This window comes from Pogoniulus pusillus, chromosome 25 (genome assembly GCF_015220805.1).
Source record: "Pogoniulus pusillus isolate bPogPus1 chromosome 25, bPogPus1.pri, whole genome shotgun sequence".
Taxonomy (NCBI): Eukaryota; Metazoa; Chordata; class Aves; order Piciformes; family Lybiidae; genus Pogoniulus; species Pogoniulus pusillus.
In genome coordinates this window covers 15689411-15833589 of record NC_087288.1, presented here as the reverse complement: position 1 = coordinate 15833589, position 144179 = coordinate 15689411, and the positions used below count along the sequence as shown (strand labels likewise).

Here is a 144179-nt window from a genome sequence, read left to right as displayed (position 1 = left end):
GCTCCGCTGCCGGGCAGCGTCCGGCGATGAGTAGCACCAGAGGGCAGAGCACTTTTGCGAGGGCCCCGGGCAGCTTGGGCCGCGGCTCTGCTCCTTTCGGAGGGGCCAGTGCTTAGGGGGACTGTTGGAGAAAGCCTCTCCTTCCTCGTGGTCACCGGGCGGAGAGAGAATTAACCCGAAAGTAAATGCTAAACGCCCGGCGCTTGGGCCTCGGGAGGACGAGGGAGCCGGGCAGCCCCAGCCGCGGGGTCAGGTGCCTCTCTGCGTCCCGTCCGGCTGGGCACTGCGGATCCTCCGCGGGCGAAACCAGGAGCACCTGCCTGTCCCCTGCCCAGACCGCTCCCTCTCCCAGGACACAAGGTTGTCCCTTCTCCCCATAGGCCTCCCTCCTCAGGCCTCCCTTCCCGCGCACCTTCCGCCCCGGCGGTTTCGGGGCCGTGCTGGCCGGGGTTGGCGGCTGCCCCTCCTCCCCGCGCAAGGAGGGAGAAGGCTGCAGGAAACCCGGGGCTCGCTGTAGCCCAGGTCATCTCCTGTTTTTCTGAGAGGTTCCAGCTCGGACTAAATGAGCGGATGTGCCTGCGAGATTTGTCCCAAAATAGAAGCGGCTTTAGTATTTTAGGATACAGCAGAAATCCTTATTTCTTCCGGAGAAAAACTTCATAATGAGCGTGAGCACTTCCCTTTTCAATATTTGTGCAACTTTATCTCGACGAGCAAGTTGCTTTGGTGACGCAAATCCGCCCTTGTGTATTGCAACTACAAAAATAAATGCGAGGAAATCAATTCCCTTCTAGTAATGAAAACATAAATATACAGCTGCGACTTTCCCCTTTAATCTTGCTTTCCGAGGGACTCGAGAAGGAGGCGAATGAACTGTGCAGGCAGAAGAGATGCCTTTTTTTTTTGTTTTGTTTTCGGTGAGGAGTGGAAATCTCGAAGGATTTTCATTTGCTTGCTTATTTATTTATTTTACCCCGAGGCCGATAAAGGACGTGGAAAAAAAAAAAAAAACACGACTGTTTTTCTCGTTCTTATTAGAGGAAAATAAAAGGGCTAAATCCCGAGGTGCTTCAGCTCCGCGATCCCGGGATGCAGCCGCTACGGGCCGTCTTTCTCCTCCTCCTCCTCCTCCTCCTCCTCCCACGGCCAGCACGACCGGGCTCTTTGCCAGTTGGCTTTTGTGCTTATATATGTCGTTCAGTTTATATAGGCGTATAAAAACGTATATATGTAATATCTAAAAATAAAACTAACTTAAAAACCCCACTCCGTCTCTACGGCTGCATTTAAACGTGGTTATTTAAATGATATAAACCTCCTTGCCTGCCTTCCGTGGAAATGGTTTGCTCGGGTGGCTTTAACTGTGTGTCTTATACAGAACATCCCCATCCTCGTCCCCCGGGGTCCCACAGCCCCTCTCTGTGCAGCGTCGAGCACCCAGCAGCCCCATCCACGAACCCTCCCGGCCCCAAAGGCCGTTCTCTGTCGCCACCTGGCGAGCGGGGACCCCCCACGCAAGACACCCCTGTCTCGTGCGAATTTCCCCAGCTCTCGGCTCCAAAGCAAATTTTCCCAGCCCAAAAATGAATAGTCCACCCGCCCAAAGGCAGTGGTGGCAGGGTGGGCAGCGTCGGCAGGTCACGGAAGCCAGTGGTCTCCTGAGGAGCATTCGGAAGAGTGTGCCCAGCAGGTCGAGGGAGGTGCTTTGCCCTGCCCTAGTGATGCCTCAGCCGGAATACTGTGCTCATTTATGGGCTCCTCAGTTCGAGAAGGACAAGGAACTACTGAAGAGAGTCCAGTGAAGAGATGATTAGGGGGCAGATGAGGAAAGGCTGAGAGAGCTCGGGCTATTTTGCCTGGAGGAGACAATGAGGGAATCTCATTCATGTTTATTAATATCTAAAAGGAGAGTGTCAGGAGGATGGGAGGCTCTCAGTGGTGTTCAGTGGCAGGACAAGGAGCAGTGGATACCAACTGGAGAACAGAAGGTTCCAGATATATATAAAGAAACACTTCATTCTTTTGAGGGTGGCAGAGCACTGCAACAGGCTGCCTAGAGATGTCGTGGAGTTTCCTTTCCTGCAGGCATTCACAACCTTCCTGGTAGCATTCCTGGGTGAATTATGTTGGGTGATCTTGGTCTAGTAGGATTGCTGGATTACCTCTCTACCTGAGGGGATCTTCAGAGGTCCCTTCCAACCCCTACAGTTGTGTGATTCTGTGATTCTGGCAGCTGTCGCTGGTGCTCCCTCCAGCACCACCCTGGGAACCCAGGAGCACTACAATGGGGCCACCAAGTTTGAGCACAGGCTGAGCCCCTGCTGCGCCAGATACCTGCAGCTGAAGGCAGGCCAACAAGGCTGGCTAGGCTTCTCTCAGCTAGTCAGCAGTTGGTCATCTGAAATGCTCAAGAGAAGTGCAGGTGCTGTGGGCAGGCACTGCCCAGAACCACAAGTGAACAAAGTGACTCAGTGGGTCACCTTCTTGACATTTCCTTTCTATCATTCCATGCATTATTTAGTCAGATATGTGTGGCAGTAAGTAATGATTAATGTTACATCATCTGCTGAGTGCAGGATCTGAGCCTCCATGTGATGGGACAGGATTTCAAGTCTCACGTGGGTGCACCTGCACTAGCAGTTGAGGCTGGGTCAGGGTGTGCTTTTGGAAGAGACCACCTATTCCTGATGACTTGTGGGCTTGCAGCATGGAGAGGTCTCAGGGTGCACAAGCAGGTATTTTTGATGGGAACTGAGCCCACAGGGCTCTGGTTTGGCTCATTACTCTGCAGCAAAATCCCTCTGAAATGTCCATATTGTGGTTGTCTGTAAACTCCATGGGGTCTTGGCAATTGACCATGGGTTAGGGCAGAATAGGTCTCACTGGATAAGTCTCTCTGTTAGAGTGGACCAAATCCTGAGGCTCCCAGCTTGAGGGACAACACATCAGCCACTGAGCTGGAGACTTCTCACACCTGAACATTTGCACTGTGTCTTTCACTCAACTGCTCATCTGAGGGACTATATTAGATCACATGAAGCTGTGGGGTTTCATGCAGAGAGAATGAAAAGTTTCCCAAACACAGGCTCCCCAAGGACCTGAAAACACTAAGTCCTCTCTCCTCTCCTCTCCTCTCCTCTCCTCTCCTCTCCTCTCCTCTCCTCTCCTCTCCTCTCCTCTCCTCTCCTCTCCTCTCCTCTCCTCTCCTCTCCTCTCCTCTCCTCTCCTCTCCTCTCCTCTCCTCTCCTCTCCTCTCCTCTCCTCTCCTCTCCTCTCCTCTCCTCTCCTCTCCTCTCCTCTCCTCTCCTCTCCTCTCCTCTCCTCTCCTCTCCTCTCCTCTCCTCTCCTCTCCTCTCCTCTCCTCTCCTCTCCTCTCCTCTCCTTCCTCTTTGCTCATGTATTTTCTTTTTTTCCCTTCCTCCCTCCCCAGTCTTTATTTTTCCTCTTTGTTTATTCCTGAGAAGCTGCAGATAAATACATTGTAAAGAAGGGTCACAGTAATAAGCAGTAGTTAGAAATAAGCACCTCTTCCCTGCCTTGGGAAAAGAGACTGCATTCTGAGGAGCTCAGGATGGTCTCCTCCTTGAGGTTTCTTAAGGATTAGAGTAGACAGGTCCTGCCCACTGTGCTGGCTTTCCCAAAGCCCATTTTTAGGCACCTGGTGCTGTGCCAGGAGACGGGCACTGAGAACCTGCAATGCTCTAAGGGTTTAAGTTGCTCAAAGCTGAAGTATCAGGCTCCCACACTCACTCCATCCCTGCCTGCCTGTTCTTACCCCTAGGGATGTCAGACTGCAGAAAACTGACTCTGCCAATATGAAAAGTATTTTTAATCTCATACTTCCCCAAACTAACTTTATTATGTGGCTAGCCAGGGTGAGAGAGCTAAGGGAAACATGAATTTGCAGCTAGCCAGGGTGAGAGAGCTAAGGGAAACATGAATTTGCAGTGGGTGGGTTGCAGGACCACTGCAACCCTAGAATCAATCATAGAATTATTTTAGCTGGAAAAAAAACTTTTAAGATCACCAAATCCAGCCAGTATCTAACTCTACCAAGTCTGGTGCTAAGCCATGCCCCTTAGCATCACATCTCTGTGTCTTTTAAGCACCATGTCTCTTTTCTGGGGAGTGTGTTCCAGTGTTTGAGAACTCTTTCAGCAATGGAGCTTCTTCTAATATCCAACCTAAACTTCCCTAGGTGCAACCTGAGGGCATTTATCTTCATTCTATCACTTGTTACTAAGGAGAAGAGACTGACCCTCCTCTAGTCTGCTCCAACTTCTCACTAGGTCACCTGTGTCTTAGTTTGTTGCATGTGTAGGTGCAAGCACAGACAGAAGCCAAATGGAGGACTGTTTTGTTTCCATAGTGTGCCATCACCCCTATGATTTTGCCAGAATATCTCCATCTATTTCCATATACCCAAGCTGGTGCTTTAGGCTCACTGCCCCTCCAACAGCAGCACACTAAAGGCACTGTGCAGAGAAGCCATTCAATACTGGAGAAGGAAATACTAATAGCTGCCTAATAAAAGCTTTAGTAAGAAGCAGTTTCCTCCTTCTTGCCAACAGTGGTCTGAAACGTGGGGAGGCTGGAAATAAGGCTATCAGAATGCAGTCACATAAAAGGCAAAAACAACCCCTGAAGGAAGTCAAGTTTCTAGAAGAAAACAACTCTGTAAAACTCATCTGAATTCGAGAACAGCTATTGTTTGCCTTCCAACCCTCCTTTCATGTTCTAAGTGGATTTAAATGTGGAAGGTACACATCAGGCAAGCTTTAAATCCAGCTCTTTCTTTGCTATTACTCTATATAAAATCCCAGAAGAATAATGTCATCACAGCCCTTATTTTCTGTTTTTAATCCCATTTTAACCTTTTTTTTTTTTCCTTGCCCAAGAGAGATGCTTCTGATGGATGTCAAATAGAAATGCCAAGCCAGGGAGGTTTCATGGTCCCATAAACAAGCAGAGCAGATTATACAGCGTGTACTTCATTCCCTCCAGACATGATTCATTTACTGGAACCAAATCTGTCTTGAATAAAGTCCAGTCACTACTTCTCAGCTTCACAGGTAGCACATGTGCCAGGCTTCACCAGGTCTTCTCACTGTGAAAGTTTGGGTAGGTCACAGAACCTCCTCTGCAGGCTTTCAAAACCCACCTGGATGTGTTGTCATGCACCTGATCATTGCAAACCTGCATTAGCAGGTGGGATTGGACTGAATGATCTCCAGAGGTCCCCTCCAACCCTTACCATGCTGTCATTCCATGAAACACCTGGGAGGGTGGGAAGATGCCTTTGGAGCTGAGCATAATCTATCCCAGTCCCAACTGTAGGTCTGTTATGCTGCCTGCAGCAGCAGCCATTCCTCTGTACCTTCAGCACATGGAAACAAAAACAGAGGCAGTGCAGTCAAAGGAGCAACACAGCACACAAGGGAAGTCATTTCCTACTGATACCTCTAACACATCATTTTACATCTTGATGACTGGGATCTGGTTACCTTTATCTTAGCCAAAAGACTGTAACAGTCAGAAAAATATCTTCTGCTTGTATGTCTTCTAGAAAACTTCATTATGACATTTTAATTACCTGTCCCTCAGCATTTAAATTCCAAATGTTTGGTATCTCCCATGTCTGCCTTCACTGTCCTGTCCTTTCCCCCACAAATTTCTCAGCTCCTCAAGGCATGTGAAATGGAGAGAAAAAAGGGCAAGGCTGACCATTTTTTTCTTTCATTTGTCACCATGTCTAAGCCAAATGTTTACCCTTGCCTTCCAGATCTTTCCCAAGCCAAGACATTCCCCTTTTCCCAGCTAAGCAGTCTGCTTCATTCCGAGGCCATGCTGAACAGCAATACAAATCTCAGCATGTTTCAAACCTCAGCCTAACTGCAAGGAATGAAGACGTGAGCTGTGCTGTTTCCCAAGCACTAACCAAGTAGCACCCTCTAGTGCGAGCTAACAAGAGAATCCTCACCAGCAACAACCCTTCTGGGTCAAACTCAGCCATGGTACATCACCACTGGAACTACTGGGGATGAGCTTGGCCACAGGTCTTTTCCTTTCTACACTCCAAAGCTTCCCTGGATTTCCTCCCTAGGACTCCCCTGAGTGCTTTGGCCAACCAGCAGATGGCTTTGAGGAATGCTATTGTGCCAGGGCAGGTTTAGATTGGATATTAGGGAAAAAAAATATTTACTGGAAGAGCAGTCAGGCATTGGAATACTTTGCTCAGGGAGATGGTGGGATCACTGTCTCTGGAGGTGTTTAAGAAGCATGTGGACATGGCACTTCAGAACATTCACATGATCACAGGCTCACAGGATGTTAGGGGTTGGAAGGCACCCAAGGAGATCATCCAGTCTAACCCCCCTGCCAGAGCAGGACCATCCTATCTAACACAGATCACACAGGAACACATCCAGACAGGCCTTGAAAGGCTCCACAGAAAGAGATTCCATGACCTCTCTGGGGAGCCTGTTCCAGGGCTCTGGGACCCTTACAGTAAAGAAGTTCCCCCTTGTGTTGAGGCAGAACCTCCTGTGCTGCAACTTACACCCATTGCTCCTTGTCCTATCCCAGGGAGCAGTGGGCAGAGCCTGCCCCCTGCTCCTGGCAGCCTTCAGATACTTAGAAACATTCATCCAATCCCCTCTAAGTCTTCTCTTCTCCAGACTAAGCAGCCCCAGGTCCCTCAGCCTTTACTCATAAGCCATGCCCTCCTGTCCCCTCATCATCCTCATAGCCCTATTTGGCAGTCTTAGTTTGATGGTTGGACTTGATGATCTCAGAGGTCTTCTCTGATTGAGACAGTTCTATGGTTCTTAGGTCAATGACAAGATGTTCCATGGTGAGTTTGAACCATGTGGGTAGGAGAGTCAAGGTAGCCTGAAGCCATCTTGGTGCTCTTCTAACGTTAAGACTGCACTGGAGAGAAAGCAGAGGTAGGCTGAGTGAGGCTGAACTCCTTCCCTCACCCAGTGCAGGCAGCTGCAGGGGGCCTGTGGGGAACAGCAGCAGCAGTTCACCCATGGCCCCTAGGGATGCTCTAATTTTCTGCTGCAGCAGCTCTTCACCCCCATCTCTATTTTCTACCACCTCTTGGGGTCTCTACAGTGCAATTGCCTATGGCCCTGCAGGGCTGGGGAGGTGATCTCTTACGACCGACATAGCGTTGGTGAGAAGAAACTGCTCTCTGCACTCTCCCTCTCCACACTGGGTTTTACTATTCTCTTCAAATGAAGCAAACATCATAATTTCCCCTTAGGTGTTCCTGCAGTTCATTGAAAAATGGTTCTTTAATGCTAATGGGAATTATACTCCTAGTGTGATTTATATTAATAAGGCATGTGCAGCTCCTTAGTACATTCAGATCCAGATGGGAAACATGAGGGGGTTTTTTTTGGTCCTTCCACATAGCATCTGATGAAGTGCTCCAAGCATAGAATTTTTAAGCTATTCTCCTCTGGCCTTAACAGATGAAAAACAGTCCGTTGTGTCAACTCCTCAGATGCCTATTTTTACACCTTCTGTTTGTTCTTGGTTTGACGTTGTTAATCACGGTCCCACCACGGCCCCATTGTTCAGCTCTTCAAGAAGAATGTTGTTATATTGACTGTTTGTGCGTCAGCCCAGCTCTCTCTGGAGCTGCACTTGGATGAAATTAGATAATTTCCATTAGGAGAACAGGCATTATTAGTCCCCAATGCCAAATTGAAAAGAGAGCCAAGATTACTATTTCTGGCTGTGTTCACCTCAGGAAGGAACCTTCTCAGCTTTAATGGGATTTTGCTATTGTTGGTTGCCTTCTGTTTGACATCGAGCCAGGAGGGTTGAAAATTGTTTAGAAAGCTGTATGAAATATAATAGAGTCCAAGCCATTTGCTGCAGCACATTCCAGTGTGATGTTTATTTTGAAAAAAAAAAAAAAAAAAAGAGGGGAAAAAAAAAAGGAGGGGGAGGGGGAAGGAAAAATAAAATTATTGTCCTTGGCAGGAAAAAAAACCTCATCCCACTAACTTGACTCTCAGAACATGTGCTTCTCGTTGCTGATGTGCTTTCAAAACCTGCTGCCAGGACTGCTGCATCACAGGCAGAAGTGATAAATCCAATCGCTCTCCTCAGGATCTTCAGAGGCAGATGACAGGCATGGGTGGTGACTTTATGATGGGATGAGATTTAACAAGGCCAAGTGCAGGGTTCTGCACTTTGGCCACAACAACCCCAAGCAGTGCTACAGGATGGGGACAGAGTGGCTGGAGAGCAGCCAGGAGGAAAGGGACCTGGGGGTACTGATAGATAATAGGCTAAAGAGGAGCCAGCAGTGTGCCCAGGTGGCCAAGAGAGCCAATGGCATCCTGGCCTGCATCAGGAACAGTGTGGCCAGTAGGATGAGGGAGGTTATTCTTCCCCTGGACTCAGCACTGCTCAGGCCACACCTTGAGTGCTGTGTCCAGTTCTGGGCTCCTCAATTCAAGAGAGATGTTGAGGTGCTGGAAAGTGTCCAGAGAAGGGCAACAAAGCTGGTGAGGGGCCTGGAACACAAACCCTATGAGGAGAGGCTGAGGGAGCTGGGGGTGTGCAGCCTGGAGAAGAGGAGGCTCAGGAGTGAGCTGATTGCTGTCTACAACTACCTGAAGGGAGGCTGTAGCCAGGTGGGGTTGGTCTCTTCTGTCAGGCAACCAGCAATAGAACAAGGGGACATAGTCTCAAGTTGTGCCAGAGGAGGTCTAGGCTGGATGTTAGGAGGAAGTTGTTGGCAGAGAGAGTGATTGGCATTGGAATGGGCTGCCCAGGGAGGTGGTGGAGTCACCATCCCTGGAGGTGTTGAAGCAAAGCCTGGCTGAGGCACTTAGTGCCATGGTCTGGTTGACTGGCTAGGGCTGGGTGCTAGGTTGGACTGGATGATCCTGGAGGTCTCTTCCCACCTGGCTGATTCTATGATTCTATGACAAGAGTCATAAATGGAGTCACTTTTGGTCTCTCATCCAGTCATTGCGTGTTAGGGAGGTCTTGGGGTCTGAGCTCATGCAGGGGAATTTTTGAGACAGTGAGGGAAAACAGGATGCCCACATAGCATTGGTAAGAAATTCAGCTCAAATCAAGGTTTGTTGTTTTTTTTTTTTTCTGAGGTGTTGGGATGTGTTGTCTCAGTCTCTGACAGGTGTTTCACCTAAATAAAAGACAAGTTCAGGAAAAATAATAAATAAGATTTCTTCATATTCTAAATAAATAACAACTGAAAACAATACTAGGGAAGATGATACCAGGTGAGGTCCAAAGGAGAAAGCCAAGTCCCAGATTTGTCAGTAAAATGTGTGTCTCCATGCTCTGCACCTCAGTTACACCATCTGTAAAATGAGGTCAAGGATGCACCTCTTCTACCTGAAAGAATTAGGAGATATGCTCCCCAGAGTTGTCTTTCTTGGGTGCTGAGGGTCTTCTGAGGCAAGCACATTCATGGGGGGAGGTCTAGGCTGGATGTTAGGAGGAAGTTGTTGACAGAGAGAGTGATTAGCATTGGAAAGGGCTGCCCAGAGAGGTGGTGGAGTTGCCATCCCTGGAAGTGTTCAAGAAAATACTGGATGAGGCACTTAGTGCCATGGTCTGGTTGATTGGATAGGGCAGGGTGCTGGGTTTGACTGGATGAGCTTGGAGGTCTCTTCCAACCTGGTTGATTCTATGGACCCAGGCACAAAGCCCTGTCTGGCCCAACATCAGCCTACCCCCACGAGTGTCTGGGCTCTGCTGTCACTGTTATCAGTTAGAGGGCAGCTCTTCTCTCTTCCATTTGTCACACCCCTCACCCAAACACCTCATCTGCATCTCAGGACACTAATCCTCCACAGCCAGTTCGAGAATGGGGATGGTGGGCTGGAGTCTTGCTTGGCCCCAGTTTCCTCAGAGATCTCTATCTGCTCCATACAGTACTGTTTTGTTCTCTGAATGCCACCTTCAAATAATTATTAATGAAAGCAGAACTGATTTTGGAGCAGAAGTTTCTGGTTCTTTGGCATTTCCAAATTGTGAACTAAGGGTATTGAAATGTGGGGCTTTTTTTTTGCATCCAAACCCCACATTTTCCCTCCAGGTTCCGTGGGAGCCTTACCCACCTTTATCACACTTCAGCCCTTGTCTACTCAAGGCAGTAAGAAGCTGAGCAAATGCAACAGAGCCACTCATCTTTAGAAAAACAAATAGAACAAACCATCTTCAAAGCTCTCAGCCGAGGATCCACACAACAATGCTGGTGTTATCCCTGGGCAATAAACCAGAGCCCTCCTTTGTTTATGTTAACTTACTGTTGGCTTCTATTTTAACCAACAAACATTGATGGATTGCACAGCCTTGGCTCAAACCCATCTGCCAAATAATTAAAAATACAACTAGACTAAAAGGAAAAAACCCACAGCAGATGCCAGTCGAGATGTTTCCTCCACACAAAGCTGCCAGATGCCTGCATGTTGCTGCTCCTACTCAGCCAGAGCAAACCAGTGATGGTCCCCAGCAAAAGCAACACTCACTCCCCTACCTGGGCCTGTTGCATCAGTTAGCTCCAGGGTCTCTCCCTGCAGAAGGTTTTGTGGAGCTGAGGTGGTAGATGTGGTTCAAATTTGGCAGGTCCTGAGTGGGGATGACTCCTCACTGTGTTTGTCTCCCAGATCAGCTAGCCATTGACACTGGCCAGGTGTGAAACTGAGCCCAGGTTACCCCTACTCAGAGCACCCTTTGGCACTCACTTGAGGCAGAGGCTTTGGGCAGGCTATGTGACAAGACAGCATCCTTTCACCATAAGTTTTGGCATCTGGGCTCTCCCAGCAGACTTCCCTGCTCTGTTTCCCTCCCCACCACCCCAAACCACAGGAAGGTGCTGTGCCACCACGTGGATCACCAACTGGTTTCAAAGCTCAGTAGGAAACAAACTGGTCCCCAAGTGACCTGTCATGGGCAGTCACCATAGCAGCTTGTAGAGCACTGTGTGTATCCCCATAGCCCATCCTTATTGCCATCCTGGGCAGTTGCAGGCATGGAGACCCTTGGTATTCAAACATGTCAGGGTGAGGTTTACAGACGCTGGTGGACATGTCCAGATGATGCTCAGGTCCCCGTTTTCACCTCTCAATAAACTCTGAAGCTGAGTCAAACTGTAGGTCAGACAGAAAACAATCCACGTTTACAAGGCTGGGGGAACTCATCTGCACCCGGGCTGCTTCTTCACACAGAGCATTTGTCTTCTCATTGACCTTCTTATTCTCTTCCTCTTCACGCTGTGAAATGTTCATTGTCTCCTGCTAAGGCAAGTTTGATAAGGATCTTGCTGAGAGTGGCTTTTAGGAAAACCCATTGCTCTGAAAAGGAACCCAACCATTGTGGAGCTAGGACTTCAAAGTTGTAGCAGTATCTTGTTTTTTTGCACCAAATAAATAAATAAGATGAAGATGAACAATGTGTTTCCATTTAAGGGAGAGTGTGGGAAAATCCAGGTCTCATCAGACTGGGAAGCAGAATGGTATATGCTGACTAAGAGACTGGAAATAGCCCAGCTGTCTGTTGAAGGAATTCAGGGTTGAATAATCATGTCAAGTAGTCAACGTCAGCTGGGAACTGTGGCCCCAAACCTGTTCATTTGAACCCATCAGGATTCACATGAGAAAACATGTGTTGGCTCTACATATCAGTTGTGCTTTCAAGGGTAACTCGGGGCCAGGCCATCCCTGCTGCTGAGCACCATGGTTGTGCACCCACCATGGTTGTGCACCCACCCAGACACCCACCATGGGGCTACATTTCCAGCATGGGAAATCAGGCAGGTTGTACATGTGCTGTCCCTGGAGGTGTTCAAGAAAAGACTTGATGAGGCACTTAGTGCCATGGTCTAGTTGATTGGATAGGGCAGGGTGAGAGGTTGGACTGGATGAGCTTGGAGGTCTCTTCCAACCTGGTTGACGCTATGATTCTATGATTCTATGGACCCAGGCACAAAGCCCTGTCTGGCCCAACATCAGCCTTCCCCCACGGGTGTCTGGGCTCTGCTGTCACTGTTATCAGTTAGAAGGCAGCTCTTCTCTCTTCCATTTGTCACTCCCCTCACCCAAACACCTCATCTGCATCTCAGGACATTAATCCTCCACAGCCAGTTTGAGAATGGGGATGGTGGGCTGGAGTCTTGCTTGGCCCCAGTTTCCCTGCAGATCCAAAGTCCTGGATTAGAGAGGGACTGTAGGTCACCTACGACAGGAAAATGCTATGAAGGCATTTTCCACTCTTCACCTGGCATCATTCAACATGCACTCAGCCTTAGCTGAAAGCTTCAGGTCTAAGAAAACTGCATGTTGTGTCCAGTGTGGCCCATTGCCAGATTGTTGGTGGTGATGGGACACTCATTCTTGGCTGTTCTCTCTATTCACATTTGCACCTCAAGGTGCAGGTGGTTCAGCTATAAGCAAAGGGGACCTATATCACGGCCCCATCTTGAGCTGCCCTCAGCTCAGCCCAGCCACCAGGGATGGTCCACACATCCTTTAATGTTTTCTTTTATGGATAATTCCCTCCCTACACTTTTTTATTTCTTCCCTTAATTGTTGAGGAAGCGAGAAAAGAGCAGGAGAGATCCCATCCTCTGGTGCTATGGGACTTGGTGCTGTTTTAATAACAACAAAATATTGGAAAGGGGAAAAAAAAAAAGGCATCTTTAAAAACTGCAGTGCATCAGCATGTTTTTAAGGTTGGTGGGAAAAAAAAGACCTTCTAATCCCAGTGGTATCAGCAAGGAAAATGTCCACTGGATTCTAGTTCTTCAGAAAAAAAAAGGACTCTGAGTCAGGCAGAAAGTGCTCAGCCTGGGTAACATGCGGTTACTGGAGAGCTGAGTGAGGGGGAAGGGCAAGCAGCATCCAGCCCAAAGCCTTGTCATGGTGGTGTGAAAATTAACATGCCTGTGAAGATGGGTTCCTTTAGGAGGAGAGCTGTGCTAGTGTGAAGCTAGCTAGAATGTTTTGGTGAGAAGAATTGGACTACAGGCTGTGAAAGGAAAACAAGGGTGATGTCTACCTCACTCATAGGCTTGCTGAGAGGTATGAGAACAAGAAATAAAAACACAGATAACCACTCTCTTACTTCTGCTGGGGAACTGGCTGAGCTGCATCTCTCTCTAGCCTCTTTGACTAATCCACTTTGCTTCCTAACCCCCCTGGCTGAGCCTCCATTCTTCCTTGGGACTGGGGTAAGGTTGAGATGGGTAGGGGGAAGGTGAAGGGGTGGTTGGGAGCCCCTCCTGGGGACTCAGGTTTCTGGGAGGGCTGTTGTGTTTCTGTATTACCTTTTACCTTGTCTATTCCTGTCTATAACTGTCTATACTGTAAATCTCTGCTTGTCTATTGTGCTAGCTGTAAATATAAGCTTCATTCATATTTCCAGAGCCGGCTGAGTCTAGTCTGGGTGATTTCCAAAGTGTGGGGGGTGGGGAACACCCAAACCATCACAAGAGCACTGCTTGCCATGGGGAAGAGGGAAGAAGAGTGGGAGGAGAGAGAGGGATGTTTCACCTCCATCTCACTCCAAACTTGGTAAATTCAGCCCTCCATCTGCTGAAGAACTAGAAATCACACCACACCTGGCAAGATCATTTCCCCCCTTGTCCACAAAGACTGGAAACTGGATGTCTGCACTGCAGGAATTTTTCTGAATAGGTGATGACAGTGACAATTTTATTCCTTTTTCCACCATGTGATGGAGATTTAAGTGAGTCCTCCAATCTGTACCCACAAGAAAGCCTGCTTTTCAAAGGTGGGATCAGATTCTCCATAGCTGCAGGGAGAGGCAGTTAAGTTAAGTACATATATGTTCACAGAAACATTCCAGTGTGTGAGCAAAGGGCAGGGCTGCACCAGACAGCTCAGAGCATCAACTACCTGAAGGGTGGTTGTGGCCCGGAGGAGGTTGCTCTCTTCTCTCAGGTGGCCAGCACCAGAACAAGAGGACACAGCCTCAAGCTATGCCAGGGGAAATTTAGGCTCGGGGTGAGGAGAAAGTTCTTCCCTGAGAGAGTCATTGGACACTGGAATGGGCTGCCCGGGGAGGTGGTGGAGTCGCCGTCCCTGGAGCTGTTCAAGGCAGGATTGGACGTGGCACTTGGTGCCATGGTCTGGCCTTGAGCTCTGTGGTAAAGGGTTGGACTTGATGATCTGTGAGGTCTCTTCCAACCCTGAGGATACTGTGATACTGTGATCACATAGACACTTGGCTTACAAGATGGACCCAGGTGATGAAAGGGGAGGGATGGATTGAGGTGTTTCAGTCTTCTTGTAGAAAGAGGCTTCTTTGAAGGTAGAGCAAATGACAGGGAGAGACAGCAGGAAAGGAAGGATCTGTCTGCGTTACTGGTTCAGCTGGATTCCAGTAGGCTCCCATTGTAGACTGCATGCTGCTCTCTTGTCATAGAACCCATGTGGCAGGTTCTGCCTCTCCCACCTGGGACTGAAATGACATTCACAGAAGGACCAATCTCTCCTCTTGGAGATGCTCTGGAGATGCCACATACTGCCTTGCTTCAGAGACCTGGGGAACCTGAGTTGCCAGGAAAGGATGAGAGGTAACCAAAGACGCTGCAAATCCCTTCACAAGAAGCACTTCATAGCCCTTCTGCCCATGACCCTCCCTCCACATTTAAATATGCATCCACAAGATAAATAGGCCATGGGTGATGTGAGGAACAGCTTGTTGCTGCTGCTGCTTCTTTCTATTTCCTTCAAGAAAAAAAAGATCAATAACACAGTCTTAGAGATGCCTCCTCAGATGAGTTCTGTTCGTTTGTTTTTCTTGGAAACTTCCACTCTTTAACTCCTTTTAGACACATAAGAGCTGAATGATTAAGCTGAAACCATTATCTTCGCAAAGAACATCTCTGCTGGCTGCCAGCCGAGTGGAGAGGAAAAGTGAAATGAAATAAACATGCTGGAGCCTATTGTGTCCCCAGTGGGTGCCTGCGGTGAGGTGCTGGGAAGCCTGGTGTAGTTAAAAGGAGGTCCCTGGGTGGGGACAGCTAACGAGGCAGGGCACACTTGGGAAAACATTCTTCTGGCCAGAAAGAAGAGGTTATGAATAACTTAATCTGAGACAAAGTCAGCCTTTATACATAAACAGGTGCCACTCAGAGCTGATGGTCATCTCTGCCAGTTGTGGCTGCCACCCTCTTTGCCCCAGACAAGCCATCTAGCTCCTGTCCTCTACCACTCCTCCAGAATATGAAAGCAAACCATTTGGCAACGAAGGTCACAGAGTAAATTCAGTTCCAGAGCACCCTACTCTGTAAGAGCATGATGTTCTTTAGTGTTTTGAACATCCTGTCACTGCTGCAGCAGTCATGGGCTGTGGGCAGAGAAAGTGACCTCACAGCATCATGCAGTGGCAGGATGAGCAGCAGGGTGATGCCCCCAGAGGAGAAGGGCCTGGAGAACGAGTCAGGTTGGATGAAGCCTTGAGCAATGTGATCTAGTGGAAGGTGTCCCTGCCCATGGAGGGAGCACTGGAAATAGATGATCCTTAAGGTCCCTTCTAACTCAACCTGTTCTATGCATCTTTGGATTCTCTTCCAACTCAACCCATTCTATGAATCTTTGGATTCTCTTCCAATTGGACCCATTCTGTGACTCTTTGGGTTCTCTTCCAACTCAACCCATCCTTTAACTCTTTCGGTTCTCTTCCAACTGAATCCATTCTGTGACTCTTTGGGTTGTCTTCCAACTCAACCCATCCTTTAACTCTTTGGGTTCTCTTCCAACTGAACCCATTCTGTGATTCTTTGGGTTCTCTTCCAACTCAGCCCATTCTTTAACTCTTTGGGTTCTCTTCCAACTGAATCCATTCCATGATTCTTTGGGTTCTCTTCCAACTCAACCCATTCTTTGATTCTTTGGGTTCTCTTCCAACTCAACCCATTCTTTAACTCTTTGGGTTCTCTTCCAACTAAACCCATTCTGTGACTCTTTGGGTTGTCTTCCAACTCAACCCATTCTTTGTCTCTTTGGGTTCTCTTCCAACTGAACCCATTCTGTGGCTCTTTGGGTTCTCTTCCAACTGAACCCATTCTGTGACTCTTTGGGTTCTCTTCCAACTCAACCCATCCTTTAACTCTTTGGGTTCTCTTCCAGCTGAAGCCATTCTTTGACTCTTAGGGTTGTTTTTCAACTCAACCCATTCTATGAATCTTTGGGTTCTCTTCCAACTCCACCCATTTGTTGGCTCTTTGGGGTCTCTTTCAACTCAACCCATTCTACGATTCTGCATCTCAGGTGCCATTTGACTGTTGCTCTGGAATCTTCTCACTGGATTACTTCACAAAAAGAAAAGAAGAATAACAACATTAAAAAGACCAGAAGTAACATTTACGTCACAAGTCACATCTGCTCCCGTAATTATTTTCCTGTCATCTGTTTTCAGTGGAGAAGGAAACCCGACAGAAGAATCCAACAATGGGTTACAACTCACCTCCCTGAGATCCCCAGCTTTTCTGACGGGGGAAAAACATCAGTGTGCAGCTGATCCTCAGTGTGTTGCCACGAGGACAACAGAAAAATCAAATGCTTGGCTTTGAGAGCATGTTTACAGCTTGCTCACCAGGAAAGGAAAGCTTAGAAACTCTCCCCCAGGAACTTCCTACCTACGTACGTAGCCCCACATGGCACAACAATGCCAAAGTCACCTGCCAGGCTGAACTGCTGCAGCAGAGGAAGCCTTAAGCGAACCCAACAGTGCCGACTCATTGAGGCTTAAGCTTCAGGACGCACATAATCAAAAGACAAACAGCCCAGCAGCAATAGCAGCGATACCACCTGTGTGCAGGACAATAGCACAGCAGCCAGCACAAGCTGCTCAAGCGTGGGGTCACTGAGGAAAGTGCAGAAAAAGCTGCCAGGCTACAGAGAAAGAGAGAATCCAAACTCAGCGTAGAGCAAGCCATTTCCAAAGCAAACACACAAGGTGCACAAATTCTCTGCTAGAGGAGAAAGGGTGGGCTTTCTGCAGGAGTGAAAATGGAGGGTGAGGCCAAGATCCTTTGTGCAAAATGCCTCACCTTGGATCACCTAACAGATCACTTCCTTTGCCTTCCCCAGAGTCAGAGGAACAAGAGCCAGCATCTGTTTGCTGCCTCAGTAGAACCAGGATTTTCTTTGTTTGGATCTGAGACCATGATAAGTAAAGCCTGAAGCACCTCAGTGCTAAGGCACATGAAATCCTTACAACATTACTGCTGCTGTATGTCCCGGTGATGGTATGATCTTTCCATCCTGGATGCCCTCTTCATTCTGCAGGAGTATGTTAGGACACTGGATTGAGGCAGCAGTGTTCCCAGGTGGCCAAGAGAGCCAATGGCATCCTGGCCTGGATCAGGAACAGTGTGGCCAGTAGGACAAGGGAGGTTATTCTGCCCCTGTACTCAGCACTGGTCAGGCCACACCTTGAGTACTGCGTCCAGTTCTGGACCACTCAGTTCAAGAGAGATGTTGAGGTGCTGGAATGTGTCCAGAGAAGGGCAACAAAGCTGGTGAGGGGCCTGGAACACAAAGCCTATGAGAAGAGGCTGAGGGAGCTGGGGGTGTGCAGCCTGCAGAAGAGGAGGCTCAGGGGGGACCTCATTGCTGTCTGCAACTACCTGAAGGGAGGCTGTAGCCAGGTGGGGTTGGTCTCTTCTCCCAGACAACCAGCAACAGAAGAAGGGGACACAGTCTCAAGTTGTGCCAGGGGAAGGTCTAGGCTGGATGTTAGGAGGAAGTTGTTGGCAGAGAGAGTGATTGGCATTGGAATGGGCTGCCCAGGGAGGTGGTGGAGTCACCATCCCTGGAGGTGTTGAAGCAAAGCCTGGATGTGGCACTTAGTGCCATGGTCTAGTTGCTTGGCTAGGGCTGGGTGCTAGGTTGGACTGGATGACCTTGGAGATCTCTTCCAACCTGGTTGATTCTATGATTCTATGATTCTATGCACTGCGGAGAGATCCTGAGCAGGGCTGAGCTCACCCTGAGCCTGCTCAGCCTCCTGCCTTGCTGCTGCCATGGCAGTGATATACTTCTGTACACAGGACAAAGGTTTCTTTTCCTTCCTTGCACAGTGGACATCACTCAAGGTGTACATTTTTAACATTCTTTGATGATGTTTGTCCCAGTGGTTGTGGACACTCACAGTCCTTGCTGGCTCAGCCTGCCAAGGCAACACTTTGGCTGTAACCCTGCATCAGCTGTCAGGAGACAACAGAGGTGACTTTCCCAGGCAGATGCAAAAATAATCTGCCAGAAGTACTGGATCCAGTGTGACTTTTAACACCAAACCCACGGGGACTGGATTCTGTGCTCTACTTGTCAAGCTTAGAGCACCAGTTCCATTCCATCCATCTTCATTTTCTTCCCTTTCTTTAAAGACAATCTAAAAATGATTCCAAAGCTATACAGATACTATAAATCAAGATGTTGTGAAGGGAGAACACTGCTGATGCCTGAGCCAAACACATTCCTGTATTTCCTGTCCAAGGATGGTGACCATCAGGAGCAGCATTACGTTTCAGCTTTGCTTGGGCCTGAAGTCAGCAGCTGGTGAGAGCATCTCCATCTGGAGTCATTTTATAGCACTGGAACAGTTCTCCTCCAGCAGCAGCCATGGCCTGCTAATATAAAAATACTTGGGAGAAAAATCAATACATTTTATTAGGTTGGGGGCAGGGGAAGCTCTATTCAAGACTTCTATTAACTTTCATGAATATATCCAAAGAGATTTATTTTTATAACAATATTGAGGCAGAGGAATAAAACCCAAGTTTCTTGACACTTGCAACTATAATTTCTCATCAGAGGCAAGTCTACAGTGCCTGTGACCAAACCATGCTCACACAAAGAGCACCTTTGAAACTTGTGCTCATATCCTGATGCTGCTGCAGGCTCCCTATATGACCCTCTCCACATCAGTGTGGGATGTTCAGATCTGCTCCTGGAGTCCCATGAATAGCAATCCATCCCACTTCAGATTCTAGCCCGTGATAAACCAGCTTAATACTTCTACCCAATTGATACCATCCTCTCCTGACTGTTTTGCATCTCAGAGCTCACACTGCCCACCCAAATGTCAGTCCTTTCCAAAACCAGCTGCTATCTCCTGCAGCAAGGAGCAACTCAACCTGGGCACATGTCATATAAAAATATTCCCTCTGATCTGTTTTGTATTTTCCACCTTCTAATTTCACTGAAAGCTTCTTTGTTCCAATGTTACATGGCACAATCCAACCAATCTATTTTCTATAGACTATTCATTATTTTCAGTCCCCTCTTAAAGCCTAAAACAACATTACATAAGGAGGAAAAAAAAGACTCCCCAGGAAATTGTTCTAATGAAAAATAACTATTATACTCCATGGTGTGGCTTTGCTGCTTTCTGCAGCTGTTGCAAACAAAATTGGTGCAACATTGAGCTGTCAGGACTGAGGCACCGCTCATGAGATGCTCATGGATGGTCCAAGCAGCCCAGAGGTGCTGGCATCTGGAGGGCAGGCACCAGGGTGTGAAGAGAGGGATCCACTGGCCAAGGCTGTGTGTGTGAGCACCACAGCATCCTCAGCACTGAGCTGGGAATGTATTTGTTTGGGTTTGAGGCTGTGATAGGCATATCCTGAGGCATATTAGCATTGCTACAGCCAGAGGGGAGAAGGTCCTTCTACTGCCCAAGCACATTTGGGTGCTTGCTGGCTGTGCTCTCACCATCCCAGTAGGTACCACCACAAAAATATCCCTCTGGTGAGTGAAAGTCCCTAAAAAAAGAAAAAAAAAAATGGGAGCAGTTTCTAATGAGATTTCCAACACCAGATGACCATCCAGGGTGTCTGCAAGGTTGTGGTGGTATTGTCCTGTGCAGCTCTGGGGATGTGCTCTACACTGCAGCCACTGCAAGCTGTGAAACAGACAAACCCTTGGCCCTCTCTCCATCCCACATTGTTTATGTTTTCAGATGCACTTTTAAAGCATGTCTGATTCCCCTGTTGATAGGATGCCCAGTGACTGTGCAGCTCCTGCTGGAAATGCCTCAGAAGCCTACAGATGCTGGGTGAGTTGGCCCAGCATGCACAGGAGCACTAGAAGTAGGCTCCATATTGGTGCAAGCAAGATCATAGAAACATAGAATCACAGAATCAACCAGGTTGGAAGAGACCTCCAAGATCATCCAGTCCAACCTAGCACCCAGCCCTAGCCAGTCAACCAGACCATGGCACTAAGTGCCTCAGCCAGGCTTTGCTTCAACACCTCCAGGGATGGTGCCTCCACCACCTCCCTGGGCAGCCCATTCCAATGCCAATCACTCTCTCTGCCAACAACTTCCTCCTAACATCCAGCCTAGACCTTCCCTCAGCACAACTTGAGACTGTGTTCCCTTGTTCTATTGCTGGTTGCCTGACAGAAGAGACCAACCCCACCTGGCTACAGCCTCCCTTCAGGTAGTTGTAGACAGCAATGAGGTCCCCCCTGAGCCTCCTCTTCTCCAGGCTGCACACCCCCAGCTCCCTCAGCCTCTCCTCATAGGGTTTGTGTTCCAGGCCCCTCACCATCTTTGTTGCCCTTCTCTGGACACCTTCCAGCACCTCAACTTCTCTCTTGAATTGAGGGACCCAGAACTGGACACAGCACTCAAGGTGTGGCCTGAGCAGTGCTGAGTACAGGGGAAGAATAACCTCCCGTACTGGTTCCTGGTGGACTCGGTACCTACTCAGCCTCAGCAGCAGACATCTGTCCCTGGTAACCTAGCCCAAGATCTACCTGGGGGACAACTTGAAAACCCAAAATGTTTGAAGTAACAACTCTCTTTTCAGCAGCACTGACAGTTCTTAAACGTCCCTGAGGCAAACGAGGCTTCTCACCCCTTGTTTCAGCCTGGCTGCAGACTCAATCTTCAGCCAACACCCTGATTTATACTGGAATCATTGTGTTCTCCCCCACCACAAAAGCCTGGTTGCCTTTCATCTTTGGCCTTCCTTTAAATAAGTGGAACAATAAAAGCTCAAATGCAACTTCTGCAGCCATTTCACAAGTGACCCCTTCCAGCAATTCAAGCAGCTGCATCCTCCCATCATCCAGAAGAGGTTCTCAAACAACTGAAGAGGAAGAAGACTTTGTACCACAGGGGCTTGACATCCCCCTGAGGAGGGCTTCTTGGAACAGCAACCACCAGCAGCTTTTGGAGACAGGTCTAGGGTTGTGTACTGCTGGTGCAGTGCAAACATTGCAGCCCTTCTGCCTGTTTCACTTGGCAGAAGTGGAGTCACAGAATGGTAAAGGGTGGAAGGGATCTCTGGAGATCATCTAGTCCAACCCCTCTGATAAACAAGGTTCAACTAGAACAGGTTGTATGGGAGCACATCCAGGTGGGCTTCAAATACCTCCAGGGAAGGAGCCTGTTCCAGCCTGCTTTAGCACCCTCCAAGGAAAGAAGTTTTTCCTTATTTTCAGATGGAACTTCTGTGTTCCATTTTGTGCCCATTGTTGGGCATCACTGAAAGGAGTCTACTACCATCCTCTCACCACCTGCCCTTTAGAAATTGATAAGGAATGATAAGATCCCCTCTCAATCTTCTTCAGGCTAAACAGCCCCAGCTCTCTCAGGCTTTTCTTGTAAGAGAAACACTTCAGTCCCCTATTAATCTTTGTAGCCTCCACTGGTCTCTCTCTCTAGTAGCTCCTCACCTCTTCTGAACTGGGCAGCTCAGAACTGGACACAATCCATATTCCAGATGTGGCCTCACCAAGGCAGAGTAGAGTGGGAGGAGAACTTCCTTTAAGCTGTTGGCCACACTCTTAGTGCACCTCAGAATATCAGCAGCCTTCTTGGCCATTGCTGGCTCATGGTGAACTTGTTAGCCACCAGGTCTCCCAGGCTCTTCTCTGCAGAGCTGCTTTCCAGCAGGCCATTCCCTAATCTGTACTGCTGCATGGGGTTATTCCTTCCTAAGTGCAGGACCCAATACTTGCTCTTGTTGGACCTCATTAGGTTCCTCTCTGCCCAACTCTCTGTCCTGTCCATGCCTAGCTGAATGGCAGCACAGCTTTCTGGCATATCAGCAACTACTCCTAGCAAAGAATGTGGAGCAGGCTGGCTCTTCAGGGCTCAGTCCAGACACTTCAGCTCACCTTTCCCTCCCTAGGGTCTACCTTTGGTCCCTCATCCAAGTTGACATCGTTTACACTTTCCAAAGGTCCTCAAGCAAGCTTGAAAGGCTCAGAGCAAAACACGTGGTGAATACACATGGCACAAACAGCCTGCTCAGGTACTTGTAACCCAGGAAAAAAGCCCTACAACAGTCCCAGGACAATGTCCCTTAACGGGTAGATAAAGCTCCCTTCTCTAGGATGGCAGGCACTGTTCTTTGCTGGGGAAAGAGCCTCTGCTCCTTGCTCTGCTCCCAGAAGCCAAGGTCTTTGCTGGGGAAAGAGCCTCTGCCTCCTTGCTCTGCTCCCAGAAGCCAAGGTCTTTGCTGGGGAAAGAGCCTCTGCCTCCTTGCTCTGCTCCCAGAAGCCAAGGTCTTTGCTGGGGAAAGAGCCTCTGCTCCTTGCTCTGCTCCCAGAAGCCAAGGTCTTTGCTGGGGAAAGAGCCTCTGCCTCCTTGCTCTGCTCCCAGAAGCCAAGGTCCCAGAGGGCAGGACGTGCTGCACAGACAGCAGCTCACATTCTGCTCGGCACAGCATGCTGGGGCTGTCCCTTCGCTGCAGCACGGAGCACAGCTCAAGGCAGTTCCATTTCTATCTCAGGGAGATTCTCATTTAGGGCAGGACACTTTTTTTCACTGGTTGTTCCACGTCTCTGCAGTTCCAGCTCCCAGTGCATACTGTCAGCAACTTGTCCAACTCCAGAGCACTGTCAGAGCTCGGGTAGAATGAATCAGTCCCTCATGTCTCTGCAATGCAGGGAGGGCTTCCTCGGGGCTGGGGGACACTGCCCGCACGCCGGGCAGCAGGCAGGCAGGCGGGCAGGCAGACAGGCAGGTAGGCGGGCAGGCAGGCACACAGGCAGGCAGGCACACAGGCAGGCAGGCAGGCAGGGCTCTGGGCAGGCAGGCAGGCGGGCAGGCACACAGGCAGGCAGGGCTCTGGGCAGGCAGGCGGGCAGGCAGGGCTCTGGGCAGGCAGGCAGGCGGGCAGGCACACAGGCAGGCAGGCAGGGCTCTGGGCAGGCAGGCGGGCAGGCACACAGGCAGGCAGGCAGGCAGGGCTCTGGGCAGGCAGGCAGGCAGGCACACAGGCAGGCAGGCAGGCAGGCACACAGGCAGGCAGGCAGGCAGGGCTCTGGGCAGGCAGGCAGGCAGGCAGGCACACAGGCAGGCAGGCACACAGGCAGGCAGGCAGGCACACAGGCAGGCAGGCACACAGGCAGGCAGGCAGGCAGGCACACAGGCAGGCAGGCAGGCACACAGGCAGGCAGACAGGCAGGCAGGCACACAGGCAGACAGGCAGGCAGACAGGCAGGCAGGCACACAGGCAGACAGGCAGGCAGGCACACAGGCAGGCAGGCAGGCACACAGGCAGGCAGGTAGGCAGATGGGCAGGCAGGTGGGCAGGCAGGCAGGCAGGCGGGCAGGCAGGCGGGCAGGCGGGCAGGCACACAGGCAGGCAGACAGGCAGGCAGACAGGCAGGCAGGCACACAGGCGGGCAGGTGGACAGACAGGCAGGCAGGAGGGCAGGCGGACAGGCAGGCAGGCAGGCAGGCGGGCAGGCAGGCGGGCAGGAGGCTCATCCCGCAGCAGGGCTCTGGGCAGTTCCGCTGTGTGCGACTGCCCTCTACCCGGCGGAGCGGGACGTGCAGCGCCTGCCTCCGGCGTCTGCCTCGCTCTGCAAGCCAGACCAAGCCCACCCCTTGCAAAGCAATGCTGCCGGTTATCAAAAACAAGAAATACCTCCAGCCCCTGGGGCCTACTCTCTTTAGTTTCTCAAGACTCATGCCACAATGCCCCGAGTAAGGAAAATGTGCCATTGCAGATGTTTATAACATCTGACTTAATGTTAGGCAGCTTCTCCCAGCCATAAACCAGAACAAATACTCCCAAGATTTATTACATCCTTCCCTCCAGGGCCTTAAGCAATTGTACTTGATTAATTTAGCAGCTAAACAGCACCAAGCAGAAGCATGACAATTTTGCATCCAGGATTCCTAAGATGCATACTGTTTTCCACAAGGATTTAGATCTAAAACCAGAAAGATGAGTCCCCACATATGCACTTCTCCATCTGCATGGGATAACAACGTGCAATGGATGTTTTCTCCTTGCAGAGAGATGCTGAGCCAAGCTTCTTGTTACTCCCTGACACTAAGAACTCTTCATCACTTTTTGTAGCAGTAAATACCTGTTCCTCAGCTTACATTTAGCTGTAACAAGTGTTCTCAAGTTTGCCTTACTGCAGCATCATTTTAAGTGAGAGAAACACTTCATCAGTATCAACCATTGTTAACAGGAGTGAGACCTGATGGTTGCCAAGGGAAGTAGTAGATTCTCCTACACTGGGCAGTTTTAAGATTCAGCTTGACATCTGCTGGGCCATCTCACTTAAACTACATTATTACCTAGAAAGGTTGAACCAGGGATCCTCGAGCTGCTTCCCAACCTGGCACCCTATGATTCTATTGCATTTTTCCTGTAAATGTCTCTTTGTTGAGCTCAACATCTGCTGTAAACAGAGCAAAAAAGCTTCCCTTTGCCCCAACCTCACCCACAAAACCCAGACTTGCCTCAGTTTTGCTTCCTTGCAGATCCATGAAAGACTTCTGAAAGCTCCTTGTTTCTTTTTTTCTGCATGAATCCCTTACAGAAAACTCCATGAGGCAACTCCTCTCTAGAGAGGCACTGGAAAAACAGAGACCAAGGGTTTCTGACACATTTCCTCAGCAGCTGGAAGAAAACAGGTAGCACAACAAGAGCTCTTCTAATGCTAGCTAGAAAGCATAAATAGCAACTGGAAGAAAGCAGGTAGCGCAACAAGAGCTCTTCAAATGCTAGCTAGAAAGCATAAATAGCAGCTGGAAGAAAACAGGTAGCACAACAAGAGCTCTTCAAATGCTAGCTAGAAAGCATAAATAGCAGCTGGAAGAAAACAGGTAGCACAACAAGAGCTCTTCAAATGCTAGCTAGAAAGCATAAATAGCAGCTGGAAGAAAACTGGTAGGGCAACAAGAGCTCTTCTAATGCTAGCTAGAAAGCATAAATAGCAGCTGGAAGAAAACTGGTAGGGCAACAAGAGCTCTTCTAATGCTAGCTAGAAAGCATAAATAGCAGCTGGAAGAAAGCAGGTAGCACAACAAGAGCTCTTCTAATGCTAGCTAGAAAGCATAAATAGCAGCTGGAAGAAAGCAGGTAGCACAACAAGAGCTCTTCAAATGCTAGCTAGAAAGCGTAAATAGCAGCTGGAAGAAAGCAGGTAGCACAACAAGAGCTCTTCTAATGCTAGCTAGAAAACACAAATAGCAGCTGGAAGAAAACAGGTAGTGCAACAAGAGCTCTTCAAATGCTAGCTAGAACACATAAATAGCAGCTGGAAGAAAGCAGGTAGCACAACAAGAGCTCTTCAAATGCTAGCTAGAACACATAAATAGCAGCTGGAAGAAAACAGGTAGCACAACAAGAGCTCTTCTAATGCTAGCTAGAAAGCATAAATAGCAGCTGGAAGAAAACAGGTAGTGCAACAAGAGCTCTTCTAATGCTAGCTAGAAAACAAATAGCAGCTGGAAGAAAGCAGGTAGCACAACAAGAGCTCTTCAAATGCTAGCTAGAAAACACAAATAGCAGCTGGAAGAAAACAGGTAGTGCAACAAGAGCTCTTCTAATGCTAGCTAGAAAGCATAAATAGCAGCTGGAAGAAAACAGGTAGTGCAACAAGAGCTCTTCTAATGCTAGCTAGAAAACAAATAGCAGCTGGAAGAAAGCAGGTAGCACAACAAGAGCTCTTCAAATGCTAGCTAGAAAACACAAATAGCAGCTGGAAGAAAACAGGTAGTGCAACAAGAGCTCTTCTAATGCTAGCTAGAAAACACAAATAGCAGCTGGAAGAAAGCAGGTAGCACAACAAGAGCTCTTCAAATGCTAGCTAGAACACACAAATAGCAGCTGGAAGAAAACAGGTAGCACAACAAGAGCTCTTCAAATGCTAGCTAGAAAGCATAAATAGCAGCTGGAAGAAAACAGGTAGCACAACAAGAGCTCTTCAAATGCTAGCTAGAAAGCATAAATAGCAGCTGGAAGAAAACTGGTAGGGCAACAAGAGCTCTTCTAATGCTAGCTAGAAAGCATAAATAGCAGCTGGAAGAAAACTGGTAGGGCAACAAGAGCTCTTCTAATGCTAGCTAGAAAGCATAAATAGCAGCTGGAAGAAAGCAGGTAGCACAACAAGAGCTCTTCTAATGCTAGCTAGAAAGCATAAATAGCAGCTGGAAGAAAGCAGGTAGCACAACAAGAGCTCTTCAAATGCTAGCTAGAAAGCGTAAATAGCAGCTGGAAGAAAGCAGGTAGCACAACAAGAGCTCTTCTAATGCTAGCTAGAAAACACAAATAGCAGCTGGAAGAAAACAGGTAGTGCAACAAGAGCTCTTCAAATGCTAGCTAGAACACATAAATAGCAGCTGGAAGAAAGCAGGTAGCACAACAAGAGCTCTTCAAATGCTAGCTAGAACACATAAATAGCAGCTGGAAGAAAACAGGTAGCACAACAAGAGCTCTTCTAATGCTAGCTAGAAAGCATAAATAGCAGCTGGAAGAAAACAGGTAGTGCAACAAGAGCTCTTCTAATGCTAGCTAGAAAACAAATAGCAGCTGGAAGAAAGCAGGTAGCACAACAAGAGCTCTTCAAATGCTAGCTAGAAAACACAAATAGCAGCTGGAAGAAAACAGGTAGTGCAACAAGAGCTCTTCTAATGCTAGCTAGAAAGCATAAATAGCAGCTGGAAGAAAACAGGTAGTGCAACAAGAGCTCTTCTAATGCTAGCTAGAAAACAAATAGCAGCTGGAAGAAAGCAGGTAGCACAACAAGAGCTCTTCAAATGCTAGCTAGAAAACACAAATAGCAGCTGGAAGAAAACAGGTAGTGCAACAAGAGCTCTTCTAATGCTAGCTAGAAAACACAAATAGCAGCTGGAAGAAAGCAGGTAGCACAACAAGAGCTCTTCAAATGCTAGCTAGAACACACAAATAGCAGCTGGAAGAAAACAGGTAGTGCAACAAGAGCTCTTCAAATGCTAGCTAGAAAACACAAATAGCAGCTGGAAGAAAGCAGGTAGCACAACAAGAGCTCTTCTAATGCTAGCTAGAAAACACAAATAGCAGCTGGAAGAAAGCAGGTAGTGCAACAAGAGCTCTTCTAATGCTAGCTAGAACACATAAATAGCAGCTGAAAGAAAACAGGTAGCCTTTCTGCTTCATAGCTCCTTCCAAGGTCTCATTCTGCCCCCCGAGAGACCTGCAAGGAAGGGTACAAGCTGAGGAAGCAAGCCAGCTTGCTTTTTGCCTCTAGTTAATGCAGAACCAGAAAGGACAATGTATTGGCTTTGAAGCGCTGGAGCCATTGAGAAGAGCAAGCCTACTTTACATCACCAGTGCAGTGAGCAGGGGGTGCTGAGCAGGGTGTACTTCAGTTAACTGTTAACCCCCAGAATTGGTTGCAAAGCGAAGTGTTTAGTGTACGAGGCGATTTGCAAGCGCTGTCAGGCTCGCCAGGCTTTTTACGGTTGGTTTTTCAAGTATTAAGAAAACCATCAAAGCAATATTAATTGGATGCTGCCTGTGCCCTTCCACAGCCACGCAGACATTCACACATCTTCAAGTAATCGGAGAACAACGACCGAGATTGTTTGCATCCGATGGGTCATTACTGGTCTGCAGCACTCCCTGGGAAGCAACCCCTGAGCAGCGCTTTGACAATAACGGATTGGAAGCTAGACAAAAACCCGAGGAGTGTATAGACTAGAGTTTCAATTGGTTTGAAATATGGTCGTGGCATTTGTCTTGGCTGCATTAACAAGCCCTGTTTTACCAATACATTTGTATTTATGATGACCAAGGGCAGATTATAGTTGTTAAAATTTGTCCTCCTGACATGAAAACACTCCTTTGTCATTAATACATTTTGGAGCATAAACTATGATGTCAGGTCAATGGAAAGGGTAAAAACTTCTCCTAAAGTATGCACACATCATTTTTTTTTTTTAAAGCTATTGAGCCTAATGGAATAACAAAGGTCATAATAACAAACCATTACAGCTTTGGGCTTGGCAACTTTGTCTGCAGAAGAATCCTCCAAGAAACAATCATCATTTCTCCAATGTTATGGCATTAGGACGACAGGAATGGTTCACAAATGAGTCATGTGAGCCCAGAAACGCAGTAGCTATGTGAAAGCTGAGCAATCAATTATTCATTTGTTTACCCAGAGCTTTCTCAGCTGACATTAACCAGAACTTCTTAAAGAGAATAACTTTACAGCTGTCCTTGGCTGTCCCATGAGGCTGTGCTCAGAGACTGAAAAGATTGCTTCATTCTCTGCAAGTTATCTGGCAGTTTTATTGAAATAAACAACAACATATGGACTAATCAACTGGGTTCAACCTGAGACCTAGCAGGTGTCAATATATCAAACACCCAGGGCTGGGGTGATGATAAGATCACACAGTATCCCAGTATCACCAAGGTTGGAAGAGACCTCACAGATCATCAAGTCCAACCCTTCACCACAGAGCTCAAGGCCAGACCATGGCACCAAGTGCCACGTCCAATCCTGCCTTGAACAGCTCCAGGGACGGCGACTCCACCACCTCCCCGGGCAGCCCATTCCAGTGTCCAATGACTCTCTCAGGGAAGAACTTTCTCCTCACCTCCAGCCTAAATCTACCCTGGCGCAGCCTGAGGCTGTGTCCTCTTGTTCTGGTGCTGGCCACCTGAGAGAAGAGAGCAACCTCCTCCTGGCCACAACCACCCCTCAGGTAGTTGTAGACAGCAATGAGGTCTCCCCTGAGCCTCCTCTTCTCCAGGCTAACCAATCCCAGCTCCCTCAGCCTCTCCTCGTAGGGCTGTGCTCAAGGCCTCTCCCCAGCCTCGTCGCCCTTCTCTGGACACGCTCAAGCATCTCAATGTCCCTCCTAAACTGGGGGGCCCAGAACTGAACACAGGACTCAAGGTGTGGTCTAAGCAGTGCAGAGTACAGGGGCAGAATGACCTCCCTGCTCCTGCTGACCACACCATTCCTGATGCAGGCCAGGATGCCACTGGCTCTCTTGGCCACCTGGGCCAAGATGGGAGACAGGGGAGGGGAAAATGATGTTCAAGCAACCAAAACCTAGATCTTGCCCAAAAAGCAGTACATGAAATCCCAAGTAAGCTTTCCTGTACATGCCACATGGAGGATACACACACAGGGTTTTGGTTGCATTAAGACACATAATTAATCTCCTCTGAAGAAGTCACATCTTTTTCATTTTGCAGTGGTTGTTTACCCTAGACCCTAACAATGTTGTTACACTGAAATCTTTTGCAACCACAAACGAGTGAGATTTAAAGAGGTTTAAATATCACACCTTCAGCTCTCTCTGATCTATGTTCTTTCTGCCTTTTTTGGTCTGAAAGACCCATCCCAACCAGAGAAAACTGCCATACAGAAGGATTTGAGAAAATCTGCACATAAACACAGTGCAATCAATAGCAAAGCAAGCACATAAAAAGAGCTGAGCAAAAAAATAAATCTTTTAAACAATTTCCTTCTACATGCTAAAGCTGGTGAGGAACACTAAAGCTTAGGATAAACACAGACAGCAGAAAAATGTTTACACATGAGACTCCACCAAATTACATCTGAAGTCCATTAATGTTTCTAGGTGAAACAACACTTGAGGAAAGCCTGAAATAGTGAACTCTTTTATGGTGACATTCCCATTATGTTCAGGCTAGATTCTCAAGATTCATAGGATCATAAAATCATAGAATCGTAGAATCAACCAGCTTGGAAGAGACCTCCAAGATCATCCAGGCCAACCTAGCACCCAGCCCTAGCCAGTCAACCAGACCATGGCACTAAGTGCCTCAGCCAGGCTTTGCTTCAACACCTCCATGGGGAGACCTTATAGCAGCCTTCCAGTACCTGAAGCCTACAGTAAAGCCAGAAAGGGACTTTTCACAAGGGCTTTTAAGTGGTGGGACAAGGGGGAATGGATTGAAGCTTGAGGAAGGCAGATTTAGCCTGGATATTAGGAAGAAATGCTTTACAGTGAGGGTGGTGAGACACTGGAACAGATTGTCCAGGAAGGTTGTGGATGTCCCCTCCCTAAATGTGTCTTAAGGCACTTTGGATGAGGTCTCGAGCAACATGATCTAGTGGAAGGTGTCCCTGCCCATGGAGAGAGGGTTGGAAGTAGATGATCTTTAAGGTTCCTTCCAAACCAAAGCATTCTATGAATCTATGAGGCAGAGTCCAACAGGATTTGAGAGGTGGTGAGGGCACTGCTGTGAAATGCACTCTGAAAAAAAACCAACAACAAAAAAATTCTCACTTTTCCTATGTTCTTTCAGCACTTGCAAAGAGACTTTACCTCCCCATCCTACACATCTTTCTCAAACCCACTGTCTCTCCTCTGTTGTTTCTAAACACAACTGCAAGACACCAGCAAACCCTAGCATTTACTGGAAGAGCAGCTGGAGCTGCCTGAGTGCCTTGTTAGCCAAGAAAAGGCTTGGAGGGAACCCAGGAATCCTACTTTTACTTCTCCCCCTGATTACACTTAACGATAGTGACACTTCAGACTGTTTATTACTAAGCACAGCTCCATCCTCCTACTTTATGGGGCAAGCCACTATTAATCCACCCATGTCAGAGATAAAATACAGGAGAGCCTGAAAGGCTGTGCAGGGTCACTTTAGGCACAGCGAGGAACAGATTCTCTGTCTAAACAAAAGTCTCATCCATTTCACTTCACTACTCTCCTCTAAATGATTATGCCAACCCTGTGAGCTATAGGCTGCCTGTAGGTAAAATCCCACCTGTCTACTTTCACTAACAGACAGATGAGGAGATAACCACTAACAAAACAAAAAGTAAATGAGAGTGTTGCCTTTTCTACGTTGGACACAACAAAGAGGAAATCCAGGAGAACAGGGAAATGCTGATCCCTGCCATGCAGCTACACCTAAAAACCAGATGGATTGCATTCCAACACATTTACCTCTTACCTTCCAATACATTTACCTTCTGATACACAGGGCAGGCAACTCAACAGTAAAACGACCAGGGCTGTGTGGACACACCCTGAGCAGCACACTGCAAATGGAGATCTTCCCCAAGATCCCAGCTGAAGAAGTTGCACTTCCAGTAATGTTAAAACCCTTAAATAGTATGAGGAGCAAAGCAAACTTCCCAAGACATCCACACAAGGGTGATTTGAGCTCCAGTAACCACAGCAGAGTGCTGACAGGTGAGCAACAGCAACTCCATTCAAATGTGGGGTTAGAGTGTATTTATCCTTTATCAGTGATTTAAGATCTTAACTTTTTAATGTATTGAAAAAGCAGCAGCACTGTCAAACAGCTGACAGTAAGAGTAAAATACAGCTTTACTGCTTGAACATCTGGAAAAGGAGAGAGGTAGGAGAATAATTTGCTGACAACTGTAGAGTTAGCACAGATTTAGGACCCAGTGCTGCCAAATGCAAAGCCTCTCCAGGCAAGAGTGAAGGATCCTCAGCTGGATCTCTCAGCAGTTCTCTGGGATGCAGCAAAGGACATTATTTGCTAAAATTAATGAATCTCTTCCCTGGAAACCTACACTTTGTTATATTTAGGAGAGCTTAAAGTTCACATGCAGTCATAAGACAGGCTATAGAGTTCATGCTCAATTCTTTTATCTGGGAGAAGTTTATGAGGTTTGTACTATGCTCCAAAATGGGTGCAGTTCAGTTTATTTGCACTGAAGACCCTTACAGACACAGCTCTCATCCATACAAGCACCCTAGTGAGTAGGTACACAGCAGCAGATCACAGAGGAGGTTCTTGAGTACAAACTTCAGCTGCAACAGGTCTCACAGCAGAAGTTCTACATTTCCAGGGCTGTGTTTTTGCATATAACAAACAAATCCAGAGATGCTCCTGTCTGGAAAGCTTATTGGGCTAAACAGCTCACCTGAAAAAAAAAAAACAGAGCTTGGAAATAAAAACAAGACAAATTCCTGCAGGGCTATTCAGAAAAAAAACCAACACAAACCAAAAAGGCAAAGCTCATCTGTAGCACATTGAAATCTCAAGTCAGATCCTATTCGCCTTATTATATATAGGTGAAAGAATTATTCAGGCCTTGTCCTTGGAGATGATGGATGTATGGCTTCTTGGGGCTTACAAATCCTTAACTTGAACAGGTCAAAGAAGATAAAGTCCCAGTGGTTAAGGCTGTGTGTATTTGAACAAAGAGCTACTGAAATGTGAAACGTGTCAGGAACCACAAAAAGAACACAAATGTGGAATGAGTCACTCTAAAAGCAATTTCTAGTGGAAACTGAAGGTGAAAATGCACCATATTGTGCTGTGAGCTTTGCCAAGTGCAGATGAAAAGTGAAGTGGATCCACACAGCTTTGTTGGTAGCCTCACTGGATTAACAAGGCTAATTCAGCTTTTCGCTGTGCCCACAGATTACATTCCTAGGTTGTTGGGGGAGTTTTTTGGTTGTTTTCCCCAGAAGGTGCAAAGAAAGCTGCATCCTAAATGATTTTTAATCTGTCTGTTCTTTATACATAGAGTTTGCAATCCAAAGTTCCAGCACAGATAGGAATTAGCATTTGTTTTAGCAATTTAAAATGACAGAACTACAATGTAAGTGTCCAGAGAAGGGCAACAAAGCTGGTGAAGGGTGTGGAGAACAGGTGTTATGAGGAGCAGCTAAGGTGTGATGCTCTGGGTGTTACCTGCCCACCCCACACTTAAGAAAATCACTCAGATTAGACTCAGCCGAGCTGGAGATTAGAATGAAGCTTTATATTTACAGATTAGCACAAGATACAAGTAGGTAGTTACAATATATGTAGTTATATCCAGTAAAACACAAGTCAAAAAGTAATACAGAAACACAACAACCCCAGGGAGGTGGTGGAGTCACTGTCCTTGGAGGTGTTCAAGAAAAGCCTGGCTGAGGCACTTAGTGCCATAGTCTAGTTGAGTGGCTAGGGCTGGGGGATAGGTTGGACTGGATGAGCTTGGAGGTCTCTTCCAACCTGGTTGATTCTATGATTACAAGAAACACTGTGCCTCTTCCAGCTGAAGAAAAGACTGACAATACACATGTGGGTTTCATGCCTGCATTATTTATTAAAGAACTCTCAAATAGAAACAAAGATGTTGCAGGTGAAGTCTTTAGCCCTGAAGCTGCCCAGTCCAGAGAATTTCTTATAGATCTCATAATAGAGAATAAGTGATCAAAGGTGTCAAAATAGATCAGAAATATGAACAGCCTGTGGCAGCCATTTTTTTAAGCTTTTGCCATTTGGAGTGGTTAAGTGACAGAAATCTTTTTTCTTCTCATGAAGAAATGGAGCACTACCTCTGGAAGGCTTTTTTCCTCCCTAAGATGCAGAAGTACAAATCTTTATCAAGAGTTTTTTTTTTGGAGGGAGATAGACTTGGCTGAAGCTGCTTCTCAATCTCAAATCTTAAGCAACTAAGAAATTTCTGTGTGCAAGCACTGGCCTTCTCTCACACAAACTCCTGCAAGAATTACATTGGTGCATGAAGTGCTGTTAGAAAAAAAAGGGTTTGGCTTTATACTTAGAGACTTCAAACAGGAAACATAACCTTGTATTGACTTCAGTGTACTAAACTTCCCTGTTTTCAAACCAAGTTTTTCCTTGTTTTCACTTGTCTGTGGAAAAAAGGAGATAGGCTGTAAACATCACTTTCACCATCTAGATGACAAGGGATGTAAAACTTGAGTCTGAAGATCACTTAATTTGATGGTTCTGCTGTCTTATGCATATGGCTTACTTTGGTCACTGAACAATGATTAATGTTTTGATCAACAAAACATTAAAAAACCCATTAATAACTATATATTAATCGTATAATTTAAAAAGTATATAAAATGATGCATAATTATAAATTCATTTTTTAACATGGATATATATATATCTCACTATCAGTACTGTTGTCCAGTTCTGGGCTCCTCAATTCAAGAGACGTTGAAATACTGGAATGTGTCCACAAGAGGGCGACAAAGCTGGTGAGGGGCCTGAAGCACAAACCCTATGAGAAGAAGCTGAGGGAGGTGGGGGTGTGCAGCCTGGAGGAGGCTCAGGGGTGACCTCATTGCTGCTTACAGCTACATCAAGGGAGGCTGTAGCCAGGTGGGGTTGGTCTCTTCTCCCAGGCAGCCAGCAATAGAACAAGGGGACAGTCTCAAGTTGTGCCGGGGGAAGTATAGGCTGGATGTCAGGAAGTTCTTGATAGAATGATTGGCATTGGAATGGGCTGCCCAGGGAAGTAGTGGAGTCGCCCTCCCTGAAGGTGTTCAAGAAAAGACTGCATGAGGCACTTAGTGCCATGGTCTAGTTGCTTGGCTAAGGCTGAGTGCTAGGTTGGAGTGGATGATCTTGGAGGTCTCTTCCAACCTGGTTGATTCTGTGATTTTATGGTTCTATGACTATATAATTATATATGCTGGGAAACAGCAGCTGAAGTTATATGCTGAAACAGAAAACACAGGGAAAAAAAGACTCATATATTTTACAAGAGTTTGGATTCAATAGAAGTTTATATTTTTTTCTTCAAGTTAAAAAGAAATAAAACACAATTAACATTTTACAACTACAGAATTTAAAAACCTGTGACTTAAGTCAAATCTCTAAATGGATTTAACAAAATCAAATACAATTCCTACAGTTACAGCAGTTCAGCACTTAGATGAAGACATTTAGATTCTATTGTTCTCAGTCTATGCTCTCCACTTCCCCTCATGATGCTCTTTGATCATGTAACAGATTTAAGTGTCGTTTGTGAGATATGTTGCCCTCAGATACACACCTGAATTCTAGCCAAATTCTTCAAAGGGGATTTTACAGAGATGTATCAGAGGTTTAGATCCATGGCATTTTCTTCACAGAAACACAGGTGCAGTTTCTCATTGGAAAGATAGCCCAACTTCCAAATTAGCCCTATTGATGCTAGCCTAGCAAGAAGCAGCATGATCTATACTACATAATCTGTGTTATGTAATCTCACCGTGGTACTAAAACAACAGTGGAAAAAATGTATGGCTAGAGGCAAAATTCAGTTCTCTTTCCTTCCACTCTTTTGAATTAATGAGGAGACACAATTAACTAATTGTTCTGGCAGCCCAGCAGGTTGCTTAGTAATACCAATAGGAGTTCCCTGAGGCTGCACCTTCTGATATCAGGGATCTTCAGCATGTGGTTTTTGAAAGCAAATCTCAGGATTCTTTTCCTTTTTAGAAGATGCTTTTTCTCCATCTTCCTCTCACTAGTTCACAAGACACAAATACACAAGGTGTAATCCAAACTGGAGGCTTTGTCACAGAAAAGCCTAGCACCAAGAGAGCACTCTGCTAACCAAAGGACATTTGGAGCATCTCTAAGCTCTCAATTTACAGAAAACTACCTTCCCCATATGCCTGCTTCAGACTTTCTACTTGCATCCATCTGAGCTTGCTCAAAGGCACAATGGACCTTCATTTTACAGGTCTGAGCTGTGAACGTGCAGCAAAAATCCAGTTTCATATTCACAATAAAAGAGAATCCAAACACCAAACTGGGTCATGATTTGCCCTCCTTCACACTTAATTATATCCCTTTTTATAAGCTAGCTCAACAGTCTTTCTAGATCTAATAATCCATGCCAAAGCAACAGGTAGACAAGCACCTGAAAGATGGCTGGCTTTTGTCTTGGAGCCCACTTTTTTCTCCTATCTAAAGAAAAGATACTACTGCCATAACCCAGCTAGTTTCCTCCCCTATCTGTTTATGCAGTATAAAATACAGCAGAAAATATAATTACCAGTTTTCTACAAACAGATGACACTCTTGTTAGCATAGAGGCAGGAATGGAGGCCATCCAGAGATCTAAATGGGCAATCAGTAAGGATGCTAACACACTCAGTCCAAAACTGCAGCTTCCCAAACACCTGCCTAGGAGCCTGAATTCTTGTAACGAGATTCACTAACTCAGAAAGGAACTATGTGTGAACCCAGAGCCCTGCCTACAACACTGGCTTGGACATCAGCTTGGACAGGCTGGAAAACAGGTCACTCACAATAGGTCTTCTTCCCCTCCAACGTACTTAAGGTCTCTGACCCAGTGAACAACTTAATTCTCTTATGTGAACTGGAACATCTACCCATAGGGCAGTAAAAGCATCACTACTCTACAGGCTCAGTGTTACAGTGTGCTTCATGGGAGAAGTTGTTGATGGTTCAAACTCTATCAAGCAGTGGTCATAAACTAAACAAGCATACAGTCTTACACACTGTTAGGAAGTGATCCCCCCTCTAGGCTAGAGCAGCATTTAGTCACCTAACAATCCCTCTCCTTCTGATATTGCTCCAATCACAGAAGACAGTGGTAATATTCAGGAAACACCTGCAAGGTAAGAAACACTGCAAAACCACATGTCCAGATATAGATAGCTTAAGATGGTTAGGATCAAAGAAAGGTGGAGTCTAAGACAGAGCCTTGCCATCTGCACTCCATGGTCACTTGTAAAGGCAGCTCATTGACCGATGTGTTTACTTCATACCCAGCATGACTGATTCGTGGTTCTTTGTAGACACTGAATTTAACTAATACATGACATACAGGCCTTGTATGTAATTTCAGATTCTAGCAGCAAGCTTGACAGAAAATTTTAGGAGGTGCAATATTCGTTTGTGTTGTGGAGTCTGTTTTGGGACTACAGTTTCTTCAGTCACAGTCTTCAGAAAATCTAAAGAAATGGTTGCTATAGTTACAATAGTAGAAGACATGAGCTGAAATAACTGTCACTACATAACCCCAAAGACCCCACTGCACCTTACAAAGGAATATGGCACAAAAGATACTGCAAGGAATTTGAAGAAGTTATGCTGGTGACAGTGTTTACAGGAAACCAATCTGCATATCGAAGCGAAACAGTAATCTTCTGATACAAGTTTCTCTCATCACTGGACCATCTTGTACACAGGGTCTCCAACTCGAATTGTTCCAGTTCTGTCAACAGCAAAGTATCTTCCAAAGAGAGGGCTGGATTTGTATAGGTGTCGTTCTGATGGATCACATAAGCGGTAACTGCAGAGAGAATGAGAGCACTTCTTCAGAATCAGTGGTAGCAAATTCTAAAGATCAAAGAATCAATGAGGAAAAAGAGATAGAGATAAAAAGTCTGTCTGGGGAAGGACTCTTTAGAAAGATTTTAAACTGAAGGACAGATTTAGGTTGGACATAAGGAAGAAGTTCTTTACAATGACAGTGGTGTAATACTGGAACAAGTTGCCCAGGTATGTGGTTGAGGTCTCACCCCTGGAGGCATTCAGGATCAGACTTGATGTAGCCCTGGGCTAGGTGCCCTTGCTCACTGCAGGGCGGCTAAACAAGATGACCTATGAGGGTCCCTTCCAACCTGACACATTCTGTAAATTGCATTCACACATCCATGTATAATCCACATACAAAAGACTTCATAAAAAGAAAAGCCAAAGTTGCAAAGTTAGACCTTTGAATATCTTCAATACCTGTTACACTAGGCATCCACCCTAGCAGAGATGAAAGAGAGAATCTAAACTTTGCAAGAAAGAAGAGAGAACTTTCTGAATTCTCTTTACCACGTAGAACTGCAGAAAGCAGAACATAAGCCCAGGCACACAGACATTTACACTGCATGATTATATCACATGCATCCTTCAAATCGCTTTCAAAACATTACTCTAACATTTGTTGACATCTAGCCTAAGCCCACTCCCTCAGCCTAAGCAGCACTGGCTATATTTTTTTCAACCTTTTCAACGTTTCCAGGGGCTCTTTCCTGTCCAAGACTCCTGTGTCTGGGTTAACAGTCGTTAAAATACACCTGCAATGACAGACAGCACCACATCAATCATAGTTTCCTATCATAAATCATTATATATGTATATAAAATAATGGTCTCAAATGTTTACCTGGCACAACACACTGTCCCTTTCAACTCCACATCACCAATAAGGATCTCCTCCCAGGTGTCCTGAGGAAAGACAACATTGTGTACACTTTAGAAACATCCATGTGCATCCACTTCTCCAGGAGTGGCAGAGTACTTCCTACAAGAAGCAGTACCACTCCAGACCATCATCTTTACTTATACCCTCAAAATAAGTACAGTTACATTATGGTACTAGTTTAATGAAAACCAAATGGTCACTGCATTCATCCATTTCAGGATTCACTAATAGTTACATCTGGAAAGAAAGATACTGAAGCATTAAATCCCGTTCTGCAGCATGCACTTGTCTGAACACACAGCAAGCTGTATGTGTGATAACCTGACCTATGACCTCAGGTAACCCATCATTTTTGTAGAAAGAAGATTTTTAGTGGAAGTCACTTTTTACTTCTCATCTCCGCAAGCTTCCTATTGAAATCTTTTCTGGAAGATGAACTACTACTCCCACTTTAGGAATATCTTACATTTTGGAAATTAGCAGACCTTCTTTGGAAAAACAGGAATGTGACATAAGATCACATCAATGTCATCACTTCATCACCAGATGCCTCCCCAGAGAGTGCTTTCTTCAAACTAGCAGAACACTGCCAGAGATGCAACAACACACTGCAGTATCGCAAGGGTCAGCTCTACTCCTGTAGACTATATGATGAAACATCATACTGTTGATTTACAAACTGCTCAGCTGTATCATTAATTGATCAGCTGTATCATTAATTGATCAGCTGTATCATGCTTAGCTCTTCTGCCTTTACACTTAAAGATGAGCTTTCAGTAGCAAGTTTTACTATTTGCTAAGCTAAATAAGCATTCATAAACCCATCTTCTCCTTCAGTGTTTCAGATACACTAAGCAAACGTTTTCTCTCTCTAGAACCCAGCTGTAATAAAACAAAAAAGGAAACTTTTTTTTTAAATCCCAATTATCTTAAACCCCCACAATTTTTAAATTGAAAACCAAAAAAAAACCCCAAACCTAAAATTAAAAAAAAAAGTAAAGGTTAAAATAAAAAAGAAACCCTGAACCCCCCCAAAAAACAAAACACAGAATAGCAGCTTTCTTCATCCTTACAGGCACCATCACACAAGAAAAATCAAGTTACAAGAAATACAACCAAACCTTCCAAAATGTATTTAAGATGGTTACTTTACCTCCTCAAAAGCACTGCAGTCTGTCACAAAAATGTTGGGCCTGAAGTTCTCTATCTTAACTTTCTTCTCCAGCTTGGTATTTAAATCTTCAAGTGAAGCTTCTGAGATGATCAAGACTGGGCTACAGTCTGGATAGGCAACCTATATAAACATAAATAAATCCTAAGGCTGCTGTAGGAGTACAGCAGGAAAGTTACTGAGTGGCAAAAGCCAGAGGCAGTGCCCACATATTAGCCTCTCTGTTGAGGCTGTTGCATTCAGGTTTTCATTTTCCTGGGAGCGAGTTAACAAGTAAACTAGCATGGCCACTCCTGTTTCAGTAACCACGACAAGCTTGCTTGCTCAAAATGTAAAATTAAACCTCTACTTACAGAATAAAACCAAAATTCTGTAAGCTATCACAAGGTCTTACAAGCTAATACTGTATGTATGTCTAAGGTTTTTATTCCAGGTGTTATAGAGCTAAGTGCTATCAGTAGAACATGTTATGGCAAGTTATGAAAGGTACTTAAGATGAGCATGGACTTGTTGAACTTATCTGGTTGACTACAATCAACTGTTTTGATTTTGTCTATATAATGGATTCATCTTATCACAACACCAGGGGGAGTTCCACATACAGTGCAACAGTACTAAACTGCAACTGTCCACTTGTCAAAGTTCACTCGGAAGTGGGAAGGCTGCCACTTTAGCAAACAAAGCCAACAAATGACACTGAAAGAAAATTCCAATACATGCTACTTCCACTGTGTAAAAAAAAACAACAAGAAGATTAATTCTGGCAAGAACTTTAGTGTTTAGCACTCCTCCTGTCTTTCACTTACGTGTATTTCCCCCTTTCCTTCTCATTGGACATGCCTTTACAACCACATGAAGGTGTGTTGAAATAATCACACAAACAATCCTGTCCTCTTCTCACACTTGGATGTCTGAATGTCATCCCTCCTACTGTGACATCCTTTTTGCTGAAATCTAGTCTTCTGTATCGGTTTCAGTGCCCTCACATAAGAAATAAAAGACTATAAAATGGTTTCAATTGAAACAGATCTTAAAGATCACCTAGTTCCAACCCCCCTGCCATAGGCAGGGACAGCTTCCACTAGACCAGACTGCTCAAGGCCTCATCCAGTCTGTCCCTGAACACCTCCATAGAGGAGGTGCTGCTCCAGCCCTCTTACCATCTTCATGGCTCTCCTTTGGGCCTGCTCCAGTAGTTCGACACCCTTCTTATGCTGAGGGCATCAGATCCAGACAACAAATGGCATCTCATGAGAGCAGAGGGGCAGAATCACCTCCCTCATTCTGCTGTCACACTTCTTTCGATGCAACTCGGGACATGGTTTGCCTCCTGGGTCGCTACTGCACATTGCTGGTTCATATTGAATTTTTTGTCAACTGAGAGCCCCAAGTCCTTCTCCATAACACTGCTCTTGAGCCACTCCTAGCCTGTATTTGTGATTGGGATTACCCCATAATTCACTGTACCTTCTTCTCTTTGGGCAACAACACTCAAAGCACTGACATCCTATAGACCACACATCACATCAGTAAGGCAAGGTACATTTGCCTTGCTTAAAAATCTTGCACTCATCAGGTACAGTTCAATCATCTTCATGTGAGAGAATTGTTCAGGTAAAAAAGAAGGGCATGCATAGCCCCAGGGACATAAGGACATCTGAGCATGGTGTCTCCTTTCCCAACCTGCACTACCTTTCTCTAACATCACACCTTCAAACCTGTTCCCACAGAGAGATGGTATCTCTGTAACCTTCTAGGGATTTTAATTCCTAGGCAGACAACTACAGATCCCTGGGTCAAGCATTGTTCCTTCAAATAAAATATGAGGTAATATCACTCCTATCAGTACGCTCCTAGACCCAACAAGGAATAGGCAGACAAGGTTTTCTATGCAACACAGATTACATCACCAAAACATCTTTAAAAATATATAACTTTTCCTATTCACTGAGGCACAAAAGGAATGCTGTTCTGCACCATAATAGTTCTTTAACTAGCAGTATGGGACTCTGAGCTGTGAATGGAAGGTAACTTGTAACAGGTTTAAAGTAAAATTTAAGCATGATCATAGAAAAGGAGAAGGCTTAAGATTTATGTGTTTTAAGTAAATGACTACACACCTTGCTGAACTGGGATCAGTCATCAGTGATGGAACAGGCATATTTTGCTGAGTGAGAAATAGGTAAAAGAAAGTACTTCTGAGAAAAACAACATTCATTTACCTCATCTGTGGTTCGGAAAAGGTTTATTATGTCCTTCGACTTCCTTGGCAACATGGAAGGCTCAAAGTACACCAGTCGATACGGTTCTGAATTCAAGAAAGTTGTGATCCACTGAGCCACTTCATCTCCACAGTCTCTGCCTTGGATATCCAGTCCAAACACTCTGAAGGGTGACAAGACATCAGCCAGTTAGCCAGAAAGCTGAAGGCTTAAGCATGCTTACTATTCATAGGAAAACAGCTTGCTGTAGTAGTAGTACTAGCAAGATACAGTATCATACTGCCTGGACTATAATGAGGTGGCAGCTGGCTTCTGAATTTGGCACACATCTCCTCATGGTCTTGCTCTGAAAGCTAAGTATATGGCTGGATGACATCAACTGTTGAAACAATAAGCCTTTAGGTGGCCAGACCTAACTGTCACATCAATGACCAGTAACAAACCTACCTGTCTGCCATACTTTTCAAGCAAAAAAAGTGTACACTCTTGCATTTGCACGTGACAGCAACCCCAAAAGATTCCTGATCAGAAATCAAATGAAAAACTATTCATTTCAGAAGATGAATGATAGTCTGAAAGGATGTGGTTAGTCACTGTAATTGACATTTATAGATGTTATTAATTATACATGTCCTTGACTGCTAAGGAAGCTCCTTCAGATTTTAGTGCTGTGAAAATTTAGCCAGAGCTGAGCGAACCTCTTTTAAGCTCAAACTCAGGATACAGGATAGCTCAGTATTTTAAAAGAGTTCAAAGATTTACAATGAAAGCAAAGTCCACAGGGCACAAAGCCAGTGGCAGGAGAACACAAACAAGTTTAGGCAAGAAACACTTCTCTAACATGAAAAGGTGCCCCTCAAGTCAACCTTGCAATAAATTCCAATGCCGATCATAAACTGTCACTCCAAAGCAGCAATTTTGACCCAAATACACTGCAGTTTCCTCTACCTCTGCAATTATCTCCTGGGCAGCTTAAAGCACAAAAATGCCCAGGCAGTTCATCTAGATGGAGCCCAGCTACTAGGAACCCCTGTTTACTCACCATAGTGAAAGATCTATCAGTAAGGCACTGTCAGTATCATTCCTGCTCTCTTTGCTGGAATCCCTTTAAGAACCCTGTGGCATAGGCTGGGATTAAATGCCATAGCTCAAGACAGCATTCACCTGCCTCTCTCTTCCCTTCATTCTCTCAGTCACTGTGCCTTCTGGCTGACAGGACAACAGACGTGAAGTCTTACAACTTCCAATACTGCTCTTTTCTACCCACGAGGCAGGCCTTAGTACCCTGTGGTGTAGTGATCCATGGGAACAGATCACTCAGTTGAGGTAATGCAATGGATACTGACGAGGGCAGTAATAAAGAACTGAAAGCTTCTTAAACAGAGAGCTATACAAACCCTTGGATGTTTGCACAAAGAGAAACTGCCTACAAGATGGCTTCAGTCCTACACTCAACTCCTCCAAATAGAAGTTTGTAAATATCCAGGTAAAGCCTCCAACTGGATGTATCAGTTTTGAAGATTAGCATCTGCACAGGTTTTGGCAGCCAGATGCACCATTGCATTACCTCAGCTACCAAGCACGAGCCAGCACCAATATGAAGGCATCATGCTTTGCCCTGGGCAGAATACATACAAGTCTGTGCAGAGGGCCTTGCCAGCAGAGCACACTGCGCAGTAAACTACTTCCAGTTGTGAACTGGAAGAGGAGAATCTAGCAACAAAAGCCAATTTCCACTTGCTTGAGCGTAGTGCTATTCCCAAACCACATTCTTATGAATGGCTGAAGAGGTCAGAAAGAATCAACCTCGAACTGACAATTGCTTAAGCATGCTAGAGTCATTCAGTATCTCAGGATTCCTCCTGAGGAAAGTACAAGGCAATATTTTGAGGTACATATTGCTAATTTCACATCCTATGATGCCACCTACAATACCAGACAGCTTGCTAACATTTATAGTCCATTTACAGGCATCTTAAACTTGATTATTTGAATTCCCAAATTCTACAGCTTTAAAGACAGAGGGTACCTGAAAGGAGGTTGTAGAGAGGTGAGGGTTGGTCTCTTCATGATAGAACAAGAGGAAATGGCCAGAAACTGTGCCAGGGGAGCATCAGATTGGCTGCTAGGAAGTATTTCTTTACTGGAAGAGGGGCCAGGCTTTGGAGTAAGTTACTCGGGGAAGTGGTGGAATCACTGTCCCTGGAAATGGTCAAGAAACCTGTGGACACAGCACTGTGGGATGTATTTTAAAGGCCATGGTCATTTTAACCTGACAGCTGGACTCAACAATATTGGAGGTCTCTTCCAACCAGAACAATTCTGTGATTATGGTAAATTAAAGGAAAAAAAAAAATCAAGAGAAGAAGAAATCAGCAAGATCTAAACCAGCAAAAGCCAAGACTTATTTTCATTACTGACACATATTTAGCCTATTTAAATATTTTTCTATCAGCACAATATATTCTGTTAAATCATGTTGAAAACTGCATTGTTTTGTAGTGTATGTGTCATGCTAACAGACAGGCATCTGGACAGCTCTTTAAAACAACGTCCTGTTCCTCCATGAGATATGCTATAATTTTTAACTTGCACTTGCCTTAGATAAACAGAAGTACTGAGCTGTGCTGATCAAGGATTTGTAAAGCAACAGATTTAAGCTAAAAACTAACAAATGCAGTTCCTTTATGGCACTCTTTTAGTTTTAATTACAGCAGCTGCTAACCAAACAATTATCAGTAACTTTGTATCACAACTAAATCATAGAACAGTCTGGGTTGGAAGCGACCTTAAAAATCATCTTATACCAACTCTCCTGCTGTGAGCAGAGACACCTTCCATTCACCCAGGTTGCTCAAGACCCTGTCCAACCTGGCCCTGAACACCTCCACAGAGTCATCCACGACTTCCCTGGGCAACCTGTTCCAGTATCTCACCATCCTCACTGTAAAGAACTTCTTCCCGATATCCATCCCAAATCTACCCTCTTCCAGCTCAAGCTTTATCCTATTTCTATCAACCCTTGCAAAAAAGTCTCTCCCCAGCTTTCTGTCAGGTTTCATTCAGGTACTGAAGAGGTGCTATAAAGTTTCCCCAGTCTTCTCCAGGCTGAACAGCCCCAACTCTCACTGCCTGTCCCCACGCGGGTGGTGCTCCAACCCTCTGATCATCTTTGGGTCACTTCCTCTGGACCCGCTCCAACAGTCTGATGTCCTTCCTGTCCTGCGGGGACCAGAACTGGATGCAGTACTCACAAGAGCAGAACAGAAGGGAAGAATGACCTCCCTTGTCCTGCTGGTCACACTTCTTTTGATGCAGCCCAGGATATGGTCAGCCTTCTGCCTATGTTTGTAACCCATTCACCTGAAATCCTGTAAGGCAGCACCTACAGTGAAAGCCCTGCTCTCTGGGGTTGCCCATCTTTTCTCTATGAACACAGAGTGAAATTCTGGCAAGTTTTTCATTTAGGCACCACAGTTAAATGCCTACAGAAGTGAATGAATCTAAACCTCACCAATTCCAAACGGGCAGTGTGCATCCAAAAATGCCAACGCATATCCCAGTTTTGAGCCAGGACCTATCCAGGGCAAAAGGACAGAAAGGTATTTTATCCCCAAGGGAGTAAAATAATAACAGTGGCACAGAACTGGAGGCTAAATACAAATGCCATTTACAAATATATATACAGAAATACAAAAGGTATTCAGGGAAAAGGAATATATACACAAATTAGGTCCAGTTCTCCTCCTGGACCTACTGGACCAAACCTTCCAAGACCTTCCAAAACATCCCCCCCAACTTAATCTTAGCAGGCCTGGGAACAGACTGAATTGTGCACCCACTAGGCACATGCCTACCAGGCCTCAATGCCCCCCCCCCCCCAACAATTATGATGCCCTGTGTCTTCTTCCCCCAGTATTTTCTAGTCTCTGGAGGACTTTATGGTTATACCAATTAACTCTTAATTTCCCTTAACCTACATCAGTGTACTAGCAGTGACCAAGAAATACCAATATGCATGACTGAGGCTCTGAGATGCAATTGCTCATCCAAGCAAAAATAAAATCACAAGTAAACAAAATGTGTAAACTCTAATTCTATGAAGGCTGAAGATCACACAGTTCACTTGACAGATGTATAATGTATGATCTCTGAGTATTGTGTCATCTTTTCCTGAGACTTGTCTTGTGGTTAGCAGATTGAATGCAGATCTTTTATTATGACAATCAACCCTGGCCTCCTGTATAAACCACGGCAGAGAATTTCACAGAATCACAAAATGGTTTGGGTTGGAAGGGACTTTTAGAGATGATGCAGCCCAACCTCCCTGCCATGGGTAAGGACATCTTCCACTGGCTCAGACTGCTGAAACCTCTGTCCAACCTGGCCTTGAACATTTGAAATTATGGGCTATCCACAACTTCTCGGGGCAGCCCACTCCACTGTTTCACCACCCTCACACAAAAAAAATTATTTCTGAGTCTGATCTAAACCTACTCCCTTTTTAGTCAGAAGCCACTGCTCCCAGTACAGGCTCTGATCTGAGGTCTCTCTTAATGATGCTGATGGTCAGGCAGACCTCCTGGAAAAAGAATCAGAAGCACCAAACTTCCACTCTCTAATTTCTGCATCAGAAGTCATGAAAGGCAAAGCATGTATCACAGTATCACAGTATTATTAGGATTGGAAGAGACCTCACAGATCATCAAGTCCAACCCTTTACCACAGAGCTCAAGGCTAGACCATGGCACCAAGTGCCACGTCCAATCCTGCCTTGAACAGCTCCAGGGACGGCGACTCCACCACCTCCCCGGGCAGCCCATTCCAGTGCCCAATGACTCTCTCAGGGAAGAACTTTCTCCTCACCTCGAGCCTAAATCTCCCCTGGTGCAGCCTGAGGCTGTGTCCTCTCGTTCTGGTGCTGGCCACCTGAGAGAAGAGAGCAACCTCCTCCTGGCCACAACCACCCCTCAGGTAGTTGTAGACAGCAATAAGGTCACCCCTGAGCCTCCTCTTCTCCAGGCTAACCAATCCCAGCTCCCTCAGCCTCTCCTCGTAGAGCTGTGCTCAAGGCCTCTCCCCAGCCTCGTTGCCCCTTCTCTGGACACGCTCAAGCATCTCAATGTGCCTCCTAAACTGGGGGGCCCAGAACTGAACACAGCACTCTAGGTGAAAGACTCTGCAGAGAAGGGAGGAAAAAAACCCAACTCTCCTTACCTGCAGTTCCGCACGGGGTTTTTCCTGGGGAGCTTTACTGGCACGCACACCTGCTTCATTTCTGGGGCTTCCAAAGTCAAGTGCCCATTTTCACTGCCGACAGTGATGAGGACCAGCCGCGGCTCCTGGCGAGCTGTGACCATGTGCCCGTCTTCCTTTATCACAAGCCAAAACCTGTAGTGCAGCAAGGGGCAGACACTCGTTGAACTACGTTAGAGGCCAAGGCCAGGCGCAGGGCAGTCCCGCGGGGCACTCCGAAGTGCCAGCAGAACAGGTGTCTCCCCAAAGGCGCTACAAAGACCCCTCGACAACCGCGGCGCCGGAGCCGGGGCCTGGCCGCAGGGCCTACCCCAGCTCGGCGCCGTCAGAACACCGCCTCCCCGCGCGGCCCAGCGCTCCGCCGCCCTACCTGTCCCGCAGCTCCCCGCTCCGCAGCCCCATGGGCGTCACCTCCGCCTGCCGCACCGCCACCCCTCGGCACGACTTCACCGGGTACACGGTGAGGCGCAGCACCGTCCCGACCCTCTGCAGCCGGCCGCGGCGCTTCGCCGCCCTCCTCCCGCCGGCCCACCGCCAGGCTCCCAGCACGGCGCCCAGCGCCACGGCCGCCGCCACCCCCCACAGCCAGAGCGGCCGTGCCGCCCGCAGCGCTACACCCGCCGCGCCCTGCGCCCCGCTCATGGCGGCTGGGCAGCGGCGGCGGCGCGGCAGCTGAAGGGGCCAGAGGGGCGGGCCGCGGGCCGGTGACCGCCCTCCTCCGGCCCCGCCGGGCCTGGCCTCCTAACGGGACTCGCAGCTCGGGGGTGACTGCGGCACCTGTCGCTGCCCTAGGCCCGGGCCTCCGCGGGGCCGAGAGCGTGGGTGGAAGGGGGAGTGCAGTCAGAGCGTGGGAATAAAGTGTCGAGCACACAGTGTCAGTGCCCAGCTTGACAAAAATAGATGCAGCAGATGCAGTTCTTCTAATATCTGGGCTTTTACTCAGAGCAGTGTTGCTGCGAAGTATGAATCCCGTGGAGATAAGAGTAAGTGGAATACCCTGCAGCTTCACTATGGTGAGACTTCTCACAGAACCATAGAATCCCATTGGAATGGGCTGCCCAGGGAGGTGGTGGAGGCACCGTCCCTGGGAGTCTTCAAGAAAAGACTGGATGAGGCACTTAGTGCCATGGTCTGGTTGATTGGATAGGGCTAGGTGCTAGGTTGGCCTGGATGATCTTGGAGGTCTCTTCCAACCTGGCTGATTATAGAATCATAGAATCATAGAATCAAGCAGGTTGGAAGAGACCTCCAAGATCATCCAGGCCAACCTAGCACCCAGCCCTAGCCAGTCAACTAGACCATGGCACTAAGTGCCTCAGCCAGGCTTTGCTTGAACACCTCCAGGGACGGTGACTCCACCACCTCCCTGGGCAGCCCATTCCAATGCCAATCACTCTCTGTGAGAACTTCCTCCTAACATCCAGCCTATACTTCCCCCGGCACAACTTGAGACTGTGTCCCCTTGTTCTGTTGCTGGTTGTCTGGGAGAAGAGGCCACCCCCCACCTGGCTACAATGTCCCTTCACCCAGATTACAGCACCCAGCTCAAGCCCTCAGCACAAGAAGGACATGAACCTGTTGGAGTGGGTCTGGAGAAGAGCCACGAAATGATCAGAGGGGTGAACCACCTCTTTTATGAAGAAAGGCTGGGAGTGGCTGGAGCTGTGGTCTGAGGCAACTCCTGAGGGAGGTCATTCCAGTCTGTGCCCCCTGTTCCTCCTGCCTTTGAAATGACACATCCTGTCTCAAGCAGATGTGATCTCTGCAGTGGAGGATGAGATTCAGAAACAAGAAATGACTGTGGCTTATCCCCTTCCCTCACAGTATCACAGTATCACCAAGGTTGGAAGAGACCTCACAGATCATCAAGTCCAACCCTTTACCACAGTGCCCAAGGCCAGACCATGGCACCAAGTGCCACATCCAACCTTGCCTTGAACTGCCCCAGGGACGGCGACTCCACCACCTCCCCGGGCAGCCCATTCCAGTGTCCAATGACTCTCTCAGGGAAGAACTTTCTCCTCACCTCGAGCCGAAATTTCCCCTGGTGCAGCCTGAGGCTGTGTCCTCTTGTTCTGGTGCTGGCCACCTGAGAGAAGAGAGCAACCTCCTCCTGGCCACAACCACCCCTCAGGTAGTTGTAGACAGCAATAAGGTCTCCCCTGAGCCTCCTCTTCTCCAGGCTAACCAATCCCAGCTCCCTCAGCCTCTCCTCGTAGGGCTGTGCTCAAGGCCTCTCCCCAGCCTCATCGCCCTTCTCTGGACACGCTCAAGCATCTCAATGTCCCTCCTAAACTGGGGGGCCCAGAACTGAACACAGGACTCGAGGTGTGGTCTGACCAGTGCAGAGTACAGGGGCAGAATGAGGCATCCTTACTGAACGTTTTCAAGGCACAGCAAGAACCTCAAGGCAAAGTACAAAGCATTTTCAGCTGCTGAATGAAAGCACGCAACACAAGAACAATGTTCCCATGGCTTTACATTTGACCTATCCACACACAGGAGGCTGAGGATTCAGCCGAGTAGAAAACAGTGGCATGCAGAAACGCACATTCCACTCCTGGGCCTCCATATCCTGGAGGTGGGGGCTGGACAAACCCTGAGGCCAGCATAAGGGAGGGCAGGAAATCCCTGGAGGAGATGAGGCAGAAGTAGGAGGCAGGCTGGCAAGGCTGGGAATCTCTTTCTTTTCCCAGGAGATGGCACTAAAGGATAACTGCCTTTTCATCCGCCTTAGCGCAGCGGATAATGCAGAGGACCGAACTGCTCCTCCTCAGGCGGCTCGCACCGCACTGCCCTCTTCGCAAGCCGCTGCCTGCTAATCAGAAGCAAAGCTTTGTTCTTAGCCTGTGTGCTTTGAGCAAAGGTGATGACAGCAGTCTTCTGCATCTCCGGACAGGAGGTAACGAAAAGCTTTCTGCTTATCATTGCAGGATCCCACTCACAGCCCCGAAGATTCACCCAGGCTGGCAAAGAGGAGGCTGAGGGGAAATCTTATGGCTCTCAACAGCTACCTGAAAGGAGGTTGGCATGCGGTGGATTTTGGCATCTCCTCCCTTACATCGACTGAAGAATAAGAGGAAATGACCTCAACTTGTGCCAGGAAAAATTTAGATTGGATATTAGGAAACATTTCTTTACTGAAAGAGTGGTCAGGCATTGGAGCAGGCTGCCCAGGGAGATGGTAAAGTCATTATGCCTGGAGGTACTCAAAAACATGTAGACATGGCACTTCAGGGAATGATTTAGTGGGTGTGGTGGTGGTAACAGTTGGACTTGATGATCTCAGAGATCTCTTCCCAAAGTAACGATTCTTTAAGTCTGTTCTGTTATTCTATGACCCTAGGAGGTCTCTCCTCCAGCCTCCTGCTCACAGCAGAGTCAACACTGAATTCACACTGAGTCACTCTCCACTTTGTACAGTTATGACTTGAGAGCCTCCAGAGAGAGAGACACTCCTGAGCCTCTTGAAGTAACTTCTTTTCATAGTTAATGATCATATTGGCTGGGGAGTTTATCCCTTGTTGGATAACTACCCCTGGTTGGAAGCTATCCAGTTTCAGTTTGTGACCGTGGCCTCTTCGTGCCTGGCTGCAGACCACGGTAAAGAGCCTGTCTCCATTTTGTTTGAAAAGCTGCTGTCAGGTCCCTCTTAAATCTTCCCTGAATAAGCCTCCAGCCTGTCCTTGCAGGTGGCCCTGGAAGGAGCATCACTCTGATCTCAGTCTAGACTTGACCTCAAAACAGGCCTGGCAACCCAATACTGATTCTTACAAGGAGAAGGAAGGGGGAAATAGTGTTCCTTTACTCTCTTTACATTTAATTATCTCCACTGATCTATGAGCTCTTTAGGGTCTCTACTGTTCTTTGAAGAAAAAGGATTTCCAAAGCCCACTCTGTACAGGTAGCTGTAGTAACTTGGTACACATTTAAAGACTGTTTTTGTCTCTGAAGAGATCAGTGGTTGGCTAACAAGGGACTCAGGATACAGAAAATGAGACAACTGCTTTTACAGCACCCCAACATCATACCTTTCCCCTTGCCAGTCTTACAGACAGGCAGAGGACAGTAAGGACATTCATCTCTGAAGTGAACCTTGGCCTGGGACTGGCAAAGCCCTGAAAGCGCCAAAGATATGTGGTGTGGTACAGCTCTCTGCAGTTAACACCACTTCAAAAGCAAGCTGTGCAAGTGTGCTTCCTTGCTGCTAATGTTACAGGACAGAGGACAATAGCTATGAGTCCTCCACCATTTCCTCAGAGCCTATGGTAAAGCAGAGCAGTAATTAAATGCTCTGGCAAAATCAGCAGAAATCAGCTTTATTCTGCTCTGTCACTCTTTGAGCAGGCACTGAGCATAGCCAGGGACTGAATTTTAAAGTGACTTGCCAGGCTGTTGGGCCAGTGGAATTTATTCCAGAGGGAAACTTAGGTAAGTCGACTACTTCTTGCCACTCCTGCAGGTACTCAGCTTCCCGAATTTATGTACCCTGCTGTTTGTTTTAAAACAGTGAAAGGTTGGAACCAGGTAGCACAGCAGCATGCCACTGAACCCAAAACCCGTGAGGTGTAGTGATGGATAGAGGCACCAAGCAAGTGCCTGAAAGGAAGAACATAGTTCATCCAACTCAAACATCAGATCAAACCTTTCTTGTGTACCTGCTGTATCATTCCACATCCCACCTTTGTCTATGAGAGGGTCAAACATCTGTTTTGTGCCTCAAAGGAACCAGGAGATAAGCTGCAGCCAATTTTAGAAGAACCTGCCTGAAGCTGTAGGTTGAAAACTCTTCCTGCTCAGGTGACTCCTCCAAGACCATCCTCACAAAGAGCATGTAAAGCCTGTGAAGAAGCCCAGAGTTAGTGCTGGACTGCCCTCCTAGTTTGGCACAGTGTCAGGCTTCTTCAGAGAGCCCAGCCTCCTCACTGCCACCAGGATCTTGCTCTCCTCCAAGTGTGTCCCTTGCACACTTCCAGAACAATGGCTCTGCTTCTGATGGAGGCTGCCATTTCATCCCGACTGAGGAGGATGACCTGCTATGTGATACTGACTTAGGGAACATTTCCTCATCTTTTACATCACCAAGATGTCTTTTAGCACTGCGGGATCTGCCCTGTCCCATCCGTTTGCCTTGTAGCTAAGCCAGACCTAGCAGAGCAGGCCTGCTGCCACAACAGACAGGAGCCACAGCCCTCTGCCACTCACCTCACTGAAAAAAGAACCTCAAAGATTATTTCTAGACACTGCTGTACGAGCAGGGCTGGTGAAGAGAGTAGCAAACCTTCGGCACAAGGCTTGGCCTCTCCACCAGCAGAGTGAATTACTGCTCAAGAACTGATAAGCAGCACTAATTGGTAGGCTCAGTGAGAATCATTAGTTCATTCCTAGAAAGGAAAATGGGCTGGCATGAATCACCAGCTGTTTTATAGCAACAGCATAGGTTCCTTGCTTATTTTTTCTTGCTCTCCTCTTTCTTTCCTTCTTTTTTGGTCTGTTTTAGATACATTGTTTAGCAGAAGCTGGCATGCCAATGCACATCAAGCTTTTTTCAGGCTTACACAGAAACATTCTTTACCTATCATTCAGATTCTGTGTGGATGGCAACCAGGTTAACTCCCTTGAAGTTGCACCAGATGAGCAAAGACCATAGGTCAGCAGGCAAGCAGTCAGTGGTTAACCATTGTGCTAAGCAGTTCACAAGCTAAAGTTCGTGTTTGCCTTCTGCACTGAGTGAGTTGGACCCTGGGTGTTGCAATGACGGAGCAGCCTTTCTAACCCGGGGACACATGGATACTCATTTCACCCAGAAAAATGGAGACACAAATCCCTCCCTGCATTGCTTTAGTCGTTAAAACAAACAAATAAGCAAGCAAGCTCTGAGTCACACTGTGAATTGCAAAATATAACAGAAATTGAAGTCAATCCCAAAATAAGCAGGCTGGTGGAGCATGTGGATGTTAGGACAGCCCTGTTCTTAATGCAGAGGGGCAGATCAGAAGGGCAGGTCTGTCCTCATGAGAAAGTTCTACAGAAACAACTACAGGTGTGAAATCAGTGAGCTAAATCCTTTTGTGGCTATTCCTACTCCAATGCACTCATCTTCAGAGCCTCTGTGGCCTCATCTCCACACCTTGCTTTTCCTGAGCATTTCCATGCAGTCTGGGCTACAACTGTGTCTTTCTAGTGCTGTTTCCATGCAGTCTGGGCTACAACTGTGTCTTTCTAGTGGCCTTTCCATGCAGTCTGGGCTACAACTGTGTCTTTCTAGTGACGTTTCCATGCAGTCTGGGCTACAACTGTGTCTTTCTAGTGATGTTTCCATGCAGTCTGGGCTACAACTGTGTCTTTATAGTGGCCTTTCCATGCAGTCTGGGCTACAACTGTGTCTTTGTAGTGCTGAGGCCAAGGGCAAGACAACACAGGGAAGTTTACACTGCAGCTTCCCCTGCTGCTTGGGCCACTGCTAAGAAATTCCTCCTTTGTGTGCTTACTTATGCGCGTAGGTAAAACACACAACACAGATCACTTTACTTTTATTTACAGTCCCAGTTAGAAAAGAGCATTAAAAAAGTCCCACCTTTGTTTCATTTGCCACAAGAAATACAGTGTGGTTTGCCAAGACATGCAAACTCCTTCATTCAAAAAAGGCAAAGAAAGAGAATGAGCAGGATTTTGGTTTTTAACCCAGGCCAGGCTTAACTCTTTGATTACAAAAACACTATCAACACTAGAAAGATCTGTAGTACAGAGAAAGTGCTAGCAGGGAAGTAATTTACAGCTGCTACAAAAGACTGATAGAAAAAAAATAACCTCAAACCAAACCCCACAGAATTTTGAAGTCCCACAAAGCCACTTGCTCCTATGTGGTCAAACAAGATTTTTATTCCTGGAGATGTGGCATGTAAGCTGCTCCATCTGCACCACTGAGCTCAGCCACCTGATGTTGGCATCCTCTAGCTACAAATTCCACAGAAAGAAGTGAAGATGGAGCTGGCAGGTTATTTAGTCCCATTCTCACACAGAACAATTGGACATTCTTATATCAAAAACTGTATCAGAGTTGTTGTTTTTTTCTCTCCAGATGCAGCTGTTAATCTGTTTTGCTTCCTGGTGAACACCACAGATCTGAGTGTTGTTATGCTCTGAGCTTCCAGAATCAGGCATGTCAGATATAAACTCTGTTCTCAGTAGAAAAAATAGTAATAATGATAATAAAATCTGCAGGTTTCACAGCAGCAAAGCTTTAAAATATTAATAACAGTGAACCTTTAATGTCCCCAGGTAAGAAGACAAATGCACCTCATTTTCCTTGTGTAATTTTCCATCAGTCTTATGATTTAAAGACTCATTATGTCCAGTGTTTGAAAGGAACAGCTGTGATGCAGCAAATTTGTCTCAGGCTATAGCCCATTTATATCCAAGTATATTTTAAAGTGTACTCATAACCTTAACTGTCTCTGGGGGAAAAAAAAAACAAACACAAGCAACAAAAACCTCAGAAAACTGAAGCCTACCTCTTCCTGATCCCACGTTATCTGTTTCCTCCACCGCTTTGACAATTCCTCTCCCTAGCCAAACTCAAATCTCCACTTCCACAGCTGCTCCCCCAATCCTCTCTTTTCCTTCACTGCTCACTCCCTCATCTACTTGCTTTTCCATCTGTTTTTGGCTCCCTTCCACACATCTCAAAGCTCTAGAAAACCAGCCCACATCTGAGAACAAACTTCAGGTCACGCAGCTGAAGATTATTTCCTCCTCTTTGCATTTCTTTGAGCTGCTCTGATTTTATAAAGCACTGGAAGCTTAGAGAGGAGCACTCTGTCCTGCAGAAGGGGCTGGCGCAGGAACTCGGAGCTGGGACTGGGTGTGCAAGAGGTTTCTCAGATGTGAGTCTTGTATTTAACATTAAGAAAGCAGCAACGGCCTCAGGTCCTCCCCAGTGGGGCACGTGGAACCGCTCTAGCGGGTGAAGGATGCCACCTGAGCAGCCACTCCGAAGGGAGCGGAATAGGCCGTCGCTAATCCTTGCAGGCCGACCACCAAGTAGCGACATCCCTTCTGCAGAGCTTTGCCGACGTTCTGCAGAGAAACACAGGAGAAGTGATAGACAACACCACACAAAATCATTCCAACAGCCAGGGTCACCAACGGAGGCTGTTTGAGCTAGATTTCTAGCTCAGACATAGGGGAGAGGTGAACATACCAGGGACAGGCCACATAATGGCAACAATGGATAAGCTAACATCATCTCATTGGAGCATCGAGGGCTTTATGTCTAGAAGCACAGCTTGTTCTTGCCCCTTGCTGGCTTCTGCTGCTTCAGCAGTGCCTGCTGCTATCTTCTCCCACTGCTCTTTTGGTTGCTGCTGCTTTGCTGCTTCGCCACTGCTTGACCCCTTCCCCATCTTCCTTAAGGATATTATATCTCTGCAGTAGTTTATTTCTCCTTATACTGTTATGTTTGAACTACAAGAAATACAATTTCACTTTTCCCTGACTTTCCAAAAAAAATCCCTGGTGTGATGAGTTTACTCTACTGGGGGAGGGATCCACCCTAACCTGGGACATTCAAGAAAAGACTGGATGAGGCACTTAGTGCCATGGTCTAGTTGACTGGATAGTGCTGGGGGATAGGTTGGACTAGATAATCTTGCAGGTCTCTTCCAACCTGGTTGATTCTATGATTCTATGATTAGTGAAAAGTGAAACTGTATTTCTTATAGTTCAAACATAACAGTATAAGGAGAAATAAACTACTACACAGATATAATAACCTTAAGGAAGATGGGGAAGGGGTCAAGCGGCGGTGAAGCAGCAGCAGCCAAAACAGCATTGGGGGAAGATAGCAGCAGGTGCAGCTGAAGCAGCAGAAGCCAGCAAGGGGCAAGAACAAGCTGTGCTTCTAGACATAAAGCCCTCGATGCTCCAATGAAATGATATTAGCTTATCCATTGTTGCCATTATGTGGCCTATCTCTGGTATGTTCACCTCTCCCCTATGTCTGAGCTAGAAATCTAGCTCAAACGGCCACACCAACCCAGAAAATGGAGCTTCTGCCACAGCTGATGAGGGCTTGATCGTGGAACAGCATTTTGCCATCTATTTTTATATAGAAATACACACCCACAGAGCTTAGTTAAGCTGAACGGATGCAGCCTCCACAGGAAGCCAGACTTGCACATGGGCTTCTAGTCAAGAATCAGATTAGTTTAAATTTGCACCTAGTTTGTAGCACAGAATGGGTTTCCCACCCAGACATGTTCTAAGTATGCTGGTAACTCTTAAAAACACATAAGCTGTTAAAACTGCTGCTAAAGAAGAAGGCAGCAAATCACTGAGGATACTCTTAGGGAAATTTCACTGCTTTTGGTCAGAACAATTTTTTTAAAATCAAAATAAGGATGTCTTGACCCACTTTCATCTCTCCGCAAGTTTAACAGCTCATCTGTGTACTGCACTAGAGATAACTGGCTACAGATTATTTAAACAAAAACCCTTCACTTCAGTTTTGCTCTTGATGGTTTTTGCTCTCATGGCTGGTCAGGACTGGGGAATTAATCCAGTGTGGTCAGTCTGGGAGGAATATAGAACTGACTGCTGGTACACTTTATGATTGCATGTGGCTAGATCAAAGCTCTCTCTTGTAATGCGGAGAACACCAAAACTAGAGGATATACTTTTAAATTAGAATCATAGAATCAGTCAGGGTTGGAAGGGACCACAAGGATCATCTAGTTCCAACCCCTCTGCCTTGGCCAGAGACACCCTACCCTAGAGCAGGCTGGCCACAGCCTCATCCAGCCTGGCCTTAAACACCTCCAGGGGTGGAGCCTCAATCACCTCCCTGGGCAACCCATTCCAGGCTCTCACCGCTCTTATGCTGAAGAACTTCCTCCTCATGTCCAGCCTGAACCTACCCATCTCCAGCTTTGCTCCATTCCCCCTAGTCCTGTCACTCCCTGACAGCCTGAAAAGTCCTTCCCCAGCTTTTTTGTAGGCCCCTTTCAGATACTGGAAGGCCACAAGAAGGTCACCTTGGAGCCTCCTCTTCTCCAGACTGCACAGCCCCAACTCTTTCAGTCTGTGCTCACAGGTGAGGTGCTCCAGCTCTCTGATAAACCCAGTAGTCCTTCTCTGGACACGCTCCAGCAATTGGTGACATCCAGCCACACATCTGGCACATGAAAATCTTCAGCTGTCACAATGATATTACACTGCTGAATTTTGCTGTATTTACTCCTATGGAAACTTACTTGAAGGGAGTTAAGATGGCAATCTAAAAAGGCAACTCAAGCCTGGGGATGGAGCCTGAGAATGGAAGAGAAGGACGTACAGGGACTTTGTGCCGGGGTAGGTATAGGCTGGATGTTAGGAGGAAGTTGTTGGCAGAGAGAGTGATTGGCATTGGAATGGGCTGCCCAGGGAGGTGGTGGAGGCACCATCCCTGGAGGTCTTCAAGAAAAGACTGGATGAGGCACTTAGTGCCATGGTCTAGTTGACTGGCTAGGGCTGGGTGCAAGGTTGGACTGGATGATATTGGAGGTCTCTTCCAACCTCGTTGACTCTATGATTCTATGATCTGCCCCGTGCTACTATGTCACAATTTTTTTTCCCTCCCTCCCTCCCTCCTGCACTCTGTGTAACTTTACCTACCCATATCTCAGCAACACTTTCACGAGCTGCTCTTTGCTGCCAAAGCCAATTGGCAAACCTTCCCCATGGGGACGTCATCTGACTGACCACAAAAGGAAGCATGCAGTGCCCAAGAACTCTGTTACGAGCACCCTTACACCAACAGCACACACAGCAGTAGCACCACCAGCAGCGCTCTGAACTGCCTGAAACTCACAGTATTAGCAACCTAAAGTATCAAATCCATCAGGAAAAGAGAGAAATGTACTGTCCATTTGTTTATGAAACAGTAGTACATGTGAGGCTAGGCTGTCTTCTGTAAATTCAGTGAATCTCCAAACGAGGAGGATTTGCCAAGCTGACTGCCAGCACAGCAATCTCATCTTTATCAAAACCCTAGGTTTTTTATTTAAAGAACACATCAGAAAGCCACATCTCCTACTGACATCTGCAATCTCTCCGCTGGAAAAAGATTCCTGGTGCCAGACTGTTTTTTTTTCCAGCTAACACAGAAACTGGGTTTTGTTACAAATATCCAAGCCACAAACGAGCTGTGAAAAAAAACAACACACCAGAAAATCTGCTGTGAAAAACAGAGAAATAATCGAATTCTTCCACGCAGCAAAGTGCCTCTTGAGGTGTGTGTGTGGGGGGGGGGAAATACCCACAACAATACCGGACTGCAGGGCTTGGGAATAACCACAAAGGAAAGGAAAAGAAGTTTTGATCCAAAACAGTCGTTACGCAATGTTGTGGTGGTTTCCTTTAACTCCTACCAGAGATTTTTCAGGGGACACCTCGAAGGCAAAGCGCCCAATGCAAGTATGGGAGGAATGTTATAGCCCTCACCTAAGTGGGGGAGGGAGGCGAGGAGGAGCAAGCCAATGACTTCCCAAAACTGCAAGTTTTAAGGAATAATGTCAAAACAATGACGCCGAGGGAAATGCGGAACAAAAGGCCAAGTACCCGTCACATGGATCGGCTTAGTGTCATGTCCACTCCGAACCGGCAGATTTTCTGCTCTTTGATCCAGGCGAGGGTCCCTATCGTGCCTTCCCCAGCAGGGCTGGCTCCTTCCCGGTGAGAACAAGCGCAAGCCGGCGGGCTGACCCCCTCCTCGGAGCTAAGCGCCAGCGCCTAAAAGGCATGCAGGACAAGAGGCACTCCCCAGAGCGCCCCCGAAAAGCCGCTGCCGAGCCCCCGCGGCCCGCCCCGGCGCACTCTCCCGGCCTCACCTTGCCGTACTTCTTCAGCCGCTTGCCGTAGGGCCGCTTGCCGGCGGGGCGCGGCGGACGCAACGGCTCGTAGGAGTCGGGCAGGAGGGCGAAGCGCACCCTCCTGCAGCCGGCGCCCTCCTCCTCCTTCTTGTCTAGCGTCGCCGGTCGCGGGGTCCCCGCGCTACTCCCCGCCGCCGCCGCCGCCGCCTCCTCCTCCTCCTCGCCGGGCAGGATGGAGACCTGGTCGTCGCCGGGCCCGCGGCGGGAATACCTGCCCCTCGCCTTGGCGCCCAGCCGCGCACCCACCGTCATCGTGCGGCCGGACGAGAACTCGTCTGTGCGGACCCTCCTTGCCCTGCACTGCCACTCCTGCGCCACAGGTGTGGCCGGAGGCGGCCGCTGCTCCCTCCCCGGGGCGGGACGGCTGCGGGAAGACGAGCTCAGGCTCCGGCCACCGTGCCGACCGTGACGCGGAAAGCGGCCCGGGGCAGCCGGGCGAGGGCTGGCCCCGAGCCTGCGGACACACCGCTCCTCCGCCTACTGAGGAGGGCTGCTGAGGCAAGCACAGGACTCGCCCCTGGCAGCCAAGAGGAAGCCCCTGCGCGACGCCTGGGCTGTTTGGAGCTCCGCACGCTGAGCACGGCTGGAGTCCCTGGCAGCGGCTGTGGAGGATCACAAGCTGCTCCTAGCACTACTTTTTTTTCCCTCTGCTGTCGATGTTTCTGATACAAGCTCGAGTGAGCAGCGTCTGTAGCACACAGGGCTCAGTTCTGCTGCTTCTCTCCAAGGGCAAAGTACCGAGATGTTCCTTTAGAGACAGTTTCTCAGCGGGTTTTGGGCAGATGTGGAGGATGACAACCAGGAGCCTGTGCAGCCCAGCGGGCTGCAGCGTTAACAGCTGTGCTACCCAAATGGTGGTCATGCAGCTAAGGTAGATCAAGAAAAGCAAAAAAGCAGAGGAAGGATCAATGTCATGTATTAAAAGTTGGTGTATCTTCTCCTCAGTAACTTGCACCAGGACAAGAAGTGGGCTCATGGTGTGCCAGGGAAAGTTTAGATTGGATTGTAGGAAAATATTCAACATTTTATTACCATGTTCTGCTCTCTGCCTGTAGTCTACTGTACTTGTATTTCAGAGGTATCACGACTGACATACAGGCATGGGTGAAAACCAACAGGCATTCTCCCAGGCAACCAGCAACAGAACAAGGGGACAGAGTCTCAAGTTGTGCCAGGGGAGGTCTAGGCTGGATGTTAGGATGAAGTTCTTGCCAGAGAGAATGATTGGCATTGGAATGGGCTGCCCAGGGAGGTGGTGGGGTCTCCTTCTCTGGAGACTTTGAAAGCCTGGCTGGAGGGAACACAAGGGGGAACTTCTACTGGGGAGGGTCACAGAGCACTGGAACAGGCTTCCCAGAGAGGCTGTGGGGTCTCCTCTGGAGATTTTCAAAGCCTGTCTGGACGTGTTCCTGTGTGATCGGTGTTAGATAGGATTGTCCTGCTCTGGCAAGGGAGTTCGACTTGATCTCCTCGTGTCCCTTCCAACCCCTAACACCCTGTGATGAAGTCTGTACATCTCGAGACTATTTTGCTACCTGCAGCAATAACTGTGTTTCTATAAAGGGCAGACAACAAGGCTTTTAGTATGAGAACTGTTCAAGTAAGTTTTAATAGAGTGCACCAGTGAATCAAGATGACTTGCATCAGATTTTGTTTCAATGAACATCAGATAAAAAAAGAAAAGAAAAGAAAAGGGGATACAAGTTCTTTCTTTCCACACACCACCCTTTTTCTAAGGCAACAATACACGTCCATTTCCCAACATAACTGTTACAGAGGAAAGCTACATCACAGTACAGTATGTAAAGTCCATCTCGGTCAAGAAGCCATTAGAGAATGGCACATTTACTACACTTTACAGCCTTCTAACTTAGGGTTTACAGAGTTTACCACAGCTTTTTTTAACTTTTTTTTTTTAAGTTTTTATTTCTTTTTTTTTTTTTTTTTTTAAAGTGACAAATTTCTTAATGAACTTTTCTATTCTTCACAGGAGTGTGCAGATGGGGGCCCATATGTTGATATTACAGTAATTACGACATTAAATAACATTGCACGACCAACCTCTATGGTTAATTCAGTACAAAATAACAAGTATTAAAATGTACCAGTACTAGTGGTTTTACATAGTTTATAATCATTAATTATGAAGGGGGAGGGAAGGGGAAATGTGGGATTCTCTCTTTTTTTTTTTCCCTCCTTTTCTGTAGGCAAGTGCCTAATTACAAAGCTGCACATTACAGGCATAATGATGTGGAATAAATACAAGAAATCTGGTAAAATATTAAACACAAACAGGTTACATGGGAACAAACTGTACAAGCACAAAAGCATAAATCAACAATTTATCATTATAAACAAGGTTATGTTTAGCTGTAAAATATTATGTGGAATTGCATGTACTCTTTTTTGGGGGGACACACACACACGTTCCAAAAGCCAAGCTAATTCCTGAGGTGGTATTATTAACTTATACAACTGGTCAACACTTCAGATTATTTTGTGCTATTTAAACAGTCCCAATATTAATACATTTCCATCAAAATGGAATTTATATTCTTCTGAAGGCAGCAAACAAGTGACATTTTACACCATGATATTCAAATGAAAGAATTAACGGTTCTCCATGTCGGTGCTACATTTGTTAATGGGCCATGGAAGCGAGCGCTGTGATTTGCAGACAGAACACCAACTTAGGCCTGGTTTCTGTTCCCCCAACAGCTCTGAGCTGGCCCAAGGCAGAAGAAGTTTTCTAACTGTAAGTGCCAACACTGTAAACATGTTGATGGGTGGTTTTGTTGTCGGGTTTGGTTGGTTTTTCTCCACATAAACACCATCCAATAACAAGAGCCAAAAGGTAAGCAGGAACAGTCTCGTGTGAAACAAAAGCCAATTGTTCATCGGCTTCTGGTTCAAATCATGAACAATCTGTAAAGAATTAAAACTGGTCATGCTACAGTTGTGAAAGCTATTTTTGTGCATTTGACTCAGGACACAAGTTTGGTTTTGTTTTTTAAAAAAAAAAAAAAAAGCATGACAGAGGTAAGACTTCTAAAAACCACCAAAAACGTAAATGATGGGGAAGGACTTTTCCAACTCAAAGCGTCGAACGTAGAGTTTTTTTTTCTGTGCAGAAATCTAGACAACTATACAAGATCTGGATTTAAGCAGTCATCTTTTTTATTATACAACTCTATGAACATAAAATGAACAGAATGCTCTATATACTTACCTGTACATGTGAACGCAACTTCTTTAGCTACAGTTATTTAATATAGGTCATACTGAATTTAACTTTACAATTCTGAATAACTATGTATAACCTTATTGCAATAAGGGCAATCTCTACATGGGGAGTTTCACAGGCCAATCATGTTAGGCGTAACCAGTACATTCAAAAGTGTATGAATCTTCCCTGATCCCCAAGAATTTAGGTGCTCTTTACAGCTTAAGCTCGTTTGCTATCTTGGAGGCAATGTTCTTAAACGCGATAGAAGTCCCAGATATTCTCTTGAAGCGAACTCCATTGAGCGACAACCGCGGCAGTTTGCAGACTTCCATCTCCCACTGGACGAGGCTATCTTGTCGTGCGTCGCCGTGAACGCAGAAGAGCAAAAACCTCTCTTTTTGTTCATAATCACAGTTATTAGCATCTAACACTTTCCGAATCTCTCTCATCATATCGTTTGGGTCCATAGAACTAGTGGTCTTCATACTCCACGTGAACCGCAAGGAGCGTGGCTTTGAATCTTTGCTATCCTCTTTCTCTCTGTCTTTTGGCTCCCCAGAAGCACTCCTGGAAGAAGTGACACATGGAACAGTCAAAAAATAAAAGCAGCAGAGCTGAGAGATAGAGGAGAAATACAGTTTTTGAGCAGGGGTTTCTAAACTGCAACTGGCACACCACCAGTCACATGCAAGCATATTCAAGGAGTTAGAGGGACAGTGCTGGCACAGTCGTGCACCATCTCCTGCACTCCTGTGCACTTTGGCACAGCAAGTCTGGAAACCTCTGCTCTAAAACGTTCTGATGACATGTGCAATGGTAACTGCAGCAGACATATGTTACTCCATACTGCTCCAAAGAAAGTGGAATCTATGTAAAAGCATGACTGAAATTCTGTTGATTTCATGATCTGCAGCATGCCATACACCAACAAAACTGAAGTTGAGTGACAGTCCTGAAGCAGAAATCATACTGTAAAAGCGGCAGAAGAAGAAACCCCACCCTGCAATTGACAAGCCTTCAGTTAATTCCCTCCTCTATTTTCCACCTTCCCCCCTTTTTGCATTTACTATGTGTTTTTGACCTCTCTCTGTGTAAAAAGACCGTATAATAACATATTTTGTTTTAACTTAAAATAGAATTTTGGGCTGTAATTTGGTTGCAAACAGCTTGTTTGTCAACCACTTGAGTACTCAGCCAGTGGCTTTTTCACACAAGAAACAATGACATGTAAACACAAAGCATTTTAGTTGTTACAATGACTTAAAAGTTCACAAATTTCCAGTGTTCTTACTCTAATGCTTCCTTACTGCACAGATTACTGCTTCCATTGTAGAAAGCATTTTGAGAAACAGCACTAATTATTTGCAAGTAATTCCACAGCCAACTATTTCTGTTCCTGTCCCAGGTACTGAAGATGCCCAATGCCTTCCCGTCCATCGCCAGGGGAAGGTGCTGTTCTCATTTTGATGGGCTACAAACTGTTGCTATGCAGAGAGGAGTCAAAACAAGAATTTCTATTTTAAGCCTCAGTGTGATCCCCAGAGAGCCACATCAATAGTAAGGGACAGAGCATGGCAGAAATAAGATCTCAAATGACTTCTAGCCCAAAACAGACACTGTAGGATGACAAAAAGTAGAGGAAACTAGAGAATGAAAGCAAGGGCTAAGAGCAACTTCACACTCAATTGCATTTAAACATCTGATTAAATCTCTTTTCCCTTTCCACATCAAGAATTTGACAGGGAATAGATGAATTGAAAAGGACCAGTGCTGATAAAAATGTATTGTGAACTACACAATGGATCCTGTCAAAAAGGTGCTTTTTTTTTTGAATAAAAGGATTTGTGTTTTGAAAACTGAAGTCAATACTTTCTGTAAGAGACCAGTTTAGAATGCAAACTACAATGCCTGTTTGTCAGAGAGCATAAAAAGTTATGCACTGTGTTAAGCACACCAAAAATGCAGAACCAAATGCTGACACATGGCAAAAGAGCAGATATACTGGAAAATGAGCATATGAAAGAATGCTTTGCTACTAACACAGCACCTCTTAACTTTAGGTACAGCTGTTGCCATACAAATTCAATATTTAGCAGTTGCCACCCTTTTTGCCTGAATGTCACTCACTTTGTTGCTCAGAGCAAAGTGACATTCATTTCTCAGGGATTATAAGATGTTTACTTTTGGCAAACAGCAGCTTTAATAATGGACACAGTATATCACTACAGTAAAACTTCAATATATCCACACACAGACACATAAATTTTCTACTGAAACCAAAAGTAAGCACCAATAAATATTTATAAGCCAGATCATGATTTTAAGTGCCTAAATGGTTGGTTAACTCCTACAGGGGGGCTTTATAACTCAAAGGAATATGCTTAAGTAAAGTTTTATATGAAATACTTTGCAAGAGAGGAAAAATGAGGGATAAAGGACCTCACCAAAGCCCCCTCCCCCCTCAAAGGAAAAGAAAAAACACCCTTTTTTTTGAAATGCAGGTTACTTAAGCACTGTTCTGGTTTACATCCTGCTTCAAATCTTTAAGAAATCATTTAAACCTCGATGCGAAAGACCTAGGAGCGAAGTATTAATAGTGGCTCCTCACCTTGAGGTGTCAGTTCTGCCACTGGCTTCGCCTTCACTTGGATCCCTCAAAACAAAGTTAAGGTTGAGATTCAATGATAAAGGTGAAAAATAAAAGTTACAAAAACCTACATCTAGAACAATGTTATATAGCTACTGAACAAAAAAAAAGGTAAAACCAGCATAATAATGTCAAGCCTAATACTACATTTTTTTTTCCACAGCTGCAATTTTAGTTTCCCTTTATGGTAACTTCTTTCAGGTCTGACATGTAATTATTTAATGTTGTTGGTTGGTTGTGGGTTTTGTTGTTTGGTTTTTTTAATTGATGATAAAATTAACACACTGTTTTCAACCTCCTGCAGACAGAGCAACGGTCACACATGAATTCCAGCAAGCACAGAGGAGCAGTCAATCAAGGTGGTCCAGTTGGGCTCCCCTCTGCACTTTTCTGGGCCAGGCCTTTAGCTCTCCATCCTGAAAGCACTTAGGTACATGCCCACACTTAGGCACACTCAAGTTATTAAAGGTAAGACATGCTTAAGAGTTTGCAAGGCCAGCTCTTTGGAGCCCAGTTCAGAACGGTTACTTCAATATCTGCTTAACGTGAAGCAAAATCAGCTGTTACACTGATTTTGGTAAGATTATCAGTGAGCTTGGGGTGAAATATATCTTGTTGAACTAGAGCTGTAGTTTACCAATTAACTGTTTTGTGTTATGCCATTTTAGTCTGGAGCAACTTGAAAAATACCCATAAATTGTATAAGCCACCTGGGTATGTTCCTAGTGCTGCTGTACAAACATTTTAACACTAAATTTCAATTACCTGATTAATACCTCTGAAACACAAATACTTTTTAGCAGCTAACATCAGAGAAGTATTATTTGACATAAACTATTGATACAAAAATACTTCATCATCCTATCATTAAGCATTCCCATTGTGTATTTACTGTATATACTTACCAGAAAAGGCATTTACCTTTTGCCAGAAAGGAAAAAAAAACCCAGCAAAATAAAAAGTCTTTCGTGACACCTTCCAATCAAGTACACTTTAAACCCTTATTTCCTGAATGGTACAGAAGTTAAAAGGCATGCAGTTAATGTGATCCAGCTAAAATGACAACCCCCCTCCTCCACCCATGTCATCTCAGCCACTAAACAATCCAAAGTTTAAAACAAAACACAAACAAACACAAAACCAAGACAAAATATCAACGACTGCCCCCCCAGTAACAAAACCCACAAAAGGCCTTCACTAGGGGAAAATGTATTTTTAGCAGGCTAAAACATAATAGGAAGTTGTATAACAATGTGCTATAGTAAAGGCCGTTTTAAGACATCAATTTGCAATGTTAATTATAAATGCATAGATTATCATCTTTAAACTGAAGTTTAACATCATGAAAATATTAATTCTTTGATTTGACCATTCAAAAAATTCCTTGCAATGAGCAATAAAAAAAACCCCAAACCTCATATAAAAACAAATGAACAAACAAACAATAATCAATAAAGCCAACAAAGAAACAAACCACCAAAACAACAAACCAGCCTGTGCTGTTCAAATTACAGGCTCACAGGATGTTAGGGGTTGGAAGGGACCCAAGTAGATCAAGTCCAACCCCTCCGCCAGAGCAGGACAATCCTATCTAACACAGATCACACAGGAACACATCCAAACAGGCCTTGAAAGTCTCCAGGTAAGAAGACCCCACAACCTCTCTGGGAAGCCTGTTCCAGTGCTCTGTGACCCTTACAGTAGAGAATTGGTTAGTTCCCTAACACAATACACCTTTCTTCCCCTTTTGGAAGTCTATCCTGACACCAGAGTCCATTAACTTCACTAGAACCTTTTTTCCTTTGGAAAAAAAACAAACTGATTCCCCCAAACTAAGTGCTGGAGATACCAACAGTGGAGGGTCATAGTCCTGTACCTTCAGGTTTCTGAAAAAAGAAAATCATCCACATACTCTTTTTTCTGGTCATCATAGTGTATGCCTCAGTAATACCTTTTATCAGCTCACCTCTTATCAGCTCACCAATCAGGTTAAATTCATTTTAGGAAGAACATCATTGTGTTTCTAGCTTTCTCGCTTTGCCTTTGTAATATCACCTTAAACTATTCAATGTTTTTACTTATTTGCTACTGGTAGCTTAACCTGGCTTGGAATTTTAACATAATAATTATAGAATTCAGTACAGAACAGCATGATTCTGCAAAGAAAATAGGGGGTTCCAAGATTTAGTTCTGTTACACACCAGACAGTAATACGGTATGGAACACATCCATAAGTAGGCTTATAGGTAAAGAAAGGCCACTGTCAGAAAGAGGCAAACTGAAAATTAAGTCCCCCTTCTGGGAAAGCTGTTGTGACTGCTAAGTCAAAAGTCACTTGATATTAAACAGTGTATTTTAGAAAGTCTTTCCCAGCACCTCTCCTTACTGGACTGTTAGCATCATCAAGGGAACGAATGCAGGTCTGGGATGTGTGGATTTTCGTCTTTCAGAATCCTGAACTTATATTTGAAGAAGCTGGTAACATGATGCAAGAGTCTGCATGCTGCTGAAATACTAGTATTTCCAGGCTCCTACAGTCTTGCTCACTTCTATGCTTCTCATTTATTCACAGATTTTAGAATTCCCTGTGTCAGTCTGTTGGTATCTGTTCTCTCTATGCACAGCAATAAAACTGAAAGTGTAACCCATGCAACAAATTGTACCCAGTTTAAATAGTAAAATGTTAACATTAAATAACAACTCATTTTTAAGTCACCTGGATTTTAACTTAACTGTTATATCTTTGTCTTTGAGCTGTAAAGCACGAGCAAAAACTGTTATATCTTTGTGTTTGAGCTGTAAAGCATGAGCAAAAAAACCACTGAAGTAGCATTCTCTTGCTCCTTTGAGATAAAGAAGCAGAATAGCTAGTCACATATGATTACAAGATACACAAGTAAAACGAGGCAGGTTCTGCAAGGAACACACAGAACAAGCAGCATTCTAACTAAACTTACATTTACTTCAGGCTTAAAGTGGAAATTCTCAGTGATGGCCCCAGTTAACGGCTGTGCCTTTTATCTTTTCTCTTACAAATCGAGGTACTAACCTGCGAACAAACTTGGAAGTTATCTTGCTTATTATACCAGTTGATGTCCCTCTTCTAGCATGTGCAAAAGCACCGGTTTCATGGGATGGTGAGGCGGGCGGTCCATTGTAAGTGGCATTACGCCGCTCCCTTAGCTGCTCACCATGGAAAGTGCTTCGACTTGAACTCCCCCGAGGAAAGCGGGTTCGGTCTGGAGTGGTAGTGCTAATACTATGAGCAGATGGGGAAGCAGCAGGCACTCTTTGAGTTGCACTGCTGGGAAAACACAAGCATAAATAAAGAGAAAGACTACACTAGAAATGCTCCTACATAACAACCACTTCTTAAAGGTAAAAAAAAACCAACAACCAAACCCCAAAACCTTGCTCTTTTATAAATCCCAAATCTGCTACTGATTTGTATTTAGAAATAATCAACAGATATTTAAATTGTAAAATCAAATTATCATAGAATCAGTCAGGGTTGGAAGGGACCACAAGGATCATCTAGTTCCAACCCCCCTGCCATGGGCAGGGACACCCTACCCTAGATCAGGCTGGCCACAGCCTCATCCAGCCTGGAAATTATCTCAAGTGAAAATTAATTATACACAGATAACAGGATACAGGAAAAAGGTACAAAAGCCAGTAGTAAGATCTCTTTCAGAATAATACATTCATCAAAACCTTTAACACACCAGCACTCCAAAAAACATAACAGATGCTTAAGTAATCATCTGGCACAAATAAATATATAGAGCAATTTGGATGTTAAGAGTAAGAGCAGCTATACTATGGTGCTTTTAGATAGAAATGACTCCAATCTACAACACTAGGAGGCTAACATTTCAGTATTTCACTTGACTTTATGGTGGCCTGTGTTGTTCAGTCCTGTCTAATTAGTTACATTTTTAACTGCTCAAGTTTTCCAGAAGGAGGCAGTCAAGGAACTTCTTTAACCATATAGAAACATGTGTGATGAACAAAATAAGGCTGAAATCATCTGCAATACCCACACTACTTGAGCAAGCTACTGTTTTGGAACAGAGTGCAAAGAATGGGTTTTAACAGATTGCAAACATACTGAAGTATTCTGTGAATAGAATCACAGAATCAATCAGGTTGAGACCTCCAAGATCATTCAGTCCAACCTATCACCCAGCCCTAGCCAATCAACAAGACCACAGCACTAAGTGCTCCATCCAGTATTCCCAGCCCACCCAGTGCACAGCATCAAGGAAACAGTAACCAATTGACTACCTTGGTCGGTAAGCTTCAGTGCCATCTTTGATGGTTGGCAGTGTAACTTTTATAGGATGACCAGAGGCAGACATGGACTTCTGATGTCGAGGCCGCGTTGATACAGCAGAAGCTACTGCAGAGCCTGCAGAAGATGTGCTACTTGCAGACATTTCTGTTAGGCTTTTACCATGGCAGCGAGGCAGGAGGCACAGACAAATGAAAAGGAAAGAGAAAGGTTAGGGCATCTCATTCCAATGCCAGTCACTCTCACTGGGAAGAACTTCCTCCTAACATCCAGCCTAGACCTTCCCTGGCACAACTTGAGACTGTGTCCCCTTGTTCCATTGCTGGTTGCCTGGGAGAAGAGACCGACCCCCACCTGGCTACAGCCTCCCTTCAGGTAGTTGCAGACAACAAGGAGGTCACCACTGAGCCTCCTCTTCTTCAGGCTGTGCACCCCCAGCTCCCTCAGCCTCTTCTCACAGGGCTGGCGCTTCAACAGTCTTAACAATTTCAGCTTTGCACAATTGCCAGGACATATAAAAAAGGCTACAGTGTTAAGGCAGTCCACCTGAAGTTCTGCATAGAAGAGCTGCCTACTTAGTTGTCAGCATAGTTGCTTCACTCTGTGTTGGAAGGCAACCCTTGGCCAATAAATGTGCTTCCATGAAAGAGGCAAAGGCAGGTCTATACATTCAGTTATAAATTCCATCCCAAACACACACACTGCTGCGGAAGACAAGATGAAAACACGCAAACTTTATGTGCTTCAAACCATGCCTCATAATGGTAATGATTAATTGCTTAACCTGCTATTTCTATGCTTCAGTTCTTGTACCCAAATTAATAAGCAAAGCAGAGGAATACCTGTTGTCCTTCCCGTTCTGTATTGCAGAATAGCGATCTGAAGAACGTTCGCAAACGTAAGTGTTCCTCCTTGTCATTCCACTACCAGAAAATACATTGTTCTAGAAGGAAATGAAGAGTAAAGTTAAATACTTTCTTTTGCTGCATATTATGGTGTGCAAAAGCATAAGCAGGGAAAGCAAACCAGTTTAAACCACTTATTAATAGGTATATTAAGAATATACCTAAGTCTTCAAATTACTAAATAAGACATGCATTAGTCAGAAGGCTAATACACAGGTCTTCAGATGTACCAAGTTAATCTTTTGACACAAATAATTTATACCACAGCTACTGTTTTCTGATAGCTCATAGACCATGTCCTTACTGTAGCATTTAAAGCACTCTAAAAGGAAACAGAATCACAGAATGACAGATTGGAAGGAACCCCAAGTGGATCATCTGGTCCAATCTCTAGTGATAGTGTAGTTAAAATGAGATAGCCCAGCACCTTGTTGAGCTGAGTCTTAAAGGCTGACTAGCATAGGGGAATCCACCATTTCCCTTGGGAGAAGATTCCAAACTCTAACTGTTCTCATGGGGAAAATTTTCCTTCTGGATTCCAATTGTTATCTCTCCAGAGAGCCTCCTGTAAAAAGGGAGCCTCCACTGTCATGGTAGCCACCCTTTATGTACTGGTACATGGCAATAAGGTTTTCTCTAAGCCTTCTCTTCTCAAAGCTGAACAGACCCAGTTCTCTCAGCCTCTCCTCATATGGCAGGGCATCCAGTCCTCTGATCAAAACACAGAAATTTGATTTTGTGATGACTGCTTTATTAAACATAATTATCCAATTCCTATGCATTGTCTTAATAAATTGTCTCCAAAGTCAAAAGCCCAAACTGGAATGCCAGAGAACACATCTGGTTGGTTGAATGCTTCCCTGGGCAGATTAAGATGACAGCTAGAGCTCCAGCCTTACAGTTTGTTGCTTCCTGTGGAAAGAGTTCTCTAGAGAAAACTGCAAACATTACCAATCTGCATCAGTCAAGACAGAAATTATGATGGCAAATAGGCCTTGTAGCACCAAATACTGATTGGATTTACTAATCTCAGTTTGCATGCACCTCAAAGTACCTACAAACATTCTCCTCTCACCATGCACAGATTAGCTGCTGAAAAGTTGCTTTCAGTACATGATGTATAATTATTAGTTTCTAAATACAGTATATATTGAATTAGGGCCAAGAAGATGCTCAAAGGGCTGCAGCATCTCTGCTGTGAGGACAAGCTATGAGAGTTAGGTTCTTCAGACTGGAGAAGAGAAGGCTTCAAGGAGACCTTATAGTGGCCTTCCAGTGTCTGAAGGAGGCCTACAAGAAGGCTGGGGAGGGATTATTGACAAGGTCTTGTAATGATAGGACGAGGAGTAATGGGTTTAAACTGGCAGAGGGGAGATTCAAGCTAGATGTTAGGAAAGGGTTCTTTGCAGTGAGGGTGGTGAGACACTGGGACAGGTTGCCCAGGGAAGTTGTGGCTGCTCCTTCCCTGGAGGTGTTTAAGGCCAGGTTGGACGAGACCTTGAAAAACCTATTGCAGTATGAAGTGTCCCTGCCTATGGCAGGGGGTTGGAACTGGATAATTTTTGAAGTCCCTTCCAACTTAAACGATTTTATGATTCTAACTTGGGAAAGGAGAGGTTTGCAAAGTGCTGACATTGCATATTGATGCATGCTGGCAAAAGATTTCAAAGCCAATTAATTTGGGTACTGCAGGACATCATGAAGTCTGCAAGATTTACTGTGTGTCTAGGTCTCCTTCTTCTACTGCTTTTTGGCATTAGTATCACCTCAGAGACATGACTGAACTAAACTATTTCAAAGCCAATTCATAAGCAGTATCACTAAGCTGGTTTTGAAATTGAATTCTCCTAAGCTACACCAGTACAACCAAAGGTGACAAATGTGTTTAAGAAATCCTGTTTTCCTTTACCCTGTTACCCTCAAAATTATCAACAGTGTTATAAAAATTATCCACATTAGCTTTGCCCATTTTACATCTTTGAATTTTGGAAAACAAATTGACTTTTTCAGACATCACTATTCCTTAATCATGGCCATTACAAACCCATTCATCAAGTCCTCAAAATAGCAACAGAGCTAAAAACATCAATATAGAAGCTGCCATTAGCAAATAAACAATTTTCTCACTCTTCATAGCAAAGATACTCCACAGTAATTAGTTCTCATGAAGCAAATAAATGCTTTGGACATAGGAGCTTGTACCACCCATGACTGTAATCAGCTTTGGGGCAATGAAGTTTTAGAAAAGCTCAAATATGAAATCTAATTTTTAAAGACTCAAAAGTTCCTGCATGAAATCCACATGGCCACAATTTCAAAGACTCTTTATGGAAGGGCAAAAAGCTATTTAAAAATAAGAGAAAAAGAAAACACTTAAAATATCTACAGAGGTGTTGCAGGAAGCCCACAGAATATTACGTAGTTAAATGAACTTCAGCCTATTTTATTTTAAGAAATTATTCTAGCAGAAATGTGTTATCACTGCCCTGGGAAAGGCAGCACACAGAATCCCAGAAGATGCTGAGAATTCCTGCTGTCCATCTACTGTACTCAAAGCTGGCCAGAATCTTCATATTGAGTATAGCAGATCTCTTAAACAGCTAAAAGTATACTTGAATCTTAAAATTATGATTTATCTGTATTTGTTGTTTGTTGCTGCTCTTCACATGGGCTGTTGCTCTTAAGTAGCATTTTATACACTATGCAACACCTTTTCATTGTGTATTCTAAACACTGATACTATTGAACATGAACTCCCACAAGGCAAAGTAGATGCTTTCACATTATTAGAGACAAACTCTTCCACCTGGAAAAGAAACATGTCTGAGACAGCAATATGGTAAAAAATTACACAACTACAAATAAGGAGATCACAACAGCAGAACTAGACAATTATAAGGTTCTTAACAGAAGAATCAGGTTGTAACTTGTAGTATCAACAGGCACACACACTAGAGGAAAAAGTGAGTTGTTTCCCTTCACCTCACCCCGTTTCTGAAGTCCCAGTAAAGTGGTTTCAGAAAGCTAACCAGATAAATTTACAGAGTAGTTCAGGAGGGATCCAGATGAAATCTCCAATTCAGGAAGTCTCTTAGAAGCATTAGGAACCAGTAGGAAAGCACTTCACATTGGCTTTCCTTAAATATCCACTATTTGTCTTGAGAGATTGTCAGTTTGCCCAAGTGCAGCCATTCTCCTGCTTAGTGTTAGAAAAAGTAAAGTTGGGGGAGGCAGGGGGAGGAAAAGGTTTTATTTTAAAAGACACTCACTGTAACCCATTTCTGTCTGCCAGTAAAAGTAACAAGAAATAGACTTTGTGGCTTATTCAGTAACCTTTATGTCTACAGTAACCCTATGCTGCAGATTTTAAACAGAGAATAACAACAAGCCAAAAGCACACCGACTCACACTGGTAACTGCACTTGATTTCTTCCTCTCTGGACCCACAAGTGGACTTGCAGCCATCTCCCCTTTGGATCCCACTGTAGTGCTGCTAAGTTTGCGTGAAACATCCTTGTCCCAGTCTTCTTTCTGTTCACTTTCCACGCTGTTTGCCTGAGCCCTTTTTGTGTATGACACAGCAGGAGGAATTGAGGGACCAACTGCCAAATAAAAACAGTATTAATAAATACCTAAAAATAATCACTGCATTTTTCTTGGCCAAAATAGTCTAAATATAGTTCCCCCAAGACCAAAAAAAAAGCATTTGAACAACTATGACTACAAACTCAGCACACATATCAACTTTGTAAACTAAGCCTTGACAGCCTACATTCTTTTTACCCACTTTATTTTCATTACCAATGTGTAGTTCAGAATCAGTTTCACAGAATCAACCAGGTTGGAAGAGACCTCCAAGATCATCCAGTCCAACCTATCCCCCAGCCTTATCCAGTCAACTAGACCATGGCACTAAGTGCCTCATCCAGGCTTTTCTTGAACACCTCCAGGGATGGTGAACTAGAGTACTTTAATTCTTATTTTAACCTCATGAAATTTGTGTGGGATTATGAAAAAGAAGGAATTAGCAGATACTTTTCAAATTATTTTAGTACTTTTTTGTCACATAACTTTTCCTCTAAGGACTAATGAAAGATCCTTTGTCCCCAAAATCGTAGGATGTTAGGGGTTGGAAGGGACCCATATCAAGTCCAACCTCCCCTGCTGGAGCAGGACAATACCATCTAACACAGATCACAGAGGAACACACCCAGACAGGCCTTCAAAGTCTCTAGAGAAGGAGGCTCCACAACCTCCCTGGGAAGCCTGTTCCAGTGCTCTGTGACCCTCACAGTAAAGAAGTTCGCTATAACTACTTTGTTTGTACTTGGAAAAAGTACAATTCCTTCTCCCTCATCATTCATTAAAATACCTTGGGGCAAATCCTTCATCAGTAGAAGTTTACAATCCCTTGAAACAAAGTCACATCAGTGATGTTCACACTACCAGTTACTTTTTTGAAAGAAAAATACACTAATACAGAGGGAGAATAGATAATATATTAGAAAATAATTAATCAGAGAAAAAGGCCAAACATTTTAGGAATAGTTCTAGTAATTTCATGTTTTGGGGGGGAATAATTAGTAAAATCATCTCTCACACAGAATCATAGAATGCACCCTTGTTAAGCTGAGTCTTAAAACTGTCCAGTACAGGGGAATCCACTGCTTGAGAGATGATTTCAGTGTCTTTCACTTAATGTGTACAATATGCACTCCTATTTGATGTGGCCACTTTCACCTAAAAACATTCCCTGAATACCTGATAAAATTGTTGTCTCTTGGAAACAAACAATTTAGCCTCACTTGGAGTACTTGGAGTATGACATTGAACTGCTGGAGTGAGTCCAGGGGAGGGCCAAGAAGACGATCAGAGGGCTGGAGCACCTCTGCTGTGAGGACAGGCTATGAGAGTTAGGCTCTTCAGTCTGGAGAAGAGTAGCTTCAAGGAGACCTTATAGTGGCCTTCCAGTATCTGAAGGGGGGCTACAGGAAGGCTGGGGAAGGACTATTGACAAGGTCTTGTAATGACAGGATGAGGAGCAATGGGTTTAAACTGGCAGAGGGGAGATTCAAGCTAGATGTTAGGAAAGGGTTCTTTCCAGTGAGAGTGGTGAGACACTGGCACAGGTTGCCCAGGGAGGTTGTGGCTGCTCTCTCCCTGGAGGTGCTCCAGGCCAGGCTGGATGAGGCCTTTAGTGACCTGTTCTAGTGGTAGGTGTCCCTGCCTATGGCAGGGGTTTGGAACTAGATGATCTTTGAGGTCCCTTCCAAAGTAAACCATTCTATCATTCTAAGACCAGATGTAGTAATGCCCATCATGTTTTTGCTACCTTTGAGTTTATCCAGACCAGTATTTTGCCATTAATTCCTAAACAGGAAACCTCCCCAAGCTCTTAGTAAGTCAATTAAGTCCAAAAAAACTTATAGCTGCAGATTCCATTGACTCAGATTTACCACAGAAACCTTCATACAAATAAAAGCATCACAGTGGGGCATGATGAGATACACAAGAAATGCACAGAGTGGTGGACCTCCTAGGTTCACAAAACACTGCACATTTAGACTTCAACTGTGTATGTTATTTTACTTGTTGGAATGTCATCCCCACCATGATCACTGAACCGCCGTTGTTTCTGATTAGTTGATATACTCCGCTGGACCTTCAAGTGAGCAGGAGACTGCACAGAACTGTTGTTGAGGTCGCTGCTAGGACGAGACCTTTGACCCAGGTTGCTGCTGGACAAGGATTCACCTCCTTCAAACTGTAAGAGAAAGAGTGTTTCAAAGCATAAAACATTAGTTCAACATTACTGATACTTTTACAGCATAGAGCTTTCACAGAGCTTTTTGTGTGGCCAGTAGGACAAGGGAGGTTATTCTGCCCCTGTACTCAACACTGGTCAGGCCACACCTTGAGTGCTGTGTCCAGTTCTGGGCCCCTCAATTCAAGAGAGATAACTTTTACAGCATAATAAAGCAAAGAGTTCTAATCAAAGACTTTTTTTTCTAATTTAAATTTGTATTCAGAGATTTAATCACTTTGGGCTTAAAATGCTTTTAAGAACGTACAGGTTAAGCTAAAAAGTTAATGAATGCTGAAAATAAAATTAAAAGAACATTGACAGTGACAAAAACTCTGCTATTTTCACAGTATCACAGTATCATCAGGGTTGGAAGAGACCTCACAGATGTCCAACCCTTTACCACAGAGCTCAAGGCCAGACCATGGCACCAAGTGCCACGTCCAACCTTGCCTTGAACAGCTCCAGGGACGGCGACTCCACCACCTCCTCGGGCAGCCCATTCCAGTGTCCAATGACTCTCTCAGGGAAGAACTTTCTCCTCACCTCAAGCCTAAATTTCCCCTGGTGCAGCCTGAGGCTGTGTCCTCTTGTTCTGGTGCTGGCCACCTGAGAGAAGAGAGCAACCTCCTCCTGGCCACAACCACCCCTCAGGTGGTTAAACAGGAGCCAAAGAATAGCTTTCCCTGCCTTTGTTTTTTAAAGGTTAACAAACATTTCCAGCTTCAGAACAACTTCAGAATACACCATATTGAGTCAGAAGGGTTAAAAAAACAAGCACTATGGATTCAATGACTCTCTAAGGCCTTCAAGACATCTTGGTCACTGGTTTGTGAAGCACAAATTGTAAGTAAAAGAAGTGGAAAAGACAAAATATCCTTTTCCAAGCAGTTGGAATCGAGATAATTTCAAACAGATTCCCTCCATGCTCTGCTATCACAAGGGAATTCTGTTTGAGAGATGTTCTGGGAAAATGCACTCAAGGATGCCCATGTCATATCTACACTATCTTGGAAACGAAAGAAGGTCAATGAAGCAGCAAGAATAATATTCTTTGGGGGTCAACTTGATTTCTTGAAAATCTCTTTGGTCCCTAAAGATCTACAGATGCCTCTAGTTACAAAGAGCCAAAAAGACTTTTCTACAACAAATTTATTACTGAATAGAATGTAATTCTTTATTAAATAATAGGAGTGAGAAAGGATGAACACATTTCTGAGAAGTAACAGATGTCACTTCTTGGTAGTAAGAAGAATAATTGCTTCAGTCAAATGAACTCAGCTTTTAGCTGCAAACATGCAGCAAGAAGGCTCAGCACTTAGAAGTCATGCCCCTTCAGATCAACAGCTAGCTTTTAAAAGAAGCTATTTGACATATTTACAAGCAAATGTGAAGATAATATATTCAATCTACTTCTGCTTGTGAGAACTAAAAAGATATCCAAGATGATATGAAAAGGGAAAGGCATTATTAAGTTATCAATCATAAGGGTTTTTTTTTTACCCCTCCAAAAGATGTTACAGAATAGTTCATAAAAATCATCAAAATATTCAACCCAACAAGCTCTAGAGGCCAAAACAGAAGACATTAATTAGCTAGCACTTACTTCAGGTGGTTTTCTACCTAGAAGCAGATAAGTAGCCATGACTTCATCGTACTTTTGGTTTACTAAGGATTCATGGATTTCTTCTCTTGAAAAGCCCATTGTGACCATGATGTCTACAAGGAAGAAGAGCAAGATACATTAGCAGAGTAAATGTTTAGGTTTACTGACAACATAACAATGAAAAGAGAAAAAAGTCCTTACAATTTAACAGGTAATTGGGACTCAACTCGACTGGCAGCATCACTGCTGTGCAAAATCTAAAAGGCTACAGCTCTTTCATTGTTGTTTTCTTCTGGGAAACTCTCACCTTGGTCATTTGACATAATTCAGCATTACATGTTATTCAAACACATAAATCACTGACAAACAGAAACTAAGAAAAGCTACAGTACCTTTCTCTGACCATGGTGGATAAACCCCATTACCTTCAGAACAAAATCTGTCTCCTGCCTGTTGAGTTCTATAAACTCATTTGTCTTTTGCTGTGCCTGTAGATTCATGCCAGCTCAGTGAAATCACAACAGTAGTGACAAGAAGAGAACTGTAATGAAATGTCTCATTTAAGTAACTAAAAAATCCCCAAACATTTCAGTTGTACAATAAGACTCCATCTCCAATAGAAGAGTTTGGTTGATGTACAACATAAAATTGCCTATGTATATCAGATGCAATATCCTTGTAAAAATCTTACCTATTCTTTTTGTGTCATTAAAATCAGGTTCAGGCTCAGTATATGGCTTTAGTTCTTCTTCTTCATGGCCAACATTCATCCACCTATCCTTCATAATTTGCTAAGAAAAGAAATGAGCTTTAGGTCAATATGCCACACCTGAAAAATGTGTGCTAGCTGCTCTGGGGCAAAAATAATTGAAATGAATCATCTGAATACTGCTCTTCTCTTTGCACCTTTCCCATCTTAGTGTCTTTTATATTTTACATACTTTTGTTTCCATTAGCTCATTCCCCCCTACTATTTGCATTCTGTAACACAATCCTCCTACTCAAAATATCATTATAGGTTGGACTGGATGATCTTGGAGGTCTCTTCCAACCTGGTTGATTCTATGATTCTATGATCACAAAAAGTGCTGGGAGAAAAAAACCCTGTAGTTTCAACACAGAAAAATCTGTCATTTTTTACCTTTCATTTCCACCATCTCTTCCTCCCATCTTGTTGAGTAACTGACACTCATTCATGACCTCATCACAGGATATCAGAGGTTGGAAGGGACTCAAGGAGACCATAGAGCCCAACCCCCCTGCCAGAGCAAGACCACACAATCTAGCACAGATCACAGAGAAATGTATCTAGACAGGCCTTGAAAGTCTCCAGGAAAGAGACTCCACAACCTCTCTGGGGAGCCTGTTCCAGTGCTCTGTGACCCTTACAGTAAAGAAGTTTCTCCTTGTGTTGAGGGGGAATCTCCTGTGCTGCAACTTACCCCCATTGCTCATTGTCCTATCCCAGGGAGCAGTGAGCAGAGCCTGTCCCCCACCTCCTGACCAGCCCTCAGGTGTTTATAGACATTTATTAAATCCCCTCTCAGTCTTCTCCAGACTAAAAAGTCCCAAGTCTCTCAGTCTCTCCTCATCTTGATTAAGGTCCCTAAATGTTACTACAACTCTACCACAACAAATACCACCACCTCTATTACAATAAATAACTCCATCAAATAATAACAAAGGAAGTTTAGAAGCTACAGAATATTTTGGGAGTGCACTGATGTTTCTTAAAGTAATTCATTTCAAGACTCTGATGCCAACTGGCTATCTTTTCCTATGGATCTTCTCACTGCACTAGACCTAAATATGTTCAGTTTGGCCAGAGGGAAAAATGCCTCTGAACTCTCTCTGTGCTATGCCGATATTAACTTAAAACATTTCTCCTTTGCTCTTCAGAAAATTTCCTTCTGCTGTAGTCCAGATCTTTTACATGCCTGCAAGCTGGAGTCCCTTAATCACCACCATCCTGATTTCCCCTTAAGGATACATCCATCTTTTTAAACAGCTAAAAAAAACCATTTTCCCTCCCACAGCAACTGGCACATATGACTCTTTAGGGACAGGTACTAATATTGCTCAGTGGATTGATAGAAGAGTGAAACAAGTACCAGCAAGTCATTTCCCACAGGCTCCAAATACTCCTTGCAAACACCAAATTCAGTTATTTCTGACAAAGAATGAGCAAGTCAATTTTCCATTGATAAGACTGAATTCTTTGTATGTTGTGCTGCTGCTGCAAAATGATAGGACCAAATAGATGTACACTTTAAAGCACCAGACAGAGGTCTGTATTTGGCCCAGTTAATGTCTTGCTGACAAGGAGACTTTTCAAAACAATATTTAAAGGTTTGCCACAGAAGTGATTATTTTTTGCCTTTGGGTGGCATAAAGGGGAAAGGATTGTGAACATGTATTACTGTGCTGCATTTCTGGCACAAAAAGCACAAGGCTACTTGACAACAGAATTCATTTATGTATTTGCAGCCTTGCAGTAATTTAAGGCTCCCCCAAGGAGTAGTACGCAGTAAAAAAATATCCTTTTTAAGATACTGTTAATTACATTTAATGTTTAAGCACAATGAAGTGTTTGGATGACAGGAATCACACTACTTAGATCCCATCTCCCTTTCTTGATGCCCTTGAGTTAAAGGGGTAAACCCAACAATTCTCACATAGTTTTCCACGTCTCCTCAGTAGGTGGATGCACAGTGCCATGTAATCTGCTCTAGGTTTCCATCTGTTAAATACCTTAACTTTTGCTAGCTTTTCTTTTAAATACATGATCTCCTAGGCATGCTGAGTTACTGTACAGCTCTTAAAAGTGGCTCTTACAATCAAGCATTCTCAAGTGAAACAAATGATCCAGTTCCAAGATGAATCTAAGTTCAGCTGAGCTTCCAGTCAGGCGATTCAACAGCAGCAGACTTTGTCAGGGTATTTAAAGATCAACCCAAAGTGACTTTCAGCCAGCTAGATATTGATAAAGCTTCCCTCAATTTTCAGGCAAACTACTTAATATCTGGCCTTGCTGCCTCATTTGCTTTACTACTCTTTGTAAACATAAATCTGCTCTGTGGAAATTTCACTACTGGTTTACCAAGAAGTGAAGACTGGGAGGGAGAAGAGGAATCTGTTGAAATCTCAATGCTTAAGAGAGATCTCTGGACTTTCTGACAATGCATTTTTCCCATCTCTTCCTATGAAGATTTATTGCTCTGCTACATTTTCTTGCTGCTTCCTCTCTGCTGCAATCACACAAAACCCTCAAAGAGCCATTTTAGTAAAGATTTGCCTCATCCTTACCAGAAGGAAAGTGCTAAGCCTAACGTATATGGTCCTGACTCTGCATCAGGCTCAGCTTTGATGCTAATGACACAGCCAAACACCCTGAAAAACATGCATGGGAAATGAGCTGCAACTGAGAATATAATTAAAAGCCAATGCACAAAGGAAATTCCTCTCCACCTAGGATGCCATTCTTTCCACTTTAAGAAACCCCTAATAAATACATACTTCTATGCTAAAGATATATTTTTAGAAGTGCTCAGACAGAAGAAATGGTAATTTCTTTTCAAACCACATACCACAGCTTTCTAATTCAAACAAGCAAACATGTGACTTCAGAAAGATTAACTTCAAATGTATGTGATGCCTCTCCCTCAGCTCAGCAGATTGATCAATGCCTGTTATCATGAATATTTGGGTACTGTCTCATGATAGAACCATAGAATCAACCAGGTTGGAAGAAACCTCTAAGATCATCCAGCCCAACCTAGCACCCAGCCCTAGCCAGTCAACCAGACCATGGCACCAAGTGCCTCATCCAGACTTCTCTTGAGCATCTCCAGGGATAGTGACCCAATCACACAACATTCACTTGCTCTCTTCCATACATTCTAACAACGACACTGATCCAGCAGGGCTGCTATCCAACACTTCCTTTCAGAATGGAATTTTAGAACTGGGTAACATCACAACACCTAAAATGAAAGCCAAAAAAATAAAATCAATCTGAGGAGAAACTGTTGAAAAGTACATTAAGAGGAAAATCTGGTTTCCCAAAACTGAAACGTGGCACAAAAAAAAAGCAGTCTCTCATCATCTGTGAGTGACTTTACTCTTATGAGTAAGTCCTCTAGGCAGTCATAAATACAAGATAATTAATATCAGTGAAGCACCATTCACACAATCAACCAGGTTGGAAGAGACCTCCAAGCTCATCCAGTCCAACCTATCCCCCAGCCCTAGCCAGTCAACCAGACCATGGCACTAAGTGCCTCAGCCAGGCTTTGCTTGAACACCTCCAGGGATGGGGACTCCACCACCTCCCTGGGCAGCCCATTCCAATGCCAATCACTCTCTCTGCCAACAACTTCCTCCTAACAGCCAGCCAAGACCTTCCCCAACACAACTTGAGACTGTGTCCCCTTGTTCTATTGCTGGTTGCCTGGGAGAAGAGACCAACCCCACCTGGCTACAGTCTCCCTTCAGGTAGTTGTAGACAACGAGGTCTCCCCTGAGCCTCCTCTTCTCCAGGCTGCACACCCACAGCTCCCTCAGCCTCTCCTCACAGTGTTTGTGTTCCAGGCCCCTCACCAGCTTTGTTGCCCTTCTCTGGACATGTTCCAGCACCTCAACATCTCTCTTGAACTGAGGGGCCCAGAACTGGACACAGCACTCAAGGTGTGGTCTGACCAGTGCTGAGTACAGGGGAAGAATAACCTCCCTCATCCTACTGGCCACACTGCTCCTGATGCAGGCCAGGATGCCACTGGTTCTCTTGGCCACCTGGGCACACTGCTGGCTCATCTTCAGCTACTATCTACCAGCACCCCCAGGTCCCTTTCTTCCTGGCTGCTCTTCAGCCACTTTGTCCCAAGCCTGTAGTGCTGCTTGGGGTTGTTGCAGCCAAAGTGTAGAACCCTGCACTTGGCCTTGTTAAATCTCATCCCTTTGGCCTCTGCCCACCCATCCAGCCTGTCTAGGTCCCTCTGCAGGGCTCTCCTACCTTCCAACAGATCAACACCTGCTCCTAGCTTGGTGTCATCTGCAAACTTACTGACAATGGACTCAATCTCCTTGTCCAGATCATCAATAAAGATATTGGAAAGGACTGGGCCCAGCACTGATCCTTGGGGAACACCACTAGTGACAGCTGCCAACTGGATGTGGCACCATCCACCACCACTCTCTGAGCCCAGCCTTCCAGCCAGTTCTTGACTCCACTGTCATGGTAGCCACTCTTTATGTACTGGTACATGATAATGAAGTACAAGGTAAAAAGCCTTCCCTTCTCAAAGCTGAACTAGGCCAGTTGTCTCAGCCTTTCCTCATATGACAGGTATTCTTGTCCTCTGACCACTCTTGTGACCCTTATTTGACGCTTTCCAGCCTGTCCACCTCTTTTTTTCAGTGCAGCGGAGAGCAAAACTGCACACAACACCAAATGGGGAAAGTAAAGAAGTCTTAAGCAGTTATGGTATTTTATTCTTTCTCAATCTAAAGGCCCCTCCAGACTTCTTTTTCCTCCCAGGACAGAATTTTTTACCTCCAAGCTGCCTCGCTTTATTGGATTGAGTACTAGTAGCTTCTTCAGTAGATTTTCACAGTCTGTGGACATGTAGAACGGAATGCGGTACTTCCCCCTCAGCACTCGCTCCCTCAGTTCCTTTAAAAGCAAGTTTTAAGAGGTGAGCCTACTAATGACATCAGAGTTCTCAAGAGAGTAAAAAGCAAAGCTTTCAGTGCTGTAACTGTACCTTCAGATTCTGACCATCGAACGGCAGCGATCCGCTTACTAATGTGTACAATATCACCCCAAGGCTCCACACGTCCACCTCAGGACCATCGTATTTCTTCCCTTGGAAAAGCTCAGGAGCAGCATAAGGTGGGCTTCCACAAAATGTGTCCAGTTTATTACCAACTGTAAATTCATTACTAAACCCAAAGTCTGCAATTTTAATGTTCATGTCTGCATCAAGTAGAAGATTTTCTGCCTAAGAGAAAGATAAAAGAGGAAAAGGACAAATTATTCATCCAAGTAAGAGAAATAAATTAGTACATGATTATCAAGATATTATTTTTTTATTAGTGTACCAATAAATGCCCAAATATTTCTTTATTTAAATGGTTTTCTACCCATTTCTTTTCTTGCAGAACAGAAGAAAATAATCCTCCTGGAAAAAAAATCACAAAGACTGAAAACTGACTATACTTACTCAGGAAACTAACTATTAAAAGCAGATAAAGAGACCTGAAAGACAGTGAGTGAATCAACTATGGAGATTTTCTTTGCTGAAAGAAGTAACTGAGCTTTAGACTGAAGTATCTAGACATCCCAAAATAGCAGCTTCAGCTTTTCACAGGTTCATGCCAACTTCTGATGCAAAAGAGCATAAATCTAATCCCAGACATCATCTACCATTTTAGTGAGGTACATCTGTGGCCGTTTGAGCTAGATTTCTAGCTCAGACATAGGGGAGAGGTGAACATTCCAGGGACAGGCCACATAATGGCAACAATGGATAAGCTAATATCATTTCATTGGAGCATCAAGAGCTTTATGTCTAGAAGCACAGCTTGTACTTTCCCCCTTGCTGGCTTCTGCTGCTTCAGCTGTGCCTGCTGCTATCTTCTCCCACTGCTGTTTTGGCTGCTGCCATTTCGCTGCCGCTTGACCCCTTCCCCAACTTCCTTAAGGTTATTATATCTCTGCAGTAGTTTATTTCTCCTTACACTGTTATGTTTGAACTATAAGAAATACATTTTCACTTTTCCCTGACTTTCAAAAAAAGAAAAATCTGTGTTGTGGTGAGTTTATTCTACCAGGGGAGGGATCCACCCTAACACAGTACAAGACGTTAGAAGAGATTTAAGACTTGAAACAAACAAGATCTCTTCTGATTACAAGATGAAACACTTCAAGTTACGTGCGTGTCTTCACCATTCTGTACCAAAACATTTCTCTCCCCTTTATTACTTGCATTTGCTTTTTCAGTAACAACACTGAGGATTTCAACACTCAAGTATTGCACTGTGTATGAAAAAAAAAAATAAGATGCATGTATAGTGATGGTTTAGAACCAGCTTTAGCTTAGTTCCTAGTTACAAACAAAACCAGGAATTTTACAGGGACTGCTAAGTAAAAGCTAAGTAAAGCTAGGGATAGAACACAGACTAACAACAACTGATAAATTTATGTCATCCCACTCATTTGCTGCATAGTTTATATTTGGTAGCACAGACTTGCTTTTGCCTTTCTTCACTTCTCTCTCTGTGGCTCTGCTTGCTTATATGGCTCCTTTACCTCCTTTCTGACCTTCTACTGGCTCAACTGACTCTACTCCGCTCTGGTGAGACCCCATTTGGAGTACTGTATCCAGTTCTGGAGCCCCCATTACAAGAAGGATGTGGAGATGCTGGAGCGTGTCCAGAGAAAGGCCCCTGGGTTGATCAGAGGGCTGGAGGACCTCTCCTATGAGGACAGACTGAAAGAGTTGGGGCTGTTCAGTCCAGAGAAGAGGAGGCTCCCAGGTGACCTTTTTGTGGCCTTTCAGTATCAGGAAGGGGCCTCCAAAAAAAGCTGGAGAGGGACTTTTCAGGATATCAGGGAATTATAGGACTAGGGAGAATGGAGCAAAGCTGGAGGTGGGGAGATTCAGACTGGATGTAAGGAGGAAGTTGTTGAGCATGAGAGTGGTGAAAGCCTGGAATGGGTTGCCCAGGGTTGAGGCCCCATCTCTGGAGGTGTTTAAGGCCAGGCTGGATGAGGCTGTGGCCAGCCTGCTCTAGGGTAGGGTGTCCCTGCTCATGGCAGGGGGATTGGAATTGGATGATCCTTGTGGTCCCTTCCAGCCCTGACTGATTCTATGACACACATATTGTGTCTCTTGAGGTACAGGGAAGGAGAAAAAGTGTGGGGGAAACTTGCCAGTAGTCCCTCTGGATTGCCCAAGGGGGGAAAAGCTGAATTAATTGTACCAGGAGGTCTCTGTATTGTTGCTAAATTGTAAATATACCCTGTATATATTTATCACCTTTTATACATAGTCCACCTTTGTAAAAATCACTTTCATTTTGCTTCCAAGTTCTGAGCTTGTTTGTTAATTTACTCTGGTGAGTAAAATCCAATTCATTGAGGTCCAAATCCAATCCACAACAATTATACATCTAAAAATATTAATGCCTGTGCATCACTGGCATTAATATATATTATATACACAGAGATGCAAGTATTCAAGAACCTGGAGAGTCAGGTTAGGATGATGGCAGAGAAATACAAAGACATCATTGGGGAAAAAAAGTGCACTTATGAAAATGCAAGGATGTTGTGCAAGAAGTGCAGCACAACTGGGCAGTATTGTCTCATCTAAATGAGTCCAGCTCCTGGTATCAGCCAACACAGGAGCAGCACAGGAGTCCTTTCTCACAAGGAAGACAGACATTAGGCAGAACAGAAGGTTCACTCAATTGCCAAACACAGGCATCTCCCATTGGATGATGCTCTCAAAATTGAGCCCAGAAAAAAAGAAAAAGTCTATTGTCAGGATTAGAGAATCAGCAATCCAATTTGTTATTTGCTTTAATTAAAAGAGTAATCATTTGTTTGTTTAGGTTTGCTTGCTGATTTCACTTTTTAATAATTTCCCTTGCACTGAATGAACAGAACAGGAGACAATTAACTCAGCACATCGAGTCAGTAGCTACACAACAGAATTTAGCTTTTATCTGCTGTAAAATACAGCCCATTTTTACAAACTAACTCTCCTGGAAAATATTTTATCTTCCCCATTTACAGCCTGTAACCTCAGCTGGTTTCAGCTGATGTGCCTGCAGACTCACAGAGATATTTTCCAGATTTGACAGCCTTCTACATTACGTTGCACAAAGACTTCATTTTCCTTGTGATGAAAACATTACTGTCAGTGCAGCTGCTCTGTGATTACAATAGCCCTCCTAGTTCAACAGTACTCTGCTACCCAAGTACCCCATGCTTTGAGGCTCCATACTCCAAACAACACCCCCAGAAAAACCTCTTTAATTTGCTGAATAGAAAGATAGACTCATTGCTTACATGGTCAGAGCATGAAGTATTAACAGACATTGAAAAGCAGGATAAATTCTGTGCATCACAGGATGAGCAAAGATGGAATTGGTTATTGTTCTTTCAACACAAACTATTTATAATCACAGAATATTAAAAGAAGACAGTTTAAGTACCCATAGGCCTTGTACTCCCTCCTCTTCTACCAGCACAGCCTAGACAAACTTGCATTTTCTTTCACATGTCCCTAGTTTAGTCTGAAGTAACTGACATTTGATGGAGTTTACCATTTCTGATACTGGAACTCAAAAAAAAAAAGCTTGAAAAATAACCCAAAAAAATCAAATCTCTAAAGTGGAGCTGGACCTCTGCCTTGCAATGTCAACAATGTCAAGTGGTCAGCGTGCTAATTCCAGTCAACAGGAGAATCAGTCAACAAAAGCAGATGTGCAGGCAGACAGCTTTAAAATTGCTTCTTCCTTCTCTGCAGCTCCACAAGAAGAGTTTTTATGTGAGACAGAAATGACACAATGTTTGGAAAGAGAAGAAGTTAGAGCACCTCTTCAAAGCCATATGTTTAGGCCCTTCCTTTGAGGCACCTATTTTCCATTGGCTAGGCTGACCAGCTCTCAGTTACACCTAACAGTGATCTTCTCTAATGAGTCTAGTGTAAGTCCATCCAAGAGAATGGAGAGAGAGAAAAGCAAACAAAGACATTATTTTTGAGCCTGCCTGCCTGTCTTTCATGTAGGAATGAGATCAGCAGCAGAGTACTTGTGGCAGATGGTAAAAGGGATCCCACGTGAGCACTGCAAAGCGATTTTGGATAGTCTTGTGAGCAGCGCAGCAAGCTGTGTGTGCTATCGAACTAAGAAATGAATGAGGGCTCTAACAGGCTCTGGGAGAAAGAGCAAGGTGCAGGCTGCTAAATAACTGCATGAGCTGAGGCAGCAAGACTCAGTAATACAGCTGGGCTGAGCCAGGCAGTGCCACATAAGCATGAGGAGATGGCTGGCTCCCTGCACCCAGTCAAGTACAGGGCTGAGATAACCAGTGAAATCAGCCCGTCCCTTGGTGTGACCTTCTGGAATGCCTGACACAGTGCATGCACTAAGCTCCAGGGAGTTTGGGGCCTCCAAATCAACACCCAAGATGAGGAGAAGTTTTTTTTTTAAATCAGGATTTCAATGAGATCCAGCCCTTTCCTTCCTTGCATTCTGAATTGTGCATGCTGGCCAGGCATCTTCATCATCAGATGACAATGGTCCTGGGGTGGGCAGGACTCACCAAAAAAGGATGTATCATCCAGCACCACATGCACACAAAGAAGCTGGCAGATCAACAGGTAATAGGGAACAGATTTGTAAGGAAGAGGTTGAGACCATGCTGCAGTATATTTAAAGGAAGTTAAGACAAAAGGTAACTGTGGAAAAAAACCCTACAGGAATTATTCATTCTCAGCCTCTCACAAGCATTTAGATACACTAGCAAAAAAGAACCCACACCAGTGTTTTCTCTGTAAATGTACAAAGATATTGAAGCAAGAGCACTAGCCCACTTCTAAGCAGATGAAGAGTAAGTCCCATAATACATAAACCTGGCATGAAGACTGACCTGCAACTGCTGAATTCTTAACATGTATGTTAATACTGACAGATCACTAGAAAGCATCAAAAAAAGGAAGTTCAACTAATTACTGTTTACCTTTGATTTATTTTTCTGCCTGAATTAAACACTGGTGTATAAATCAGAAGTTCAAATGGATTAAAACCCTAATATGTTTCTTATGAACTACTTAGAAAAGACATATAAAACTTACAATATACATCTTAACTGCAAATGTTTTAATGAAGTGGTGCTGACTGGTATCACTGAGCTTCTGCAGATTCAATGTGTAGGTATCTGCATGTCAGCAGGTATAATCCTTTGGAGAGCTTGTCTTTTCCTTAAAGACAGAGCTGGAATGGAAGTAATATGTTCTATTCTTGTCTCTCCTCTGTTCCATCAGGCAAGCTGCATTATTTTTGTGCATCAGAAAATTGGGAATAAAGCATAAGTGATAGTTCCCTCATTCACATGTGGCAAGGACCAATATAGAGAACGAAATTAAATCTATACTGTTAACCAGCAAAATGAAAACCAAGTTAACAGCCTACCTTGAGATCACGATGAACTATGCATTTCTGATGACAGTACTGCACAGCAGATACAATCTGAAACACCAAGATGATCAGTAAGATGTTTTATTTCAATGTCAGTATAAGTTTTCATCTATCATTTAATTATTTAGATATGATTCAACAGAACATAAAGATTTCATTCTCAAAATATTAAGTTTCATTTAAGCTCAAATGTTAAAAAGTCTCTAACAGAAGCCCATTTTCTCATTAAAAAAAAGAGGGAAGTTTAATACATAAAGTTAACAGAAGAAACATCTGTTTTAAGTGCAATAACTACCAAGGAAATCATTCCACCCTTAACCCAACAGCTGGATGTGCTATCTCAGATTTTATCTTCTGAATTAATTGCAGGGTATATCTGCAATTCATCCTTAAGAGAATTTTCATTCAAACTTTCATATGCATCTTTTATAGATGTCTAACAAAAAATAGTATAAAACAGCAGGTTCAAAGTAGGTTTTCTACATATTAATTATATATCTTAATTCTATAAAACATCAAATCTTATCTAATTAAAGTTTTCACAAAATAATCACTAAGAAGAGAGTAAGAAAAAAAGCTGAAAATGAGAAAGTCTGTAATTAGAATACATAAACCTGTTACAGAATAACCTTCATACAGAACAGGTCACTGACTGACACTCCTAGGTCTTGAGGGGGACAACTAGGGGGGTATTGATAAAATATGCATTTGCAGTCCAGAAAGACAGCTGTGTCCTGGGCTACATTAAAGTAGGAGTGACTAGAAGGACAAGGGAGGTGATTCTCCCCCCTCTAATCTGATTTCACAAAACCCCACCTAGAGTACTGCATCCAGTTCTAGTGCCCCCAGCATAAGATAGATGTTGAACTGCTGGATTTGGTCCAGAGGAGGACCATGAAGATAAGAGGTCTGCAGGATCTCCCTTATGGGGATAGCCTTTTCAGCCTGGATAACAGAAGGCTCCAGGGAGGCCTTCCAGTACCTGAAGGGTACAAGAAAGCTGGAGAGGAACATTTTGCAAGGTCATGTAGTGACAGGATGAGAGAGAATGCATTAAAACTTGAGGAGAGCAGATTTAGACTGGATATTAGGAGGTGATAGCGGTGAGACACTGTAGCAGGTTGCCCAGGGAGGCTGTGGATGCCCCCTCCCTGGAGGCCAAGTTTGGATGGAGCCTTGAGCAGTCTAGTCTAGTGAAAGGTGTCCATGCCCATGGCAAGAGGGTTGGAACTACACAATCTTTAAGGTCCCTTTCAATCTAAACCATTCTATGAATCTGTAACACAGCAATAAGTGTCATTGTGTCAACATTTCTAGATAGAACATCTGTTAAATCCTAAAATATTAACAAAAAGATTAAAATCCCAAGTGAGTCACAATAAAAAAGAGAAAAAAGAAGTCTCTCTTGGGAATATCTGCTGAAAAAATATGCAAACCAGTCTTACTATTTTTAGATAGGATGTAGGAAGCAGATATTTTTCTCTTTGGAGACTCTTTTTTCCCACTCCTTCTTTAATAAACATTATGACAACAATGAATTTATTTTTAAGTAAAAAAATTATGCTCACAGTGATGATGTTTTCAGATAGACAGAAAGAGAAATGCACACACACATAAAAAGGGTGAATACTAAAATTTCATACCTGTCTGAATTTTGCACGAGCCTCTTTTTCTTTCATTCTTCCATGTGCAACTAGGTAGTCAAATACTTCTCCTGACCACCACAAAGAGAAAAGCCATCAGCCTTATTGAGCATTTTTGACTGTTGTGCACAAACAGATCCTGCTTGAAAACATTCCCACCCCCACCTTCTTAAGGGGAAAGGAAAGCAGCCAGGAAAAAACTTTTTATTGTTTGCTTTTGATTTCATTTTTGAGACTTGTAACAGTCAAGAAATACAAAAATGGAGCTCTTTATACTAAAGATTCAGTTCTTTAAAAAAAAAAATCAACCTACTTTAAAAACACTGCAACAACAACAACAAAATTTACTGCAGTCATGAAATAGATTCACAGTGAGAAGCAAGCAAATTCTGAAGCACCACAATTGTTTCACACATCTCTAGCAGCTTCACCTCACAGTACCTGTATCACTTCTAGGTTTATCTTCTTGTTCTCTATCCAACAAAGCCACTCAAACACCCTTCAGATTCTCATCTCTGCACTGCCTAACAAGCAAGCTGGGCACTAGCCTCTTGCTGGATTCCCTTCCCACATACAAACACTTCTCATTCAGATGCTAAGCAGCTTGTCAAGTAGGCACCCACTACCCCTCTCATTCTTCATGACCCTGTTGGTCCCCTCCCCATGTTCTTTATTCCCATCTCCCCAGACCTGCCTCTCCAAGTGCTTTGGCATAGATTTTCAAGATAACATTTAGGCACTGGTGGTTGCTTAAATATAGCAGATAAACACTGAGTCAAGTCTTTGCCAGAATCACACCAGATGACCTCCTGATATTCCAGCAGACCCCTCGGAATGGGAACTATCCTTAAGCACAAACTTACTAACTCACTTTACACATAATACAAGTAAGAAAGCCTGCCCTAGGAAATCTGCTAGGACTGTTGTGAAGACCAGACTGGAATAATCCTTTAACCTTAAATCATTCCTAGGCATGCAACCAGCATGGCTTTCTGTATTTCAGCCTATCCTTAAAGCAGAATTAAGAATTCACTTACCCCCACTGGCATATTCCATTACCAAATACAATGTCTTTTCAGTTTCAATAACTTCAAATAATTTTACTGCAAGAAAATGAACGAGAGAGAGAAAGATTGCAGCAGGGAGTAAAAACACAGCACGAGCAAAAATTATACTCATAAAATGAGTATAATTTATGGCCAGGGAAAAACACTAATCTTTAAAGAAAACTTTATATCCTTTAGCTTAGCCATCTTTTGAGGGGGGGGGGAAAAGGCAAAATTAATTGCTAAATCATGGTTGAAAATACAGCACATTACTCCATATTTTCCTCAGAGGCTTATGCACACCTCACAAACAGGTCTGTTCAGAAATTTGTTCAGTGTTTAATTTGACAGAGACATCTTGAAGATCATACAAGCCTTGCCTGTTTTGCTAGCGAACTGCTCCCAGTTAGAAATCTGAGATTCTGACCAAGTAAAAACTGAGTGGGTACCAAAAACCTGAAAGACTTTCCTCAGATTGTTTCCTTTGGTTTATCTCTAGTGCTGTTGTGTTTAACCCACTCCCCCTTCCACTCTAGCTTAAAGCCCTCTCAACAAGCCCAGCCAGCTCATGTGCCAGGGTCCTTCTCCCCCTCTGTGTCAGTTGTACCCCATCTGCTGCCTGCAGACCCGTGGCTATATAAAGTTCCCCAAGATCAAAGAATCCGAAGTTTTGTTGGAGGCACCAACCTCTGACCCACTTGTTAATCAACTACAATTTCCTATTCCTCTCTGCATTCCAACCTGTGACTAAGGGTACAGATGAAAAGACTACCTGTGCCCCTGCTCCCTCAACTGCTTTTCCCAGCAACTTGAAGTGCCTTTCGATAGCTTCTAGCCCTTTGTTATCAACCTCATCATTCCCTGCCCGTATAACTAACAAAGGATAGTAATCAGAGGGCTGCACTACAGTAGGCAGCTCCTGGTAACATCCCTGACCCAGGCCCCAGGGAGGCAGCAGACCTCTCTGTGGAAGGGGTCTGGCCGGCATATGGGGCCCTCTGTTCCCTTCAGAAGGGAATCACCAATAACAAATTACCCTCCTCTCTTTCTTTTGGGTTCTTGTTCTGATGTGAGGGGGCAATGATTTACTTCAGTTGCCCTCCCCCAGCTGGCATGGGCACAGTGTGCAATAGTAACTGCTCACTTAAAACACACCCCCCTACCCCCCCAAGAAAACAAATCAATAGCAGAAGCCAAGAGTGCTGGAAAAGCAACAAACAATTCAAGGGATGGGAAGGGAGTGTCTAGCATGTAGTAACTTGTACACCTCATCCATACCTTGTATGCAACAAGCCCTCTGGCCGATTCAGGACCACTAACTGTCTCTGGAACAAGACTGTCCAGCCCTCCTCAGCCAGAAGAACTGTCATCACAAAGTAGGGCCCTGAAGCTGTGGGGTAGGTGAAAGAACTAAAGCAGAAAGGGAAAATTACATACTTTGTAATTCTAACTTTCTGGAAATATCAGTCAGTGGGAGTCTTTCCTAGACTGAACTAAAGGACTTTTGCTGCTTCCAAAGTCAGTCATGATTTTGGCCCTCAATTTCAAAGGAATAGGGGAATTTGGGCCCTTAAACTGGAGTGCTTGGCATCTACTTTGTGTGAAAGCTTTCCTGGATTGAGCAATTTATCTCCTCAGAGCAAAATTTTTGATTCACCTAAAGGAGATAAGACAATAAAGCATTTCCTGAATGCTGTCTTCTTATTTCCAAAAACAAAAAAGGTTTAATGATAAAAGCATAGCAGTAAAGTACATTCAAATAAAGGCAAAGAGTAAAATGTAACCAGTATAACAAAAATACAAGATGCTTGCAGAAATGCAGGGCTCCTACCAATATTGGGATGATTCAGTATCTTCATTATTCGTACTTCACGAAACAACTGTCAAGGAAGCAAGACAATTTCCTTAAGAGTGTGTTTATTAGGGAAAAGTTACACAAGATCTGCAATTTTAAATGGCAAGAGAGGTACATAAGGCACAGAAAACAACATTAGCAGAAAATAAGGATAAGCAGTAAAGTGAATTCCAGAAAAGATCTCATACCTTATATAAAAAAGAACCACTACCAGCTACATATCAAAACCAGACTGGTTTTTAAGCTTGCTACAGACACAGCTAAGTTTTATAGCCCTTTGAGTTTCACACTGATCAAACCCAATAGGTTATTCACCTAAGATTTTATTATCATGTTGCTCTGTCCCACACAATATCCTAATCTTCAAGCTAGTAAAACATGGGGTTGATGGATGGACCATTTGGTGGCTAAAGAACTGGCCTGATGGCTGCTCCCAAAGAGTGGCTGTCAATGGGTCTTCACTGGCAACATGGACAGTGGCAATGAGTGAACTTGTGGCAAGTTGGCCAACAACACCAAGCTCTGTGGTGTGGCTGACATGCTGAAGAGATGCCATCCAGAGGGACCTTGACAGGCTGGAGAGGTGTGTCCATGCCAACCGCATGAGGTTCAACAAGACCAAGTGCAAGGTCATGCATCTAGGTTGGGGCAACTCCAGGCACCGATATAGGCAGGGCAATGAAAGCAGCCCTGAAGAAAAAGACTTGGGGTCCTGGTGGATGAGAAGCTCACTATGAGCCATCAGTGTGCACCTGTAGTCCAGAAAGCCAATTGTATGCTAGGATGCAGCAAGAGAATTGTGGTTAACAGGTCGAGGGAGGTGACTCTCCCCCTCTACACCTCTCGTATGAGACCCCACCTGGAGTACTGTATCCAGTTCTGGAACTCCTGTTACAAGAAAGATATGGATGTGCTGGAATATGTCCAAGAAGGGCCACAAGGATGATCAGAGGGCTAGAGCACCTCTTCTATGGGAACGGATGGAGAGTTCGGTTCAGTTTGGAGAAGAGAAGGCTCTGAGAAGACCTTATTATGGCCTACCAGCATCTGAAAGGGGTCTACAAGAAAGCTGCTGACAGACCTTTTAGGATGTCAGGTAGTGATAGGACTAGGGGGGACGGATCCAAGCTAGAGGAGGGTAGACTGAGATTAGACATTAGGAAGTTCTTCACTGTCAGGGTGGCGAGACACTGCAACAGGCTGCCCAGGGAGGTGGTAGAAGCCCCATCCCTGGAAGTTTTTAAGGTCAAATTTATAACAAAAGGCAGTGTTCATCTACTTAAAGAGGTAGAAGTCCTGAAGCAACACATAGAACACAACTTCAGACTATTACACTGCATGCACAAGGATGCAAAATTAAAAAATTATGTGGTCAACTTCCTTGTGTCATCTCCTGACATTTGACAGTTTGAGTTAAAATAATTCTGACTGTAAAATACCCTGTCCATACTGTATGGCATAAAACAACATTAGAGGGTGGCTAAAAACCAGCTAAATACTTTCTTTGCTTTCATATTTGTGACCCAACTTGTCCAACACTTTCAGGAGCTGAAGTATGCACCCAGGTTATTTGTGTTTACAAAACAGAAGGGTGGACAAGAAGCTATGATGCCTCAACTCATTTTACTTAATTAGGTCAGTAGTAAGCACTATGGCAAAACCTACTTGCACTTGGTATCCTTTATATATAGTGAATGGAAAGGGAATGGTTTTGTGCATGATCCTCTAGCTATCCATCACATTCAACAATGATTGAAGGCCTACAAGTTCTGCTCACCTACATCCAAATTACCAGCTTTGAAGTTCTAGAGACTGTCCCCTCACGTACAGTAATGTAAGTCAGTGCAAACTCAGGAGTGGTATTTTTGTGGCAGTAACACACATTAGAGAAGTGTCTGTTCCTATAAAAACAATATTATCACTGCTTCCTGTTTCCAAAACAATCTCCTGAACAAAAAAACCCAAATACTGAACAGTTCTATGTGCAGCATAACTCCCATACCCATCACAGAGGTAGTTCAGCACAGAATGAAAAATAAAGATGAGTGATTTTGTGGAACAGAAATTAATATTTACAATACATAAATGATCTACCAAAACACTAACAGGAATGGTCACTCTAAGAATGTCGATGAACCATTCTCTCACCTTTGTCTAAATAAAAACCAAAACACCCTAGAGGTGCTGCAGGGACTGTGCAAAAAACTGTTGAAGACTACTTAAAAGCTTTCAGGTAATTGGTTTCATTAACATTTTTCAGAAAATTGTAGGTAGCTGAAGACATTTTGAGCTTCAAAACAAAGACTATTTTTTTCTGAAAATTACAATCAAGATCACAGGATATCAGAGGTTGGAAGGGACCCGAGGAGATCATCGAGTCCAACCCCCCTGCCAGAGCAGGACCACACAATCTAGCACAGATCACAGAAGAATGCACCCAGACAGGCCTTGACAGTCTCCAGAGAAGGAGACTCCACAACCTCTCTGGGGAGCCTGTTCCAGTGTTCTGTGACCTTTACAGTAAAGAAATTCCCCCTTGTGTTGAGGTGGAACCTCTCGTGCTGAGGTAGAACCTCTCGTGCTGAGGTAGAACCTCTCGTGCTGAAACTTACACCCATTGCTCCACATCCTATCCCAGGGAGCAGTGAGCAGAGCCTGCTCCCTGCCTCCTGACCATCCCTCAGGTGTTTATAAACATTTATTAAATCCCCTCTCAATCTTCTCTTCTCCAGACTAAAAAGCCCCAGGTCCCTCAGCCTCTCCTCATAAGCCATGCCCTCCAGTCCTTTAATCATCCTCATAGCCCTCCACTGGATCCTCTCCAGCAGATCCCTGTCCCTCTTCAACCGGGGTACCCAAAACTGTGATTAAATCACTAAATTTAATTTCTCTTCTTAGTTCTGCTCTGAGCTGCTTCCAATTGTACCTGAAAATGTTTCTATTGTTGTCAGCTTCTCACTCAAAAAACAATTAACAGCAGTAATGTACTATTAGATTAAGTATTCTGTACTAGTGCAGTGGAAATTTTTTTTCACTGAGGGGGTGACTGGAACAGGCTGCCCACACAGGTGCTGGAGTCTCCTTCTCTGGAGATATTCAAAACATGCCCAGATGCATTCCTGTGTGATTTACTCCAGGTGATCCTGTTCTGGCAGGGGGATTGGACCAGATGATCTCTCGAGGACCCTTCCAACCCCTAAGATTCTGTGATGGCATCTTCTGTAGGCTAAAAAGTTTCACTTGTACTTGGAATGATTTAGTGAACAGGTTTTATTGTTTTTTAAAATACAGCTTGTTTATCATGAAAGCAATTATTCCAGAACCAAGTTTTTCATGCTTATTTCTCCAGAAAGTTGCAACATTTTTAACTCTCTCATTGTTCAAAAAGAAGATAAAGCCACCTAGCTCTCCAAGCACAAATTCCAAGCTAGGTAGCAAACAAGCTGCACAGGATTTCCCTAATATGCTTTGTCACACACTGCCTCTGTGGGTCCCTCTTCACTAGCTCAAACATTAGTAAAGAGATTTGCTTACAACAGGATAAAGGACTTAAGGACAGCAAAGCTTTTGCATGGACTCTGCACAGCAGGTTGAATTTGAAAAACTAAAAATCCTCAAGAATCTGTACTCAAAAAATAGTACAAAAGTGCAGCAGTAAGCCCTAACCCCTTTCTCCCATTCTACAGCTACAGACAGCAGCACTCTGGTATTTGTAACCAAAAAATAACTCAAATATTTCTAACAGGCAACCTCCACTAGGACAATACAGAGTATCTGTGCCTCAGTCAAAACCACACATGCATAAATAGGAAGCCAAACTGAACAAAAACACCCAGGATTTTGCTAAAAACACTTATCACCAAGGTTATGAAAGACTTCTGAATTTCTGTTTACAGACAAACAAAAATATTCTGATTACTTTCAGGCATTTTGTAAATTCTATACAGAAAAAAAGTAGTGGCCAAAGGTCCCTTGGGTTGAATAAAGATTTTATTAAAGCTGATAGAATATAAAACCAAAGCTAAACCCTCCACATTAAAGGCATAAAAATTGTCCACATAAAACAATTACCACACTAAAGAAAAATACTATCTTTTACAGCATTAGGACTTGATTTAGTATGTAGACAAAGCACTTTTGTACCTAATTAGATACAAATTTTATTGTTAGTAAAGAGCAAATCTACAGGAGAGAGAAAGAAAGAGTAAAGAAATGCTTAGATAGAAACCACACAGAGCAACTGCCCTCAAATAAACTGCATATGCACATTATAACAAGGACAGGAGGGTATCACTGTCTCCAAAGGTCTTACATACAAGAAGTTATTTGCTCAGCAAGAGATGAAGGGCCCAAATACTTTTGTCAACTAAGTAAAAGGTCACAGATGATCTGTTTGTAGAATTTCACATATTATGATATACTCTTACCTTCTGCAGACTAGTAGGATTTAGCTGGGTTTTATCTATGATTTTCACAGCAACCTTGAAAAAAAACCAACCATGGATTATTAAAGTCAGGAAAAAAGTTTGAGCAAAACTGTATCTCATCTTGGTAAGCAGGAGCATAGATGTGTCTAGAAGACAGGCACATACATATATGCTTTTATGCATTTAATTAAGCAAAACTTCCCTCACCTATCAGGATCTACCAGCAGAAGCTCAGAACTTTTGTCAGCAGATGGTACCACCAAGGAATCAATGTTAACAACCCTTGTGCCAGTGTTAGGGCAGAAAAATGTTATCTCACCAATGCAAAGCTAGGCCCTCCAAACATAAGATCTATTAATCAACAGATTTCAGTATTAAAGATCAATCTAGCTCTATCAACATAAACCAAATGTATCTATTAATAGCTACCTCTTCAGTTTTAGAAATGCTTAGGAATGAATGGAAACTTTCAGTCTCAAAACACCCTTTGAAGTGCAACACCCTTTTCCATCTCTTCACCTTTTAAAAAGGGGGGAATGGTTAGAGGGAATAAACTCCAGCACCTCAGGTAACTTTTCCTATAAACTCCAACAGCCTCTTTGAATCTTCCCTTTACGATGACAAAACCACTATTTTTTCCCTATTCAGAAGAAAAAGGTAATCAATAACAGAAATACTTATTAGAAAGGCAAAGAGACTCTAAAACACACTGTCAGCCTTTTCTTTTACTGAGAGGCTTACCTCTCTTCCAGTAAGCACATGCCTTGCCAGTTTCACTTTGGCAAAATTTCCTTTGCCTATTGTTTTCAGTAAGCGATAGTTTCCAATGTGAGGATGCTCTTCATTGGTAGACGTAATGGAATTTCTACATCGGGGGATGTTTTGTCTGCTACTCGACTTGATAGGCTGGACGTGGGGTTCAGTGTATCCATCCACTGAGGTATGCTGGAAGGAAGAAAACAGAATTTAGCTACTTGGACTTTAGACAGTTGAGAACAGACTGAAAGCACAGAAGGTGTAGAAGAGAATAATTTATTTACTTTTACAATATAGCTGAGGAAGTTGGATGGTTGGACATGCTGGCCCTGGGTAGAGTTTGATTTAAGTCTCAAGGATAATCTGTAGGAAGATGTTATTAGCTCCAAGAGCAAAACTAGAGACACCTAGCCTGTAATCAATAAACTATTACAGACTCAAAAAAAACCCCACTATGCCAAACTACATACTGCATTGCAAATAAACTTGTCTCATCATAACCAAGTTTAGTCTAGTAAAAATACACAGAAGAAAAGAATATTTGAACCATGGCATATTTGGAAGTAATGTTTCACTATGTTTTTTTCTTATTTTTCCTCTACTGAAATACAATTATAAGAAAAGTAGTTTAAGGAAGCTCTGCTCTCAAAACCTGCGTGCACTGTTTTGTAAGCCACAGTAGTTTTCATTCAAGTAACTAGCAAGCTACATCTTTACTTAAAAATAACCACCTATTCTTAAAAAGAAAACTCCATGCTATCTCTTCAGTACATTTTCAGTATCAGTAAGCCTGAAGAACTTCAGGATGTTATTTTTAATACGTGCCAACACATCATCCCACATTAGTCACTGAAATCTGCAGTGCTTCTGTACTCCTTAACATCGAAGTATGTAAGGAGCAAGCTACAGGCGCGGCTTGGAAACGTTCCAAGGAGAACTCAAAGTAACTGAAGATGTCAAAGGGGTGTTAAGTGTTTCAGCATTTCAAATGCTCTCTAAAATGTTTTTCTAAACACTGGTGGCAGATGGGTACAAATGTTTAACAGGTAAAATTTAGCCTCTAATCTTTTAAATTGCAGATTTTAAGGTGAATACTGTAGGTAGAAACAGTGTCTTCCAGGGCCAGTTTTTAGATTGACAGCTCAGTCAGTCCCTGCTAAGCATAAAGCACAACAAAACTCAATAGACACCTTAACAACTTCTCTTTGTTCACTGCTTAAACCAAAAAGTGTCTCTCTTGATACCTTTTTACAGGGCACTAACTGAGTCTTGTTTCTTTACAGACCAAAGGTTTCTAATCTTTGACCTTAAGCTGAAAGCAGGGTGAAAAGGCAGTGGAAGGTTTCACTGTTTTTGACAATATCCAACCTAACCTTGGTCTATGCTGATCTCAGGTACATTTCATTCTTTATGCAAATAGTTACTTTCTTATACAAAATGGAATTTAAAGCAGTGCTTCTAATTTCAATATGCTTTTATCACAGACCCAAGTCAGTCCCCTCCTGTAAACACCCAGGCTTACAGATAGTCCCACTAAGCCAAGCAGAGTTATTCCAGGACATAAGCACTAAGAGGAATGGGAAAACTAACAAACAGCTACTGCCCAACCAGGAAAAACAAGTAGCATACCACAACCAGAATGTTCTTCCCAAATGTAGCACAGCTCTGCTTACATCACCTCCAGCATTATTAATTATTCACCATGGCCAGGAGAATGGTCCTAAATATAATTTCCTGTTTCTCTTCTCGCTACCTCCACTGCTAAACTGTTCCCAAGTTACTGCACAACCAAGCAAGCCAGGCATGTTTAGATTCTGTATATTAGACACATTTATTCAACCATAAAATAACATGCTAGCAATAGTATTTATCCTTTAGAAGCACATAACTAAAATACTTTCTGTGTACTTGGAAAGAAAGGATCATAAGGAGCGCTCTAAGTGAAGGGGACTTGAAACATTCCCTCAACACTGATTTATCACACGTAGGGCTATTGTCCAGAGCCCAAATCAAAGTCTTGCTTAAGAAAACACTCTGCAAGATCACTATTTCTTTGGTGCTGATAATGAGTATCACAGACATACCTAGAACTCCATCCAGGGCCACAGGACTCTACAAGCAAGTTGAGAGTCTTTAAGCCCATTTACGCACACAATTAGATGTTCACTACTTGAAATGCAATGCCTACCAGGAGCATCACCAATCCTACTATCAATTGCCAGTTTCTTATGCTTCATAGGATTAGTCTACTTCCAGTAGGTACTTGAGGGGATCTTTCAGATAAGCAGTTAGCTAAGCAAGCAAAAGCAGCACCACAGGCAGAGCAAAAGATGGCTTCAGAACATAGATCAACCCAGTGCAGATTTAATAAGGAAAGCATTCATTTAATCCTAACAACACAATGCAGAAGAAAACCTGAAGGGGGGTGGGGAATCAAACCAAAAACAAGTAACAAAGTTTATGGTCATGACAAGTCTCAATTTTAGTGTTTTTGTGACAGAAAAGCTAAGTCCCTTTGGATAGCTTCTTAATTATTCCCTCTCAGATTATCTTCAGAGTCAACCATTCTCCCCAGTGAAGTCCAAGGATGTCAGAAAACACACACTGGGGTCAAGGTTTCTCACTTTGTGAGCCACATGTATATATATATATATACATACATAACTTCTGAATTTGAACAGCATTGAATGCAATTCAAATCATTCTTCATGAGTCTTACAACAGGCCTCTCTTTTGCACATAAACAGCTAGCTATTATTGGAAAGTACAGAGGAATTTAAACAAGAAACTCATCAACTAGAAACCATCATTCAATGAAATCAAAACATAACAAGGTTAATACAGTGAAAAATAAAATTAAATTAATCAAATCAAATCACATTAACAACATCTCAGAGATTACTAAAGCTGAGTTCCACAGAAGCATGCAATATCCACACTGTCTAGAAAGACAGGCTACGTAGCTTTAAGATGCTTCTGGTCCATTACAATACCCTCATTCATTATGCATCAGCTACTACGTGACTATCTAAAAATGCCATTTCAGAACAATCTCTATATTCTGAGAAATCTTTCAGGATGCTGGAAACAAGCAGGCTGTAAAAATCACCCCTCTCCTTGACGTTCACTGCCATCTAAAAACCAATTCCAGTTAACAACTTGCATTTCCTACACAGGGTTTTAAGTAAGGATTCTGATATTTCTTTAGACACCTCCATAATATATCTTCATCTATATATCTATGTAGTGAAAAACACTACATTACTAGTACATCATAAACATGATGTACTGGATGAGGCACTTAGTTCCATGGTCTAGTTGACTGGATAGGGCTGGGGGATAGGTTGGACTGGATGATCTTACAGGTCTCTTCCAACCTGGTTCATTCTATGATTCTATGACTCCCTGTATGTTCAGTTAGGGTGAAGTATCTAGAAATGAAAAAATAAAACCAGATGTTTCTTAAAACAAATTGCAAAATACAACCAAAAGAATCATACAGAATAAAACCCACCACATTTTCAGAAATATCAAAAAAGTCATTCTAGCATCCAATTTTAGATTGTGACTGAAGACAGATCTAATTATTACTTCTACCTATATTTTTCTCTGACACATTCTGTTAGGCTTACTGAAGAAAGCCAAGGGCACTAAAATCACAAGAGAGTTAACCTGACCTATTGCTTCTCTAAGACTCAAAGCTATCATTTGCCTTGTTTACCCAAGGCAGCTTTGCAAGAGCAAGATGACCTGATACCCAGACACATTATCCTTGAGAAAGTGCAGAGGAAGTAACCCCACCAAGGAGATACAAAGTGCCTGTTCCACTGTTGTACTTATTCAGCATCTTTTAGCTGCTGGAGGAATCACGGAATGGTCTAGGTTGGAAGGGACCTCAAAGATCATCTATTTCCAAATCCCTGCTGTAGGCAGGGACACCTCCCACTACAGCAGGTTGCTCAAGGCCTCATCTAACCTGGCCTTGAACACCTCCAGGGAGGAAGCAGCCACAACCTCCCTGGGCAACACATTCCAGTGTCTCACCATCCTTGCTGGAAAGAATTTCCTCCTAACGTCTAGTCTAAATCCCCCTTCTTCCAGTTCAAACCCATTACCCATCATCCTGTCATTACAAGACCCTGTCAACAGTCCCTCCCCAGCCTTCCTGTAGCCCCCCTTCAGACACTGGAAGGCCACTGTAAGGTCTCCTCAAATCCTTCTTTTCTCCAGACTGAAGAGCCCCAACTCTCGTAGCCTGTCCTCATAGCAGAGGTGCTCCAGCCTTCTGATTGTCTTCTTGGTCCTCCTCTGGACTCACTCCAACAGTTCCAGGTCCCTCTTGTGCTGAGGGCTCCAGAACTGTACACAGTACTCCAGGTGGAATCTGATGACAGCAAAGTAAAGGGAGAGAATATGCCCATGGATTATAGTCGGTAGAACATCACATACATTAACTGCTCTTACAGCTTAGTCTTAGAAGTCTGGGGACTCATCAAACCACACAATCTTTCTCAAATAACACTGAAGGCCTCTGTAGCCCTCATCAGTAACGAGGTAACTGCCTAAAATATACCTCACTATTAAACAAACATCTTAGTCCTGAATTTTCCCCCTCTGGAATTACTGCAAGGCAAATTCCTTGGTACAGTCAGACCATGGAAGCAAAATATGCACATGGGGTGCTAGAAGAAGCACATCATCATCCTTCTTTCTCTCCAAGATTATCTGCTGTTCTGAACTTAAGCTTCTTGTAGCAAATTTTCATATTCATAACTCCAAACATTTTCAAGCATGTGCCATACACATGAGCATTTGTAACAGCTGTCATATATTGCAAGGTAATCAAAATGGCTAGCACAGACAGAGGGAGTCTAAAGGGCTTAGAAGTTCATCTTCTAAACAGCTCTGATCTTCAACAGCTTTGATCCACAACAGAGGAAGGAAAGGGGAGAAAGATGAGAAGTCATGTCCTGGATATCCAGCTGTTTTCATGTTTTAACTGCTTGCTGCCTGTAACTATTCTTTCAGGACTCAGGAGTTTCTAGCAAACCACCTTAAGCAAGTTGATTTGTTCTTCTGAAATAAAGTAAAACAGAGTTCTTCAAGATCTTGGCAAGCCTCAATGGAGAAACCAACAGAAATGTTCAGATCAGCTTGCTCTGCATCAAGAGGGCCAGGTTTACAGGTAGGAAGCATGGTGCTCCTCTGAACTGCACAAAATGACAGACCCTGACCCATTAGTTAGTGCCAGAAAAGGGGGATTCAGTCCTCTTCCAGGTAAACCTCACACAGGTAAAGCCATAGCACTATCTACTCTTAATTTTACATCTCGCTCAGGCACATGAAACAGTGTTTTGGAGGGTGCAATTAGAAGACTGAATGCATGCACACATGACTCTTCCTAATTTCTTATCAGCAATGTATATTAGATTGAGAATGCATGATAGAAACTTTGTTAAAAAGCAACCCAAAACCCAAAGCAATCAATCTACTTGACCGAAACAGGACAATATGCAGGACCCAGCCAGAAAAAAACAAACCAAAACTCAAATACCAACAAAAACACACATGAAAACTAAAAGCACCCACAACACCACTAAAAAAACAATGAACAATAAAAGCAAGAAACCAGCACACAGTGTGAAGGAAAAAGTATATACAGATTTTGATCAGATACTAAGGTCAGTATGGCAGAGACACAAAAGAATCAGACAAAATTGTGACATTTGTCTTTAACTTGTACCCATACCCCAGGCCTGCTCACACAGCATTTCCAGAAGTACACAAAGAAAATAACCAAGCACATGCAGTGTGCATCTTTCTGTTTATATCTGATTTACATAATATGTAAGAATTCCAGGCATGAACTTTTCAAAGAGCTTGAAGCTATCATCAGTAAGAAATGATGAATTTGAATAAAACTGGTCTCAGTCAAGCATATAGGAACATTTCATTAGCTGATGCTGTAGCTCTGAAAAGCATTTTATATAAAAACCTGAACTACAAGCATAGAGTTCAATTAATAGTAGCAGATGAGCTACTAAACAGAGTAACTTCCCCTTTATTTTTTTCTACCTCTTTCATTATTTTCCCAGATGTCATATTAAAAAAAAATAGTGACTTCAAAGCTAATAGTAAAATATATCTATTTAAAGGATTTTATTTTGCCTTGCAAGTCAATACACAATAAAGAGTCCTTCCTAAAAGCATATATATATATATGCTGGTGATAATGCTCAGCATAAGTTTGCTTGAGTTAATCTTATCCTGTGCCTGTAACTATGGAGCCAAAGCCCATCAGAAGTTTTAGTGGGACTGTTTGATTGGGGTTTAAGTGCTCAACATAGTTTTCTAAGATGTATCAGAAATATGTTTGCCAGCTTTGAGACAGAATTGTTTTTCTAATCACAAACTACACAGGATGAAGTGTTTATAGCTCCATACTTGAGGCAATCTAGGATAGAAAACAGAGCCCAGGATCTACCAGTGCTGCTAACACACGTCTCAAAAGCTCACAGACAATGAATGCTTGTAATTATATGATGACACTAACCTGTCATAAATCCTGTTCACATTATAGTAAGCTTGCCCTCAATTTTTGTTTTTATTTTTTACCACAGCAGTAATGCCATATGAAAAGGAGGAGTTCATTGTCACACAGAATCGCTGACAACTTAAAAGATTAAAAAAAATAAATGTACTGGTCCTGCCCTGAGCAATCAGTCAAAACATTTCAGAAAAACAAATACCTACATTGCATTAAATCAAGTCTTGTAACCTGAGCTCTAACATGCTTCCTCCTCTCCCCGAGTCTAAAGCCTTCAGCCCAGCCAGGCATGCAGGTGCAGAAGAACAGGACCTTCCTGCTTTTGTTCCATTTCACTCAGAATTGGCACAGATATCTCAACCTGGCACTTTCCTTCCTGACTCATCCCAAACACACAAACAAGATTTTCCAGTGCTAATTCAGGACAGTCAACCCATATCATCTCCATTGCTATAACAAAACTAAACTCTCCCTGCAGCCCCACTGAAAACATCTGCTAAAAGCTGAAGCAGTAAACCACAGGTGGAATTGAGGGCAACAAACACCAAAAAAACCAACTTTTCCTAAAATCCTCTTACATTTGCTCCTTTTTTTGCTTGCCATTTGGTATAGAGCTGGAAACTACAGTCATTCCTACCAAACAGTCCTCCTCTCCTACCTTGTCAAAATAGAATGGTTAACATCCTTCACCCATGAAACCTAACACGAATGTGGCTTTGAAGAAACGGACTTAGGGGAAAGGGAAGGGAAGAGAAGGGCTGTTCCTGCTGAAGTCTTCTGGACACATTTAAACATTGCCCTTCCAAACAGAGAAAGTTCCTTCATTCAGTGCTTCTTGTCAGCTACTACTTTTTCCACAGGAGATGATCAGTTTAACCTTACTAGTCTCTCTTGAATTATTTCATGAGAACTTCAAGTCTAGTAGCACAGAGTTCTTGGTAAGCATTCTCAGCTCACCCAGGACATCCTGCCAGCACCCGGAGACACAGGCAGCTACGGAGCACTGCTGCTGAATGCCAGGGCACACAGTTTGCTCAAAACCCTTCAGTAAAACAAAAAGAAAACGCAATGCTAATGTTGATCGTTAACAGAACCAACCAAACAAGAACAGGAACACACCCAGAAAGCGAAACTTCTGGCAAAGGAAACTGGCAGGAGTTTTTATTGCACTTATAAATGATGCAGCCAGGTCATTTTTCAGCTGTGCTGATGAAAGGCAGGAGAAGAGAAACATGAAACAACTCACAATTCAGGATCATATCAAGCAGACAAGAGCTTCTCAAATGTTTCCAGGAGTGCAAGAAGTGAAAAATGCTTTCATATCAAACTTCAAAACTATGGAGAAAGGACTGTTTCTACAGTCTGGAGACAACAATCTGGAAAACTGAGGCTTGACTCCAGATGAGGGAACATCAGCAAGAGGCAAGGTTTACTCACAAAAGAGCAACCCATTATATGGTTAAGTGTCTCTTGACACTCATGGTCAAGCAATCATTCTTCTGAGCCAGCTAAGATTTTTTTCTACAGAAGGAAAGCATACAGGCAGCTAAGCGGGACCAGGCTCTGAAGCTCAACTTGTTCTTTCTCTCCAAGTTTATGAAACAAGCCATTTTTTAACCTTGCCCTCTACACACCTAAAACAAGTCTGGAGGAGTCCACATGTGGCATGATGTCTGCTGAAGCTGACCCACCGCTGCTCACAGGTCCACAGCCATTTACAATCACACTACCACTGCGGCAGCAGAAAGAGAGCCAATACAGGCAAAGTCAGACAAATAGTAGCAACTTTTCTGCCAGAGGAACCTCCATCTCCCTCAGTGTATGTATCCCCAGACAGTTTTCCAAGCACCAGTGCTCAAGGAGAAAGGGCAACACCCAGCACTCAAGAGACATGGATAAAACTCTCATGGAACTCTGCTGTCAGGACAGAGCAACATGGAAAAGAGAACCGATCACACTATGTTTCTCAATAATCCAGAGACAAATTGACACCAGTAGTGAAACTTCAGCTAGAAGATACTTATTTCCATTCCACAAGAAGGTAAAAACAAACAAACAAACAAAAAGCTTAGGAAGACTGGGGAGGAAAACAAACTAAAAAACCCCCACAACAACAAACCAAAACCCCCCCAAACACCACACCAAAACACAAACATAACATCCCCCTCCAAACAAAAGAAATCCCACAAACAAATAAACAGACTTGATAACTTATATTATTTGGTTGCCCTGGTGCTTGAGACAGAATAGCACACAATCACCTAATATGAGCTTAAGAAACCGTGCTTTAAGAGAACCATTCATAGATAAAACATCCTTAACAGCTCTGCTAGATGAAAGAACATTAAGTTACTCCTATAGCAAGCTGGACAGCATTTTTGAAGTCCATGCATCCCCATTACTGGATTCATCCAATGAGGAATCCGTCAAGACAAATTAACATCTCATTTTAAAGACTATTTAACCTTACTGTCTTAACTTTCTGAAGTAAAGCCTCATTCTAAAAAGTGATGAGATGACCAATTAAAATATCCAACCTGATAGCAATAAACACTAATTGGTGTATTCATGTCACAGAAAAGAAATTGTATGGCAGTGCAGGACCCTGCAATGTCTGAAGATCATGTCAAGATATGTTTTAAATTAAGTTGCCCAATATTCAGGTGGATTTTCCAATATTCTTTTGACATATCTTTTAGGGATCTTGGAAGTCTAAAGGGTACAGAGACTTATCTTAGTATTTTCCATCAGACAATAAAGTACATACAACGCACATGTACCTAGAAGTAGTTGGGCAACTGGTAGTCCTGAGAATTGGAAGAGAGACACAGACATAGAGCAGACTAATAGGGCCTCTCTCATGTACCTTATACAGGAGCTATAGCCTTCAGGGGAGAGGAAGGGAATGCTTCCTGACCTGGAGAGCACTTTGATGCCATCTTACACTACAGCATGCCAGCTTAGCTTCTTTAACTTCAAGGACTGGAAATATTTTCTGGTCCATCTCTCTGCAGCAAAGCCTTCTGATGTCATTAACAAATCTTGTCTCAAAGCACTGGAGTGCAGAGTGCCTACTGGACCCTATTTGCCAAGGAGATACAGTTCTGAAGCCAGGATATAATCAGACTCACAACTCTGCAGTCTTTTTTTTTTTCCATAATCATTGACATGAAGGTTGACTTTGAGAAGCAACACACATTTTGGCACAGGAAAAACAGCCACCATCCCAAGAAGAGCAAGCACCTTAGACAGCATTGGTATAAGCATCCTATGAACAGCATTCGGTTACAGTAATTTTGTCTGCTGAGAACAGTATGGCAGAGTCTGATCTGATGGTAAAAGTTGAAGATAAAATTGTAAGGACACCCTTAAACTTATTTGGTTTTCTGAAAGAGCAAACCACATTGTATATACAGAGCAAGATAGTGCAAATCTGGTAGAGTGGGACATTGTGAACTCAAAGAAAAACAAAACAAACCCAAAGTGATATGAAGATGGTCTTCTGCTGAGTGCTCTCTGCCCTAGTTTTCACATGAGTGTTAATTAACAGGTCAAATAAAATGTCATCATTGAGTGGTAGTAACTATTTGCCTTTATGTGGATAATGTGGTACCACATTTTTACTTAGCAAATATATTTCCAACCTTGCACAGATCTGTCCTTAACTTTAAGCTGTCCAAACACCATATGCCCCTCGGGCCAGTTCATATATTACTATCAGAGAGCACACACTATGCAGAGCTCAGACTACAATCTTCTTTCCTAGCCCCTTGTTTCTGAAGTCAAGCAAACACCTATCTTAACCTTTGTGATTGAATTATTTATCATCACAAACCACCATCATTTAGCACTTTAGAAATACATGCAACTATGAAGCTAAATGGGAAAAAAACCAAAACAAAGGAAACAACCCAAACACTCCCCAAAGATTTATCAAAGTATATAATATAACTAGGAATAAACCTCTATTTCTTCATATGCTTTAAACTGGCAGATACAGTAGACAATGAATACTGACAAGCACACTTACATTGTAGGTATCTGCCAATGTACTGAATTCAAACCATAAGCACAAATCATGTCTGAGTATAGCTGAGATAAAAAAGCCAAGCACCAGAAAAAGAATGCATGTAACAAATTATGTAGTGCCTGTTATGTAAGTCAGCACAGGAAATGAAAGAACAAATATACAAGATGAAAAGAAAATATTAAACCAAATAAATGCTGCATTTACCCAGTCCATTAAAGTCACAGACTCACAGAATATTTAGGGTGGGAAGGGACCTTAAAGATACTTATTTCCAGTCATCCTGCCATGGGGAGGGACACCTTCCTCTAAACCAGGTTACTAAGGCCTTGTCCAAATTGGCTCTGAACACCTCCAGGGAGGGGGCATCCACAGCTTCCCTGGGCAACCTGTTCCAGTGTTTCACCACCCTTCATTGTAAAGAATTTCTTTCCAGTATCCAGTCTAAATAAAATAAGAAAATGGGAAAGAAATAACATACATGCACATACATATGGATACAGCTTAAGAATACAAGTCAAAGAACCTACTGTAATAGGTTCTGGTACTGGCCTGAACAAAAATGCATTATCAAATGAACTGTGTCATTAAACCAAGCAGACAATTCAACAGTTAAGAACAAGAATTTTTGAAGTATGACCTTCTCCCCTTGAGATGTTGACATTTACTGAGTACAGGAACCTAGTACCCCAGTCTGCAATCAAAGTCAGGCATTTCCAGACTTTTTGATCTACATACTGTGGTACAGCAAAATAACCAGTAGCATGACTCCCAGACCATCATTACCAGTGGCCTTTCTTGGTTCTGTCCTGAGCTGGACATTGTAACATCACAGTTGAATAACACTAGTGCAACATGTCTTACAGTCTGGAAATCCTCAGAAGTGGCTTCCCTGATCAGATGCTGTCTCATATTAATGCAATAATTAATTTGATGTGTCCTTTAAGAAGTGAAAGTAAGGAAAGCAAAGTCATGAAAACCTGAAGGAAGTATCAGCAGGTGTCAGGGACTATGAATCTCACTACTACTAACTGGGAATCCATCCTCAAAACCTTAAGAGTCCTCCTCATGCAGATTTCAAATGGTCATCTCTGAATTATTCCAAATCTTAGCATGGGTTAGACAGTAATGTTATGTTCTCTCTTCCACCATCAGCCTGCCAAGGGCCTTTCTCCCACTTAGTGCTAAGATGCTCTTTGCTTCTTAAGAGATGAGAAAAGCCACAGCATTGTAGGTGAGATTATCACATATTATCTATCCCCTTATGCAATGTTGCAATCCTTAAATTACAACAGGTTAATTGAGAACTCTGTAGGGTTTTTCTTTAATTTACCAAACTAGAACTCTTCCAGTCCCAGGGGATGAGAGCTACGGTGTTAAATATCTTTCACATTTCACCAAGCAGCTAACAAAGAATCTATTCATTTCCTGCTGTCTTCCTACCACCCAACAGCTGACCTGAAACTAGGCACAGCTTTCTACCCTTCCTCAAAAATCTGGACATAAACTTTACTTCAATATATGATAATGGTACTACCTGCCAATAGAATTGACAGTCTTCCAGCTTGCTGTTTCCTTTATTGTTTGTTACCCACTGAGCTAGCCTCAGAATCTCTTAAATCAAGTCAAGACAATTTAGGAAAATGGCTTCTGCAGAAATAGTATTTTGCCTATCATCATTTCACTCAAGTGTTACATTTAATTCAGCTTCTTCAGTTTAGTAATTACCACATGAAGGGAAGGAAAACAGAAGCCAAGTTTATCTCTTCTATGCTACTTCAGAAGGCTTGACAGACACCACTGGCTTCAAAACTAATTGTGTTTAACAAAAATATTACAGACCACCAAGAAATTGAGTTCATGACCAATGCCAACACAGTTTGTACACAACACTAAACCACAAAGTTTTACAAAAGGTCACACACACAAAGTAGTAAGTACACAGAAATTTGGGGTTTAATACTTCTGTTATCACTGGATAAGTAAGAATAACTTTCTTTAAAAGGATTTTTATTTTACTTTAATCCATCTACTTTGCTTTGGACAGTGAGGGATTAGATTTTCCTTAGCCTGCCTTCATGAAAACTGCTGTAGGCACAAATTCTCTAGTAATAATTATTCCAGCATCTATATTAGATCAACTCTCATTGTTCATACCAACCTTTTTGTACACATTTTTATTTCTGGACTACGCACTGCAAGACTATGGAGCAAGAGTTTCACTGTGCAATAATTTTCTTCCTGTGCATCTTGTGTCCATCGTTGGCGATAAAACCTCTAAAAAGCTGCCTGCCTTGTTCATTTAATATCAAATTAAGAAAAGCAAATTTGAAAAGCTATTCTATATAGGTATGCTTGGTAATGACTGCTGAGAAACAGCATTAGGAACATTTTCTGTATACATTCCATTGCACTGAATGATTACAATTGTTATTCCTTCTGGAGTTTGATCTTCAAGAGAAATACTATTTTAGTCCTTCATCAAGTAATGATTTTTTTTTTCTTCTAAACCATTGGTAAACAGTCCTTACTGTACTAATTGCAGAGGAAAGGAAATCTGATTACAGTTGGAAAAAAAAATTAAATAAAACCCCAAATGCCTTAAAAGAATTCTATTACCTCCAATCAATAGTATCATCTGGAATAGAGACATAAGCAAATACATTACAAAGGTAATCCATTTGTGTAGAACAACCATATCCTCTGTAAGAATTCAATGTAGCACTTCACAGGCCAAGTAATCTTCAGGGCAAAAATAAAGATTCTTCTTCAAGCATGAGATTATCTGAATTTTTGAGCTATGCTTCTGCTTATTTTAAGTAATGACAGAAGCATCTAAGAATTAGAAAGATAACTTACATACAGTTGAAGCCAAGCATGCACTCTCATAAGGAATTTCAGATATTTACTGTTTAAGCACAAGTAATTGACACTGCTGCTACATGTACTGCCATACACCCTACACTTTCCTAACTCTGCAATTCCTGCACACTATGTTACTCCTGTATTAAACTCCTAGTGAGTTTGGAGAAAATCTATAAAGATCAATACAAAATTGTATGTTCTTTCTAAGCAATCATTATAAAGCTTTGGTTACTCTTTGTTGGTATCTGAGAGAAGAAAGCACAGTAACTTTGCTGGGGGGTGAAGGAAATGCAGAGTGAGGAAAATATAGTTAATTCATGAGTAAAGATGTAACAATCCTTTTAGCTAGCAATTTCAGGAAGACCCCCTAAATGAAACGATTCCTTGAAACCCACCTAGAGCAAAGCATTTCTTCACTCCCTTTAGCTTTACAATTCAGATCATTCATATAGGAAAATGATCCTCGAGACTCATACAAAAGGATATTACTTGAAGGATAAACAGGAGCTACAACTACATAGCTTTAGTAAAGCTTTGTATTGGTTTTGTTTATGTCATTAAATGAGCAAAACTGGAAATGATCCCAGAAAGAGTGAGAAGCATAAGGAAGCTGGCAACAAGTATGCAGGCTCAAGCACAAAAGCAAAATGTGATGTTAAAAAAGAGAGGGAGGAAGAACGTGATAAAATAGGAAATTACAGGTATTAAATGGCCAGCAACTTAATGTGGGTAATGGAATCCCAGAAAGATTAATACTGGGAAGTATAAAAGAATAAAGCTGCTGTGATGGCAGGTTACAGACTATCACCAGGTTAAAAATTAAATTGGTCAAATACACAAGGGACTAAGTAAGAACAATGGTCTATTTGGCAATCACATAAGGTCATTGCATAGATAATGTGATATTAATGCATTAACATTTGTGATCTTAATATATTAAAGTTACAGACAGCCTTTTCCCCATTGAAAAAGGAGGCTGCTTGGAGACAAGTAAAGGACACTTCATTTTTCTGTTACTTTCTTAAATATTGGGTTAAGATGGAAAACAACCAGTGGGGAAAGGAGGTAGCCAAGAGGAAAGCTTCCCACAGAGCTGAAAATAGTGTCCCATCACAGTGACTAAGGCTGTGCCTCTCCTTACAAGAGGATGCGTGTTTTACAGCAGCATGAGTAAGGCGTGGGTTCTCCCACAGAAGCACAGCAGAGGCACCACAGGTTTTACCACAAGGTTAGCCTTGGGCAGGCGCCTCTACAGCAAGCACTGCTAATCTATCCAAATCTAATCTATTTCCCCCAACCACATCTGTCTAATGAAGGATATCACTTCTCTCTAACAACCTTGCCTAATTTTGACATTGCTTGAGATTTGAAAATTTATCATGTGCTATTATTACTTTATAATACAAAACCAATTAGACATTGTCACCAGTAGTATCATTATCTGCTCTTGCAAAAGACTGCCATGGGCTATCCAATCACTCTCTATGTTCAGCTATGCAAACACTGATGTACTACACAAGTGCTTTCATCAGAGGTGAAAAAGTTTTGTCCTGCTTGCTATTCAAGCTATCCATACCATAGCTTTCTATGTTTAAAATGCACTTCTGCAGAACAACTGAACGAAGCTCCTTATGTTGTATCAATTTAAATACACTCTAAATGTAGGTCTCATTTTCTGGTTTGGTTAACATTTTTATACTTTTGTGAGATCTACAGGCCACATATTTAAACAAGTATTACTATCCTATTTCTTGTCACCACACCACTTGGGTCATGGTGAACAAGGCAGACACTGATCTGAAGTCACAAAGGTGTCTCATTCTCTCCTCACTGAAACTCAACTATGTTTCTCAGTCCCAGAGAAATCATCAGGATTACAAACAGCCATATCAGGCTATTTTATTCACTGAACAATTGAATAATTCAAAGAATGCGTACTGGGTTGTGGGTTTTTTTGTTTATTTCCCCCCCAAGTGCTTCTTTAGATTCGCTATTACATACTGGAAGTTAAAATAAATTGGCTGAAACGAACTGTAACCAAGTGTCTTCTTTCTGTTACATGGTCAAGCTTTTGAAGAATGCAAGTGTAGACAGATATATTTTTTCCTTCCCCCCCAGCCACCTAGCATTACCGTACTAAGAATGTAGGTTTCTATAACATGCCCTACATTTTTATAAAACGTTGCAAACTTGAAACAGTTTGCACACAAAGGGCCAGAAGTCACTGGTACTGAGCACTCAAATCTTGAACAACTCAGCAGAAGTCTTTACAAAAGTCATCTTGATCATAAGCCATGCTAACCAAACAAGTGGAGTGAAGGTCACTTCTCTCTGACACCCACAGCTTACAACTAAGGTGTCTCACAAGCAGGATAAAGAATTACTTTTTACTGGCTCCACATACAATGGAGTAGAAGAAATTGGATATACACAAATAAGGCATTCATTTCAAGCAGGAAAAAAAAATACTTTTCCCAATGATTTCAATAATGCATAGTTACTGTCCATCAGTTATCCTGGTAGTATGCAGAATTTTAGATTCTGCATTGATGTACAGAAACCCTATGCTTTTGGGTTTTACATAAATACACTTTATTGATCAAACATTACAGCCTAAGCTGCAGCGCTGCTCCACAAGCACGTTCGGTTCACTGCTTTAAAGGTTAATTGTAGCCCAGCTGACTGTGCAGATGCCTTACTATGACTGCAAACATATGTCTCTCAGTTTAAAGTTGGTGTTTTCTCTGAAAGAAATCCCTGACAAAATGCTTATTTACACACAAAAAAACCCAAACACACCACTATTTAAAAAAAACAACAGCCTAACCTTTTTTCAACAGACATCACAGTGTAAAAAGAAGCAGGATTGTAGCAAGAAGTGCTTTCCAATGCTTCTGCCTTAAACCACTTTAACTATTTTACTACAGTAATTATGGCATGCTTGGATGTTTGGTCACTACTTAATAAAAAGAAAAAAAATATTAAACAAGCACAGGGAAACTTGCCTTAAGAACAAGGGCCCTTTTATCCTTCTGGATTTTTTAATCTTAAGATTCACTAGGATGCTCAAAACTGTCCAAGTTGCATCATCACTTATCACATACAGCCATGAAGTCTTGACACTGATCTTGAGATATCAGTAATCCTTTGGTTTCAGGAGGAAAAAAAAAAAGAGGGGGGGGAAACACCCTGATGAAATATAATTGTCCCAATTTAAGGCTCAGTTTAACACTTAGGGAAGATATAAAAAAAATAAGAAAAATTGTTAAACTAGAATGTATAAAAAAAAAAAGGAGAGAAAAATGTAAAGGATTAAGCAGGCTTAGTAGCTGGTGTAGAGAAAGATAATTATTAAAACTCAGATCTAGTAGTATTATATTCATTATACTGAGCAACTGTAAATGTTTTGATGGAATTTTCCTGCTTCCACAGCTGTTTTCAGAAATATTCATCTGTAGAGAACACTTCTTAATTTATCAATACCTGGATGCAAATAAACACTAGAGAAGGAAGACCCAGAAAAACATGGGGAAAAGTGTGCGATTCTGAAATTACAGAAAGAGTAAAAAAAAACACAAACCCACAAAATGCAAGCATTGTGTTTACAACAACAACAAAAAAGAATAGATTGTGTCATGACCACAACACAAATAAGCAAAGTTTGAAGTATGTCACTGTCTGCAGCAACTTACAAGTAGTGTATTGAACCTGAAAGGGAGTATAAAAGGAGGGCTGAAGCTACAAGATTACTATCTTCAGAGATATTAAAGGGAAAGCATTTTCTCATTTCTATCATAGCATATCAAAATCTTTGCTCAAACTTTTCAAGTTACCAGTAGGCCAACTTTTAAGGAATCTGTCTTAGATTTCTAGCACCACATTTATAATAAAATCGTTTCTCTTTTTTTTGCAGGAGAGTTTCTAAATGCATCTGCTCTGCTGGAATACAACGTTTAAAGTTCTCTGTCAAGTAGCAGGTCCACAGTAAATTCTGAGAACAAGAAAAAACACCCTGCAAGTCCAGTTACAAATCAATGATTGAGAACACAGCTTCACAGAAATCACTGTATTTGCACTTCAAATAAAAATGAAATTACTATTTTTCTGTGTTTACTGACATCAAATAGAAGCTTGCAGAGCTCTCTGATGAACAGTAGTAATTGTGAGGGTAGAAAACTTACCATGTTTGTAATAAAAGCATTACTTGCCAAATACAACCAAGTGCCATGGAGAAAAAAAAAACATCTTGCCTTTACTGATGGTTAAAACATTTTAAGTGCAGAGTTAGAAAATTAAAAAAGCCATACTAAAATAAACAGTAGGTCCATGTGATTAGAGAAACATGGTGGTAGTGACCCTGCTGATAACAAGGTTTCATGGAACATAATTTCCTTGTTTTAGTTGAGCAGTTAAGTCCACTGACCATGTAAACAGTTTTCAGAATGCAAATCATGATCTGGACTTATGTTTACCTATGAACTTCAAAAATACCATGAATTATGAAATGAAACAAGCACCATGACCAAACTGCGTTAACTCTTCCTGAACTTTAATACTACAGACTCTTTTACGATGCCCAGAAAAAACACTGCAGTATGAAGCTAGATTTTCACTTGTTTGTTGCAAAATATTTCTCTTTACAGAACAAAGATGAAACTAAATATTTGTATCACTTATTCCCAGCCCAATGATTCATGTGGAAGGTGAACTTCAAAATGGATTGTATACTTCCTAACAAAATGAACCTTGCTCTCTCTGTGCATAATGCTCTAGCTAAACATGTTTCTCTCCACAACACAGAGGCTTGCTCAAGACCTGAACCAAAATAACAGGAAAAGAAAGTGAGCATGGAGAAAATAAATCTTCAAAACAGGATTAGAAGAACATACCCTGCTCTCACCATTCAAGCAAACATACAACCTCATGGTGTATTTACAGTCAATGAAAATAATCTCACAAGGAAAAAAAACACAGGCATTCTCCACTTTGCTAAAGCCCATCTCCTGTGGATAAGAAAGATACAGCTGTACTCTTGAACCCATAAAGCTGAAAAACTAGGCCATTCTTCTGCTTAAGGCACTGAACTAAAGAATTCTTGTTAGATACTTTCTCCCACGCCCCCTCTATCCAAATCAAAACCATGTGTTCTTATAGTGCAAAAGCAAATCCAGAAAAGCAAAACAACAACAACAAAAAACCCCACAAAAGACACCAGAAAATAATTATTCCATGTTTAATTTCTATTATTACCCCAGCCTGACCACTCCATTCCAGCCTTTATTTTTTGCCTTGTACAACTTTTTTTTTGCTTTAAAATGCAGCTATCTTGTGGCCTTTCCTATCAAACCACACCCACTTTAGCTGGCAGCTGAGACATCGTCCTTCCCTCACTAGCCTGCAAATGGGTGTGCATATATCAAAATTATAATTATTTGTATGATAATGAAGAAAAAATCACATGATCATAGGTCACTGTGTTACCCCTCCTTAAAACTCCCTCTGCTGTGACATCTCTTAATCATTCTCATACAGCACTGACTAGGTAAGACGAACCACATTCCTCCTTGACTCTGGCCAGCATTGTCATCCATCACTCCAGCCTTGTTTTTTCCTTCTTCTGCTGTACATATGTAAGACTTCTGTAGTAGAACTAACCAACTTTTACCTGTTTGAGAAGCATAAGGCAAAATAATACCTTAAAGCGTGTGATTCTGTGAAAACTTAGCTATATGGGCAACACTAGAACACAAATAAGCAGCAATACTCTCAAAAATAATACTAATACCTTCAAAAGATTACACTACATGTACTATACAGGGGGGAAAAAAGCCAGACTGAAAGATTCTTACATCAGAAAAAGCAATTCTCACTTTTATTAATGTTAATACAGCACAGAATCAACCAGGTTGGAAGAGACCTCCAGGATCATCCAGTCCAACCTAGCACCCAGCCCTAGCCAGTCAACTAGACCATGGCACTAAGTGCCTCAGCCAGGCTTTGCTTGAACACCTCCAGGGACGGTGACTCCACCACCTCCCTGGGCAGCCCATTCCAATGGCAAATCACTCTCTCTGTGAAGAACTTCCTCCTAACATCCAGCTTATACTTCCCCCATGTAGTATAATAGCCAATTGCTGAATCCCAATCTTTGTTACAGAGTTTCCAAAAAACATTTGGGAGTCTGTTACTGATAATGCCAACTCAACGAAAATTGAAGAGCTAGTCTAGCTCAAAGCATTTGAACCATATCCCTCTCTACTCCAACCTCTGCAGAGAAAGGAAGCTCAGTTCACCTAGCTAACCCCAACATCAAGTATTTCATGGTACTGGAACATCACCTACAACAGCCTAACTAAAATCTACCAAGAGGAAGCTGTAGTTACATGTATAAAATCAAAACAAGGGAAAAAACTAATTCTAAATATTATTCTTAATCCCCACTAGAAAAATTAAGTTGGGCAATAAAATTTCCCCAAGTTTCCCCATAAATCATTCAATAGAAATGTGTTTGACAATCATATTCTGTTTTGTTTCTTTAAACATAGCTTTCATGAAAAAGAAATAACATCTCCAATGCAAAATATTTAGGGACATATGCTACAAAGGTTAAACATAGTACTGGGAGATGTATAAAATAGCAAAAAGGAAAAGAAAAAAAAAGGGTGTGAATGTCTGTAAGGCAGACCTATCAGTTACACACATAGTGACCATTTCACAACCACTGTTTCCCTCCACCTGTTGTTTAGCCATTGTTGATCATTCCAGTACCTTGCTCTCTGATAAGACTTTATCAAGGAATCTGCTGCATGATCTTATCCCTTCTAGGCTATTTTCAATGAGTGCTGTAGGATAGGTGGCACAAAGAATTATGGAAATACACATTCTTTCCATCCATCCCACCAGGAACTCCCATCATTTCCCAAGGAATGCATATTCTTGTAACAGGTGCTATATGCAATTATTACCTTTTTTTTTTTTAAACACAAGATAGAATGAATGCTTTCATACTCAGAAAAACATATATAGGAATTTTACTTATTTTCTATTTTAAAGAGCACTGAAAGCAGCTGCCAAGAAGTGGGGGTGGCAGTGCAGGGTAGTTGCCCATGATTTCATGCCACGGCCTCACACCATGTGCAATGCACAGCTGGACAAGGATGAAGGTTTGTACTCAGAACCATTAATCATCTCTCTTCTGGATAGAGAGCTACAGTCTGTCCCCTTGAGAGTCACACAATGGAGCAACTTCACTGAGATGGCCAGATAAACAAGAAGGAAGAAAAGGGTGCTCTCCTGAATATCACCATTAGCTGCAAAACTTGGGAGAGCTTCACTAACAGACATACTCAGAAACTGGAAACATGCACTGCAAGGCTGGACTTGTTTACCTAACCAAAACCACTTATGCTGCTCCGTAACTCCTTACTCTTTCCAATAACTTCTACTGCTAGTTGCTAGTTCTTACTACCTCCGTTACCCACAGCTTACTAGCTAAACTTTGTGCATCAAGACCCATCAGCGTAAATGCTTTCCCAATCCATTAGTGTTTATTAGCAGGAGGAAGCACATTAAAAGTAAATTAAGAGTCTTGCATCACCCTGACAAAGTCCATTTTAAATCAAGGAATGCTGCTGTTCGGGCAGTCTGTAACAGACCACCTCATCCACTACCCCACATCTGCCACTTGAACATGTCTTACGTAAGTGGGCGGCAAAGAGGGCTTCCCAAGGCTCCCTGATGCGCAGAAGCATCAACCTCCTGAGATCGCTGTTGCAAAACCCAGCAGACACCATTCTAATGGCAACACTAGAATTATTGTGTGCAATTCAGGAACTTATTCCTGCATGGCTCTTTACTGTTTACCTGGCTAGAGGATTACATTCATTAGTGTCAGGTTACAGACCAAGATCTTAAGGAGCAAATGTGCAATTCAGAGTATTCTGATATCCCACATAAACCTAGTTTTTATAGATACCAAACACACTTACTCAAATAATATTTTTTAATCCCTAATTATCTTTAGGTGTCAAAAGAGAGCATTCAGAAGTAGCACAGTATTGTCTAAATGAGATACTAACACTTTAATTGAAGATTTAATTCCATAGAAGTTGATGATGTTTGAGACTATTTCCATTTGCCTTGTGCAAATGTACTTTGCAAGTCTTATGTACTCTGTTGCTAGATAGATGCATAATTATTTCTTATCCCTTCCTGTCTTCTCTCTCTCATCTACATTCCTATATACACGTTTGAAATGGAGACTCCCGAGTAGCAGGTATCACTCAAACCTGGATTTTGTCTTTTAATTAAATCTAGACTTTCATTTTCATCTCAAGGACTTGCTTTCGTTCTGACTCTAATAAAAGGACTCATCAGTCTATGAAGAAGAGTAAGGACAGATCAAATGTGTCTATTTGCCTTAAGCTTTAACTAGTAACCAGGCTAATATTGCTCTGTGAATTAAATTTTCACTGAGTGACTGATACTAATAGCTCATTATAATATCTAGGGGTTGACTTCTTTAACTATATTATTTCATTTCTGTCACCTTTGTCTTCCACATCTTCTTCTTGTATTCACCTCTTGCTTCACAGAATTCAGTAATCTAGTCCACAGACACTGCTGCTTTGGCTTGTACGGTAACAAACATCATGAGCTCCTACTGTTGGCCAGAAGCTTGATAAATTAATGCAAGCAAGAATCTTCTTCAACCCATTTTCACCCCTCAGGCCACCTTCCTGCGTTTCTTACTGACCACTCTCCACCCAAATAGAAGCTGTGCACAATTGCATGCATTAAATTTCACAAAACTCTCTTTTTCACTCCTGCACCTTCTGCCACCTTTCTCAAAGTCAACTAACAATATCTAGCACACATCCCAGTGTACCTCACCTAAGACGGAAAGTTCACACCTCTCAAACTACCGTCTATTTAAACAGCCCCATCAAGCATGCTCTAGGATTTTACAACTGCTCAGAGATACCATCTGTTGTAACCAAGACTGGTTATTTTCTGCGAGAAGACCACCAAAACGGAATACAACATTATACCTCTACTCCATCAAGTCCGGGCGGAGCAGAGGAAGAGTGCAAAGACATTAAAACAGAGCACAAAAAATCAACTTGGGAGGTACCAAGGAAAACACGACAGTCTCAGACACAATACAAAGCAAAACAGAGGATGGAATACAGTAATGGCAATGCAGGGCACCACCTTCGAGATGCAAACCAAACAAAGAACAAGTACGACTGAAGCGCAGAAGGCGAGACAGGGCCGAGTGCCAGACAGTTATAAAGCCCACGAGTGGGTGCTCCCACCCAGGCAGAGAGGTACCCAGCGTGAAGGCAGGGCAGTCCGGCCTGCAATCTGCGGGGACTGGAGGCCTCTCCTCGGCAGGGGCCCGAAGCCAACTGCCTGTGTGCGCCGACAGCCACTGGCTCCAGCCAAGTACATATAAGGACAGCCCGGCCTAGCAACGCGTGGAAGAGGTTGCCCAGCCGCCGCACGGAGCCGCAGCCACCCGCCGACCCTAAGGAAGGCCCGGAACCGCTGGCGGGCTGGCAGTACGTGGAACCCAGCGTGCCGGACCCGCCCCAGCAGCGCCGCATGGAGAAGCCTGAGGCGCGGGCAGACGGTAGTGCAAGCGCGACAGTGGGGAGCTCCCGGCCCGCCGGACGAGTGGGACTGCCGCGGCCCGCCCACCCCTCGGGCACCTGGCCTGGGCGGCAGGACAGGCCGTGCCGCCGCCAGGTGCCAGGGAGAGGCAGCCGTGGAAGGGACAGCACGCTGGGGAAGGGGCGCGGCGGAGGGAGGCCCGGTACGGCACTCACGTTCTCCGTGTCCCTCTCGTTGACGGTGGGCAGCGGCGTCCGAGTGGACATCTTGTGGGCCCCGGCAGCGCCGCGCCCGGCGCTCTGAGGATAAGGCCGCCCGCTCTTCTAGGCCGCGGCGGAGGCCGCCGACTGCCCCCGCCGGCAGCCGGGCGCACACGGCGGGACGCGGGCCTCCTGCCGCGGTTCCGGCCCCGCTAGGAGCCCGGCGCCATGGCCTCGCCAGGCCGATCCTCCGCCTGCCGCACTCCCGCCCGCTTCGCGACCGCTGGGCTCCGTGCAGCACGATCGCCGGCTCCTCCTCCTTCCTCCTGCCCGCTCAGGTGAGCGGCCGGCAGCGCAGGGGGGCCACGGCGCCTCCTCAGCATCCGGCGGCGACACCGACTCCTCCTCCTGCTGCCGCCGCTGCTGCTCCACACTCCCTTCCTCGTCTCTGCCCTGCCCTGCCCTGCCCTCCTCCTCCCCCTCCCCGCCCCGCCGCGCTGGGCCCAGCCCCAACGGCCGGGCTTCACCGCCCCACGCCGCAGGAAGCGCCGGGCGGTGCGGGAGGGTGCAGCGAGCGCAGGCTGGCGGGCAGCCTCTGCCGGCGCCACCCTCCCTCCAGCCGTGGCACCCGTCACGAGTGGCGCCGCGCCGGGCCTAGTCGGGGCGTGAGCCGGCCAGGAGGTCGCGCTGGGCCCGGGCTGAAGTGGATCGGGTCAGGTGTGCTGCTTCGTGAGGGAGGACGAGGGGAGAGTGTATCTGCCAACGGGACCGGGCGCATCCTTCAGCTTTCCGGGACGGGGGTACACTCGAGGAAGCCAGCGGGGGCCGAGGCGGGGCAGTGGCCTGCGAACACCCCAGCCCCCTGCATGAGGGCCGCCGGACGGGAGCCACGGGCGGTGCTGGAGCCCTCTGCAGCTTGGCGGGTGGGTTGCCGCAGGAACTCGCCCGTTCCTAGGAATCGACCTTCGAAAGGGCGATGGGGCAGCCCTGCTCGCTTCCCGCACGGCTCCGAATCCACAAGTGACAGACTTTGTGGAAGCTAGTAAAACCCACTGCCAGGAGCTGCATAAGTCAAGCCGTACATTTCTGCGTCTCAAGCAGCCGCTTTTACCCGCTCGAAGCTTAAATCGCATCAAGATTCTGAGCGATGCGTCTATCGGCTCGTGTCCGACCAGCGCACAGTCCTCGGACGCTTAACCAATGACCTCACATGCTTAAAATTAGAACCACGCACACGTTTCTGCCTTTGAGAAGTTACTAGTGTTTACATGGCAGCAGCTCTTGCTATAAAAACAGCCAGATCCTTCATCTAATTCTAAAAATCATTTTTTTTCCTGCACCAAAACCAAGGGAAAAAACAATGTGCCTGAACTTCCCTTGCCGTAGTCCAACAGGGTTTTGTAACTTAGGCTGGAAGCATCTTCAGAAATGCGGTAAACACAATCGTTGTTCTGAAGGACCTTCATTTAAAAGTTGGACAAGATGATCCTAGAGGTCTCTTCCAACCTGGCATTTTATGATTATGAAAAGTCCTTTGGAAGGCACTCGAGGGGTTGTGTGTCTGTCTCCAGAAGGTCCTTATGTGCTTGTGAAAGGGCATAGCTTGTTACGTGTTACTGATACTCATAGCTTATATATACGTGCACATACATATTTATAGATGACCACACTAAACAAGAGTATATTTAGGTCTACTGTTAGTTCTGGTGTGATACAAGAGAGCAGCCAGGAGGAAAGGGACCTGGGGGTACTGATAGACAGTAAGCTGAAGATGAGCCAGCAGTGTGTCCAGGTGGCCAAGAGAGCCAATGGCATCCTGGCCTGCATCAGGAACAGTGTGGCCAGCAGGACAAGGGAGGTTATTCTGCCCCTGTACTCTGCACTGGTCAGACCACACCTTGAGTACTGTGTCCAGTTCTGGGCCCCTCAATTCAAGAGAGATGTTGAGGTGCTGGAACATGTCCAGAGAAGGGCAACAAAGCTGGTGAGGGGCCTGGAGCACAAATTCTATGAGGAGAGGTTGAGGGAGCTGGGCCTGTTTAGCCTGGAGAAGAGGAGGCTCAGGGGTGATCTTATTACTGTCTACAACTACCTGAAGGGGCATTGTAGCCAGGTGGGGGGTGGCCTCTTCTCCCAGGTAACCAGCAACAGAACAAGGAGACACAGTCTCATGTTGTGCCACGGTAGGTATAGGCTGGATATTAGGAAGAAGTTCTTCACAGAGAGAGTGATTTCCCATTGGAATGGGCTGCCCAGGAGGTGGTGGAGGCACCGTCCCTGGGGGTCTTCAAGAAAAGACTGGATGGGGCACTTAGTGCCATGGTCTAGTTGATTGGATAGGGCTGGGTGATAGGTTGGACTGGATGATCTTGGAGGTCTCTTCCAACCTGGTTGATTCTATGATTCTATGCCACCAGGTCCTTAGTACTGGTCAGCTAACAGTGGAGTTTTCCATATGGGAAAACAGCTCTTGTGTGGCTGATACACAGGCAGAGAACATCCCCATGTGTGACAGGACTATGCACATTCATAGAATCATAGACTCAACCAGGTTGGAAGAGACCTCCAAGATCATCCAGTCCAAACCAGCACCCAGCCCCAACCAATCAACTAGACCATGGCACCAAGTACCTCATCCAGTCTCTTCCTGAACACCTTCAGGGATGGCAACTCCACCACCTCCCTGGGCAGCCCATTCCAATGCCAATCACTCTCTCTGCCAACAACTTCTTCCTGACATCCAGCCTAGCCCTCCCCCAGCACAACTTGAGACTGCATCCCCTTGTTCTACTGCTGCTTACCTTGTTGGAGCCTAAAACTGGATACATTATTCCAGGTGTGGTGTCACCAGGGCATAATAGAGATAGAGAAGAACATCCCTAGATATGCTGGATGCACTTTTCTTCATGCATCCCAGGATACCACCGGCCCTCCTGGCCACAAGGGGACATTGCTATTCTATGGTTAAGTTGCTGTCCACTAGGACACCAGGGTCTTTCTCCATGGAACTCTCTAAAAGAAACTTCTGTTGGTTTTATGATTTTGGGGTAAATATACATGGTTTAGCCAGCGTGCTGAAAGAAGTTTGTTGACAAACTGGATGTTAACCCAGTCTGGTTGCTTAGCTCATCAAAAATGTGTTCACTTTCATCCCAAATAAGAATAAAGCTGTGTAGGGGTCTATGTGGGACCTGACTCTCTAACCCTTACTTGGTCAAAACTGCCAGTGAAGCAAGCCTCTCGTGGTATGGATTTGTGTAGAGGCTTGTGGTCAGAGAAGAAAGGAGTGTAAATTCAAACGTCTTCTACATGTGTTTCATGACACCACTGACTGAGGGAAATCTTAGAAAGACTTCCTGCCTTAGAATTTGAATATATTTTGGTCAGTAGTTCATAGGAAAATGCTGGTGTAATAATTCTTGTTATCTGAAGATCTGCTTTGCAGTAGTTTTGGTTGTAGTTGTTTCTGTTATCGTATTCTTACACATTAATAAGGTCCCTCATTCATTTAATAGCTCGGTTTAATTTTGTTTAGTTATTACTGCAGGCTTCTTGTCTGCCCTAAATAAGGAAATGCAGAAACAACAACTAAGGAGCTGTGTCAAGGAGAAGGTGACCACAGAGATGGTCTAAGTCATCTCCCAGCTGCCTCTTCAAAGAGACAAAATAGAAGATGGGTAGTGGTCTTAATGCAAAAATGACCTGGAAGACAGCTGATCCAAACTATCTGAAACCTGTGCTAAATTACATAGAAAGTTATTGCTGTGGCATTAAGTCCTGCTTAGCACCCACCATGAGTAACAAAGCAGAAGCAGGGCTTGAATGACAGGAGCAATGGAGGAGTACAGACGGCAACCAATGACAGGAAGGCTGTCATTTTGGAAAGGGAGAATCCAGCAGGAGCATTTTCCTTGGGGTCCATATTTTGAGGGGCTGGAGGAAGTCTTGACTCCTCACATCAGAAATTTTAAGGACAGACTTATGCCTGGGTAGTTGTGATCTTTTACCCTGAGCCTTCCAGCCCAGGACAAGGCCAGCTTCCTGGCACCAGTGCTCACTCTGGATCCACCTTGGATGGTCTGTGGCTTGTTTAGTGACTAGCTTGAAGTCCAGCACTAGAAAGGTGGGTGTTCCACTGCCTTAACCATAACTGGTAGCTACAACTGGTAGCAGTTTCAGAAAGTAACTGGAACAAAACCTTTTCCTATGTTTCCAAGTTTCATTCTCAACAGCAAAAGGGTGAAAGGTTCAGAAATAACACAAGAACATGTGACCACTGAGATGTGCATAAAGTTGAACAAAATCTTGGTCTTTATGTCTTTTGTTGCACCAGGACATCCTCTGTATTATAGAAAACAAAATGAAAGACATGGCAACTACATAAGAGTATCCAGTTCTGGGCTCCTCAATTCAAGAGAGATGCTGAGGTGCTGGAATGTGTCCAGAGAAGGGTGGCAAAGCTGGTGAGGGGCCTGGAGCACAGCCCTGTGAGGAGAGGCTGAGGGAGCTGGGGGTGTGCAGCCTGCAGAAGAGGAGGCTCAGGGGGGACCTCATTGCTCTCTACAACTGCCTGAAGGGAGGCTGTAGCCAGGTGGGGTTGGTCTCTTCTCCCAGACAACCAGCAACAGAACAAAAGGACACAGTCTGAAGTTGTGCTGGGGGAGGTCTAGGCTGGATGTTAGGAGGAAGTTGTTGGCAGAGAGAGTGATTGGCATTGGAATGGGCTGCCCAGGGAGGTGGTGGAGTCACCGTCCCTGGAGGTGTTCAAGCAAAGCCTGGCTGAGGCACTCAGTGCCATGGTCTGGTTGACTGTCTAGGGCTGGGTGCTAGGTTGGACTGGATGATCTTGGAGGTCTCTTCCAACCTGGTTGATTCTGTGATTCTATGAAATAAAAGCAGTGTGTCTCACTGATTGCTCTGGAGGAGTAGAATCAAATCATAATATAACTCTGTAGTTAGCAATCTTGTACATTCCCAAGGCCTTCAAGAAAGTATCAGCAAATCTCTTTCACAGAGGGAAAGCCACCTCTAAAAAATTATCAATGGCCTGAAGAAGCTAATAAGGACATTGTCTCTGGGCATACCTCTTAAGTCCTGAAGAAACAGAAAGGGTGTTATAAATTCGTCCTACACTACTAAAGACCTCTGTACTGGCTCTTCATAGTTATTGCTAAAAATAACTGCTTTTTATTGTTCCTTCAGCCTTGATATCTCATCTCTCTTCTGATGCCCCCAGTCTATACAGCCATAGCCAACTTGTCCCACATCTGAAGAGTTTCAGAAAGGAAACTAGCAAGCCACTATAGCACTGAGGCAGAACCACATTGCCTCACAGTGAAACCCGGGGCAATGGCAACTGCATGAATTTCAGCCCTTGTTTTCATTTGCTGCAGTCTGGTTTTTTTGACTGTTGTGGCTTTCAGTTAGTGGTTTCAAATTTGCTTTACCAAAATCTCACTTTCCTTTTTGTAGCTTTAGATTAAATATATTGACAGAGGAGGGAAGGGTTGAATCATTTTCATGCATCAGCATTGTCAGTTTCTGGTTTGTTTTTAACGTTCTTGGAAAAGACTGCATCAAAGAGTAGTAACAATGGAAGTATAGTATAGCATGTTGGAAGTATCTGTAATATAAAGCAGTGTCTTGGTATCCTCTTTATCCAAAATTACCTTATGAAAGCATGTCAAAGAGTAAAATAACTACTTGCAGCAGATACTTACATGATTCCTATCAGTGCTCTGCCTGAGCTGTGACATGAGACATCACTGCATTAGACTTGTGAAGCTGCAAAGTGTCCCTAGCTGCTGCTCAACGTGGGAGTGGAGAGACTAAATAGTCTCTCCAGGAACAGAGAGGAAGACATGGACAAAGGAGACAGCTGACTCACTGTAAGTAGTCCTTTGGGACCCTCTGGGTACAGATGTAAAACCAGCTCTAGATAACCCCAGGAGATGAGGCAGGATGGCAGAAACCCTGCAACAAGATGCCTGGTGATCTGCCATTGATCTTCAGAGAGCCATCGGAGACCAGAAGAGGGGGAAGAGTTGGGAAAGGCAATTAACCTAAGTGGTCACAGATGTTCTCACTCTGCATCTGCCCTCCACAGACTTCAGTGGTGTGGTTTCTGTGGAAACAGAAACTGTGCTAAATAGAACTGCTGGCCCTGGCAGGATCTAATTTTTTCAACCATGTATTCTACAGCAGCGCAACAAGAGCTTATTGATGCATAAAGATGCAAAGCTACCCTGTGACAACATTGCATATTTCAGTTCAAACTAAACCAGCTTTTGATCCAGAAGTAGTTTCAGGTTTGGATACCAGTTAATCCAGTAAGTGATTCTCCAAGAGGGAAATCTCTGGCTATTGCAAAGACCCTACAGAATCCTCAGTGAGTCCAGTGTCACTTCCAGTAGTCTTCTCTCCCATTGTCAGCTGGCCAATAAAAGAGAGATTTGAGTTAAACTGCTGGCTGCAACATTTAAGTGTGTGTGAATGTCTGTGTGAGTTAATATTTTTTACTTATTTAGGACAACTTTTATTTCATATTTCTAGAATGTCTTATTTTGCTAAAATATCTGCTTGAGTGTACTGGAATCATTTTTCACTGAGCTATTCTAGCAGTTTAGAAGCTTAAAATGGCTTGGGATATTTAGGTCCTTTGTTTGTTTGTTTGTTTGTTTGTTTTAATTTTCTGGTTTTTTTTTTTTTTCTTTTCATCTCTCCCCACCCCTTGCACCACCCCCAAAGAAAGCAGTCTCCCTGTTTTGTTTTCTGCTGACTGCACTGAACTGGCAGAATAGCCTTAAAGATAATTGACAAAATGACAGGATAGGATAAAACATTGGAAGAGAAGAACTGACACAGGCATTCCTGGACTTTTAAACAGTTAAACCACAATACCCTGTTCAAATAAACACATTATTCCCACAAGAGAAAGTAAATTTTATCCCTCCCAGAATTCATATATGGAACAAAATGGCAAACAGTCTCTTGCTGCTGTCTTACTGACCATGCTGTACAGAGTAGTGAAGACTAATCTGAAATCTCTTTTGCCTTCTCTGAGGCTATCAGGAGCAAAAAGAGGCAATCTGGACTCCATGTAACAGCTACTGAAACAGAGCTGGCAATAACCATGGCCACACAGCTTTGGTAATGGCTTTAAAAGAGGATGGATTCTGGAGTTCTCTCCTTTGAAGTGTCCCAAGAGGGTGTAAACCAACCAGATGAGGCAATATGCTGCCTGCCTTCACATTGCATTGTCTGAGTGACTGCACAGAACCAACACCCCAAAGTCAAGCACAGGGAGAGGAAAAAGGACCTTACTCTGAGTTACCTAGTTGCCCCAAGATGTGATAACTGACAACAGGGAGGTTGTGGTGTCTCCCTCTCTGGAGATAATCAAGAGCCGTCTGGATGCATTCCAGAGTGATCTGCTCTAAGTGATCCTGCTCTGGCCGGGGGGCTGGACCAGATAATCTCTCAAGGTCTCTTCCAGCCCCTGACATTCTATGATTCTATATGGCCCACAGTCTGCAACCAGTACCATGGTCTTGCAAAACCACATCACCTTCCTTTCCCAGCCTGCAAAGAGAGGATGCCTGGAATCAAGTAGGAGAGTACAGTAAAGCAAGAAGAGAAACATGCTGGATTTTAGTTTTTAAGTTAGCCAGAGAAGTAAGATACAATGTCAACCTAATTTCCAAATGAGTTAAAAATAAACCAAAGGGTTTATTTTGGGATATACCAAGCTGACTAATAACAGCTCAGCTTTATGACATGTAGGAATAGAATCCAAACTCTGATTTTGGTTATACTACTGGAAGTTTTCCATTGGCTTCAAAGATAAGTAGCAGTTTCACCAGAGTAATTTGGGCAGAATTTGGCCATACATCTGTTATTGTTTTTAGTGGCAAAATAATTAAACCAAAACAAAACTATGGAAGTAACCCCTCAGCTTTTTCTGAAGTTTGAATGATTTTAAGTGTTTTGAGAATGAATAGTGCTATATGTATGCCAAGTATTATTATGCATTACATGAATGCATAATATGAGGCATGCTATTTTCATCTTTGCCCACAGTGCAATAATGATGTATCTGCAGTGGGATGAAATGCAACACTATGTATAATAAAGGTTATGCACTGAGTTTGTATTTCTTGTTCTTAGGCTATATGCTGCTTCTGATATGTAGGTCACTGCTCAAATCAGTCAGGGCTTAACCGTGGCTGATCATTCCTATCTGAAACCTGGAAGGCTTCTGCTGCTAGAGGAAAAGTTGTTCTCCTCTCTACATAAAGGGTTGTCTGGCATAGGAACAAGCCTCCCAGGGAAGTTGTGGAGTCACTGTCCCTGGCAGCAGTGTTCAAGAGATGTGTAAACAGGGCGCTTTGGGACATGGTTTAATGGCCATGGTGGTCATAGATTGATGGTTGGGCTCAATGATCTTAGAGGCCTTTTCCAACTGAAGCAATTCCATGACTCTACAATAACTTAGTTTAGAGCTGGTGAAAATGGACTGTGAGGATGATACAAGGGTGGAAGAAAATGCTAAGTCTTGATTCTGGGATAATGCATTCAGAACTCAGCTAAGCAGTGTTGGCGATAATGATGTAAAGTGAGTTAAGGATATATAACTAAAATACTGTGAAGTCCAGCACCTTGTAGGAGTACTGAAAAGCTGACTACAACATTTGAGAGTAAGTTTAGTAAGCTAATGGCATATTTAAGATGATAGCTCCTTTTTATTTTTTATTTTTACATAGATCTGATATGGTTAGAGTGAAGTGTGGGACAGAAGATCTCAAATGAGTACCAAAATCTTTGCCAGTGTGGTTTGCAAGTTCATCTTTGCTAACAGCAAAGTTTATTCCAGTTGCAAACCTAGAATTGTAGAATCAACCAGGTTGGAAGAGACCTCCAAGATCATCCAGTCCAACCTATCACCCTGCCCTATCCAACCTGAAACATGCACACACGTTTTTCAGGTTAGATTTGTGTCTCAAGCCTAAATTTTGTTACTCCTTCTGTGTTGCCAGTATTTACTCCACAGATCTACCTTGAAAATCCACTGGTTCAAATCTTCAGGCCTTATGGTCATTTTTTGTTGAGCTCTCACTGGAAACAGAATTCACAGTAGTTCAAATCCCAGTGGATAAAAAGCAGCTGAGCACGCACCCATCCCTCTAATTTCCATAGCAGTTGTTGCTGAGTAAGGACTGAACGTGTCTCCTGTTCCTGTGTCAGGACTGCTGACATGGATAAGTGGGAGGAAGATCAAGCTCTGGTGAGGATGGACTTCAGGAGTTGGTCCACTCTTCTTTCACACGGATGGGAGTGTCACAGTGTGCTTCCCTGCCTAATCAGTCTCAACACAGCCTTGCACAACTCAGACTGTCTTAAGCTTTTAACCAGGGTGTAGGAGTTCAGAAAAAGAAAACCAAACCACCTCCCTTCCCCTAAGAAAAAAAGTAATTGCCAAGATTTGTTTTGATGTAGTGTGTACAGTAAACCTGAATCACTGAAAGTGAACCACATATTTGTGCAAGTGTTTTTTTCTTTCCCTAATTTTCATTCCTAGCTAGCTATTCATTTTACATACCTCCTACAGAAAGCACACTAGAGACTGGATCCAGCTCACACTGGAGTTGCCAAGGCCATAGACCCCTGGGCTGTAAGACAGCTCCTCTCTAATGACCCTGCTGGGGCTATCCCGGTACAGACCAGCAGACAATCCAGTCCTCATCATGGTTAATGCAGACAATCCTCTGTGTGACTCATCTTGTGGGCCAAAGAAAATGTTAATGCATAGTAATAACATCAAACTAGCACATGGTGATAGATTCTGCTCTCATTGTAATTGTATTACTAATTACAAGTGTTACTTGTTCTTTATAACACTCATTTGTTTTAATACTCAGTGAGACCAGAGGCCTGGTGCATTTAATGCTTCAGACATGATCTGCACTAAAAGCCATGCATATCTGCAACTTTAGCTTCAGCTTGTCCTTGCAAGCTTTCATAGAATCATAGAATCATAGAATCATAGAATCAACCAAGTTGGAAGAGACCTCCAAGATCATCCAGTCCAACCTAGCACCCAGCCCTAGCCAGTCAACTACACCATAGAATCATAGAATCTAGACCACTGGTGAAGACAGAACAGAAGTTTTAGAGTTATTCTTCTGTTAAGCATCTTAGAATATGTATCTTCATTTTTATTACCAGATTGTGGCATGCCAAGATGTGAAGGACAAATGGAAAAGCAGCCCAAAATTCTAACTATGCAATAAATGGGCATAGTGAATAGCAGAATGAGAACAGAACACCAAGGAAGAAAGCCAGGAAAATGATTGTTCAGCTTAGTTTGGAACAAGTTCTTTACCATGAGGGTGGTGGAACACTGGAACAGGTTGTTGAGGAAGGTAGTTCAAGCCTCATCCCTGGAGATATTCGAAGTGAGGCTCAACAAGGCTCTGGGCAAGCTGATCTAGTCGAGGATGTCCCTGCTTACAGAGAACTAGATGACCTTTGGAGGTCCTTCCAACCCAGACCATTCTGTGATAATCTCTTTTACCTTGTTGCCTGTGTTTAGCTGTATCTGGGGGTAAAATACAGCAGTTACTCTGTCACTCATGGCTCTTCCTCAGCAAAGAATGAGAACTAAGAATACTCATCGATTGAAATGAAAATCAATTTAATGAAACAGCTAAACAAATACCAATGGAAAGCATAAAAAAATATACTCAGCCCAAAAAATGTACAGTAGCCACAAAAATAAAGAGAAAGCAGTCCTCAGGAGCAGAAAGAGAAAGAACAATAGGAGGAGCCCAAGAACAAGCACCCTCACATCCTCAGCAAGCTTCTCCCTTTGTACTGTGATGCTTATGGTATGGGATACATCTGATAGCCAACCCGGATCAGTTGCTCTGGCTGCCACCAAACTGCTGATGGCCCACAGACCATGGCAGGCCTGTAACTGTGTCCCAACTAAATCAGGACAGTACCTGATCATCTTCCTCACAGTAGTCTTCATATCCCATGGAACTGAGAAGATTTAGAGCAGCAAGCATCCCTGGGAGGAGGGCAGGCTGCCAGAGATGGCAGAGTGTGCTCCTTTAAGCCTAGCTGGGATATTTTGGCAAGAAGAATTAGTTTACAGGCTGTGAAAAGGAAACGATGGTGATGTCTACTGCACTCATAGACTTGCTGAGATGTATGAGAACAAGAACATAAACATAGATAAGGCAGCTGAGTATCTCTCTGGGCTCTAGGGCTGCATGAACTTCTCTCTCTAACCTAACCTGCTGTCTGTGTGACTAATCCATCTGCTTCCAAACACCCCTGGCTGACCCTCCTAACTCACCTTAAACGTAATAAGGTAGGTAGAGGGGTGGGAAGAAGATGGAAGGGTAGTTGGGAGCCCCTTCTGGGAGTTCAGGTTTCTGGGAGGGCTGTTGTGTTTCTGTATTACTTTTTAACTTGTCTGGTTTTATATATAGCTGTATATATTGAAAATACCTGCTTGTATATTGTGCTAAGCTGTAAGTATAAAGCTTCATTCAATTTCCATCTGGCTGAGTCTAGTCTGGGTCATTTTCCTAAGTGTGGGGTGGCAGGTAACACCCAAACCATCACACCGAGCTAGGATGGGTTGTCTTTGCCTGAGTGGCTGATCGCTTCCTCCTCCTGGTACAGCTACTGGCACCAGTACTTAGAAGTAGTTCCCTTCCCTTCCCTTCCCTTCCCTTCCCTTCCCTTCCCTTCCCTTCCCTTCCCTTCCCTTCCCTTCCCTTCCCTTCCCTTCCCTTCCCTTCCCTTCCCTTCCCTTCCCTTCCCTTCCCTTCCCTTCCCTTCCCTTCCCTTCCCTTCCCTTCCCTTCCCTTCCCTTCCCTTCCCTTCCCTTCCCTTCCCTTCCCTTCCCTTCCCTTCCCTTCCCTTCCCTTCCCTTCCCTTCCCTTCCCTTCCCTTCCCTTCCCTTCCCTTCCCTTCCCTTCCCTTCCCTTCCCTTCCCTTCCCTTCCCTTCCCTTCCCTTCCCTTCCCTTCCCTCCCCTTCCCTCCCCTTCCCTCCCCTCCCCTCCCCTCCCCTCCCCTCCCCTCCCCTCCCCTCCCCTCCCCTCCCCTCCCCTCCCCTCCCCTCCCCTCCCCTCCCCTCCCCTCCCCTCCCCTCCCCTCCCCTCCCCTCCCCTCCCCTCCCCTCCCCTCCCCTCCCCTTCCCTTTCTCTCCCTTTCCCTCCCTTTCCTTTCCCTATCTTCCTTATGCTCATCTTTTGCTCTTGTTTTCCCTGCAGCAGGACTAAGCCATGATCTCAGCCTTCTTTCCCAGCAGCATGTGAGATACATGAGAGAAGGCTGGAACTGCTCCTTCTCAGTGGAGAGTAGTGTTGCTTGTTCAGAGAAGGAAATAAAGCAAACTCTTGCTCTTCCTACTCCCAGCTGTGTTTTTCACATTTCACATTTACCCATCTACCTTGGGATTCTTGAGAAATCTCTATCTTATGCTCTTCATACTAATTGGAACAGAAGCATGGAAAGAACAAATAAAGCTATCCAGAAAGTCTATCTTAGAGATAGACTCAGAAAATCAATCTTCCCACATGCAGGTTGTTATATAGATACTTTTACCCCTCACATGTTTGGTCCTACAGTTCAGTAAGCTTGTGGTTTTGCATCCTCTGGCAAAGCTGACCAACAGAGTTTCACTCAAAAGCACATCTAAGTCACAAGAAAGGTTTGCAAATATTTGTGCATTCAAAAGCTGCATGATTTGACCATCTTGAAACCTTCCTATGGGTTGGAGAGTCCTGCAGGCAGGGATGACAAATCAGGCCCAACTACAGGCAGCTGGCACTCTCAGTAAGTGTCTTAATGCATAGTTCATGAGCAAGCCACCGGCTGCAATATGTTTGTGTTAGTCATTTATCAAATAATAATGAGCACCAAAGGCTAAGTCCTGTAAATGGATAAATGGGGCTGATTCCTGCACCTTGGTGTGTGGAATTGTGTCTTAAGGTTCATGTTTATGGAGCTACAGATTTGTTCTTTGATCTCTTACCGATAGCAAGACTAAAGCAATGCAGGTTTTGGTGTTAATATTTTGCTTAATATTATCTAGGGAAAGGTTGTTGGTTTTCTATAGCTATCTCATTAGTCTCAAAGGATGTTATACATATGTACATTAACATACATGATATACATTAACAGGCACAAAGCAGTGATTAGCATAAAGCCTTCTTAATCTGAATGTCACAGAATCATTGAATCTCAGAATGGTAGGGGCTGGAAGTGACCTCTGGAGATCATCTAGCCCAACCTCACCACTAAGGCAGGTTCATCTAGAGCAGGTTGCCCAGGATCACATCCAGGTGGGTTTTGAATGCCTTCAGAGATGGAAACTCCACAACCTCTCTGGACAGCCTGTTCTAATGCTCTGGCATTCTCAAAAGAAAGAAGGGTTTCATCATGTTCAACTTGACCTTCCTGTGTTTCAGCTTGCCCCTTGTCCTGTTGCTGGACACAACTGAAAATAGATTGGCTTGTAGATTTAAACACCAAAATCATTTTTTCTTGTAGATTTAAACAACAAAATTATTTTTCTTGTAGATTAAAACACCAACATGATTTTTTTCTTGTAGATTTAAACACCAAAATGATTTTTTCTTGTAGATTTAAACAACAAAATTATTTCTCCCTTGTAGATAAAACCACCAAAATTATTTTTCCTTGTAGATTAAAACACCAAAATGATTTTTTCCTTCTAGATTAAAACACCAAAATGATTTTTTCTTGTAGATTTAAACAACAAAATGATTTCTTCCTTGTAGATAAAACCACCAAAATTATTTTTCCTTGTAGATTAAAACACCAAAATGATTTTTTTCCTTGTAGATTAAAACACCAAAATCATTTTTTCTTGTAGATTTAAACACCAAAATGATTTCTTCTAGATTAAAACACCAAAATTATTTTTCCTTGTAGATTAAAACACCAAAATGATTTTTTCCTTCTAGATTAAAACACCAAAATTATTTTTCCTTCTAGATTAAAACACCAAAATTATTTTTCCTTGTAGATTAAAACACCAAAATGATTTTTTCCTTCTAGATTAAAACACCAAAATGATTTTTTCCTTCTAGATTAAAACACCAACATGATTTTTCTTGTAGATTAAAACACATATTACCAGGGGAAGGAGTGTGTATGGGACCTATTCTATTTCAAGATGCAGAAAACAATCACCCAAAAGGTAGAAGGGTTAGGTGATAGGTTGGACTTGATGATCCTGGAGGTCTTTTCCAACCTGGTAAATTCTGTGACTCTGTGACTCCATCCTCTTGACACCCATCCTGTAGATATAAGCACTGATAAGATCCCCTCTCAATCTTCTCCAGTCTAAACAGCCTCAAGTCTCTCAGTCTTCCCTTGTAAGAGTCCCCTAATCAACATTGTAGCCCACCATCAGTCTCCCTAGTAGTTCCTTGTCTCTCTTGAACTGGGGAGCCTAGAACTGGACACAATACTCCAGATGTGGTCTCGCTACCAGTACCCCCAGGTCTCTTTCTTCCTGGCTGCTCTCCAGCCACTCTGGCCCCAGCCTGTAGTGCTGCTCGGGGTTGTTGTGGCCAAAGTGCAGAACCCTTCACTTGGCCTTGTTTAATCTCATCCCATTGGCCTCCACCCACCTATCCAGCGCCTGTCCAGGTCCCTCTGCAGGGCTCTCCTACGGAGTCACAAGACAGATTCCATTCATTTTAATTGTCTCTCCATCAGTTCCTTTTAGTGCTTGAGGAGTGCTGGACACCATCAGATTTAGCAAAGTGCTAAAATTGTTTGTCAGAGCAAACTGGCAATAATCTGAAAGCTATAACAGCATTTCTGAATTGTATCAGCACATCTTCCTCAAATATTCCTAGCCATATATGGCATGAACTTTTTGCCTTTATTCAGGAATTTCCTTTTTCAGTTTCTCCTTTTCTCAAGGCAGCCTGTACTAGGACAACAGGAAAAAAAACTCTGGAGCCTGATCCAGTCCCTTGCATTCATATCTGATAAACAGATGGTTCTGCAAGCCTCAGGCGGTGGAGAAATAGTCACATTCAGAGAGTTTTAGTGATAACTCAGATAGTTACTCCAAAACATCATATGTTACACCACTATTTTGCACCAACTGAGTAATGAGGAGTGTTCTGCCAAGGCTCCTCTGTGTGCTTTTTCACAGCTGTGATGCTGTCAGGCCAAAGACAATGCTTGCAGTGAGGAGCCCAGCACTCCCACAGACGCTCAGCTGTCCGAAGGCTGGGTCTCAGCCAAAAGACTCCTGAAATGTTTTCCATGGGCATACTGCCTGTGCATTCACACAGTTTGTTCTAATGGCAGCCTGGCTTGCAGAGTAGCTCTTAGGCTGGCTTATAGTATACTCTGAGAGTACACAAGGCAGAGGTCTCCCTCTGTAGAACTAACATTACGTTGTGTCCTATGACAGCTCTGAGTTTACACAGCGTGGCATTACTTTGCCCCAACCTTATTAAGTTATGTGGTGTTTAAATGTACCCAAGCTCTGGTGGTTTCTAGTATCCTCCTTGTTAACCACTGTGCTCACATAGAATCATAGAATCATAGAATCAACCAGGTTGGAAGAGACCTCCAAGATCATCCAGTCCAACCTAGCACCCAGCCCTAGCCAGTCAACCAGACCATGGCACTAAGTGCCTCATCCAGGCTTTGCTTGAAGACCTCAAGGGATGGTGCCTCCACCACCTCCCTGGGCAGCCCATTCCAATGGGAAATCACTCTCTCTGTGAAGAACTTCCTCCTATAGCTATGACATTGTTCAACTGAACAGCATAGCATTCTGTGAAGAGAGCCTCTTCTGCAATGATATGCCTCTTCCTTCTGCAGCCAGTAGTTTCTCTGGCAGCACACCATGGGATGGCCATCATAAAGTACAGGGTCTAGGGGCCAGGAAATGAGCATCCCTGCTTCTTCTCTAGGTATTGATTATAAAGAAACAGAGAAAGTACTTCAGCAGAGCGTTTATCTGCAACAGCTCTGCTCAATGCAGTGCCCTTTTGGATACAGTGGTGAGTGCAACAAGGTGTAGAAGGCACCCTGGGGTCACCAGTGAGAACAACTATTGCACAGATTAGCTGAAAGCCCCACTCACCCCTGTAATAGTAACAGACATGCACAGAGAGCTCCTCTCCAACTGACACTCTGCTAGTGGCTGTAGTGCACCAGTTTTGCAATGACTGATTCTGCTGGGACAGAAACAGAGGCCAGCCACGGGCCATTAGCAGCTCTGAGTCAGCCAGGACAGCTGATTTAGGTCAGCTCTAAGTGTATCTCAGACCATGAGCATCATACTTAGACTAAAGGAGGGATTCTGCAAATGGGAGCCTTCTACTTGAACTTCTCCTTACCTTGCTCTTGAGGACTGCTTTCCTCTTCAGTGTGACTGCTGCACTTTTGCTGGGCTGAGTATAACTTCCTATGTTTTGTACTAATTTCTCTGTTTTATTAAATCTCTTTTCACACAGTATCACAGTATCACCAAGATTGGAAGAGACCTCATAGATCATCAAGTCCAACCCTTTACCACAGAGCTCAAGGCCAGACCATGGCACCAAGTGCCACGTCCAGTCCTGCCTTGAACAGCTCCAGGGACGGCGACTCCACCACCTCCCCGGGCAGCCCATTCCAGTGTCCAATGACTCTCTCAGTGAAGAACTTTCTCCTCACCTCAAGCCTAAATTTCCCCTGGCATAGCTTGAGGCTGTGTCCTCTTGTTCTGGTGCTGGCCACCTGAGAGAAGAGAGCAACCTCCTCCTGGCCACAACCACCCCTCAGGTAGTTGTAGACAGCAATAAGGTCTCCCCTGAGCCTCCTCTTCTCCAGGCTAACCAATCCCAGCTCCCTCAGCCTCCCCTCGTAGGGCTGTGCTCAAGGCCTCTCCCCAGCCTCGTTGCCCTTCTCTGGACACGCTCAAGCATCTCAATGTCCCTCCTAAACTGGGGGGCCCAGAACTGAACACAGCACTCAAGGTGTGGTCTAACCAGTGCAGAGTACAGGGGCAGAATGACCTCCCTGCTCCTGCTGACCACACCATTCCTGATGCAGGCCAGGATGCCACTGGCTCTCTTGGCCACCTGGGCACACTGCTGGCTCATGTTCAGGTGGGTATCAATCAGCACCCCCAGATCCCTCTCTGTCTGGCTGCTCTCCAGCCACTCCGACCCCAGCCTGTATCTCTCCATGGGGTTGTTGTAGCCAAAGTGCAGCACCCTGCACTTGGAGCTATTGAACCCCATCCCATTGGACTCTGCCCATCTGTCCAGGCGGTCAAGGTCCTGCTGCAGAGCCCTTCTGCCCTCCAACCCAGCCACATCTGCCCCCAGCTTAGTGTCATCTGCACACTTGCTGATGACTGACTCCATGCCCTCATCCAGATCATCTATGAAGATGTTAAAGTATCCCAGTACATAAGAATGCTTAATTCAATGCTAATGTCCAGAAAGGGGGAACATTTTGATCTCTTATGCCAAAATGAACTCTGTCATTTAATGTAATTTGATGAACACACAGAGTTATGGAAACAAACCAATGCAGCAATTCTCTTTTGCCAGCTGATTAATACAGTGGAAGAGGAATAATTAGGAAGTCAAATAAATCATCCCAGAAATACATCTTGTGGAAATATCACTTTCAAATGTTGTTGCAGTCCAACAGCATCATGTAGAAAACTTTAACAGGAGAAATTAAGACCAATAGAAGTAGCTATTTCTGGAAGTGTGCAACATATCTGTGTCTGAAAAGTACCACTGACTGATTTAACATTGCAGAGACTCCACATAGATCACTCTCTGGATACTGTTATGAATCATTTTTCCTCATCCCAGTGTTATGTTCAAACAACTCTACTAGTCATCTGATTTGCCAGACAGCTGGATGATGTCAAATATTTCCCCTGTCTCACTTCATGCCCTCAAGGCTGTAAAAAAGAAAAAAAAAAGGATTGATTTTTTAAAATGATTGTGCCAAATTTTCTGAGGCCTTCAAATAAATCCTCTCTAGGTTGTGACTAATGCCTTCTCAGATTCTGAGAATGTGTCCATGGATTGCACACAGTCAGGGTTGGAAGGGACCACATGGATCATCTATTTCAAACCCCCCATGCCATGATCAGGGACACCCTACCCTAAATCAGGCTGCCCACAGCCTCATCCAGCCTGGCCTTAAACACCTCCAGGGATGGGGCCTCAACCACCTCCCTGGGCAACTCATTCTCATCACTCATGCCAAAGAACTTCCTCCTCATGTCCAGTCTGAATCTCCCCACCTCCAGCTTTGCTCCATTCCCCCCAGTCCTGTCATTCCCTGAGAGCCTAAAAAGTCCCTTCCCAGCTTTTTTGTAGTCCCCTTCAGATCCTGGAAGGCCACAAGAAGGTCACCTGAGAGCCTCCTCTTCTGCAGACTGAACAGCCCCAACTCTTTCAGTCTGTTCTCACAACAGAGCTGCTGCAGCCCTCTGAGCATCCCAGTGGCCCTGCTCTGGGCACACTTCAGCATCTCCACATCCTTCTTGTAATGGGGGCTCCAGAACTGGATGCAGCACTCCAGGTGGGGTCTCAGCAGAGCAGAGTAGAGGGGGAGAATCACCTCCCTGGCTCTGCTGGCCACACTTCTCCTGATGCAACCCATTTCTACATGATCAAGTAATTCAGGCTGACAACTTTGGAATTCTCCACTGTTTTTGTTTTGTTGTTGGTTTTTGTTTGTTTGGGTTTTTTTTAAGTCAAGAGGTGGTTTGTATGTCTAAATGTGAATATTTTGCTTTCCATTTATTAAATGTATAAGAAAATGCCATGATTTTGTTTATCTTACTGTTCTTTGTAGACTGAAGTCACTGGAAGAGAATAGAATAATAAATATCAAATGTCTCTATTTTATCCCAGCACATTGCTTTGGGACATGGTTTGAAGACTGTGGTGGTCTTAGGTTGATGGTGAGACTCTCATCCTTTTTTATACTCATTCAAACCAAGAGAATCTTTCCTGAAACCAATGGGTTTGCCTCTCTGCAATTCCTTTGGAGATGGGAAACAGGATGAGTGGTAGACTCCTCTCTGTGATTTCAGATGCCAGCATGTAGGCAACAGATATTGACAGCAAGAAAGTGCTTAAATTCAGTTTAATCCTATTCATGACTTACTGTATGTTTTAGTGAGCTTGATGTCATTTTGGGATATCATCCAAGACTAATAATAACTGTGATATTGTTGTATGGAAGATTAGCTTCTACCTTTATGAGCACAGTGAAGCATCAAGGAGGGGAGAAGAGAGAAAACAGAGACCCTTCATGGCTTTTCCCCATCCAATCTATGCACAAGCATTTAGGGAAAACTCACTCTTCTGCCACACAAACCAGCTTTGGATGTGGGTCAAAGAAAGAATAATGGCAATGCCAGAGGCTATAGCTCTGCCAAATCCCTTCCTGATGTGGGATTTACAAAGGTTATCATGGACTGAGGAATAATTTCAAAGGACTTCTCTATTGCTATGGCCTGGGGCCAGAGGAATGAACCTTCTGGAGCAGAGGAGGATTCTTTTTACCTTGAGCTATTTGTTCTAATCATGAAAACAACAGAATTGGACCTAACAGCCTCTCCCCTCTTGAGGATCCCCAAAGTCTCATGTTATGGTAGCTAAAGAAAATCATCTGGTTCTGGAGATGAAAAGATTAGAGCTGAATTTGCTACTACACAAAGCACAGTGTCTAAGACAGGAGGAAAAAGGCCAGGCCAATGTCAGGGGAAATATCTATTCCTATAATAGCAGCACCATTAGAGAGAAGGCAGGAACCAATTTCCAAAGCCTCATGTGAAATTTTGAGACAAGAGTAGAGATTAAAAAAAAGAAAAAGCAAACAACAGCCCACAACAGATGAAGTGAACAGTTAAAATCAGGATTTTTAATTCTCTAGAGTCTGTGGTCTGAGGCAAAGACCTCATCAGCTCTCTTAGAAGTCAGCCTCTTTTTGTTGTAATGACTTATTTCTTAGCAGATGTTTATTACTTTAAGTCAGACATCATCTAAAGCCTGGGTTCCCCCCTTCCTCTTTCTAAAATGAGGGTTTGAGTGATCCAGAGAAGGCATAGTTGTATGAGGAAACCACTGGGAAACTCCCAGAGAAGGTGTTTCATGCTAGGAGACCACCATTGCCAGCAGGACTTCCTCACCAAGGACATTTCTATTCCCCTTTCCCCACTCCCAGCCCCTTATGTTTCTGAACTCTGGAGGCTGGTGGGTTACCATGTGCTCAGTACATGCCTTTTTTTGCTTTCTAGCAGAGATGTTGTAAGCTTGTGTCATCTGTGTCCTCAGCATGTTGACATAGTTGTGGTTTGTAAATGAAAGAAGGCTGGAAACTCCTTGCTGTCCTTAGTCACAAAGCTACAGTCACCCCCTTTTGATTGTGCCCTACCTTAGCGTGGCAGAGGTGCTCAAAGGCTGATTTCTGGTTCCCTGTGGAATATACTGAAGCCTCAATTATCCCTCTATCCATTACTCATTTCCCCACTCTCTTCTTTAGGAGGAAGTTCTTCATAGACAGAGTGATTTCCATTGGAATGGGCTGCCCAGGGAGGTGGTGGAGTCACCGTCCCTGGAGGTGTTCAAGCAAAGCCTGGCTGAGGCACTTGGTGCCATGGTCTGGTTGATTGGATAGGGCTGGGTGCTAGGTTGGACTGGATGATCTTGGAGGTCTCTTCCAACCTGGTTGATTCTATGATTCTATGATTCTTTCCAAGACAGTCACAACTTCCATCATTCTTTGCCCTCAAAACCAAATATTTCCTCAGCCAGCCAGGAAAGAGACTGAAATCCTGGGAGTGGCCACATGCTGCTGTCAGCTGTAGTGCACATCTTTTTCGCTGGCACTAAAGTTTGGGATCACGTGGAGCTGATCTCATCTTGGACCAAAGGCAGGGTACCAATGTGTGTGTGCAATCACAGGACTAATCTTGCAGCCAGTGGGAACTTCAGTCAGCCTGCTTCCTAGGCCAGTATTCACTTGGAATCCTGCCTTTTGATCAGTTGATTAGGACCAGCTTTTGGATGGTGCTAAGTACACTGAAACTCCAAGTAACTAAGCAAAGATGAAGCTTACTGAGAACCAAAAGAGTAACAGGAAAACTTACCCCTGACCAAGTCTTATTGCTTGCTTGGTCCCCTACTCAAGTGAACTTCTTGCACAGCCTCAGGACAGTTTGCATGCCTCACACAGTAAGAGTGATGTACAAGAGGGTTTCTGCTGCAGATTCCAGCCTGAGCAGCTTCTTCTTGGAAACACTTCTGAAAATGAATTTACAACTTCAAGACTACACCTGCACAGGAGATGCCTGTGGCAGTCAGCAGGGAATGTGGCTAATTAAATAGGAACAGATTTTTCAAAGATTACTTCATCCAAGAAGCAAAAGCTGATAATTATATGGAACAAGATGATTACCTGGAACAAGATGATAAAACTGCTAATGTTCCTGCTTATAACATGACTGGGAAGTTTCTCTGTTGAAGCTGGCCTCACCAAGCTAGGAGCAGGTGTTGATCTGTTGAAAGGTAGGAGAGCCCTGCAGAGGGACCTGGACAGGCTAGATGGGTGGGCAGAGGCCAATGGGATGAGATTTAACAAGGCCAAGTGCAGGGTTCTGCACTTTGGCCACAACAACCCCAAGCAGCACTACAGGCTGGAGACTGAGTGGCTGAGAGCAGCCAGGAAGAAAGGGACCTGGAGGTGCTGGTAGAGAGTAGCTAAAGATGAGCCAGCAGTGTGCCCAGGTGGCCAAGAGAGCCAATGGCATCTGGCCTGCATCAGGAGCAGTGTGGCCAGCAGGACAAGGAAGGTTATTCTTGTTCTGTACTCAGCACTGCTCAGGCCACACCTTGAGTGCTGTGTCCAGTTCTGGGCTCCTCAATTCAAGAGAGATGTTGAGGTGCTGGAAGGTGTCCAGAGAAGGGCAACAAAGCTGGTGAGGGGCCTGGAGCACAAACCCTATGAGGAGAGGCTGAGGGAGCTGGGGGTGTGCAGCCTGCAGAAGAGGAGGCTCAGGGGTGATCTTATTACTGTCTACAACTACCTGAAGGGAAGCTGTAGCCAGGTGGGGTTGGTCTTTTCTCCCAGGCAACCAGCAACAGAACAAGGGGACACAGTCTCAAGTTGTGCTGAGGGAAGGTCTAGGCTGGCTGTTAGGAGGAAGTTGTTGTCAGAGAGAGTGATTGGCATTGGAATGGGCTGCCCAGGGAGGTGGTGGAGTCACTGTCCCTGGAGGTCTTCAAGAAAAGACTGGATGAGGCACTTAGTGCCATGGTCTAGTTGCTTGGCTAGGGCTGGGTACTAGGTTGGACTGGATGATCTTGGAGGTCTCTTCCAACCTGCTTGATTCTATGATGATTCTATGATGATTCTATGTTGCAGTTTAGCAATGCAAGAAATAACACTGCTGGGATTTTGCCAGAACTATGCTTTTCTTCTAAATAAAATGCCACCTGAAACTGACCCATCTTTTTTTTGGTGTGGTGTATTCTTCCCCTAGGAGGAAGGCTTAAGAAGGAGAACCTCATATATCAAATATGTCTGGGAACTTCAGTAGATTTCAGAACATTGGTTCCTTCCTTACAGGAGGGGTAATCTCCCTCTATGTTTTTACGAGACAGCAAGTTGCAGTCAGCAGCATAGATCTGTGATTCTGTGC

At 44.0% G+C, this 144179-nt stretch overlaps 3 protein-coding genes across 9 annotated transcripts; all 3 read right to left on the bottom strand.

The window, feature by feature from the left end:
- Positions 1 to 34760: 34760 nt before the first annotated feature.
- LOC135186642 (mitochondrial amidoxime reducing component 2-like) lies at positions 34761 to 47592 on the bottom strand. Its single transcript, XM_064164554.1, has 7 exons — positions 47229 to 47592; positions 46820 to 46993; positions 41603 to 41765; positions 39363 to 39503; positions 38171 to 38232; positions 38011 to 38082; positions 34761 to 37304 (listed from the first exon to the last, which is right to left on the bottom strand). The coding sequence occupies exons 1-7, from the start codon at positions 47498 to 47500 to the stop codon at positions 37178 to 37180; spliced, it is 1011 nt and encodes a 336-aa protein (XP_064020624.1). The 5' UTR covers positions 47501 to 47592; the 3' UTR covers positions 34761 to 37177.
- A 5783-nt stretch (positions 47593 to 53375) lies between these two features.
- On the bottom strand, positions 53376 to 59226 carry C25H1orf115 (chromosome 25 C1orf115 homolog). Its single transcript, XM_064164553.1, has 2 exons — positions 58726 to 59226; positions 53376 to 54937 (listed from the first exon to the last, which is right to left on the bottom strand). The coding sequence occupies exons 1-2, from the start codon at positions 59017 to 59019 to the stop codon at positions 54818 to 54820; spliced, it is 414 nt and encodes a 137-aa protein (XP_064020623.1). The 5' UTR covers positions 59020 to 59226; the 3' UTR covers positions 53376 to 54817.
- A 1119-nt stretch (positions 59227 to 60345) lies between these two features.
- MARK1 (microtubule affinity regulating kinase 1) lies at positions 60346 to 121910 on the bottom strand. Of its 7 annotated transcripts, none has more exons than XM_064164545.1 (18): positions 121453 to 121899; positions 98169 to 98372; positions 97428 to 97481; positions 92977 to 93025; positions 91137 to 91202; positions 90100 to 90170; positions 88451 to 88507; positions 83011 to 83247; positions 82800 to 82919; positions 77940 to 78039; positions 77249 to 77361; positions 75450 to 75603; positions 73248 to 73441; positions 69777 to 69877; positions 68928 to 69089; positions 67690 to 67944; positions 64602 to 64646; positions 60346 to 62560 (listed from the first exon to the last, which is right to left on the bottom strand). In XM_064164545.1, exons 1-18 carry the CDS (start codon positions 121501 to 121503, stop codon positions 62206 to 62208), a joined length of 2388 nt encoding a protein of 795 aa, XP_064020615.1. In that variant the 5' UTR covers positions 121504 to 121899; the 3' UTR covers positions 60346 to 62205. The 7 variants fall into 7 exon arrangements, with proteins under 7 accessions (XP_064020615.1, XP_064020617.1, XP_064020618.1 ...); XM_064164547.1 differs by having other exon boundaries at positions 67690 to 67941; positions 121453 to 121898; XM_064164548.1 differs by lacking the exon at positions 64602 to 64646 and having other exon boundaries at positions 121453 to 121900.
- Positions 121911 to 144179: the final 22269 nt, after the last annotated feature.

Excerpts from the sequence above, each read along its gene's own strand:
- LOC135186642 (XM_064164554.1), bottom strand. The coding sequence starts at position 47,500 with ATGAGCGGGGCGCAGGGCGCGGCGGGTGTAGCGCTGCGGGCGGCACGG. Across the intron at positions 41,766-46,819 it reads AACCCCGTGCGGAACTGCAG|AGTGTTTGGACTGGATATCC; the intron begins GTAAGGAGAGTT and ends GTCACCCTTCAG. Across the intron at positions 37,305-38,010 it reads CCCCTGGAAACGTTGAAAAG|TTACCGCTTATGTGATCCAT; the intron begins GTTGAAAAAAAT and ends TTCTCTCTGCAG.
- C25H1orf115 (XM_064164553.1), bottom strand. The coding sequence starts at position 59,019 with ATGACGGTGGGTGCGCGGCTGGGCGCCAAGGCGAGGGGCAGGTATTCC. Across the intron at positions 54,938-58,725 it reads GGCTGAAGAAGTACGGCAAG|AACGTCGGCAAAGCTCTGCA; the intron begins GTGAGGCCGGGA and ends GTTTCTCTGCAG.
- MARK1 (XM_064164545.1), bottom strand. The coding sequence starts at position 121,503 with ATGTCCACTCGGACGCCGCTGCCCACCGTCAACGAGAGGGACACGGAG. Across the intron at positions 83,248-88,450 it reads TAGTTCATCGTGATCTCAAG|GCAGAAAATCTTCTACTTGA; the intron begins GTAGGCTGTTAA and ends TCTTTCTCTTAG. Across the intron at positions 75,604-77,248 it reads TAGGTAGAAAACCACCTGAA|TTTGAAGGAGGTGAATCCTT; the intron begins GTAAGTGCTAGC and ends TTTCTCTTACAG.